Source organism: Leptosomus discolor, unplaced genomic scaffold, assembly GCF_034619465.1.
Source record: "Leptosomus discolor isolate bLepDis1 unplaced genomic scaffold, bLepDis1.hap2 HAP2_SCAFFOLD_29, whole genome shotgun sequence".
Taxonomy (NCBI): Eukaryota; Metazoa; Chordata; class Aves; order Leptosomiformes; family Leptosomidae; genus Leptosomus; species Leptosomus discolor.
In genome coordinates this window covers 707,960-849,012 of record NW_028237772.1, presented here as the reverse complement: position 1 = coordinate 849,012, position 141,053 = coordinate 707,960, and the positions used below count along the sequence as shown (strand labels likewise).

Sequence of the window (141,053 nt, the reverse complement as noted above, 5' to 3'; positions counted from 1 at the left end):
GGCCGTTAGTTGCGATGAAGCCAATCAGTATTTATTGGGTGTGGTCGAGGGTTATAAATGGCACTGGAAACACGGAAATAAAGGTTCACTTGTTAGATCACATTGATCGTGTCAGTGTCCTCACGCAGCTCCCACACGGGGGGGGTGTGTGTGGCAAGGTTTTGGTAGGGAGGGGACAGGGGAACCCCAGCGTCACCCCTGGGGTCACCCTAAACCCCCCCTTCCCCCTCCCCCCCCTAAAAAAAAGAAAAAACAAAACAAACCTCACATAGGAAAAAAAAATCTTGAAGTGCAATAAAGAATCCCTGCTTAATAACACTGAGTTGTTGTTGAGTTTTCTCAGATTCAGTTGACAACCCAGAGGCGACAATCTCTGTCCGACTGCAGGAGCCGCTGAGGACAGCAACTCCCTAGGCGCGCCCCAGGACCTTTCCTCGGAAGGACTCCCTGACTCATCTGGCTCGCTGCAGGGGTGGACAAGGACCATCTACGGAAAAAGGTATTCCTTCTGGTCTGCTTCTGTAATTTGCTCAGTGCTCGCACTGTGCGCTGGTCAGCATTGATGTCGACGTGTATTTTCACCACTCGCACTGATATTTAACTACCTGAATTGGAACTCGTCTGACATAGGTATGATATTGGATCTTAGTCTGCTCAATGCTATAGTTGCTATTGTAGTAATCAGAGTTGCAAGGGTCCTTTTGGGTCTTTTGTGTGAATGGTGTAAAGGAGCTCCTCATGTGATAGTGTAAAAATTGGTTATCAGTGTTGGAATGCGTGAGTGAGTGAGACGCAGTGTTATTGTTATCGTTATACGGATGATATTTTGTTAGCCGCACCTGGTTTGCCGCTTTTAGATGAAATAGAAAAGGACACGCGGGACAGTCACTTCAGGGAAAAGGCAAGAAGAGCGCGAGATGGCGCGCGAAGACACAAAATCCTTCTGACAGCCCATGGAATACCCCAGTGTTCGTAATCAAAAAGAAATCAGGAAAATGGCGATTGCTACATGACCTACAATAAATTAATGCTGTCATAGCTACAGTGGGAGCTCTACAACCGGGCCTACCCTCACCGGCCATGATCCCTGTGAATTGGGGAAATATTGTAGTGGATTTAAAACCTTTTTTTTTTTTTTTTACTATCCCATTGGCCTCCCAAGACAACGAAAAATTTGCATTTTCTGTGCCTTCTTGAAATCGTGTGGAACCTTCAAAAAGGTATCAATGGAAAGTTTTACCAAAGGCACGAAAAATTCACCATCAATTTGTCAATGGTTTGTAGCACAAACTTTGTCACCTGTGAGGGAATAATTCCCTACTAGTTATTGTTACCATTACATGGATGACATCCTGTTAGCATCAAACAGCAAGGAGCAGTTGAGAGACATGGAGAATTGGACCAGAAAATCATTACAACAATATGGGTTAGTTATTGCCCCCGAAAAAGACAAAAGGTAGAACCCTGGAAATATTTGGGAATGACAATTACAAGTAAACAGGTTGTGCCACAGCCTGTGAAACTCAACCTTAAGGTTAAAACACTTAACGATGTACAGAAACTGATGGGATCTTTGAATTGGATCAGGCCTTATCTTGGGCTGACAAATTCGCACTTGCAACCATTATTGGAATTATTAAAAATTCTACTGATCCAGTAGAACCCAGAATATTAAATGAGGAAGCACTAGGTGGAATTCATCTGGTGGAACAATCTAGACATGAGAAATTTGTCTCCTGAATAGTCTTGGCTCGATTGGTACAATTCTTTGTACTAATTGACACAACTGTACCATTTGGTGCTTTGGTGCAGTGGAATCCTAAGTGGGATGACCCGTTACATATTTTAGAATGGATGTTTTTATCATTCCGGCCACAAAAAACTGCTCCTGGATTGTTTGAACTCACTGCTGGTGTGATCATAAAAGCCAGAAAGCCATGTCTAGAACTAACAGGGCGTGATCCAGCTACTATTGTTTTTCCTGTTCTAAACTGGTATTTTGAATGGTGTCTGGCAAATACTTATGAGCTACAAGCGGCCATGGCGAGTTTTCAAGGGCAAATATCGTACCATCTACCATCGCACCCGCTACTGAAATTTGCTCGAGAAATACCATTTGGTCAGAAAAACTTCAGCCAGCCAGAACCTGTAAAAGGCCCCACTGTCTTTACAGATGGTTCAGGAAAATCAGGTAAAGCAGCAACAATATGGTATGAAAACAACAACTGGAACAACAAAGTAGTATATCAAAAAGGTTCTCCACAAGTAGTAGAGCTGCGTGCCATGGCTGTTGGTTTTCTATTTTTACTTCTCCTGTAAATATTGTCACTGATTCAGCATATGTAGCCAATGGGGTTAATCCATTGGATAAAGTGGTCTTGACTATGTCAGACAATCAAATCTTATTTGAGGTGCTTTGGAACTCTGGAAGAGCATTCAACAATGTAAAGAACCTTCTTTTGTTATGCATGTTCGTACTCATACCACTTGACCCGGATTTTGTACAGAAGGTAATTCAAGAGTGATGCTCTTGTTTCTGCTATGGCTCTAACTACTGTTCCTAACACGAAGCAACAAGCTCTATTATCACATCAATTTTTTCATCAAGGTTTTCGAGCTTTACGACAGCAGTTTGGTTTGTCCCGTACTGAGGCTCGTTCTGTTGTAGCTGCCTGCCCTGATTGCCAGGGAACTCACACCCCAGTGTGTTTTGGTAGTAATCCCAGAGCTATGCAGTCCTTGCAGATTTGGCAAGCTGATGTTACTCATATTCATGAGTTTGGCCGACAGAAGTACGTTCATGTTTCTATTGATACTTCTTCTCGCGCTTTGGTAGCAACAGCACATAACGGAGAAACCGGAAAAGATGTGATTCGACATTTACAGAGGGCTCTTTCTATGCTTGGGGTGCCACGCCAAATTAAAAGGGACAATGGCCCAGCATATGCTTCACGGAAAGCTCAAACATTGTTTAGTTTATGGAGTGTTACTCATGTTACAGGCATTCCCCATTCCCCAACAGGACAAGCCGTCGTTGAGCGTGCACATGGCACGTTGAAGCGGCAGCTTCAAAAAACAAAAAGGGGGAATGATTGGGGAACCGCCTCAGGCATGTTTAGATAAAGCAGTTTATGTTCTTAACATCCTTCATTATGGGGACACTTCTCTACCTCCTCTTTGTCTACATTTTTCTTCTCCTTTTTCAAAACAGGATTTGCAAAAGGGTGTCAAAGTGCAGATTAAAGATTTAGTTACTGGCCAGTGGAGTGGACCGTGTGAGCTGATCACCTGGGGCAGGGGTTATGCTTGCGTCTCTACAGATGCCGGCCCTCGCTGGGTTCCTGCTGGGTGTGTTCGGCCTGTGCTGGAACCTGCATCAGGGTGAAGAATGGGTAGTTCTACAACCCAAGCAGAACGTCCGGGTAACTTTAGCAAACGTGATGTATCAAGAAGCTTTGTGCCTTTCTACTGCGAACCCTGAAAATCCATTCTCCACGTGTTTGCTTGGGTTGCCATTAGGCATCTGACCATTCAGAACTTATTTTCAAGAGCATACAGCAGCTAGAAGAAGAGATGAAGCGTTTGACAGAGGATGATGGCTTAGGTTGACTGAAAAGGAGGTTGAAAGGGTGGGGGCTGTCTGGGTAGTTAATATCTCTGATTGAAACGGTGAGGGCAGTCATCTTGGTAATTGTGACCGTGCTTTGGATGTTGCCTTGTCTTGTCAGTCTTCTGCAAAGGGCCCTGCAGAAGACTGTTCATGCAACATTTCTTGCACAAAAACAAAAAAGGGGAATTGTCGGGGATAGCCTGACTGATGAAGATGCAATTGGCCTCGACAGCATCCCAGTACACCCGTGAGAAGATGAAAGAAGTGGATGAAGAATGTTGTAAACAGGGTTGAGGGGGTGATAAGAGACTGAGCAAGAAGAGACTAAACAAGTGAATACCACAGAGCAGAAATTTGGCAAGAGAATGAAGTGGGAAATAGAGTAGGAGCTCCAGCCAGTCAGTGTGTGAATAGAGGTGAATGGACAGAGGTACTGAGCGAATCATTTTAGCAGCCTTAGTGCATGAACGGGTGGACAGACAAGAAAGGTTATAAAAGGGTATGTTTTTTCTGCTGCGCCATCTCGTCCATCTTGGCTTTTGTAACTTAATAAAGGCTGTCTTTTTTTACCTATATTTTTGTCGGTGTCGGTCCCTACCGCGACAATACACAACCTCACGTGCGCACACACACACACACACACACTACACGGCTGTGCCGTGCTTTGGTTACACACACAGACCCCGCCGTGCATGTTGGTGACCAGCTCTGCTGAGGACTACTCACAGGGACCCTTCCTCATGCCGAGAGGCCGGCTGTCTCTTGTCTGCCGCTGGGGGCAGCTCGCAGCCGGATCCCCTTCGTGTCCTTCTCCAGCCGCTTTTCCTTTTGCCCATCTCTTCAGCTTCAGCCTGAGCTGGATGCAGCTGACGACATCCCCAGGGCAGGAAAGACAACCGAGCCCCTGGCACGGCCTCTGGCAGAGGGAAAGAACCCTGACTGTCACAGCCAGCCCCAGGCCGGAGCCCCGCCTGCTGCAGCAGCTCCTGCAGACCCCGCTCCTTGCCCACACTGCTGCTGAAGGCCTCTGGGTTAACAGAGCCCTGGGCCTGCCCGAGGCCCCACTCGCCACTGCCAGGACAGGCCGTGGGGCAGCCTGGGGCTGCGGGACAGGCCTCTGGGGAGGGGCTGGGGACGGGGCAGCTACAGGGGGTGAAAATGGCTGAGGCGGCTCAGGGGGGCTCTGGGAGTCAGGGTGCCCAGTGCCTCTGATGGGGGGTCTGTCTCCTTCTGCTTCGCCTGCCCAGCTCTCGGGTCACCCTGGGGCTGCCACAGCCAGCCCGGCTCCGGCTTGGAGCTCCCACCCATCACCCCCGGGCAGATACCCCGTCGCCCGCCCAAGGGCCTGGCTCACCTCAGGGGCAGCCCCATTCCTCACCTCAGCTGGGCCACGGCTGGAGCAGAGCCTGCATCTCCCGGCACCAACAGGGCTGCCCGGCAGCCCCTGCCCCAGGACTACAGCTCCCAGCATGCCCCGGGGATCCTTCCTGCTGCCTGCCCCTGCAGGGACACTTCCCCGGCCCCGCCCCGCCCCCGCGGGTCCCATGGCCCCTCCCCGGGGCACAGGCCAGAGCAGGGCGGGAAACAGCCCCCAGAGCCTGAGGGCCAGCGGGAGGGGGGAGTGTGGGGCAGGGCGGCAGAGAGGGACCCAGCAGCGATGGCCTCTGGGGTGGGGGAGCAGGGGGAGCACGAGGGGCCCGGGCAGGCAGAGAGGAGGCTAAAGAAGATGGGGACGAAGAGCCAGAGTGAGGAAGAGGAAGAGAAGCAGCACAAGAGGCTGCAGGGCAGAAAGGGAACAGCTGGAAACCAGGGAGCCAGACCCTGAGAGAAAGGGAGAAAGACCCAAAATACCGGCTGTGGGCACTGCTGCCATTGCTTGAGCACTGCCCAGGAACTGCACGGCCAGGAGCCTCAAAATAAGGGCGGCCTGTGAAAGCCCTGCCCCGGGCCCGGTCCTGCACCCTGATGGTGGTGGTGAATGTCGCACGGCAGGGTGGCCAGGGCCGGGGGGAGAAAACCCGTTGGGGGGTGGAATTGCCCAGCTGCTTTTTGTTTGCTGGTTGCTTTCGTGTTTTTTAAAAAATAGCATGTAAGCTCTGAATACAATCAGCAAGTAGAAAGGAACCAGGCGTACCAGGCTGGGCACATTTAAAGCCCAAACCCGTTCAACAGCCGCGCAAGCCACGACTGCCTCCCCCTGCAAACGCTCCACCGCCCGCCTGCAGGGAGAGGCAGTCGCCCTTTTTCTTGAGCCTTCTGCAGGTTCGGCACCACCCAGTACACTCATGCAAGGACGGACTCTGCCTACCAACCAATATGGTTTCAAGCAAAAGCCGTTTATTGAACGTTCGGCTGTGTCTTCTATTCTGTTTTATTTCCGGACACGTGATCGCGCATTCTGCCAAAAGGACATGTACGCCTTGTCTTGTAGTTGACACTTCCTCAGGACTGGCTTATCTTGCAGCTGCAGCTCTTCTTGTTCCTGTCTGCTCTCTCACGGGTAGACTAGAATCATCTCAAGGTCCAAGTCATCCTGTCCAAAGACCTCAGTCCAGCTGAGATCCCCCACAATGGACAAAGAGTCAGATACGGTGCCTAACAGGTTACAGGCATGGCCACGCAAACACAAGTCCTTTGTTAAAGTTGGCTTGTTCCTGAAAACGCGTGTTCAGGGAAAGTTGAGAATCAGACGCTCTAGTGTTCTGAAATCAGCCTCAACCGTATAAATACACGTCCAGGCGAGCCGGGAAAGTTAGATCCAGACAGGCTGAAGTCCCAGGAAATTGTCACATCTTTTCCCAGGACTCTTACCTTCACAGGTTGGTGCTTGATTGTTGTGGTGGGTTGACCCTGGCCAAAATGCCAAGTGCCCACCCAAGCCGCTCTATCACTCCCCCTCCTTAACTGGACAGGAGAGAGGAGAGAAAAAAAATAACAACTGGCTTGTGGGGTTGAGATAAGGACAGGGAGATCACTCAGCATTTACCGTCACGGGCAAAACAGACTCAACTGAAAGGAAATGTGATTTATTACCAATTAACTCAGAGAGGAGTAATGAGAAATAAAACCAAATCTTAAAACACCTTCCCTGCACCCCTCCCTTCTTTCCCGGGCTTAACTTTGATCCCGATTTTCCTCCCTCCTCCCCCCCAGCGGCACAGGGGGAAAACAGGGAATGGGGTTTGGGATCAGTTCATCACCCTGTTGTTTTCTGCTGCCTCTTCCTCCTCCGGGGGAGGACTCCTCACACGCTTTCCCTGCTCCAATGTGGGGTTCCCCTCAAGGGAGAAAGCCCTCCGTGGCTTCTCCAACGTGAGTCTTCCCACGGGTTTGATTCTCCGTGAACTGCTCCAGCGTGGGTTTCCTCCATGGGGTGCAGTCCTTCAGGAACAGACTGCTCCAGCGTGAGCCCCCCTCACGGGGTCACCAGCAACAAACCTGCTCCAGCGTGGCCTTCTCTCTCCCCACGGGCCACAGGTCCTGCCAGGAGCCTGCTCCGGTGCAGGCTTCCCACGGATTCACAGCTTCCTTCAGGGATCCACCTACTCCAGCGTGGGGGCCCTCCCCGGAGTGTAGGCAGTCATCTGCTCCACCGCCCATGGGCTGCAGGGGGACAGCCTGCCTCACCGTGGTCTTCACCACAGGCCGCAGGAGAATCGCTGCTCCGGCGCCTGCAGCATCTCCTGCCCCTCCTTCTTCACTGACCTTGGTGTCGGCAGGATGTTTCTCTCCCATATTCTCACTCCTCTCACTCGCTGCAATTACTGCTGCGCAACAACTTTTTCACTCTCTTAAACACGTTATCACAGAGGCGAAAAACGGTGTCGAGGATGGGCTCGGCCTTGGCCAGCGGCGGGTCCGTCTGAAAGCCGGCTGGCATTGGCTATATTTGACATAGGGGAGACTTCTAGCGGCTTCATACAGAAGCCACCCCTGTAACCCCCCCGCTACCAAAACCTTGCCATGCAGACCCGTTACACTTGTATTTCTCATTCAGGCCAGGGCGATGATCGGCAAAGAAAAACACTAAGAGCAATGAGAGAAAGAGATGCGCTTCAGAAGCTGAGACACTGAAGAGATGAGACGTAGACGGGGCTAGCACATTCAAGGCAATTCTTAGATCACTTAACGAGAATCATCCCCGACCAGGGGAAAGTCGATGAGGCAATAATGGGAGCAACACAAACCATTAGGCATTGGTGGAATTACAGGAACCATCAAAGCAGAATTTGGCTTAAGCTGTTTGAACACCCATCTATGTTGAGCCTGTACCCGCTTGCTCTACCCCCCAACAAACCCTCACTGGCCAGGGAGAAGAATTGGGAAAAAGGAGAGCAGACCCGTGGGTAGAAGCACAACAGATTGAAAGAAAACCCTACCAATAGCAACAGAGACATACTCAGCCAGATGAATATCCAGTGGTCACAGTCGACCAGAGAGCAGTCCTCAGGAGAAACCGGAGGAGCAGCAGGAGAAGGAACCGCAGGAGGTTCCTCAGCAGGAGCCCCCTCTCCTGTCCTCAGCCAACCTACCCCCTTGAACATGACCATGACATTATGGCATGGGCTACAGCCGTATCTAACTCAGGTCAGCTGCCCTGGCTGACTGGAGCCTATCTAGCGTGGCTGGCCTGTGATTTTATCCCAGACACACCAGGACAACAGAGCACTGCCAGGGCAAGCGATTACACAGGGCACAGCGCAGTCTGCAGTCAAATTCACAGTCTTGTCTCCTATCAGTTTCTTTTAGAACTATTTTATTTTAAACTCTTAAGCAGTTTATTTTATTCAGAAAGAGAGTTCTTGCAACTCTCCTTCTCGACAAGATTTGCTGACACGTAGGCAGTAAACAACGCCACAGATCGAGTCGATGATGGCCTTGGGTCAGCAGCAGAGGTCAGTCAGCAGAGGTACCCTCACCCCAGGAGGCTTCGGTGGGCTGAAGCACGTCCTGATGCACCAGCTGGCTGTCACCCTAAAGAGAATTCACTGTTAGCGGAATGAAACTACTGCAGCTGGAATTGTTATGCACCCCATTCCTAACACCAGCCCCTCCTCCTGCTGCGAGGCTTGCCCTCGCACCAGCCTTGCAGGTCCTAAGGCCTAAGGAACCCAGTGGGTCGTGGGCAAGCACTGGCCACTGCCACCTTACAGGGACACGGGGAGCGACCACTACATGCCTCCCCGGGACATGGGCATGCACCAGGCACTTCAAGGGAGCACGGGCACCCTGCCAGGCTGTGGGCCCCTCTTCCTGGGACCAGGGCACCCATGGGGCACCTCACAGCTACGGATGCCTCTTCTCTCCTGCCTCCCATCCCACCACGCATGGACAGCGGCGCTGGCTTGCACCGCTGCCTTTCCTGTGGCCACTCTGTCGGATGCCTGCTCTGGCTGCAGTTGCAAGGGAAGATCGAGAACGCTCTCCTCTCTTACATTTTTGGTTTACCTTCTTCTGAGACTGTCGGTGCTGGAGCTTTTTCAGGCGGCGGTAACGCCTCAGGGACCTGACCAGCAAATGGCTGTTTGCCCTCAGACAGCAGTCTATGTCGCCAGGGTCAAAGACGCCCTTCCCGCAGCAGGCTGTCTCCTCAGAAGGTGAAACTGGCTGTCCGCTTTCCTGGAAATGACAGGAGCAGGGGCACAATGAAGCTTTGGGGACCAAGAATTGCTCTGCTGGGCTTGGCTTCCTCTGAAAGAAACGCAGCCTTGCAGGACTGCTTCGTTGGGCTGAGGAAACCTGCAGCAAGCCCCGTGTCGTGCTGGGGGCTCCTGCAGGGTTTCAGCCCTGAGGCTTGGCATGTCCTTGGAGAAGAGGTGGAGGACCTCTCGGGGCCTGCTGAGGCTTTCTTACACGCACGGCGTTTTGTTTTCCATTGCAAGCCTTCTTGATCAAGGCTGCTGTGGTTCCCTGCTCCCCATAAGCCCAGTCCCTTCCTGTGGGACTGATCTCCACGGCTCACCGGGCTCTGGGGTCTTGTCACTTTTCTCCACAGGCCAAGCAAGGTCCAAATGATGAAGAGCAGCTCCACAGCTTGCCAGGTCTTCCAAAAGATCCTGCTGGTTTCTGCGTGGGCAAGGCAGTCCCAGAGCTGGCCCCAAAGGTAAGGCAGGGTGGAAGCTGACTGCACCAACGAGGGCGGCTGCTTCAGGCCTTCAGGACTCCCACCCATCCTGAACCTGACGCAGTGCTGGGGGCTCCGAAGGCCCATGCTGCTGGGCCATTCGGCCATCGAACTCTCTGCTTCACTGGGCACTTGCTTCAGGTCTTCCTTAAGCACACTCGTCTTGACCCCGACCCGGCCTGGCAGGAAGGGAAGGCCAACGCCACCCAGGAGCAGGAAAACCACGGCGAGAGCCCTGGTCGGGCAGGGAACCGGGCCGGCCATGATCCTGCTCTCTCCCTCAGAAAAGAGCAGCCACGTAGGAGCTGGCTGAGCAGACTGCGGGCAGCGACCTCCTGAATTGAGTGGCTGCCCCACACGTCTGAGTTTGCAAGCATTGCCGAGGTGTCAACCCCAGGCCGATGTCACGCCTAGCGCTGTGACATCACCGAGCCTTTGCCTGCCCACCCAGCAGGCTTTCCCCGCCCACCCAGAACACTGAGGCCCAGCTGGGGAGGGCCGAGGTAGGGTGGATTTTGAAGCCTGCTGCTCCCACCGGTGTGCCCACCAGTGGACACCGAGCACAGCAGGGGTGCAGGACTGAGCCCCCCGTCTTTTGGGCTGTGCCCGGAACGGGGCAGCCGGAAGGAACTACACACAGCGCTCCATCCGAGCTGCGTTCAGCGCTGTGCCCCAGCTGGGCAGCCGTGACATGGCTCTGCTCACAATTCCCTTGGGGGCACGTGGCAGTCCACGTTAAGAGGAAAGCCAAAACTCCACTCTTGGTTTGATAGCATCTCAACCATTCCGATTTAGGAGCGCAATTAGTCCAGAACGCTTCCGGCAGGGACATGACTGACGGGGTCCTGGGCATGCACCGCCCCCTGCCACCTCACTGCCACATGGGCACGCCAGACATCAACCCACCACCGCTGGAAATAAAAACGACCTATTCCCAATTTTTAACACCATGGACAAAGAGTCAGATATGGTGCCTAACAGGTTACAGTCATGGCCACTCAAACACAAGTTCTTTGTTAAAGTCGGCTTGTTCCTGAAAACGCGTGTTCAGGGAAAGATGAGAATCAAATGCTTTTGTGTTCTGAAATCAGTCTCAACCATATAAATACACACACAGGCGAGCCGGGAAAGTTAGATCCAGACAGGCTGAAGTCCCAGGAAATTGTCACATCTTTTCCCAGGACTCTTACCTTCACAGGTTGGTGCTTGATTGTTGTGGTGGGTTGACCCTGGCCAAAATGCCAAGTGCTCAACTGTCTTGGTTTGAAAGACAGGTGTCTGCAGAGGTAGGCAGGAGCCTCCCTTGAATTGGAAAGTGCAACCCCCTTCCCTCCAAATTATTATAATTTTGAAATTAACGAGCCTTCAGGCAAAGATATGGGGAATAGGAATAACAGTTCTTTACTAATGTATATATATATATATATATATATATATATATAACACAAGGCAGGGAAAGAAAAAAAACCAACCCACTGGTTTACACTGACAGTGTCAGAAATACAACCTGACACCCTGTTAGGGTGGCAGTAGCAGCCTGATAAGATGCTGGCTGCAGTCCTCCTGAAGCGATGGCTGTAGTTCTGTGGACGCAGCAATCAGGTAAAAGAGTCTTGTCTTCCTCCGAAGGTCCAGTGGTAGGTAGGTAGCTCTTGTCCTCTGGAACTCCAGTTGGGGGGGAAAGCTCCTCTGGGAATCCAGTGGAAGAAGGCTGCTAGGATATTCGAAATCTCAGTTTTTATTTGGCAAGGACTGCTTGGCTCCTTCCCCCCCCTCCCCTCCCCGGGCGGAGCATCTCACAATGGGATGGGGAGTCCTGAGGCAGTTCCTTGATGGGCCATGAACAGGAGATAGTCCAGGAGCCAGTTATCCATGGGTCAGGTGACAAGGCATTGTTGTGCCCATTAACAGAAGATAGTCCAGAGGGGGGAGGCAGAGAGCACCGCCCCACCTGGTCTCAACAGCTCCTGAAGATGGTAATAGAATCCTTTATTTTTCCTTTTGGCACATTTTACACTGTAACCTAGGACACCACCCAAGCCGCTCTATCACTTACCCTCCTTAACTGGGCAGGAGAGAGGAGAGAAAAAAAATAACAACAGGCTTGTGGGGTTGAGATCAGGACAGGGAGATCACTCAGCATTCACCGTCACGGGAAAACAGACTCAACTGAAAGGAAATGTGATTTATCACTAATTAACTCAGAGAGGAGTAATGAGAAATAAAACCAAATCTTAAAACACCTTCCCTGCACCCCTCCCTTCTTTCCCAGGAGTAGCTTTGATCCCGATTTTCCTCCCTCCTCCCCCCCAGCGGCACAGGGAGAAAACAGGGAATGGGTGTTGGGGTCAGTTCATCACCCTGTTGTTTTCTGCTGCCTCTTCCTCCTCCGGGGGAGGACTCCTCACACGCTTCCCCTGCTCCAATGTGGGGTCCCCCTCATGGGAGAAAGCCCTCCGTGACTTCTCCAGCATGAGTCCTCTCGCGGGTTCAGTTCTCCATGAACTGCTCCAGCGTGGGTTTCCTCCATTGGGTGCAGTCCTTCAGGAACCAACTGCTCCAGCGTGAACACCTCTCACGGGGTCACCAGCAGCAAACCTGCTCCAGCGTGGCCTTCTCTCTCCCCACGGGCCACAGGTCCTTCCAGGAGCCTGCTCCAGTGCAGGCTTCCCACCGGGTCACAGACTCCTTCAGGTATCCACCTACTCCGGTATGCTGGCCCTCCCCAGGGTTTAGGTAGTCATCTGCTCCACCGCCCACGGGCTGCAGGGGGACAGCCTGCCTCACCGTGGTCTTCACCACACGCCGCAGGGGGATCGCTGCTCCGGCGCCTGCAGCATCTCCTGCCCCTCCTTCTTCACTGACCTGGGTGTCTGCAGGGCTGTTTCTCTCCGATATTCTCACTCCTCTCACTCGCTGCAATTACTGCTGCGCAATCACTTTTTCACTCTCTTAAACACGTTATCACAGAGGCGAAAAACGCTGTCGCTGATGGGCTCGGCCTTGGCCAGCGGCGGGTCCGTCTTAAAGCCAGCTGGCATTGGCTACATCTGACATAGGGGAGACTTCTAGCAGCTTCATACAGAAGCCACCCCTGTAACCCCCCCGCTACCAAAACCTTGCCACGCAGACCCGTTACAGCTTGGTATCCACAGCTGCGTTTTCAGTCTCCAAAGCCTCAGTGTCAGGCTCCAAAGCCTCATTTCTAACTTTGGAGGTTAACGCTTTCGAGGTGCAAGGACTCATTTGCAGGGCCCTCAGCGTCATTTTGAAGCCCCAAAGTCTCCTTTGGAAGCTCCAAAGCCTCCTATCTAGAGCCCAAAGCACACAATGGTGACCACAGCCTCATTCTTACTTTCCAGTTTGGGTTTGTTAATCTGAAGCCACATTTCAGGCTCAAAAGCCTCATTTCTAGGGCCCAAGGGGAGTGTTTGGCTTTGCAATCTGTCACTTTCAGGCTCCAAAGCCTCCCTTTTAGATTCCAGACAGGCATTTGAGGGTCCAAGCTGCATCGTGAGCGTGCTAATCCTCCCTGGGAGGGTCCAAAGCCCTCTTTCAGGGCTCAAAGCCTGAGTTTGCGGTCCCAAACCCTCCGTTTTAAGGTCCATCATGTCAGGTTTAAAGGAGGGTTTGGGCCTTGAAAAGGAGAGTGTGGGCACTGAAATTGGGATTTGCACGCTAAAAAAAGAGGGTTTGGGATCTAAAATGAGGGTTTGGACCCTGAAGTGTGGATTTGGACCCTGAAGTGTGGATTTGGACCCTAAAAAGAAGGTTTGGTTTCTAAAAAATAGGTTTTGGGCACTGAAATGGGGATTTGGACCCTAAAAAAAGTAGGGTTTGGGCACTGAAAAGGGGATTTGGACCCTAAAAAGGAGCGTTTGGACCCTAGAAAGAAGGGTTTGGAGCAGGACTTGGGGGTTTGGACCTAAGAAAAGGACTACTTGGCCCCTAAAAAGGAGGGTTTGGGCCCTGAACTGAGGATTTGCACCCTAAAAAGGAGGCTTTGGGCCCTAAAAAGGATGGTTTGGGCCACAAAAGAGCAGATTTGGGCCCTGAATTAGGCATTTGGACAGTTACATGTCATTCCAATCAGGGCTGTACTGTTTTACTATAAACTTGAGATTTTGAGTAACGCCTGCTGGGTCACTGCGATACTTTTGGGCAGCATCTTTCCATTGCTTCAGATCGTTACAAGAGAATGGTATTTTGACTCTTCCTGTTTCTCCATCCGGTCCAACTGCGTCCCAGAGAGGAGCTTGGAAAACTTTCGATTGTCTGCCTTCCCCGGGTTCGGGAAGGTATCGGGCTATCTGGTGGGGAGGAGGGAGGATGTGGAGGGGTACGGACCCTTTCTAAGTCCTCATCTCGCCCTTGTGGCTGCTGAGGGGGCCTAAAGAGTTCACTGAGATCTTGTTCTGACCCAGGGTTAGTTTGACTTTTCTCTGTACACCTTTGGCCAATGCGACAAGCCAAACAGCATCTTTTTAGTTTCTTTTTGTTTTCTGTTTGAATGCGAGGACCATGGGGTCTCGTGGGGGTACTAATCCGCAGTCCCTTTGCCACTCAGGATTGTCCTGGAGAACAAAGAACATATCAGCATATGTTACTTCATCCCATTTCCCTTCTCTCCTCAGAAACAACAGTAACTGTAAGAGCGTGTTGTAGTCTAACGTGCCGCCTTCCTTAGGCCCTTTTGCCCCATCTTCCAGCTTATAAAGCGGCCACCATTGATTGCAATACTTCATTAACTTTCTCTTATTTTCTGTGCCCCCTTGTCCTGCTCTATCTTTCCGATGCGTCAGAACACATCCTAAAGGGGATTTTTCATAAGGTTTACTCTTTCCTCCCCCCATCTTTTGGTTTTCAAACCTGAACCCTTCCTTATCTTTTTCCTTCTCCGCACAACTCTACTTTCCACGTACCAACTTTACTACTTATCAATATCCACGTATTACACGGACGTATCAAGGATGGGCATGGCACTCCTTATTCAAGGCAATAATTACATGGCAATTCTTGTTGTTTGGTTTTGGGGTTTCTAAATTAATCTGGCGAACGCCACCCCAGAAGCTCAGAGCTGTGTCCCCCCTCCAGCATCGTGTCCAGCCTCAATCGTGTGGCTGTGGTGCTGCTTGTTTTTTTCAAAACACAGCCACTTGAAGTTTTTTGGTTTCTTTTTTTTTGCAACAACTATCTTTTTAGGTAGTGCTAAATTTATACAATCAATTTTATTTCAAAAACCAAACCAACCCAAAAGCTGGCTGACCACTGCTCCGAGGTGAGCTCAGAAATGAGTTCTCCTAAAGCCTGTGTGCAGCGAGGCAGGAACATCCCTGGCTCACCACGAACCCCTTCAATGCCAGCCTGGCTGGGATTACATTTTTGGGGTGCAGCAGCTCCGTAGGCTGATGGGAGCTCACCTGTCCCGCTGCCAGCACGGGTCTGCTCTGGGGTTCCCCTCAGAGATTCTCACCCTCCTGCTCACCCAAGAAGTCCCACCAGCTTTGTCCCATCCCTGCCCCCGGCCATGTGTCCTTGCATGCCTGCCTGGGGGAGCCAGGGCTGTCCCCACGTGCATGGCCACACATCCCCGCACTGCTCCCAGGGGGATGTTCTCCTTAAACTTCAAAAGATGGGAGGAGACGCTTATCAGTAGACCTAGCCACCGCCGGTATAATTGAGTTTGGCTGCATGATGGCTAGCTCCTTACCACACACAGCACCACGCACCCTTTCCCACGCTCACTTCTCAGCCACAGTCACTGCACTCCATTTCTGTCCTACCCCCATCTACCTAGAAAGCTAAAATCCTCCCAAGAGGGAGCTGATCTTGATTGTACTGATCTTACTTGACCGCTGCTGTTGCAGGAACACAACCAATCCTAAGAAAACGGCATTTCCCAGAACACAGGTTTCTTCCTTTTTTCTTTTGCTCCGTGCTCCCAGATCAGCAGCTTAATCATCGATGGCAAGAGCACAGGAAGAAGCTCAGCAATGCTCTTGGAGAACCTGTTCACCCTAGCCACACAAGCCTCAAAACCTTCTCAAAACAGACCCTGGAACATCATCACCTGGCTGCCAATACAAAGAAAGTCTCCAGCCGTAACAATGGCTGCAGCAAGAGGGGAAGACAAAGGCCAGCCCTCCCCTCCACAGCGGGGACAGCAGTCTTGGTGGCTGGTCCCACGTGAGGTACACTTCTGTGTTTCTTTTCTGTTCATTAGCTCAATGAGTTTTGTTGCTGAGCACTGTAAAAGCACCGCCTTGACCAGAGTTTCGTCAGTCTGACACTGTTGAGTGGGCGCAGCCAAGGACAACACTGATGCTCTGCATGGCCAGAAAGAGTCAAATAAAAACCTTCCCCTGTACCTTCTCCTATAACTCATTGATATCAACCTTTCCATGAGAAAAATTCCACTGATCCAACTACCATTAGGTTGGTTATACCGACACAGCTAAAGCAGCAGCAATTTCCACCGAACTTCTCTCTGGTTTTGCCCAAAGGTAAGCAGAGAAGCTTAGTCTTACACGGCAGCTCCCGACCAGGACGCACAGTTGCATTTTTGACCATCGGAGGGGGGTGACGTCCATCGTCCATGTCCTGCTCTGTACATTGAGCCTCTCCATGGATCACTGCTAGTCCCAGCCGTAGTCTCTCAGCGTAAGACTGAGCCCTGCAGGACAACCGCAGCATGTCAGGAAGATGTTGGGCTGATGCAACTTCACAGCCCAGTGCAGCAGGCCTCTCCCAGACCCAAGAGGGCAAGCAAAGGCTGCACCTCTGTGGCTGTTCCCCCGCAAGAAACTTCACCACAAGCGACTTTTCATTCCTCCTGAATATCCCAAAGCCCACTCTACCCCTCGGCTCCACCACAGGGCTCTCCTGGCATTCCTCCACATGTTAAAGGCTTTCTGAGACAGTCAGCCACTGCTGAAACTCAGGCAGCAAGGCTGATCCTGGCCCCAGGTGAACCACCTAGCCCTGCAGCAGCAGAGACCTCCGGAGTTTACTCCCACAGGGTTGGAACTGCACAGTTCAGCTGCCCATCTGCACCACTACAGACTCCCCCCCTGTTTCCAGACACGGAGGACTTACAGACCAGATGGCTGATCCATTTGCCACCCTCCCATATTTTTCCTGGTGCATTTCCCATCAGCTCAGATCTTTTCCAAGTTACTTTTAACCATCTAGGAAAGCATCCATTTACCTTTTAGCTGCACCAGGAGATTTGGCTACAATAACTGCATTTCTGGAATCGGGATGTGATAAAAAGTTCTGTAAGTAAAGACCTTCTTGCCAGCAAGTAGCTGATTTGATACATGCCTGAACCATCGCACCCACTCTCCTTCCCCAGACCCAAATCTTCATTCTGTGGCAACGCAGCGAGGGGAAGGAAGGGGAAGGTGTGGTGATGGGCTCTGGGGGGCAGAGGTATCAAACCCTGGCTCTCGCCAGCATGCACAGCCCCACTGCCAGCGCAGAGAAGGCCTTGGCCTTGCACTCAAAACGGGCAAAGGTGGGAACATTCACTGTATTTAACCTGCCCTACACGGACCAGTGGCAGCTACTGCTGTCTGCAGAGGAAGGTCTGAACCCAGGGCCCACCTCCCCATAGCGGGAAGCCTTGCTCGCACTGTGTGGCCGTAAATCATCAGTCTTTTGCACACGGCAAATAAAACCTCCGTGCCCTGCCCCCAGCCCTGCTGTGCTCAGCATTCCTACACTCAGCCCAAGACAAAGCCTATCAATAGTTCAGAGCAGTTAGACATCCACCCCGGAACAAAGGGTGAGAGGAGACAGTTTAACGGGACTTAAAAGGTGATTACATGCAGGAACACAAACAGCATCTCTCAAATGGCACTAACTCTACAGAGGGCGAGCTCATCTTCTGCTTATCATCAAGAGTTCACTTGCTTTCCAGGCACAATCGTACAATAGAACGTTTTCCCACAGAAACATGCAATAGGTACCTCCTAAGAAAGAATTAATTCTCAGAACGATTGACCTAGCCTGACAACACAACCTCCACATAAGCAGAGGCCCAATGCTGCTGTCACGTTAAGACAAGTTGATATATAGAGTACTAAAGGAACCTCACTTCTTCCTGTATATACTGAAGCAAGAAAGGGGATGCTTTCAGGTTGTTGACTGGGCAGCTAAAGAAGCCTTGAATTTCCTTTTGATGAAGGTCCATAGTGATCATGAGTGTTAAACCTAAAGAAAAAGAAAGAAAAAAAACCCCACAACTCCTTGACACAACTCCCACACGGCTGGAGTTCCTCAAATATCTCCATTTTCCAGACTGTTTTAGCTATTACTCCGACTATTGTGCCATGTGATAGAGGAAGCATAAAGAGATTAACAAAAAAAGTTCCAAAGACACAAGGAGAAACAGGCATGCGACAAGTCACAGCACTAGGCTGACACTGCACTTCAATATGACACTTCTAGGCTGCTTCCCCAGGGGCAAGTTGCAAACAATTAAAATTAAACCAAAGAAACTTAATTCCCCCAAGTGGCTCAAGGGCTCAGCAGCAGGTCCCCACATCAAACAGAAGAAGAGCAGAAGGAGAGACGCCCTCTGGGACGCCCAGCAGCGCCCAAGCCTGCCACGCTGCTGCTCCCTGTGACACTCACCTACCTTGGCGAGCATTGAGGCCAGCAGCTTGCAGACTATAGAGCCTCTCTTCCTCATTTTGCTCTGTTTGCTGTAGGGGAAGTAGGGGATGACCCCAATGATGTTCCTGGCACAGGAAGTCTTCAGTGCATATGCCATTATCAGCAGCTCCATGACAGCGGTATTCACATCTCTAGGAGATTTGAAAGCCATTCCAAATATCAGTAGGTGTTTTGCAGTGCAACTCCTTTTCCTTTTATACCCACGCCTCTCCTCACCAAACTTCCAGGCAAACAGTGCTACGTCTTACACTACTGTATGCAAGACCCAGACTGTCAGCGTACAGCTCCTTGCGTCGTGCCAGAGCACATTACAACCAACTTGCATGTAGAGGACACGACTCCAGCACCCAAGAGCTGTGGACCAGAATTTTGTATTCTAACATGAGGTGTATGATGATTTCCCTCCAGCATCACCACAAAAAAAGGCATTCTTTCATTTATGTTGGATACACTGCATTTTGAAGTAAAATCTTTTCAGGAAGCAGCACACATGCAGCCAACACAACTTCACCCACACTGGATTTATTAGGGTAGTTTTATTTTTCACAATGTAAGGCAGGTTATTTTTCCTGCCTTAAGAAAGACTGCATTTTGGAGCAGTACAAAGTCCAGTTGCATCACTTTGGCAGAGGTCAGCATCTCCACGCTTTCTAGCCTGCCTAGAGATGGAAGAAGCAACAGCACAGTAAATGCTAAAGGACTGTTTCTTGAAAGAAAAACCAAAAAAAGCAACCTAGGCAGAACACTTCTGTAGACCAGCACAGAACACATGTCAAACCCCATTTTCAGTGAGCTTCACCATGATGACTGGTGTGGCCCAGCACGAGTGTAATTAATTCTGCATTTTAATTCATTTTGGGAAAGGGGGAAAAAAAAGCCAAATCCTTTTAGTTCCTTAAAACCAACACCAAGAGACACTGCATCGCTACAAATTGACTCGAGACCGTTTGGGAACTGAAGAACAAGCACTTCAGAGAAGACACAGGGACAGGCAATCCTCCTACAATGCAGACACTCCTGCTTGGGCGTTTTGAGCACCGACAGCCCCAAATAACACACCACTTCCCCAGACGGGTCCCCAGGAGGACAACGCTGGCGGTTGCTCAGCCGTGGAGCCCATGGTGACAGAGCAGGGGCTGACCGGGCCATCTTTCCATGCAGCAGCAGAGGAATAAACAGCACAGAGCAGCTTAAAGCTCTGCAGAGCTTTTTTGGATGTTACCCAGGCACTGCTCGAGGACCCGTTTTCCTCCTGACCACCGGCAATGGCTTCCCCAAGAGCTCAGAGCTACCATTTTCCAAGCCACCATCTCTGTGACCCATGACAAACCTCTCACCATTTCCACTTCTCCATCGCTCTCCCTTCCTTCCGAAATTAACCTCCATTTGTGCCTCTTCATTTGTGAGTGCTCTGGGTCTCTGCTCTCCTGCTGGCCCCGCCAGCCCTCGCACACAATGCCGTTCACACACAAGAAAGCTTTGTCAGCTCTGAAGCACCCGGACAAGAATTACATAAAACATAGCCCCCTGCCACGTAGGACAACGAGCAAACAAAGAACTGTTTCTTCCTTTTGGCATTTTAGCTGTGCCAGTGGGGCCACGAGAGGAGAAAAGGATGCTACTATCAGTGTTGTATAAAAACAAAGTGGCCAAGTTTAAGCCTATTTAAAGTTCATCACAGAATCTTTAAAAAAATATATATATTCACACGGAAAGGAGATAGAGAACAAGACTGCTCCTAGGAGACAGGGTTACCACTGATTTCAAAAGGCGTCAGCAGTGCTGGTGCTGCGGTGGGACACTGCTAGCCATCTCGATGAGCAATTACTCAAGGAGGAGCACCTCTCTTGATATTCAAGCAGGACCCCATGCTGCACAAAGCTCCTGCAGACCAGCCGACACAGGCATAAGGCAGAGGTGGATGTGTTTGTCTCCAGCAAGGCCCCGGATGGGGGGGAGCTCGTTGAGGCAAGGAGCACCCTCCTGGATGCTTCATGCTGAGCCAGCCATCACGCTGATCTGCTCCTCTGCCACGGGCACTGACCCCAACCAAGGGCCTGGCTCGGGCTGGGGACCAACTGGGGGAAAGAACATTTGCAGTGGAACTCCAGCCACAGCATCTCCACGACGGGTACCCAGGAGAGCATCCCAGCCTCCTCACTGCCCTCCCCGCCTCCTGCCTTGAAGCTGCACTCACAGCTACTGCTGGAAAGCCTGAGCCAAGACCGCACACGGGGACTGTCAGCTCATTACCAGGACATTTAGAGCCAGCCCAGCTATCCCCCACACCCTACTTACCACCCACCCCTCTGCAGCAGCCTGGAGCCTCCCTCACCCCTTCCCAGCCCTGCCCGAGACATCCCTGGAGATCCTTGCTCTCAGGGCCTTGTTCTCAAATGGCTTACGTGAAGCTGCCAATCGACTTGGCAACCCTCAGCACCAACACCCAGCACTAAAAGACTCCTTTTGCTTTGAGCGTGTCCCTAAACCACCAACTCTTCCATTTTCCTACAGTTTACACACGAGCTATGTGGTTTTCCTTCATATGAATGCTAGTCCACACCCCAACAGCCTTGGATGATACCTGTCTTGAGAGAAGAACCAGTCATCGAGAGGATGAAATTAAATCTGTATTGTATAAATGAACTATGTATCAATTTACTGTCTAAATCTCTGTTGATTGCAATGTGCAGGCGGACATCTTGGGGAAGGATCCTATGTCCCCGGGGCGCATCGTTATTAAGGGACGTCTCTACTGATCTCACTGTGGGTAGAGGAGTTTTTCTTACCCACTGCAGATTTGCAACAAGACCCCCACAACCTAAGTCCCCTGCAAAGAGGCCCCATCTCAAGTGCTGCTGCTGCTGCTGCTGCTGCCCAGAGAGGAATAAAACTCTTGGCAGCGATGCCAAAGGCCTGGCACAAATTTCTGTTCCAGCCAGGCCTCGTCACATGAGGCACAGGCACTGCTGGTTGCTGGGATGGGCCTGACATGGCCTGGAGAACAGACAAGCTGTGATCTCCCTTTCAGCTTCCTCCTCGGCCGCGGGGCGGTTCCTTACACAGACATACTCTGAACTCTTACAGACGAGAAGACTCCAAGCCAGGACCACACACCGGCGTACATAGAATTCCTACCCTGAACACGCTCAGTGAAGCATTTTGTGCAAATTCTCGAGTTACAAACAGAGCAAGTCAAGGAGAAAAAAATAATCATTTGTTGTAGACACTGACTTTCTCTGGAACACAAACTACCTTTCACGCCACAGAATTCCTCCTTAAACAAAGCAACAAAAGACACGGACAGAAAACACTGGTTTTCTTATCAAGAAAGTTGACCCTCTCATGACCTCCTCTCTGCTAAAAATGATTGAGATAGAATTGAGCATCACCTGGAGGAGGAAGATCGTGTCATCTCAGGTTTGTGAGCAAAATCTCCCTGTTCTTGCCCTTTCCTTCCTCTGTTACTTGCACTAATTAGCAATTGTATTTAGCAACCCAAGTAAAAACCCTCGAATCTCCCTGCCTCAGAGCTCTGAGTGGCAGCGCTGGTTGGAGCAACTCAGAAGCAGACTGTTGGTCTGGCTGTTTGTTTTCCTGTCTGGACAGATGGAAGAAGAAGACGAATGGGCAGAAGATCCCAATGTCCTGGCTGTGCTTCACTTGGAGGAGCTTTTGTCCACGGTTCACAACTTCGTACAAGTGAGAGTGCTGATGACTTCTGTGCCCCCAGACACACCTTGCTGTGAAGGTGGTGGTTGTCATCCCCCTTCACGGCAGGAAGGTTTTGATGGGGGTTGGAGCCACAGTTTCAGTAAACCAGAAATCTGGTTTTAGAAGCCATTAACGGGTCAAAACCACTAGGGTTGTACAATGCAAAGTTCTGACAAGCTTTCGTTCCCAGTTACAACTTGTCACCGATTTTTGAGGAGATAACATTGGCAGATGAAGTGAGATTATTTTTGATTTCCTTCTGCCTGTCACGGGTTAGGGCAGGAAATAAAGGGCAGTGAGGCCACTGCCGTAACTTTGTGCTGCATCAAGTATTGCCCGCTTGCCCCTGAGAAGCATCGCAAACAGATTTTCTCATCTGCAGATCCAGCTACAGAATCAGAGCCATAGGTTGCTGCGCTTGCATGTGCACCTCAGAAGGGTTTAACTCCTTTTCTCTGTTGATCTTTGCAGGAGGCCCAGGGCTGTGCTGAAGGACAGGAGACCCTCCAGAGCTACGTAGCTCGTGCGATGGAGAAAATGCCCGAGAAAATGCAAGATGCTGTGACCCTTTCAACCAAGAGTGGAGTTGGATGTGAGAAGATCCATTGTTCCATCTGTTGTTTCCAATGATCTTTACAGGCCTTGCTCAATGTGCAGCTGAGGAAACAAATCCAAGTCAGGTTTTTTGAGACCTGGGGGGAGTTCGGAGCACATGCCACCGTGTTCACAAAAGCTGTAGCTGAAGCACCGTTCAAGTGAGTAAGGAGACGAGGTTTGGTCATGTCTTCTTTGGAGAGGCTGCACTTTCACAGGGACTGCGGGGGAACAGCAGGTACAGGGCTGCACTTCAGGGCAACACGGTGTGACGATTTTGAAAGACCAGGCAACACAGAGCAGCTGCTCATTCAGCACAGGGTTGGTTCTTGGAAACGGAGGTCCTGCCCGGGGAGGGGTGGGGACAGACGCTGGTTTCACATTGGAGTCTCACTTGACATCGAGCAAAGCTCTTGTTGTCAGTCTGATTTTAGGAGTGGGAAGGGATCGCAACTAGAGCTGAGCTTTTACAGCACCAGCTTTTCTTCCGTATGTAATCAAGAGAGGCATTACTGAGGAGGAGCTGCTTAGCTGCTGCCATGGATAAGGTAGAACAGCAGCAGGTTGCACAGCAGTGGCTAAGCAAGCCCCCTTGTGCTGTCCCACACGATCGTAGCATTCCTGTCACAGCAGCTGCTGTATGTCACATCTCGGCCGTGAGAAGAGGTGAGATGTCATTAACAGTGACACGTAGAAGTGTTTCATTACGGTGGACAGTCAGAAAGTGAATTCTTGTTTACCACTTTCTATGTGTGTTGCCTTGTGTCAGGATTGCTCCCAAGTACAGGATCGTTTATTTTCAGTAGGAAATTGGATGTAAAGAAAATCGGGCCCAGTTTTTAGCATTTACTTTGATGCCAGTGGTGTCTGTAACAGCACAGAGTGAGAGGTGGCTCTCCTTCTCTGGCCGTGTGACAACAGGTGCAGGGATAGGATTTTCTTCGCAGCCTCATTGCCTCATTTTCTTTCCCATCCTTTGTTCTCCCCAGGCAAGAGCGAGAGAAGACGGGGCTCCCTTTCAGCTTAGAGAAGGAGCGGTGCAGAGGGGTGAAGGCAGCTCCTTCTCAAAAGGGTCTCTTGGAAGCTTGGAAGAGACAGATACAACAATTTAACCGGGTCAGCCTCAAGACGGCTGAGGCTATCGTGTCTGTCTACCCTTCTCCTCATCTTCTGTACCAGGTGAGGATGCCTCAGGAATACTGAGGACTGTATGCAGGCAGCCAGCTAACGTAAGGAGGGGAAGAAATCCTTTCATTGGTATTAAATTGGACACAACAGTTCTGTGCGAGCTGTTTAGTAAGGCAGTGAGGGAACTGGTGCCACGGCACCCATTGCTTTGGCCTTACAGAGCAGGCTACTGAGGGAGCAGTATTGGTTCTGCGTCAGCCTGTGAGCTCCCAAATGAGAGCTGGGGAGAGACGGGGTGAAAAAGGAGCGTCCGTTGTGAAAGGGTGGAGCGGTGACAGGTGCAGAGCTTGGATTATTTTTTTGAGCAACGGATGCAACTGGATGACACCGCTGTTCCTTTGTGTTGCTTTTAGGCCTATAGCAGATGCTTTTCAGAGCAGGAGAAGGAAAACATGCTGGCGAATATCCCCGTGTGCCGCGGCGACGGTGTGACAGCCACCTCCCGGTGGATCGGCCCAGAGCTCTCCTGCCGAATCTATCTGCAGATGACTGCCCCCAGTCCTGGCCTCTCTTTGTGTTTCACTGGCTAGCCCCAGGCAACGAGGATTTTAGTGTTTGCCTGGTTCAAGTACTCAGTTTTCTGCCGGGCACAAGGACTTAGAGAACAAATGGTCATCGATCCTAGTTTAAAGACTGAAAACAGATTTAGAATTGATTGTAGCAGAAGGTTGGATGAAGTTGCTGAACGCGTGGAGTTTACACAAGAAAGACGGTCAACATCTTCCAGAAGAGCACGAGTTGGACATGGTTGAGAGTCGACAGTTCCTTTTATTTATTTTATCCAAAATAAAATATTTTGAATAATAACGATCTTTGCTTCTTAATATGCCATCTTGAATGTAGACAGGTACGTCATCTGTGGAAAGGAATACTTTCTTCTGCAAGTAGTTATCTTCCCTCTCCACTGTGAAAAATCCTAATGCTAAAGCAACGTGGTGCTGCCCCCCAGCACCTGCCCTAGTGAGGTGGAAGAGCTTTGCCTCACCAAATAGACTCAGTGTTCCACTGTGGCAGATGGGAAGGAGTAAGACTAATTTTCAGATATCAATTTAGACTGCCCTGGTTCAGTCTCCAGACGGCTTGATTGATAGAAGGTCTTGAAATTTGATTATATGCATGGAATGACAAGATCTGAACAGTTTGCAGAAAAAAAGCTTTCTTTTCATCAGATTGGGGAACATGCTGTTAAGAGAGGGTCAGACAGTGAGGGACAAAGAAAGAGGGTCGATTTGTGGATGGAAGGGCTGAAAAAAGGAATACCTAGAGAAGTAATGGACAGAAAACCCACTAGAATCTTAAAAATATTCCTATCCAGTTGGATTAAAGAGGAGTCCAACATCCCCTCTGCACCCTCTTTCCCAATTCGTGCCTGTAAGACCGAGGAGAGAAAAAATGAGCAGCAGGCAAACGATCTCCTCCTCCTCCTGTCAGTGAGCTGGGGGGAGGAGGGTGGCAATATTGAAGGAGGCTCACTGAAAATGAAAAGGGCGGTTTGGTGATTACTTGTGCAATTGGGCAAAACGCTCCCTCACCAGTCCCTGCAGAGAGGGTGGTAAAGCTGCCCGGCGAGACAGCAAGTTTGATCCCTGACTCCCTTTCTGTCTGCGAGATAATACCACCAGCAAAAATCCTACTGTAGGAGTGCACCAATGGGCGTGGCAGCATCGACATGGAACCCGCACAGTGTTTAAAACATTTTGGTCTAGTACTAATCAAAGTAAGTGGGGATGTAACTGTGTGTGGAGAAATGAATCGAGGGTGTGGAAATGTAAATATTGTGATCGATATGGAGATGAAACCATTTTAGGAGGAGTACTAGGACCGGGAAACACATTGTATTCTGAGCAACCCATAGACTCTGCAAGGTGGGAAGGTCCCTTCGCCAATGGGACCTGGGCTTTGCAAGGGCATTACTGGATATGCGGACGGCAGCCTATCGAAGATTGCCACCAAACTGGTCTGGTATATGCTAGGTGGGATCCTTTAGGCCCCTATTCTTCCTGTTAGCCTCTGATGAGGGAAACCAGTTAGGAATTAGGGTGTACGATGAGTTGAGGCGTGAGAACAGGAGTATTGATACCAGTCTGACCCGAAACAGTGGTCAAAAATGGAGAAAGGATGAGCGGCCCACTGAGAGAATCAGACGACATTATGGCCCAGCTAGTTGGAATCCCAACGAACTGATAGCGGGAGCCAGAGAACCGATCTATAATCTTAACCACATAACCCGCTTACAGGCAATATTAGAAATCCTAACCAATCGGAGAGCTGATGCTTTGGACTCGTTAGCTGACCAATGTACCCACATGAGAAATGCCATTTTTCACCTTCGCATGGTTTTGCATTCTCTGTTAGCCGAGGAAGGAGGAGTGTGGAAGGATATCTTCGAAATAAGGGACATGTGAACAATCCAGCCTTTCCCGAGAATCCGAGCTGGGACGTACCGGAACTGCTGAAAGTATAAACAACTTCCGGTGCAGGGGGCATGAACATCTTACAGGTGCAGGAGAAGAGACAGCCGCCATTCATGACGCCGTTGTAATTTCTTGAAGAAGATGGGTGTGAACATTTGTGACCGTGACTTGAACATGACTCGCAATGTGGCCAATCAGGTTGGACTATGGGCCGTTAGTTGCGATGAAGCCAATCAGTATTTATTGGGTGTGGTCGAGGGTTATAAATGGCACTGGAAACACGGAAATAAAGGTTCACTTGTTAGATCACATTGATCGTGTCAGTGTCCTCACGCAGCTCCCGCACGGGGGGGGTGTGTGTGGCAAGGTTTTGGTAGGGAGGGGACAGGGGAACCCCGGCGTCACCCCTGGGGTCACCCTAAACCCCCCCTTCCCCCTCCCCCCCCTAAAAAAAAGAAAAAACAAAACAAACCTCACATAGGAAAAAAAAATCTTGAAGTGCAATAAAGAATCCCTGCTTAATAACACTGAGTTGTTGTTGAGTTTTCTCAGATTCAGTTGACAACCCAGAGGCGACAATCTCTGTCCGACTGCAGGAGCCGCTGAGGACAGCGACTCCCTAGGCGCGCCCTGGGACCTTTCCTCGGAGGGACTCCCTGACTCATCTGGCTCGCTGCAGGGGTGGACAAGGACCATCTATGGAAAAAGGTATTCCTTCTGGTCTGCTTCTGTAATTTGCTCAGTGCTCGCACTGTGCGCTGGTCAGCATTGATGTCGACGTGTATTTTTACCACTCGCACTGATATTTAACTACCTGAATTGGAACTTGTCTGACATAGATATGATATTGGATCTTAGTCTGCTCAATGCTATAGTTGCTATTGTAGTAATCAGAGTTGCAAGGGTCCTTTTGGGTCTTTTGTGTGAATGGTGTAAAGGAGCTCCTCGTGTGATAGTGTAAAAACTGGTTATCAGTGTTTGAATGCGTGAGTGAGTGAGACGCAGTGTTATTGTTATCGTTATACGGATGATATTTTGTTAGCCGTACCTTGTTTGCTGCTTTCAGATGAAATAGAAAAGGACACGCAGGACAGTCGCTTCAGGGAAAAGGCAAGAAGAGTGCGAGACGGCGCGCGAAGACACAAAATCCTTCTGACAGCCCATGGAATACCCCAGTGTTCGTAATCAAAAAGAAATCAGGAAAATGGCGATTGCTACATGACCTACAACAAATTAATGCTGTCATAGCTACAATGGGAGCTCTACAACCGGGCCTACCCTCACCTGTCATGATCCCTGTGAATTGGGGAAATATTGTAGTGGATTTAAAACTTTTTTTTTATTTTACTATCCCATTGGCCTCCCAAGACAATGAAAAATTTGCATTTTCTGTGCCTTCTTGAAATCCTGTGGAACCTTCAAAAAGGTATCAATGGAAGGTTTTACCAAAGGCACGAAAAATTCACCAACAATTTGTCAATGGTTTGTAGCACAAACTTTGTCACCTGTGAGGGAAAAATTCCCTACTAGTTATTGTTACCATTACATGGATGACATCCTGTTAGCATCAAACAGCAAGGAGCAGTTGAGAGACATGGAGAATTGGACCAGAAACTCGTTACAACAATATGGGTTAGTTATTGCCCCCGAAAAAGACAAAAGGTAGAACCCTGGAAATATTTGGGAATGACAATTACAAGTAAACAGGTTGTGCCACAGCCTGTGAAACTCAACCTTAAGGTTAAAACACTTAATGATGTACAGAAACTGATGGGATCTTTGAATTGGATCAGGCCTTATCTTGGGCTGACAAATTCGCAATTGCAAACATTATTGGAATTATTAAAAATTCTACTGATCCCGCAGAACCCAGAATATTAAATGAGGAAGCACTAGGTGGAATTCATCTGGTGGAACAATCTAGACATGAGAAATTTGTCTCTCGAATAGACTTGGCTCGATTGGTACAATTCTTTGCACTAATTGACACAACTGTACCATTTGGTGCTTTGGTGCAGTGGAATCCTGAGTGGGATGACCCGTTACATATTTTAGAATGGATGTTTTTATCATTCCGGCCACAAAACACTGCTCCTGGATTGTTTGAACTCACTGCTGATGTGATCATAAAAGCCAGAAAGCCATGTCTAGAACTAACAGGGCGTGATCCAGCTACTATTGTTTTCCCTGTTCTAAACTGGTATTTTGAATGGTGTCTGGCAAATAATTACTACAAGCGGCCATGGCGAGTTTTCAAGTGCAAATATCATACCATCTACCACCGCACCTGCTACTGAAATTTGCTCGAGAAATACCATTTGGTCAGAAAATCTTCAGCCAGCCAGAACCTGTAAAAGGCCCCACTGTCTTTACAGATGGTTCAGGAAAATCAGGTAAAGCAGCAACAATATGGTATGAAAACAACAACTGGAACAACACAGTAGTATATCAAAAAGGTTCTCCACAAGTAGTAGAGCTGCGTGCCATGGCTGTTGGTTTTTCTATTTTTACTTCTCCTGTAAATATTGTCACTGACTCAGCATATGTAGCCAATGGGGTTAATCCATTGGATAAAGTGGTCTTGACTATGTCAGACAATCAAATCTTATTTGGGGTGCTTTGGAACTCTGGAAGAGAATTCAGCAATGAAAAGAACGACAGCAGTTTGGTTTGTCCCGTACTGAGGCTCGTTCTGTTGTAGCTGCCTGCCCTGATTGCCAGGGAACTCACACCCCAGTGTGTTTTGGTAGTAATCCCAGAGCTATGCAGTCCTTGCAGATTTGGCAAGCTGATGTTACTCATATTCATGAGTTTGGCCGACAGAAGTATGTTCATGTTTCTATTGATACTTCTTCTCACGCTTTGGTAGCAACAGCACATAACGGAGAAACCGGAAAAGATGTGATTCGACATTTACAGAGGGCTCTTTCTATGCTTGGGGTGCCACGCCAAATTAAAAGGGACAATGGCCCAGCATATGCTTCACGGAAAGCTCAAACATTGTTTAGTTTATGGAGTGTTACTCATGTTACAGGCATTCCCCATTCCCCAACAGGACAAGCCGTCGTTGAGCGTGCACATGGCACGTTGAAGCGGCAGCTTCAAAAAACAAAAAGGGGGAATGATTGGGGAACCGCCTCAGGCATGTTTAGATAAAGTAGTTTCTGTTCTTAACTTCCTTCATTATGGGGACAGTTCTCTACCTCCTCTTTTTCTACATTTTTCTTCTCCTTTTTCAAAACAGGATTTGCAAAAGGGTGTCAAAGTGCAGATTAAAGATTTAGTTACTGGCCAGTGGAGTGGACCGTGTGAGCTGATCACCTGGGGCAGGGGTTATGCTTGCGTCTCTACAGATGCCGGCCCTCGCTGGGTTCCTGCTGGGTGTGTTCGGCCTGTGCTGGAACCTGCATCAGGGTGAAGAATGGGTAGTTCCACAACCCAAGCAGAACGTCCGGGTAACTTTAGCAAACGTGATGTATCAAGAAGCTTTGTGCCTTTCTACTGCGAACCCTGAAAATCCATTCTCCACGTGTTTGCTTGGGTTGCCATTAGGCATCTGACCATTCAGAACTTATTTTCAAGAGCATACAGCAGCTAGAAGAAGAGATGAAGCGTTTGACAGAGGATGATGGCTTATGTTGACTGAAAAGGAGGTTGAAAGGGTGGGGGCTGTCTGGGTAGTTAATATCTCTGATTGAAACGGTGAGGGCAGTCATCTTGGTAATTGTGACCGTGCTTTGGATGTTGCCTTGTCTTGTCAGTCTTCTGCAAAGGGCCCTGCAGAAGACTGTTCATGCAACATTTCTTGCACAAAAACAAAAAAGGGGAATTGTCGGGGATAGCCTGACTGAGGAAGATGCAATTGGCCTCGACAGCATCCCAGTACACCCGTGAGAAGATGAAAGAAGTGGATGAAGAATGTTGTAAACAGGGTTGAGGGGGTGATAAGAGACTGAGCAAGAATAGACTAAACAAGTGAATACCACAGAGCAGAAATTTGGCAAGAGAATGAAGTGGGAAATAGAGTAGGAGCTCCAGCCAGTCAGTGTGTGAATAGAGGTGAATGGACAGAGGTACTGAGCGAATCATTTTAGCAGCCTCAGTGCATGAACGGGTGGACAGATAAGAAAGGTTATAAAAGGGTATGTTTTTTCTGCTGCGCCATCTCGACCATCTTGGCTTTTGTAACTTAATAAAGGCTGTCTTTTTTTACCTATATTTTTGTCAGTGTCGGTCCCTACCGCGACAATACACAACCTCACGTGCGCGCGCGCACCCACACACACACTACACGGCTGTGCCGTGCTTTGGTTACGCACACAGACCCCGCCGTGCATGTTGGTGACCAGCTCTGCTGAGGACTACTCACAGGGACCCTTCCTCACGCCGAGAGGCCGGCTGTCTCTTGTCTGCAGCTGGGGGCAGCTCGCAACCGGATCCCCTTCGTGTCCTTCTCCAGCCGCTTTTCCTTTTGCCCATCTCTTCAGCTTCAGCCTGAGCTGGATGCAGCTGACGACATCCCCAGGGCAGGAACAGACAACCGAGCCCCTGGCACGGCCTCTGGCAGAGGGAAAGAACCCGGACTGTCACAGCCGGCCCCAGGCCGGAGCCCCTCCTGCTGCAGCAGCTCCTGCAGACTTCGCTCCTTGCCCGCACTGCTGCTGAAGGCCTCTGGGTTAACAGAGCCCTGGGCCTGCCCGAGGCCCTGCTCGACACTGCCAGGACAGGCCGTGGGGCAGCCTGGGGCTGCGGGACAGGCCTGAGGGGAGGGGCTGGGGACGGGGCAGCTGCAGGGGGTGAAAATGGCTGAGGCGGTTCAGGGGGGCTCTGGGAGTCAGGGTGCCCAGTGCCTCTGATGGGGGGTCTGTCTCCTTTTGCTTCCACTGCCCAGCTCTCGGGTCACCCTGGGGCTGCCCCAGCCGGCCCGGCTCCGGCTTGGAGCTCCCACCCATCACCCCCGGGCAGCCAGCAGGCAGGAGATACCCCGTCGCCCGTCCAAGGGCCTGGCTCACCTCAGGGGCAGCCCCATTCCTCACCTCAGCTGGGCCACGGCTGGAGCAGAGCCTGCTATCCTGGCACCTACAGGGCTGCCCGGCAGCCCCTGCCCCAGGACTACAGCTCCCAGCATGCCCCGGGGCTCCTTCCTGCTGCCTGCCCCTGCAGGGACACTTCCCCCGGCCCCGCCCCGCCCCCGCGGGCCCCATGGCCCCTCCCCGGGGCACAGGCCAGAGCAGGGCGGGAAACAGCCCCCAGAGCCTGAGGGCCAGCGGGAGGGGGGAGTGTGGGGCAGGGCGGCAGAGAGGGACCCAGCAGCGATGGCCTCTGGGGTGGGGGAGCAGGGGGAGCACGAGGGGCCCGGGCAGGCAGAGAGGAGGCTAAAGAAGATGGGGACGAAGAGCCAGAGTGAGGAAGAGGAAGAGAAGCAGCACAAGAGGCTGCAGGGCAGAAAGGGAACAGCTGGAAACCAGGGAGGAGAGCCTGAGAGAAAGGGAGAAAGACCCAAAATACCGGCTGTGGGCACTGCTGCCATTGCTTGAGCACTGCCCAGGAACTGCACGGCCAGGAGCCTCAAAATAAGGGCGGCCTGTGAAAGCCCTGCCCCGGGCCCAGTCCTGCACCCCGATGCTGGTGGTGAATGTCGCACGGCAGGGTGGCCAGGGCCGGGGGGAGAAAACCCGTTGCGGGGTGGAATTGCCCAGCTGCTTTTTCTTTGCTGGTTGCTTTTGTGTTTTTTAAAAAATAGCATTTAAGCTCTGAATACAACCAGCAAGTAGAAAGGAACCAGGCGTACCAGGCTGGGCACATTTAAAGCCCAAACCCGTTCAACAGCCGCGCAAGCCACGACGGCCTCCCCCTGCAAACACTCCACCGCCCGCCTGCAGGGAGAGGCAGCCGCCCTTTTTCTTGAGCCTTCTGCAGGTTCGGCACCACCCAGTACACTCATGCAAGGACGGACTCTGCCTACCAACCAATATGGTTTCAAGCAAAAGCCGTTTATTGAACGTTCGGCTGTGTCTTCTATTCTGTTTTATTTCTGGACACGTGATCGCGCATTCTGCCAAAAGGACATGTACGCCTTGTCTTGTAGTTGACATTTCCTGAGGATTAGCTTATCTTGCAGCTGCAGCTCTTCTTGTTCCTGTCTGCTCTCTCACGGGTAGACTAGAATCATCTCAAGGTCCAAGTCGTCCTGTTCAGGGCCCTCAGTCCAGCTGAGATCCCCCACAATGGACAAAGAGTCAGATACGGTGCCTAACAGGTTGCAGGCATGACCACACAAACACAAGACCTTTGTTAAAGTTGGCTTGTTCCTGAAAACGCGAATCAGACGCTTTGGTGTTCTGAAATCAGTCTCAACCGTGTAAATACTGCCCAGGCGAGCTGGGAAAGTTAGATCCAGACAGGCTGAAGTCCCAGGAAATTGTCACATCTTTTCCCAATACTCTTACCTTCACAGGTTGGTGCTTTATTGTTGTGGTGGGTTGACCCTGGCCAAAATGCCAAGTGCCCACCCAAGCCGCTCTATCACTCCCCCTCCTTAAATGGACAGGAGAGAGGAGAGAAAAAAAATAACAACAGGCTTGTGGGGTTGAGATAAGGACAGGGAGATCACTCAGCATTTACCATCACGGGAAAACAGACTCAATTGAAAGGAAATGTGATTTATTACCAATTAACTCAGAGAGGAGTAATGAGAAATAAAACCAAATCTTAAAACACCTTCCCCCCACTCCTCCCTTCTTTCCCGGGCTTAACGTGGATCCCAATTTTCCTCCCTCCTCCGCCCCAGCGGCACAGGGGGAAAACAGGGAATGGGGTTCCTTCATGAACTGCTCCAGCGTGGGTCTCCTCCATGGGGTGCAGTCCTTCAGGAAACGACTGCTCCAGCATGAGCCCCCCTCACGGGGTCACCAGCAGCAAAACTGCTCCAGCGTGGCCTTCTCTCTCCCCATGGGCCACAGGTCCTGCCAGGAGCCTGCTTCAGTGCAGGCTTTCCACGGATTCACAGCTTCCTTCAGGGATCCACCTACTCCAGCGTGGGGGCCCTCCCCGGAGTGTAGGCAGTCAGCTGCTCCACCGCCCATGAGCTGCAGGGGGACAGCCTGCCTCACCGTGGTCTTCACCACAGGCCGCAGGAGAATCGCTGCTCCGGCGCCTGCAGCATCTCCTGCCCCTCCTTCTTCACTGACCTTGGTGTCTGCAGGATGTTTCTGTCCCGTATTCTCACTCCTCTCACTCGCTGCAATTACTGCTGCGCAACAACTTTTTCATTCTCTTAAACACGTTATCACAGAGGCGAAAAACGGTGTCGCTGATGGGCTTGGCCTTGGCCAGCGGCGGGTCCGTCTTAAAGCCACCTGGCATTGGCTATATTTGACATAGGGGAGACTCTAGCGGCTTCATACAGAAGCCACCCCTGTAACCCCCCCGCTACCAAAACCTTGCCACGCAGACCCATTACACTTGTATTTCTCATTCAGGCCAGGGCGATGATCGGCAAAGGAAAACACTAAGAGCAATGAGAGAAAGAGATGCGCTTCAGAAGCTGAGACATTGTAGAGATGAGACGTAGCCGGGGCTAGCAAATTCAAGGCAATTCTTAGATCACTTAACCAGAATCATCCCCGACCAGGGGAAAGTCGATGAGGCAATAATGGGAGCAACACAAACCATTAGGCATTGGTGGAATTTTAGGAACCATCAAAGCAGAATTTGGCTTAAGCTGTTTGAACACCCATCTATGTTGAGTCTGTACACACTTGCTCTACCCCCCAACAAACCCTCACTGGCCAGGGAGCAGAATTGGGAAAAAGGAGAGCAGACCCGTGGGTAGAAGCGCAACAGATTGAAAGAAAACCCTACCAATAGCAACAGAGACATACTCAGCCAAATGAATATCCAGTGGTCACAGTCGACCAGAGAGCAGTCCTCGGGAGAAACCGGAGGAGCAGCAGGAGAAGGAACCGCAGGAGGTTCCTCAGCAGGAGCCCCCTCTCCTGTCCTCAGCCAACCTACCCCCTTGAACATGACCATGACATTATGGCATGGGCTACAGCCGTATCTAACTCAGGTCAGCTGCCCTGGCTGACTGGAGCCTATCTAGCGTGGCTGGCCTGTGATTTTATCCCAGACACACCAGGACAACAGAGCACTGCCAGGGCAAGCGATTACACAGGGCACAGCGCAGTCTGCAGTCAAATTCACAGTCTTGTCTCCTATCAGTTTCTTTTAGAACTATTTTATTTTAAACTATTAAACAGTTTATTTTATTCAGAAAGAGAGATCTTGCAACTCTCCTTCTTGACAAGCTTTGCTGACAGCTAGGCAGTAAACAACGTCACAGATCGAGTCGATGATGGCCTCGGGTCAGCAGCAGAGGTCAGTCAGCAGAGGTGCCCTCACCCCAGGAGGCTTCGGTGGGCTGAAGCACGTCCTGATGCACCAGCTGGCTGTCACCCTAAAGAGAATTCGCTGTTAGCTGAATGAAACTACTGCAGCTGGAATTGTTATGCACCCCATTCCTAACACCAGCCCCTCCTTCTGCTGCGAGGCTTGCCCTAGCACCAGCCTTGCAGGTCCTAAGGCCTAAGGAACCCAGTGGGTCGTGGGCAAGCACTGGCCACTGCCACCTTACAGGGACACGGGGAGCGACCACCACATGCCTCCCCGGGACATGGGCATGCACCAGGCACTTCAAGGGAGCACGGGCACCCTGCCAGGCTGTGGGCCCCTCTTCCTGGGACCAGGGCACCCATGGGGCACCTCACAGCTACGGATGCCTCTTCTCTCCTGCCTCCCATCCCACCACGCATGGACAGCGGCGCTGGCTTGCACCGCTGCCTTTCCTGTGGCCACCATGTCGGACGCCTGCTCTGGCTGCAGTTGCAAGGGAAGATCGAGAACGCTCTCCTCTCTTACATTTCTGGTTTACCTTCTTCTGAGACTGTTGGTGCTGGAGCTTTTTCAGGCGGCGGTAACGCCTCAGGGACCTGACCAGCAAGGCGGTGTTTGCCCTCAGACAGCAGTCTATGTCGCCAGGGTCAAAGACGCCCTTCCCGCAGCAGGCTGTCTCCTCAGAAGGTGAAACCGGCTGTCCGCTTTCCTGGAAATGACAGGAGCAGGGGCACAATGAAGCTTTGGGGACCAAGAATTGCTCTGCTGGGCTTGGCTTCCTCTGAAAGAACCGCAGCCTTGCAGGACTGCTTCGTTGGGCTGAGGAAACCTGCAGCAAGCCCCGTGTCGTGCTGGGGGCTCCTGCAGGGTTTCAGCCCTGAGGCTTGGCATGTCCTTGGAGAAGAGGTGGAGGACCTCTCGGGGCCTGCTGAGGCTTTCTTACATGCACTGCGTTTTGTTTTTCCATTGCAAGCCTTCTTGATCAAGGCTGCTGGTGTTCCCTGCTCCTCACAAGCCCAGTCCCTTCCTGTGGGACTGATCTCCACGGCTCACCTGGCTCTGGGGTCCGGTCAATTTTCTCCACACGCCAAGCCAGGTCCAAATCATGTAGAGCAGCTCCACAGCTTGCCAGGTCTTCCAAAAGATCCTGCTGGTTTCTGCGTGGGCAAGGCAGTCCCAGAGCTGGCCCCAAAGGTAAGGCAGGGTGGAAGCTGACTGCACCAACGAGGGCGGCTGCTTCAGGCCTTCAGGACTCCCACCCATCCTGAACCTGACGCAGTGCTGGGGGCTCCGAAGGCCCATGCTGCTGGGCCATTCGGCCGTCCAGCTCTCCGCTTCACTGGGCACTTGCTTCAGGTCTTCCTTAAGCACACCCGTCCTGACCCCGACCCGGCCTGGCAGGAAGGGAAGGCCAACGCCACCCAGGAGTAGAAAAACCACGGCGAGAGCCCTGGTCGGGCAGGGAACCGGGCCGGCCATGATCCTGCTCTCTCCCGCAGAAAAGAGCAGCCACGTAGGAGCTGGCTGAGCAGACTGCGGGCAGCGACCCCCTGAACCAAGTGGCTGCCCCACACGTCTGTGTTTGCAAGTCTTGCCGAGGTGACAACCCCAGGCCGATGTCACGCCTAGCACTGTGACATCACCGAGCCTTTGCCTGCCCGCCCAGCAGGCTTTCCCCGCCCACCCAGAACACTGAGGCCCAGCTGGGGCGGGCCGAGGTAGGGTGGATTTTGAAGCCTGCTGCTCCCACCGGTGTGCCCACCAGTGGACACCGAGCACAGCAGGGGTGCAGGACTGAGCCCCCCGTCTTTTGGGCTGTGCCCGGAACGGGTCAGCCTGAAGGAACTACACACAGCGCTCCATCCGAGCTGCGTTCAGCGCTGTGCCCCAGCTGGGCAGCCGTGACAAGGATCTGCTCACAATTCCCTAGGGGCACGTGGCAGTCCACGTTAAGAGGAAAGCCAAAACTCCACTCTTGGTTTGATAGCATCTCAACCATTCCGATTTAGGAGCACGATTAGTCTAGAACGCTTCCGGCAGGGACATGACTGACGGGGTCCTGGGCATGCACCGCCCCCTGCCACCTCACTGCCACAGGGGCACGCCAGACATCAACCCACCACCGCTGGAAATAAAAACGACCTATTCCCAATTTTTAACACCATGGACAAAGAGTCAGATACGGTGCCTAACAGGTTACAGGCATGGCCACTCAAACACAAGTCCTTTGTTAAAGTCGGCTTGTTCCTGAAAACGCGTGTTCAGGGAAAGATGAGAATCAAACGCTTTGGTGTTCTGAAATCAGTCTCAACCGTATAAATACACGCCCAGGCAAGCAGGGAAAGTTAGACCCAGACAGGCTGAAGTCCCAGGAAATTGTCACATCTTTTCCCAGGACTCTTACCTTCACAGGTTGGTGCTTTATTGTTGTGGTGGGTTGACCCTGGCCAAAATGCCAAGTGCTCACCTGTCTTGGTTTGAAAGACAGGTGTCTGCGGAGGAAGGCAGGAGCCTCCCTTGAAATGGAAAGTGCAACCCCCTTCCCTCCAAATTATTATAATTTTGAAATTAACGAGCCTTCAGGCAAAGATATGGGGAATAGGAATAACAGTTCTTTACTTATATATATATATATATAACACAAGGCAGGGAAAGAAAAAAACACAACCCACTGGTTTACACTGACAGTGTCAGAAATACAACCCGACACCCTGTTAGGGTGGCAGTAGCAGCCTGATAAGATGCTGGCTGCAGTCCTCCTGAAGCGATGGCTGTAGTTCTGTGGATGCAGCAATCAGGTAAAAGAGTCTGGTCTTCCTCCGAAGGTCCAGTGATAGGTAGGTAGCTCTTGTTCTCTGGAACTCCAGTTGGGGGGGAAAGCTCCTCTGGGAATCCAGTGGAAGAAGGCTGCTAGGATATTCGAAATCTCAGTTTTACTTTGGCAAGGACTGCTTGGCTTCTTCCCTCCGGGCGGAGCATCTCACAATGGGATGGGGAGTCCTGAGGCAGTTCCTTGATGGGCCATGAACAGGAGATAGTCCAGGAGCAGTTATCCATGGGTCAGGTGACAAGGCATTGTTGTGCCCATTAACAGAAGATAGTCCAGAGGGGGGAGGCAGAGAGCACCGCCCCACCTGGTCTCAACAGCTCCTGAAGATGGTAATAGAATCCTTTTTTTTTCCTTTTGGCACATTTTACACTGTAACCTAGGACACCACCAAAGCCGCTCTATCACTCCCCCTCCTTAACTGGACAGGAGAGAGGAGAGAAAAAAAATAACAACAGGCTTATGGGGTTGAGATAAGGACAGGGAGATCACTCAGCATTTACCGTCACGGGCAAAACAAACTCGGCTGAAGGGAAATGTAATTTATTACCAATTAACTCAGAGAGGAGTAATGAGAAATAAAACCAAATCTTAAAACACCTTCCCCCCACCCCTCCCTTCTTTCCCAGGCTTAACTTTGATCCCGATTTTCCTCCCTCCTCCCCCCAGCCGCACAGGGGTGAAAACAGGGAATGGGGGTTGGGGTCAGTTCATCACCCTGTTGTTTTCTGCCGTCTCTTCCTCCTCCGGGGGAGGACTCCTCACACGCTTCCCCTGCTCCAATGTGGGGTCCCCCTCAAGGGAGAAAGTCCTCCGTGGCTTCTCCAACGTGAGTCTTCCCACGGGTTTGATTCTCCGTGAACTGCTCCAGCGTGGGTTTCCTCCATGGGGTGCAGTCCTTCAGGAACAGACTGCTCCAGCGTGAGCCCCCCTCACGGGGTCACCAGCAGCAAACCTGCTCCAGCGTGGCCTTCTCTCTCCCCACGGGCCACAGGTCCTGCCAGGAGCCTGCTCCGGTGCAGGCTTTCCACGGATTCACAGCTTCCTTCAGGGATCCACCTACTCCAGCGTGGGGGCCCTCCCCGGAGTGTAGGCAGTCATCTGCTCCACCGCCCATGGGCTGCAGGGGGACAGCCTGCCTCACCGTGGTCTTCACCACAGGCCGCAGGAGAATCGCTACTCCGGCGCCTGCAGCATCTCCTGCCCCTCCTTCTTCACTGACCTGGGTGTCTGCAGGATGTTTCTCTCCCACATTCTCACTCCTCTCACTCGCTGCAATTACTGCTGCGCAACAACTTTTTCACACTCTTAAACACGTTATCACAGAGGCGAAAAACGGTGTCGCGGATGGGCTCGGCCTTGGCCAGCGGCGGGTCCGTCTTAAAGCCGGCTGGCATTGGCTATATCTGACATAGGGGAGACTTCTAGCGGCTTCATACAGAAGCCACCCCTGTAACCCCCCCGCTACCAAAACCTTGCCACGCAGACCCGTTACAGCTTGGTATCCACAGCTGCGTTTTCAGTCTCCAAAGCCTCAGTGTCAGGCTCCAAAGCCTCATTTCTAACTTTGGAGGTTAACGCTTTCAAGGTGCAAGGACACATTTGCAGGGCCCTCAGCGTCATTTTGAAGCCCCAAAGTCTCCTTTGGAAGCTCCAAAGCCTCCTATCTAGAGCCCAAAGCACACAATGGTGACCACAGCCTCATTCTTACTTTCCAGTTTGAGTTTGTTAATCTGAAGCCACATTTCAGGCTCGAAAGCCTCATTTCTAGGGCCCAAGGGGAGTGTTTGGCTTTGCAATCTGTCACTTTCAGGCTCCAAAGCCTCCCTTTTAGATTCCAGACAGGCATTTGAGGGTCCAAGCTGCATCGTGAGCGTGCTAATCCTCCCTGGGAGGGTCCAAAGCCCTCTTTCAGGGCTCAAAGCCTGAGTTTGCGGTCCCAAACCCTCCGTTTTAAGGTCCATTATGTCAGGTTTAAAGGAGGGTTTGGGCCCTGAAAAGGAGAGTGTGGGCACTGAAATTGGGATTTGCACCCTAAAAAAGAGGGTTTGGGCCCTAAAATGAGGGTTTGGACCCTGAAGTGTGGATTTGGACCCTAAAAAGAAGGGTTTGGTTCCTAAAAAAATAGGTTTTGGGCACTGAAATGGGGATTTGGACCCTAAAAAGTAGGGTTCGGGCACTGAAAAGGGGATTTGGACCCTAAAAAGGAGCGTTTGGACCCTAGAAAGAAGGGTTTGGAGCAGGAATTGGGGGTTTGGACCTAAGAAAAGGACTACTTGACCCCTAAAAAGGAGGGTTTGGGCCCTGAACTGAGGATTTGCACCCTAAAAAGGAGGCTTTGGGCCCTAAAAAGGATGGTTTGGGCCACAAAAGAGCAGATTTGGGCCCTGAATTAGGCATTTGGACAGTTACATGTCATTCCAATCAGGGCTGTACTGTTTTACTATAAACTTGAGATTTTGAGTAACGCCTACCGGGTCACTGCGATATTTTCAGGCAGCATCTTTCCATTGCTTCAGATCGTTACAAGAGAATGGTATTTTGACTCTTCCTGTTTCTCCATCCGGTCCAACTGCGTCCCAGAGAGGAGCTTGGAAAACTTTCGGTTGTCTGCCTTCCCCGGGTTCGGGAAGGTATCTGGCTATCTGGTGGGGAGGAGGGAGGATGTGGAGGGGTACGGACCCTTTCTAAGTCCTCATCTCGCCCTTGTGGCTGCTGAGGGGGCCTAAAGAGTTCACTCAGATCTTGTTCTGACCTGGAGTTAGTTTGACTTTTCTCTGTACACCTTTGGCCAATGCGACAAGCCAAGCAGCATCTTTTTAGTTTCTTTTTGTTCTTCTTTTTGTTTTCTGTTTCAATGCGAGGACCATGGGGTCTCGTGGGGGTACTAATCCGCAGTCCCTTTGCCACTCGGGATTGTCCTGGAGAACAAAGAACATATCAGCATATGTTACTTCATCCCATTTCCCTTCTCTCCTCAGAAACAACAGTAACTGTAAGAGCGTGTTGTAGTCTAACGTGCCGCCTTCCTTAGGCCCTTTTGCCCCATCTTCCAGCTTATAAAGCGGCCACCATTGATTGCAATACTTCATTAACTTTCTCTTATTTTCTGTGCCCCCTTGTCCTGCTCTATCTTTCCAATGCGTCAGAACACATCCTAAAGGGGATTTTTCATAAGGTTTACTCTTTCCTCCCCCCATCTTTTGGTTTTCAAACCTGAACCCTTCCTTATCTTTTTCCTTCTCCGCACAACTCTACTTTCCACGTACCAACTTTACCACTTATCAATATCCACGTATTACACGGACGTATCAAGGATGGGCACGGCACTCCTTATTCAAGGCAATAATTACATGGCAATTCTTGTTGTTTGGTTTTGGGGTTTCTAAATTAATCTGGCGAACACCACCCCAGAAGCTCAGAGCTGTGTCCCCCCTCCAGCATCGTGTCCAGCCTCAATCATGTGGCTGTGGTGCTGCTTGTTTTTTTCAAAACACAGCCACTTGAAGTTTTTTGGTTTCTTTTTTTTTGCAACAACTATCTTTTTAGGTACTGCCAAATTTATACAATCAATTTTATTTAAAAAACCAAACCAACCCAAAAGCTGGCTGACCACTGCTCTGAGGTGAGCTCAGAAATGAGTTCTCCTAAAGCCTGTGTGCAGCGAGGCAGGAACATCCCTGGCTCACCACGAACCCCTTCAATGCCAGCCTGGCCAAGATTGCATTTTTGGGGTGCAGCAGCTCCGCAGGCTGATGGGAGCTCACCTGTCCCGCTGCCAGCACGGGTCTGCTCTGGGGTTCCCCTCAGGGATTCTCACCCTCCTGCTCACCCAAGAAGTCCCACCAGCTTTGTCCCATCCCTGCCCCCGGCCATGTGTCCTTGCATGCCTGCCTGGGGGAGCCAGGGCTGTCCCCACGTGCATGGCCACACATCCCCGCACTGCTTCCAGGGGGATGTTCTCCTTAAACTTCAAAAGATGGGAGGAGACGCTTATCAGTAGACCTAGCCACCGCCGGTATAATTGAGTTTGGCTGCATGATGGCTAGCTCCTTACCACACACAGCACCACGCACCCTTTCCCACGCTCACTTCTCAGCCACAGTCACTGCACTCCATTTCTGTCCTACCACCATCTACCTAGAAAGCTAAAATCCTCCCAAGAGGGAGCTGATCTTGATTGTACTGATCTTACTTGACCGCTGCTGTTGCAGGAACACAACCAATCCTAAAGAAACGGCATTTCCCAGAACACAGGTTTCTTCCTTTTTTCTTTGGCTCCGTGCTCCCAGATCAGCAGCTTAATCATCGATGGCAAGAGCACAGGAAGAAGCTCAGCAATGTTCTTGGAGAACCTGTTCACCCTAGTCACACAAGCCTCAAAACCTTCTCAAAACAGACCCTGGAACATCATCACCTGGCTGCCAATACGAAGAAAGTCTCCAGCCGTAACAACGGCTGCAGCAAGAGGGGAAGACAAAGGCCAGCCCTCCCCTCCACAGCGGGGGCAGCAGTCTCGGTGGCTGGTCCCACGTGAGGTACACTTCTGTGTTTCTTTTCTGTTCGTTAGCTCAATGAGTTTTGTTGCTGAGCACTGTAAAAGCACCGCCTTGACCAGAGGTTCGTCAGTCTGATACTGTCGAGTGGGTGCAGCCAAGGACAACACTGATGCTCTGCATGGCCAGAAAGAGTCAAATAAAAACCTTCCCCTGTACCTTCTCCTACAACTCACTGATATCAACCTTTCCATGAGAAAAATTCCACTGATCCAACTACCATTAGGTTGGTTATACCGACACAGCTAAAGCAACAGCAATTTCCACCAAACTTCTCTCTGGTTTTGCCCAAAGGTAAGCAGAGAAGCTTAGTCTTACACGGCAGCTCCAGACCAGGACGCACAGTTGCATTTTTGACCATCGGAGGGGAGTGACGTCCATCGTCCATGTCCTGCTCTGTACATTGAGCCTCTCCATGGATCACTGCTAGTCCCAGCCGTAGTCTCTCAGCGTAAGACTGAGCCCTGCAGGACAACCGCAGCATGTCAGGAAGATGTTGGGCCGATGCAACTTCACAGCCCAGTGCAGCAGGCCTCTCCCAGACCCAAGAGGGCAAGCAAAGGCTGCACCTCTGTGGCTGTTCCCCCGCAAGAAACTTCACCACAAGCGACTTTTCATTCCTCCTGAATATCCCAAAGCCCACTCTACCCCTCGGCTCCACCACAGGGCTCTCCTGGCATTCCTCCACATGTTAAAGGCTTTCTGAGACAGTCAGCCACTGCTGAAACTCAGGCAGCAAGGCTGATCCTGGCCCCAGGTGAACCACCTAGCCCTGCAGCAGCAGAGACCTCCGGAGTTTACTCCCACAGGGTTGGAACTGCACAGTTCAGCTGCCCATCTGCACCACTACAGACTCCCCCCCTGTTTCCAGACACGGAGGACTTACAGACTAGATGGCTGATCCATTTGCCACCCTCCCATATTTTTCCTGGTGCATTTCCCATCAGCTCAGATCTTTTCCAAGTTACTTTTAACCATCTAGGAAAGCATCCATTTACCTTTTAGCTGCACCAGGAGATTTGGCTACAATAACTGCATTTCTGGAATCGGGATGTGATAAAAAGTTCTGTAAGTAAAGACCTTCTTGCCAGCAAGTAGCTGATTTGATACGTGCCTGAACCATCGCACCCACTCTCCTTCCCCAGACCCAAAATCTTCGTTCTGTGGCAACACAGCGAGGGGAAGGAAGGGGAAGGTGTGGTGATGGGCTCTGGGGGGCAGAGGTATCAAACCCTGGCTCTCGCCAGCATGCACAGCCCCACTGCCAGCGCAGAGAAGGCCTTGGCCTTGCACTCAAAACGGGCAAAGGTGGGAACATTCACTGTATTTAACCTGCCCTACACGGACCAGCGGCAGCTACTGCTGTCTGCAGAGGAAGGTCTGAACCCAGGGCCCACCTCCCCATAGCGGGAAGCCTTGCTCGCACTGTGTGGCCATAAATCATCAGTCTTTTGCACACGGCAAATAAAACCTCTGTGCCCTGCCCCCAGCCCTGCTGTGCTCAGCATTCCTACACTCAGCCCAAGACAAAGTCTATCAATAATTCAGAGCAGTCAGACATCCACCCCGGAACAAAGGGTGAGAGGAGACAGTTTAACGGGACTTAAAAGGTGATTACATGCAGGAGCACAAACAGCATCTCTCAAATGGCACTAACTCTACAGAGGGCGAGCTCATCTTCTGCTTATCATCAAGAGTTCACTTGCTTTCCAGGCACAATCGTACAATAGAACATTTTCCCACAGAAACATGCAATAGGTACCTCCTAAGAAAGAATTAATTCTCAGAACGATTGACCTAGCCTGACAACACAACCTCCACATAAGCAGAGGCCCAATGCTGCTGTCACGTTAAGACAAGTTGATATATAGAGTACTAAAGGAACCTCACTTCTTCCTGTATATACTGAAGCAAGAAAGGGGATGCTTTCAGGTTGTCGACTGGGCAGCTAGAGAAGCCTTGAATTTCCTTTTGATGAAGGTCCATAGTGATCATGTGTGTTAAACCTAAAGAAAAAAAAACCCCACAACTCCTTGACACAACTCCCACATGGCTGGAGTTCCTCAAATATCTCCATTTTCCAGACTGTTTTAGCTATTACTCCGACTATTGTGCCATGTGATAGAGGAAGCATAAAGAGATTAACAAAAAAAGTTCCAAAGACACAAGGAGAAACAGGCATGCGACAAGTCACAGCACTAGGCTGACACTGCACTTCAATATGACACTTCTAGGCCGCTTCCCCAGGGGCAAGTTGCAAACAATTAAAATTAAACCAAAGAAACTTAATTCCCCCAAGTGGCTCAAGGGCTCAGCAGCAGGTCCCCACATCAAACAGAAGAAGAGCAGAAGGAGAGAAGCCCTCTGGGACGCCCAGCAGCGCCCAAGCCTGCCACGCTGCTGCTCCCTGTGACACTCACCTGCCTTGGCGAGCATTGAGGCCAGCAGCTTGCAGACTATAGAGCCTCTCTTCCTCATTTTGCTCTGTTTGCTGTAGGGGAAGTAGGGGATGACCCCAATGATGTTCCTGGCACAGGAAGTCTTCAGTGCATACGCCATTATCAGCAGCTCCATGACAGCGATATTCACATCTCTAGGAGATTTGAAAGCCATTCCAAATATCAGTAGGTGTTTTGCAGTGCAACTCCTTTTCCTTTTATACCCACGCCTCTCCTCACCAAACTTCCAGGCAAACAGTGCTATGTCTTACACTACTGTATGCAAGACCCAGACTGTCAGCGTACAGCTCCTTGCGTCGTACCACAGCACATTACAACCAACTTGCATGTAGAGGACACGACTCCAGCACCCAAGAGCTGTGGACCGGAATTTTGTATTCTAACATGAGGTGTATGATTTCCCTCCAGCATCACCACAAAAAAAGGCATTCTTTCATTTATGTTGGAACAAATACCACTTCATACAGTGTATTTTGAAGTAAAATCTTTTCAGGAAGCAGCACGCATGCAGCCAACACAACTTCACCCACACTGGATTTATTAGGGTAGTTTTATTTTTCACAATGTAAGGCAGGTTATTTTTCCTGCCTTAAGAAAGACTGCATTTTGGAGCAGTACAAAGTCCAGATGCATCACTTTGGCAGAGGTCAGCATCTCCACGCTTTCTAGCCTGCCTAGAGATGGAAGAAGCAACAGCACAGTAAATGCTAAAGGACTGTTTCTTGAAAGAAAAACCAAAAAAAGCAACCTAGGCAGAACACTTCTGTAGACCAGCACAGAACACATGCCAAACCCCATTTTCAGTGAGCTTCACCATGACGACTGGTGTGGCCCAGCACGAGTGTAATTAATTCTGCATTTTAATTCATTTTGGGAAAGGGGGAAAAAAAAGCCAAATCCTTTTAGTTCCTTAAAACCAACACCAAGAGACACTGCATCGCCACAAATTGACTCGAGACCGTTTGGGAACTGAAGAACAAGCACTTCAGAGAAGACACAGGGACAGGCAATCCTCCTACAATGCAGACACTCTTGCTTGGGCGTTTTGAGCACCGACAGCCCCAAATAACACACCACTTCCCCAGACGGGTCCCCAGGAGGACAACGCTGGCGGTTGCTCAGCCGTGGAGCCCATGGTGACAGAGCAGGGGCTGACCGGGCCATCTTTCCATGCAGCAGCAGAGGAATAAACAGCACAGAGCAGCTTAAAGCTCTGCAGAGCTTTCTTGGATGTTACCCAGGCACTGCTCGAGGACCCGTTTTCCTCCTGACCACCGGCAATGGCTTCCCCAAGAGCTCAGAGCTACCATTTTCCAAGCCACCATCTCTGTGACCCATGACAAACCTCTCACCATTTCCATGTCTCCATCGCTCCCCGTTCCTTCCGAAATTAACCTCCATTTGTGCCTCTTCATTTGTGAGTGCTCTGGGTCTCTGCTCTCCTGCTGGCCCCGCCAGCCCTCGCACACAATGCCGTTCACACACAAGAAAGCTTTGTCAGCTCTGAAGCACCCGGACAAGAATTACATAAAACATAGCCCCCTGCCACGTAGGACAACGAGCAAACAAAGAACTGTTTCTTCCTTTTGGCATTTTAGCTGTGCCAGTGGGGCCACGAGAGGAGAAAAGGATGCTACTATCAGTGTTGTATAAAAACAAAGTGGACAAGTTTAAGCCTATTTAAAGTTCATCACAGAATCTTTAAAAAAATATATATATTCACATGGAAAGAGATAGAGAACAAGACTGCTCCTAGGAGATCAGGTTACCACTGATTTCAAAAGGCGTCAGCAGTGCTGGTGCTGCGGTGGGACACTGCTAGCCATCTCGATGAGCAATTACTCAAGGAGGAGCACCTCTCTTGATATTCAAGCAGGACCCCATGCTGCACAAAGCTCCTGCAGACCAGCCGGCACAGGCATAAGGCAGAGGTGGATGTGTTTGTCTCCAGCAAGGCCCCGGATGGGGGGGAGCTCGTTGAGGCAAGGAGCACCCTCCTGGATGCTTCATGCTGAGCCAGCCATCACTCTGATCTGCTCCTCTGCCACGGGCGCTGACCCCAACCAAGGGCCTGGCTCGGGCTGGGGACCAACTGGGGGAAAGAACATTTGCAGTGGAACTCCAGCCACAGCATCTCCACGACGGGTACCCAGGAGAGCATCCCAGCCTCCTCACTGCCCTCCCCGCCTCCTGCCTTGAAGCTGCGCTCACAGCTACTGCTGGAAAGCCTGAGCCAAGACCGCACACGGGGACTGTCAGCTCATTACCAGGACATTTAGAGCCAGCCCAGCTATCCCCCACACCCTACTTACCACCCACCCCTCTGCAGCAGCCTGGAGCCTCCCTCACCCCTTCCCAGCCCTGCCCGAGACATCCCTGGAGATCCTTGCTCTCAGGGCCTTGTTCTCAAATGGCTTACGTGAAGCTGCCAATCGACTTGGCAACCCTCAGCACCAACACCCAGCACTAAAAGACTCCTTTTGCTTTGAGCGTGTCACTAAACCACCAACTCTTCCATTTTCCTACAGTTTACACACGAGCTATGTGGTTTTCCTTCATATGAATGCTAGTCCACACCCCAACAGCCTTGGATGGTACCTGTCTTGAGAGAAGAACCAATCATCGAGAGGATGAAATTAAATCTGTATTGTATAAATTAACTATGTATCAATTTACTGTCTAAATCTCTGTTGATTGCAATGTGCAGGCGGACATCTTGGGGAAGGATCCCATGTCCCCGGGGCGCATCGTTATTAAAGGACGTCTCTACTGATCTCACTGTGGGTAGAGGAGTTTTTCTTACCCACTGCAGATTTGCAACAAGACCCCCCACGGCCTAAGGCCCCTGCAAAGAGGCCCCATCTCAAGTGCTGCTGCTGCTGCTGCTGCCCAGGGAGGAATAAAACTCTCGGCAGCGATGCCGAAGGCCTGGCACAAATTCCTGTTCCAGCCAGGCCTCGTCACATGAGGCACAGGCACTGCTGGTTGCTGGGATGGGCCTGACATGGCCTGGAGAACAGACAAGCTGTGATCTCCCTTTCAGCTTCCTCCTCGGCCGCGGGGCGGTTCCTTACACAGTCATACTCTGAACTCTTACAGACGAGAAGACTCCAAGCCAGGACTACACACCGGCGTACATAGAATTCCTACCCTGAACACGCTCAGTGAAGCATTTTGTGCAAATTCTCGAGTTACAACCAGGGCAAGTCAAGGAAAAAAAAATAATCAGCTGTTGTAGACACTGACTTTCTCTGGGACACAGACTACCTTTCACGCCACAGAATTCCTCCTTAAACAAAGCAACAAAAGACACAGACAGAAAACACTGGTTTTCTTATCAAGAAAGCTGACCCTCTCATGACCTCCTCTCCGCTAAAAATGATTGAGATAGAATTAGTTCTTCTTCTAAATCTCTTCCGTACTGCTTTTCATGCAGTGAGCAGGCAAATCCAATTTTTCTGAATCTCTCCATTTAGCCTCTTGAGCAGCAGCTTCGTATGGAAGAGTGGTTCTCGTCATGTTCTCTCCTTAACTTGAGGGAAGCCACTGCATTAATTTAATCTTAATTAAATTACCATACATGCACAGTGAGCTAGAGGTAGTGTTGAGAGAAGGCTAATTGCTCTACAAAGAGCCATGAATTTCAGGAGCTTACCCATTAAGGAAAAGAAAGGCTCCGAGACTTGACAGACTACAGGGAAGGAGGCAAAGATGAACACGAGCTAGTCTCAATCACACAAATGCCACAGAGTTACAGCCCAACGAACTTTTCTCAGAAAAACTCCCGGGCTACATTTTGTGTTGCATGAAAGAAGCTTCCCCATAAAAAAATTGAACCCCAAAGCATCAGACATGCAGGGCACAGCGCTTACCTAGAGAAGGCCGAAACAGAGAGTTTGGAACTCGACTGAAGTCCTATCGGGCATCAGCGGCAAAACTTCACCGTTCTGATGCCACCCCAGGGACACCCTGGGAATATTTCTGCCCGCGACACTGCCCGAGGAACAAAGGGGATTTTTGAAGCCTCACGACTCCTGCCCCCCTCGCGGCTCGGTCTCTCCCCGGCGCACACAAACGCTGTTTCTCCAAGGACGATCAATTTCTCCACTGCGAGGGCAGCCCAGCAGCAGCCTGGAGAGGTCATGCAGGACCCATCCTCGCCCAGTTTGGCCTCCACAACAGAGGACGCCGCCAGCACCGCGGCCGCCGCTCCGAGCTGGCTCCCAGCAGGCTGCGCCGGGAACCACCCGAGGCCCTTCCCACCCGCAGGCCCTGACCCCACTGTCCCGGCAGGGCCCTCCCCCGGGGCACCCCCCTCCTCAAGCACAGCCTCCCCGCTGGGCCCTCTCGCCGCCGGGCCCTACCCCCGCCCCGCCGAGGCGGCCCAGCCGCAGAGCCCCCCGCACTCACACAGCGACGGGGAGCTGCCAGCCCTCGCCTCCCTGCTGCACCCCCCGCCAGCGCCACCGCCACGGCCCGGCGAGGCGGGCCGCGGCCTGTCCCTATGTGCCCGTCCGGAGAGGCTGTCAGTGCCCGTGGTGGTGCTGAGCAGTGACAGCGAGGAGGAGGAGGAGGAGGCGCTGGGGGAGGAGGAGGAAGAGCTGGTGGAGGAGGAAAATCTGGAGGAGGAGGCGGAGCAGGAGGTGCTAGATGTGGAGGAGGAGGATTATGATGGGGTGGTGGTAGGCGACATGGTGGTAGACGATGTGGTGGCGGTAGAGGAAGAGGAGGACGAAGACGAAGACGTGGTAGAGGTCATCCCTTTGTCTGAGAGGATCCAGAGAAGAGTGGAAGTAAGGAGGGAGGTGGCTTTCAAGGTCCCCCACCTGGGCAGTGGGGATGCAGCCTGGAGAACTGGCCCTTGTGCCCGTGGTGACCTGGTGGCACTGGGCAGCCGAGGGCCGTGGGAAGCCCTGGCATTTGGAGCAGGGTCTGGCAGCAGCTGCCATGGCACGGCTGATGCCGAGAGGCCCTCCTGGTCCCTGCTGCCGGCCTCTCGGCGGGACTCCACAGAGCAGCCCAGTAGGTCCCTGGTAAGCGGAGCGAGCCCAGAAACATCCCCCCCCCGCCCAAGAAGTCCAAATACAGTCAGAGGGACAGGGAGGCACCCTGCCAGGCGGCGTGGCAGAGGAGGAAGGAGTGAGAAGCACGGAGGAGGCAGCAGGAGCAGGAAAAAGAGAGGAAGAGGGCCCTTGCCACGATGCTGAAAGCTCAGCGACCAGGGGACTGCCAGAAATACCTAACGGCGGCGCTGGATCCTGGTACTTGTCCCCACAGCCCACCTCTGCCTTGGGCTGAGTGGGGTCTCCTCTCTGTGGAAGCCTGACCCAGGCACCGGTTCCAGCTCTCTTCCAGTCCGAATGCGGTGAAAAGATCCTCGGCGCCTTGCAGGCCGCGAATTATTCCTGCCTGGTTGAGAATCAGACTGTTCCCTGCAGCATCACCTGGAGGAGGAAGATCGTGTCATCTCAGGTTTGTGAGCAAAATCTCCCTGTTCTTGCCCTTTCCTTCCTCTGTTACTTGCACTCGTTAACAATTGTATTTAGCAACCCAAGTAAAAACCCTCGAATCTCCCTGCCTCAGAGCTCTGAGTGGCAGCGCTGGTTGGAGCGACTCAGAAGCAGACTGTTGGTCTGGCTGTTGGTTTTCCTGTCTGGACAGATGGAAGAAGAAGACGAATGGGCAGAAGATCCCAATGTCCTGGCTGTGCTTCACTTGGAGGAGCTTTTGTCCATGGTTCACAACTCTGTACAAGTGAGAGTGCTGATGACTTCTGTGCCCCCAGACACGCCTTGCTGTGAAGGTGGTGGTTGTCATCCCCCTTCACGGCAGGAAGGTTTTGATGGGGGTTGGAGCCACAGTTTCAGTAAACCAGAAATCTGGTTTTAGAAGCCATTAACGGGTCAAAACCACTAGGGTTGTACAATGCAAAGTTCTGACAAGCTTTCGTTCCCAGTTACAGCTTGTCACAGATTTTTGAGGAGGTAACATTGGCAGATGAAGTGAGATTATTTTTGATTTCCTTCTGCCTGTCACGGGTTAGGGCAGGAAATAAAGGGCAGTGAGGCCACTGCCGTAACTTTAGGCTGCATCAAGTATTGCCTGCTTGCCCCTGAGAAGCATCGCAAACAGATTTTCTCATCTGCAGATCCAGCTGCAGAATCAGAGCCATAGGTTGCTGCGCTTGCATGTGCACCTCAGAAGGGTTTAACTCCTTTTCTCTGTTGATCTTTGCAGGAGGCCCAGGGCTGTGCTGAAGGACAGGAGACCCTCCAGAGTTACGTAGCTCATGCGATGGAGAAAATGCCCGGGAAAACTCTGGCGCTGGCCGTAGTTGGAGCACAAAATTGTTTCAGGTTAAACTCTTTTCCCTCCAAATGTTTCTGTGTTGTCTCTGCCCTTGAAAAATGCCATCAGCGCTTACATTAACTCCTTCTAGCAAAGACTGGAGCGTAAGAGGTGTTCCCACCCAGAACTGCTCCACGCTTTGTTGTATAGAAACAGAAGCAAAGGTCCATCCAGCCTGTCACCACAATGACCTGGGGAAGAGCATGAGCTCCCAGCCTTGCTTTACTCTTCTTAGGTCTTTCCTATTTCCGTCAAAAACCAGACTGGGACAGGCAGCGGTGAACGGAGACCAAAAGGAGGGACAACGAAAAGGGAGAAAAAGGAAAGCTGAGGACTCTGGCCCAGTGGTAACCAGAATGGAAGAGGTGAGTCCTTTTCAAACTGATGACACGCAGCCACCAGCTCTTGTTGTCTGCCATTGCTTGAGCATTTGACCCAGTCCCACACTTTTTGGATGGGGGGGATTCAGCCCCCGTTAGTCCGTGTGTCTGTGGACAGAGCTCTTTGGGCTCAGCTCCCCCCTGCTCAGGGACGTCCCTGCTCTGCCACGGACCGACGTGTCTCGTTCACCTCCATCCTGACGTCCGTCTCGCTCAGCATCTCTCGCCCTTCGTGGCCCGCTGGCAAAGCATGTCAGCGCTGCCTTGGGCTGGCTGGCCTGCGTGGAACAAGCGCCTGCCACTGAGGAGCTGCAGCAGCTGAAATGGCACTCAACTGCTCTTAACTGGCAGGAGACAGGCTGCCCCATAATACTTCAGTGCCTTAAATAAGCTGTTCCCCCAACGGGGAGAGCTTCGATGTTCTTGTCCTCGAGCAAGATGCTGTGACCCTTTCAACCAAGAGTGGAGTTGGATGTGAGAAGATCCATTGTTCCATCTGTTGTTTCCAATGATCTTTACAGGCCTTGCTCGATCTGCAGCTGAGGAAACAAATCCAAGTCAGGTTTTTTGAGACCTGGGGGGAGATCGGAGCATACGCCACCGTGTTCACAAAAGCTGTAGCTGAAGCACCGTTCAAGTGAGTAAGCAGACGAGATTTGGTAATGTCTTCTTTGGAGAGGCTGCACTTTCACAGGGACTGCGGGGGAACAGCAGGTACAGGGCTGCACTTCAGGGCAGCACGGTGTGACGATTTTGAAAGACCAGGCGACACAGAGCAGCTGCTCATTCAGCACAGGGTTGGTTCTTGGAAACGGAGGTCCTGCCCGGGGAGGGGTGGGGACAGACTCTGGTTTCACATTGGAGTCTCACTTGACATCGAGCAAAGCTCTTGTTGTCAGTCTGATTTTAGGAGTGGGAAGGGATCGCAACTAGAGCTGGGCTTTTACAGCACCAGCTTTTCTTCCGTGTGTAACCAAGAGAGACATTACTGAGGAGGAGCTGCTTAGCTGCTGCCATGGATAAGGAAGAACAGCAGCAGGTTGCACAGCAGTGGCTAAGCAAGCCCCCTTGTGCTGTCCCACACGATCGTAGCATTCCTGTCACAGCAGCTGCTGTATGTCACATCTTGGCCGTGAGAAGAAGTGAGATGTCATTAACAGTGACACGTGAAGTGTTTCATTACGGTTGACAGTCAGAAAGTGAATTCTTGTTTACCACTTTGTATGTATGTTGGCTTGTGTCAGGATTGCTCCCAAGTACAGGATTGTTCCTTTTTCGGTAGGAAATTTGATTTAAAGAAAATCGGGCCCAGTTTTTAGCATTTACTTTGATGCCAGCGGTGTCTGTAATAGCATGGAGTGAGAGGTGGCTCTCCTTCTCTGTTGGCCGTGTGACAACAGGTGCAGGGATAGGATTTTCTTCGCAGCCTCATTGCCTCATTTTCTTTCCCATCCTTTGTTCTCCCCAGGCGAGAGCGAGAGAAGACGGGGCTCCCTTTCAGCTTAGAGAAGGAGCGGTGCAGAGGGGTGAAGGCGGCTCCTTCTCAAAAGGGTCTCTTGGAAGCTTGGAAGAGACAGATACAACAATTTAACCGGGTCAGCCTCGAGACGACTGAGGCTATCGTGTCTGTCTACCCTTCTCCTCAGCTTCTGTACCGGGTGAGGATGCCTCAGGAATACTGAGGACTGTGTGCAGGCAGCCAGCTAACGTAAGGAGGGGAAGAAATCATTTCATTGGTATTAAATTGGACACAACAGTTCTGTGCGAGCTGTTTAGTAAGGCAGTGAGGGAACTGGTGCCACGGCACCCATTGCTTTGGCCTTACAGAGCAGGCTACTGAGGGAGCAGTAGTGGTTCTGCATAGGCCTGTGAGCTCCCAAATGAGAGCTGGGGAGAGACGGGGTGAAAAAGGAGCGTCCGTTGTGAAAGGGTGGAGCGGTGACAGGCGCAGAGATCGGATTATTTTTTTTGAGCAACGGATGCAACTGGATGACACTGCTGTTCCTTTGTGTTGCTTTTAGGCCTATAGCAGATGCTCTTCGGAGCAGGAGAAGGAAAACATGCTGGCGAATATCCCCGTGTGCTGCGGCGACGGTGTGACAGCCACCTCCCGGTGGATCGGCCCAGAGCTCTCCTGCCGAATCTATCTGCAGATGACTGCCCCCAGTCCTGGCCTCTCTTTGTATTTCACTGGCTAGCCCCAGGCAATGAGGATTTTAGTGTTTGCCTGGTTCAAGTACTCAGTTTTCTGCCGGGCACAAGGACTTAGAGAACAAACAGTCATCAATCCTAGTTTAAAGACTTAAAACAGATTTAGAATTGATTGTAGCAGAAGGTTGGATGAAGTTGCTGAACGCGTGGAGTTTACACAAGAAAGATGGTCAACATCTTCCAGAAGAGCACGAGTTGGACATGGTTGAGAGTCGACAGTTCCTTTTATTTATTTTATCCAAAATAAAATATTTTGAATAATAACGATCTTTGCTTCTTAATATGCCATCTTGAATGCAGACAGCTATGCCATCTGTCAAAAGGAATACTTTCTACTGCAAGTAGTTATCTTCCCTCTCCACTGTGAAAAATCCTAATGCTAAAGCAACGCGGTGCTGCCCCCCAGTACCTGCCCTAGTGAGGTGGAAGAGCTTTGCCTCACCAAATAGACTCAGTGTTCCACTGTGGCAGATGGGAAGGAGGAAGACTAATTTTCAGATATCAATTTAGACTGCCCTGGTTCAGTCTCCAGACGACTTAATTGATAGAGGGTCTTGAAATCTGATTATATGCGTGGAATTATGAGATCTGAACAGTTTGCACAAAAAAAAGCTTTCTTTTCATTAGATTGAGGAATATGTTTTTAAGAGAGGGTCAGACAGTGAGGGACAAAGAAAGAGGGTCGATTTGTGGATGGAAGGGCTGAAAAAAGGAATACCTAGAGAAGTAATGGACAGACAAGCCACTAGAATCTTAAAAATATTCCTATCCAATTGGATTAAAGAAAAGCCCAACATCCCCTCTGCACCCTCTTTCCCAATTCGTGCCTGTAAGACCGAGGAGAGAAAAAATGAGCAGCAGGCAAACGATCTCCTCCTCCTCCTGTCAGTGAGCTGGGGGGAGGAGGGTGGCAATATTGAAGGAGGCTCACTGAAAATAAAAAGGGCGGTTTGGAGATTACTTGTGCAATTGGGCAAAACGCTCCCTCACCAGTCCCTGCAGAGAGGGTGCTAAAGCTGCCCGGCGAGACAGCAAGTTTGATCCCTGACTCCCTTTCTGTCTGCGAGAAAATACCACCAGCAAAAATCCTACTGTACGAGTGCACCAATGGGCGTGGCAGCATTGACATGGAACCCGCACACTGTTTAAAACATTTTGGTCTAGTACTAATCAAAGTAAGTGGGGATGTAACTGTGTGTGGAAAAAGGAATCGGGGGCGTGGAAATGTAAATATTGTGATCGATATGGAGATGCAACCATTTTAGGAGGAGCACTAGGACCGGGAAACACATTGTATTCTGAGCAACCCATAGACTCTGCAATGTGGGAAGGTCCCTTCGCCAATGGGACCTGGGCTTTGCAAGGGCATTACTGGATATGCGGACGGCAGCCTATCGAAGATTGCCACCAAACTGGTCTGGTATATGCTATGTGGGATCCTTTAGGCCCCTATTCTTCCTGTTAGCCTCTGACGAGGGAAACCAGCTAGGAATTAGGGTGTACGATGAGTTGAGGCGTGAGAACAGGAGGACTGATACCAGTCTGACCCGAAACAGTGGTCAAAAGTGGAGAAAGGATGAGCGGCCCACTGAGAGAATCAGACGACATTATGGCCCAGCTAGTTGGAACCCCAACGAACTGATAGCGGGAGCCAGAGAACCGATCTATAATCTTAACCGCATAACCCGCTTACAGGCAATATTAGAAATCCTAACCAATCGGAGAGCTGATGCTTTGGACTCGTTAGCTGACCAATGTACCCACATGAGAAATGCCATTTTTCACCTTCGCATGGTTTTGCATTCTCTGTTAGCCGAGGAAGGAGGAGTGTGGAAGGATATCTTCGAAATAAGGGACATGTGAACAATCCAGCCTTTCCAGAGAATTGGAGCTGGGACGTACTGGAACTGCTGAAAGTAGAAACAACTTCCGGTGCAGGGGGCATGAACGTCTTACAGGTGCAGGAGAAGAGACAGCCGCCATTCATGACGCCGTTGTAATTTCTTGAAGAAGATGGGTGTGAACATTTGTGACCGTGACTTGAACATGACTCGCAAAGTGGCCAATCAGGTTGGACTATGGGCCGTTAGTTGCGATGAAGCCAATCAGTATTTATTGGGTGTGGTCGAGGGTTATAAATGGCACTGGAAACACGGAAATAAAGGTTCACTTGTTAGATCACATTGATCGTGTCAGTGTTCTCACGCAGCTCCCGCACAGGGGTGTGTGTGTGTGGCAAGGTTTTGCTAGGGAGGGGACAGGGGAACCCCGGCGTCACCCCTGGGGTCACCCTAAACCCCCCCTTCCCCCTCCCCCCCCTAAAAAAAAAGAAAAAACAAAACAAACCTCACATAGGAAAAAAAAATCTTGAAGTGCAATAAAGAATCCCTGCTTAATAACACTGAGTTGTTGTTGAGTTTTCTCAGATTCAGTTGACAACCCAGAGGCGACAATCTCTGTCCGACTGCAGGAGCCGCTGAGGACAGGGACTCCCTAGGCGCGCCCCGGGACCTTTCCTCGGAGGGACTCCCTGACTCATCTGGCTCGCTGCAGGGGTGGACAAGGACCATCTACGGAAAAAGGTATTCCTTCTGGTCTGCTTCTGTAATTTGCTCGGTGCTCGCACTGTGCGCTGGTCAGCATTGATGTCGACGTGTATTTTCACCACTCGCACTGATATTTAACTACCTGAATTGGAACTCGTCTGACATAGGTATGATATTGGATCTTAGTCTGCTCAATGCTATAGTTGCTATTGTAGTAATCGGAGTTGCAAGGGTCCTTTTGGGTCTTTTGTGTGAATGGTGTAAAGGAGCTCCTCGTGTGATAGTGTAAAAACTGGTTATCATTGTTTGAATGCGTGAGTGAGTGAGACGCAGTGTTCTTGTTATCGTTATACGGATGATATTTTGTTAGCCGTACCTTGTTTGCCGCTTTTAGATGAAATAGAAAAGGACACGCGGGACAGTCGCTTCAGGGAAACGGCAAGAAGAGCGCGAGACGGCGCACAAAGACACAAAATCCTTCTGACAGACCATGGAATACCCCAGTGTTCGTAATCAAAAAGAAATCAGGAAAATGGCGATTGCTACATGACCTACAACAAATTAATGCTGTCATAGCTACAATGGGAGCTCTACAACCGGGCCTACCCTCACCGGCCATGATCCCTGTGAATTGGGGAAATATTGTAGTGGATTTAAAACTTTTTTTTTTATTTTACTATCCCATTGGCCTCCCAAGACAACGAAAAATTTGCATTTTCTGTGCCTTCTTGAAATCCTGTGGAACCTTCAAAAAGGTATCAATGGAAGGTTTTACCAAAGGCACGAAAAATTCACCAACAATTTGTCAATGGTTTGTAGCACAAGCTTTGTCACCTGTGAGGGAAAAATTCCCTACTAGTTATTGTTACCATTACATGGATGACATCCTGTTAGCATCAAACAGCAAGGAGCAGTTGAGAGACATGGAGAATTGGACCAGAAACTCATTACAACAATATGGATTAGTTGTTGCCCCTGAAAAAGACAAAAGGTAGAACCCTGGAAATATTTGGGAATGACAATTACAAGTAAACAGGTTGTGCCACAGCCTGTGAAACTCAACCTTAAGGTTAAAACACTTAATGATGTACAGAAACTGATGGGATCTTTGAATTGGATCAGGCCCTATCTTGGGCTGACAAATTCGCACTTGCAACCATTATTGGAATTATTAAAAATTCTACTGATCCAGCAGAACCCAAATATTAAATGAGGAAGCACTAGGTGGAATTCATAAGGTGCAACAATCTAGACATGAGAAATTTGTCTCTCGAATAGACTTGGCTCGATTGGTACAACTCTTTGCACTAATTGACACAACTGTACCATTTGGTGCTTTGGTACAGTGGAATCCTGAGTGGGATGACCCGTTACATATTTTAGAATGGATGTTTTTATCATTCCGGCCACAAAAAACTGCTCCTGGATTGTTTGAACTCACTGCTGATGTGATCATAAAAGCCAGAAAGCCATGTCTAGAACTAACAGGGCAAGATCCAGCTACTATTGTTTTCCCTGTTCCAAATTGGTATTTTGAATGGTGTCTGGCAAATACTTATGAGCTACAAGAGGCCATGGCGAGTTTTCAAGGGCAAATATCGTACCATCTACCATTGCACCCGCTACTGAAATTTGCTCGAGAAATACCATTTGGTCATAAAAACTTCAGCCAGCCAGAACCTTTAAAAGGCCCCACTGTCTTTACAGATGGTTCAGGAAAATCAGGTAAAGCAGCAGCAGTATGGTATGAAAACAACAACTGGAACAACAAAGTAGTATATCAAAAAGGTTCTCCACAAGTAGTAGAGCTGCGTGCCATGGCTGTTGGTTTTCTATTTTTACTTCTCCTGTAAATATTGTCACTGACTCAGCATATGTAGCCAATGGGGTTAATCCATTGGATAAAGTGGTCTTGACTATGTCAGACAATCAAATCTTATTTGAGGTGCTTTGGAACTCTGGAAGAGAATTCAACAATGAAAAGAACCTTCTTTTGTTTTGCATGTTCGTACTCATACCACTTGACCAGGATTTTGTACAGAAGGTAATTCAAGAGTGATGCTCTTCTTTCTGCTATGGCTCTAACTACTGTTCCTGACACGAAGCAACAAGCTCTATTATCACATCAATTTTTTCATCAAGGTTTTCGAGCTTTACGACGGCCGTTTGGTTTGTCCCGTACTGAGGCTCGTTCTGTTGTAGCTGCCTGCCCTGATTGCCAGGGCACTCACACCCCAGTGTGTTTTGGTAGTAATCCCAGAGCAATGCAGTCCTTGCAGATTTGGCAAGCTGATGTTACTCATATTCATGAGTTTGGCCGACAGAAGTATGTTCATGTTTCTATTGATACTTCTTCTCGCGCTTTGGTAGCAACAGCACATAACGGAGAAACCGGAAAAGATGTGATTCGACATTTACAGAGGGCTCTTTCTATGCTTGGGGTGCCACGCCAAATTAAAAGGGACAATGGCCCAGCATATGCGTCACGGAAAGCTCAAACATTGTTTAGTTTATGGAGTGTTACTCATGTTACAGGCATTCCCCATTCCCCAACAGGACAAGCCGTCGTTGAGCGTGCACATGGCACGTTGAAGCGGCAGCTTCAAAAAACAAAAAGGGGGAATGATTGGGGAACCGCCTCAGGCATGTTTAGATAAAGCAGTTTCTGTTCTTAACTTCCTTCATTATCGGGACAGTTCTCTACCTCCTCTTTGTCTACATTTTTCTTCTCCTTTTTCAAAACAGGATTTGCAAAAGGGTGTCAAAGTGCAGATTAAAGATTTAGTTACTGGCCAGTGGAGTGGACCGTGTGAGCTGATCACCTGGGGCAGGGGTTATGCTTGCGTCTCTACAGATGCCGGCCCTCGCTGGGTTCCTGCTGGGTGTGTTCGGCCTGTGCTGGAACCTGCATCAGGGTGAAGAATGGGTAGTTCCACAACCCAAGCAGAACGTCCGGGTAACTTTAGCAAACGTGATGTATCAAGAAGCTTTGTGCCTTTCTACTGCGAACCCTGAAAATCCATTCTCCACGTGTTTGCTTGGGTTGCCATTAGACATCTGACCATTCAGAACTTATTTTCAAGAGCATACAGCAGCTAGAAGAAGAGATGAAGCGTTTGACAGAGGATGATGGCTTAGATTGACTGAAAAGGAGGTTTAAAGGGTGGGGGCTGTCTGGGTAGTTAATATCTCTGATTGAAACGGTGAGGGCAGTCATCTTGGTAATTGGGACCGTGCTTTGGATGTTGCCTTGTCTTGTCAGTCTTCTGCAAAGGGCCCTGCACAAGACTGTTCATGCCACGTTTCTTGCACAAAAACAAAAAAGGGGAATTGTCGGGGATAGCCTGACTGAGGAAGATGCAATTGGCCTCGACAGCATCCCAGTATACCCGTGAGAAGATGAAAGAAGTGGATGAAGAATGTTGTAAACAGGGTTGAGGGGGTGATAAGAGACTGAGCAAGAAGAGACTAAACAAGTGAATACCACAGAGCAGAAATTTGGCAAGAGAATGAAGTGGGAAATAGAGTAGGAGCTCCAGCCAGTCAGTGTGTGAATAGAGGTGAATGGACAGAGGTACTGAGCGAATCATTTTAGCAGCCTTAGTGCATGAACGGGTGGACAGATAAGAAAGGTTATAAAAGGGTATGTTTTTCTGCTGCGCCATCTCGACCATCTTGGCTTTTGTAACTTAATAAAGGCTGCCTTTTTTTACCTATATTTTTGTCGGTGTCGGTCCCTACCGCGACAATACACAACCTCACGTGCGCGCGCGCGCACACACACTACACGGCTGTGCCATGCTTTGGTTACGCACACAGACCCCGCCGTGCATGTTGGTGACCAGCTCTGCTGAGAACTACTCACAGGGACCCTTCCTCATACGGAGAGGCCGGCTGTCTCTTGTCTGCAGCTGGGGGCAGCTCACAGCCGGATCCCCTTCGTGTCCTTCTCCAGCCGCTTTTCCTTTTGCCCATCTCTTCAGCTTCAGCCTGAGCTGGATGCAGCTGACGACATCCCCAGGGCAGGAACAGACAACCGAGCCCCTGGCACAGCCTCTGGCAGAGGGAAAGAACCCTGACTGTCACAGCCAGCCCAGGCCGGAGCCCCTCCTGCTGCAATCGCTCCTGCAGACCCCGCTCCTTGCCCGCACTGCTGCTGAAGGCCTCTGGGTTAACAGAGCCCTGGGCCTGCCCGAGTCCCCACTCGCCGCTGCAGGACAGGCCGTGGGGCAGCCTGGGGCTGCGGGACAGGCCTCAGGGGAGGGGCTGGGGACGGGGCAGCTGCAGGGGGTGAAAATGGCTGAGGTGGCTCAGGGGGGCTCTGGGAGTCAGGGTGCCCAGTGCCTCTGATGGGGGGTCTGTCTCCTTCTGCTTCCCCTGCCCAGCTCTCGGGTCACCCTGGGGCTGCCCCAGCCAGCCCGGCTCCGGCTTGGAGCTCCCACCCATCACCCCGGGCAGCCAGCAGGCAAGAGACACCCCGTCGCCCGCCCAAGGGCCTGGCTCACCTCAGGGGCAGCCCCAGCCCTCACCTCAGCTGGGCCACGGCTGGAGCAGAGCCTGCACCTCCCGGCACCAACAGGGCTGCCCGGCAGCCCCTGCCCCAGGACTACAGCTCCCAGCATGCCCCGGGGCTCCTTCCTGCTGCCTGCCCCTGCAGGGACACTTCCCCCGGCCCCGCCCCGCCCCCGCGGGCCCCATGGCCCCTCCCCGGGGCACAGGCTAGAGCAGGGCGGGAAACAGCCCCCAGAGCCTGAGGGCCAGCGGGAGGGGGGAGTGTGGGGCAGGGCGGCAGAGAGGGACCCAGCAGCGATGGCCTCTGGGGTGGGGGAGCAGGGGGAGCACGAGGGGCCCGGGCAGGCAGAGAGGAGGCTAAAGAAGATGGGGACGAGGAGCCAGAGTGAGGAAGAGCAAGAGAAGCAGCACAAGAGGCTGCAGGGCAGAAAGGGAACAGCTGGAAACCAGGGAGCCAGAGCCTGAGAGAAAGGGAGAAAGACCCAAAATACCGGCTGTGGGCACTGCTGCCATTGCTTGAGCACTGCCCAGGAACTGCACGGCCAGGAGCCTCAAAATAAGGGCGGCCTGTGAAAGCCCTGCCCCGGGCCCGGTCCTGCACCCCGATGCTGGTGGTGAATGTCGCACGGCAGGGTGGCCAGGGCCGGGGGGAGAAAACCCGTTGCGGGGTGGAATTGCCCAGCTGCTTTTTGTTTGCTGGTTGCTTTCGTGTTTTTTAAAAAATAGCATTTAAGCTCTGAATACAACCAGCAAGTAGAAAGGAACCAGGCGTACCAGGCTGGGCACATTTAAAGCCCAAATCCGTTCAACAGCCGCGCAAGCCACGACGGCCTCCCCCTGCAAACACTCCACCGCCCGCCTGCAGGGAGAGGCAGCCGCCCTTTTTCTTGAGCCTTCTGCAGGTTCGGCACCACCCAGTACACTCATGCAAGGACGGACTCTGCCTACCAACCAATATGGTTTCAAGCAAAAGCCGTTTATTGAACGTTTGGCTGTGTCTTCTATTCTGTTTTATTTCCGTACACGTGATCGCGCATTCTGCCAAAAGGACATGTACGCCTTGTCTTGTAGTTGACACTTCCTCAGGACTGGCTTATCTTGCAGCTGCAGCTCTTCTTGTTCCTGTCTGCTCTCTCACGGGTAGACTAGAATCATCTCAAGGTCCAAGTCATCCTGTTCAGGGGCCTCAGGCCAGCTGAGATCCCCCACAATGGACAAAGAGTCGAATACGGTGCCTAACAGGTTACAGGCATGGCCACGCAAACACAAGTCCTTTGTTAAAGTCGGCTTGTTCCTGAAAACGCGTGTTCAGGGAAAGATGAGAATCAAATGCTTTTGTGTTCTGAAATCAGTCTCAACCGTGTAAATACTGCCCAGGCGAGCTGGGAAAGTTAGATCCGGACAGGCTGAAGTCCCAGGAAATTGTCACATCTTTTCCCAGGACTCTTACCTTCACAGGTTGGTGCTTTATTGTTGTGGTGGGTTGACCCTGGCCAAAATGCCAAGTGCCCACCCAAGCCGCTCTATCACTCCCCCTCCTTAACTGGACAGGAGAGAGGAGAGAAAAAAAATAACAACAGGCTTGTGGAGTTGAGATAAGGACAGGGAGATCACTCAGCATTTACCGTCACGGGAAAACAGACTCAACTGAAAGGAAATGTGATTTATTACCAATTAACTCAGAGAGGAGTAACGAGAAATAAAACCAAATCTTAAAACACCTTCCCTGCACCCCTCCCTTCTTTCCCAGGCTTAACTTTGATCCCGATTTTCCTACCTCCTCCCCCCCAGCAGCACAGGGGGAAAACAGGGAATGGGGTTTGGGGTCAGTTCATCACCCTGTTGTTTTCTGCCGCCTTTTCCTCCTCAGGGGGAGGACTCGTCACATGTTTCCCCTGCTCCAATGTGGGGTCCCCCTCATGGGAGAAAGCCCTCCGTGACTTCTCCAACGTGAGTCTTCCCACGGGTTTGGTTCTCCGTGAACTGCTCCAGCGTGGGTTTCCTCCATGGGGTGCAGTCCTTCAGGAACAGACTGCTCCAGCGTGAGCCCCCCTCACGGGGTCACCAGCAGCAAACCTGCTCCAGCGTGGCCTTCTCTCTCCCCACGGGCCACAGGTCCTGCCAGGATCCTGCTCCAGTGCAGGCTTCCCACGGAGTCACAGCTTCTTTCAGGTATCCACCTACTCCGGTGTGGTGGCCCTCCACGGGGTGTAGGCAGTCATCTGCTCCACCGCCCACGGGCTGCAGGGGGACAGCCTGCCTCACCGTGGTCTTCACCACAGGCCGCAGGGGGATCGCTGCTCCAGCGCCTGCAGCATCTCCTGCCCCTCCTTCTTCACTGACCTTGGTGTCTGCAGGATGTTTCTCTCCCATATTCTCACTCCTCTCACTCGCTGCAATTACTGCTGCGCAACAACTTTTTCACTCTCTTAAACACGTTATCACAGAGGCGAAAAACGGTGTCGCTGATGGGCTCGGCCTTGGCCAGCGGCGGGTCCGTCTTAAAGCCGGCTGGCATTGGCTATATCTGACATAGGGAAGACTTCTAGCGGCTTCATACAGAAGCCACCCCTGTAACCCCCCCGCTACCAAAACCTTGCCACGCAGACCCGTTACACTTGTATTTCTCATTCAGGCCAGGGCGATGATCGGCAAAGGAAAACACTAAGAGCAATGAGAGAAAGAGATGCGCTTCAGAAGCTGACACACTGAAGAGATGAGACGTAGCTGGGGCTAGCAAATTCAAGGCAATTCTTAGATCACTTAACCAGAATCATCCCCGACCAGGGGAAAGTCGATGAGGCAATAATGGGAGCAACACAAACCATTGGGCATTGGTGGAATTACAGGAACCATCAAAGCAGAATTTGGCTTAAGCTGTTTGAACACCCATCTATGTTGAGCCTGTACCCGCTTGCTCTACCCCCCCAACAAACCCTCACTGGCCAGGGAGCAGAATTGGGAAAAAGGAGAGCAGACCCGTGGGTAGAAGCGCAACAGATTGAAAGAAAACCCTACCAATAGCAACAGAGACATACTCAGCCAGATGAATATCCAGTGGTCACAATCGACCATAGAGCAGTCGTCGGGAGAAACCGGAGGAGCAGCAGGAGAAGGAACCGCAGAAGGAACCTCAGCAGGAGCCCCCTCTCCTGTCCTCAGCCAACCTACCCCCTTGAACATGACCATGACATTATGGCATGGGCTACAGCCGTATCTAACTCAGGTCAGCTGCCCTGGCTGACTGGAGCCTGCCTAGCGTGGCTGGCCTGTGATTTTATCCCAGACACACCAGGACAACAGAGCACTGCCAGGGCAAGCGATTACACAGGGCACAGCGCAGTCTGCAGTCAAATTCGCAGTCTTGTCTCCTATCAGTTTCTTTTAGAACTATTTTATTTTAAACTATTAAAGAGTTTATTTTATTCAGAAAGAGAGATCTTGCAACTCTCCTTCTTGACAAGCTTTGCTGACAGCTAGGCAGTAAACAACGCCACAGATCGAGTCGATGATGGCCTCGGGTCAGCAGCAGAGGTCAGTCAGCAGAGGTGCCCTCACCCCAGGAGGCTTCGGTGGGCTGAAGCACGTCCTGATGCACCAGCTGGCTGTCACCCTAAAGAGAATTCGCTGTTAGCTGAATGAAACTACTGCAGCTGGAATTGTTATGCACCCCATTCCTAACACCAGCCCCTCCTCCTGCTGCGAGGCTTGCCCTCGCACCAGCCTTGCAGGTCCTAAGGCCTAAGGAACCCAGTGGGTCGTGGGCAAGCACTGGCCACTGCCACCTTACAGGGACACGGGGAGCGACCACCACATGTCTCCCCGGGACATGGGCATGCACCAGGCACTTCAAGGGAGCACGGGCACCCTGCCAGGCTGTGGGCCCCTCTTCCTGGGACCAGGGCACCCATGGGGCACCTCACAGCTACGGATGCCTCTTCTCTCCTGCCTCCCATCCCACCACGCACGGACAGCGGCGCTGGCTTGCACCGCTGCCTTTCCTGTGGCCACTCTGTCGGACGCCTGCTCTGGCTGCAGTTGCAAGGGAAGATCGAGAATGCTCTCCTCTCTTACATTTCTGGTTTACCTTCTTCTGAGACTGTTGGTGCTGGAGCTTTTTCAGGTGGCGGTAACACCTCAGGCACCTGACCAGCAAGGGGGTGTTTGCCCTCAGACAGCAGTCTATGTCGCCAGGGTCAAAGACGCCCTTCCCGCAGCAGGCTGTCTCCTCAGAAGGTGAAACTGGCTGTCCGTTTTCCTGGAAATGACAGGAGCAGGGGCACAATGAAGCTTTGGGGACCAAGAATTGCTCTGCTGGGCTTGGCTTCCTCTGAAAGAACCGCAGCCTTGCAGAACTGCTTCGTTGGGCTGAGGAAACCTGCAGCACGTCCTATATCATGCTGGGGGCTCCTGCAGGGTTTCAGCCCTGAGGCTTGGCATGTCCTTGGAGAAGAGGTGGAGGACCTCTCGGGGCCTGCTGAGGCTTTCTTACACGCACTGCGTTTTGTTTTTCCATTGCAAGCCTTCTTGATCAAGGCTGCTGGTGTTCCCTGCTCCTCACAAGCCCAGTCCCTTCCTGTGGGACTGGTCTCCACGGCTCACCTGGCTCTGGGGTCTGGTCACTTTTCTCCACATGACAAGCAAGGTCAAAATCATGCAGAGCAGCTGCACGGCTTGACAGGTGTTGAAAAAGATCTTTCTGGTTTCTGCATGGGCAAGGCAGTCCCAGAGCTGGCCCCAAAGGTAGGGCAGGGTGGAAGCTGACTGCACCAACGAGGGCGGCTGCTTCAGGCCTTCAGGACTCCCACCCATCCTGAACCTGACCCAGTGCTGGGGGCTCCGAAGGCCAATGCTGCTGGGCCATTCGGCCGTCCAGCTCTCTGCTTCACTGGGCACTTGCTGCAGGTCTTCCTTAAGCACACCTGTCCTGACCCCGACCCGGCGTGGCAGGAAGGGAAGGCCAACGCCACCCAGGAGCAGGAAAACCACGGCGAGAGCCCTGGTCGGGCAGGGAACCAGGCCGGCCATGATCCTGCTCTCTCCCTCAGAAAAGAGCAGCCACGTGGGAGCTGGCTGAGCAGAGTGCGGGCAGCGACCCCCTGAACCGAGTGGCTGCACCACACGTCTGTGTTTGCAAGTCTTGCCGAGGTGACAACCCCAGGCCGATGTCACGCCTAGCGCTGTGACATCACCGAGCCTTTGCCTGCCCGCCCAGCAGGCTTTCCCCGCCCACCCAGAACACTGAGGCCCAGCTGGGGCGGGCTGAGGTAGGGTGGATTTTGAAGCCTGCTGCTCCCACCGGTGTGCCCACCAGTGGACACCGAGCACAGCAGGGGTGCGGGACTGAGCCCCCCGTCTTTTGGGCTGTGCCCGGAACGGGTCAGCCGGAAGGAACTACACACAGCGCTCCATCCGAGCTGCGTTCAGCGCTGTGCCCCAGCTGGGCAGCCGTGACATGGCTCTGCTCACAATTCCCTAGGGGCACGTGGCAGTCCACGTTAAGAGGAAAGCCAAAACTCCACTCTTGGTTTGATAGCATCTCAACCATTCCGATTTAGGAGCCCGATTAGTCTAGAACGCTTCCGGCAGGGACATGACTGACGGGGTCCTGGGCATGCACCGCCCCCTGCCACCTCACTGCCACATGGGCACGCCAGACATCAACCCACCACCGCTGGAAATAAAAACGACCTATTCCCACAAACACAAGTCCTTTGTTAAAGTCGGCTTGTTCCTGAAAACGCGTGTTCAGGGAAAGATGAAAATCAGACGCTTTGGTGTTCTGAAATCATATTCAGTGTAAAGCTGAGGGATCACGAGGGTCTCGCTCTGTCGTCGTCTCTTCCTCTCTTCTTCAGTGGCCGACATCTGAGGAGGACTCTGTCTGTTCTTCTGCCATCAATCCCGATCCGTGCATCCCTGAATCCAGGGCCTGAGTCCAGCTCCTGCATCCCGTCCCTGTCTGCTGCCCAGTCCAGCCTGGGACTGCCCCAGTGCCAGCCCTGCGGTGTGGTGGGGACGTATTGTCATCAGGGTGGGGGGGAGTTGGGTTCGGTGTTGGTTTTGTATCTATTTGTACATATTGTATATATTTAATTATTTCCTTATTATTAGCTTTTCTTTTATTGTTATTATTTCATTAAAGCTGTTTTAGTTTTCTTTTCCAAGCCGTAAAGTCTCTCTCTCCCTTTTTCTCTCTCCTTTTCCTATTAGGAGGGGAGAGGGGTTCATAGAGAGCGTCTGTCATTTGTTAGTGGCCGGCCCAGCCTCAAACCATGACATTAGGTGATGGGGATCTTCTAGCACTGGTCTTCTGTTTCTGGAGTGTGTCCTGACAGCTTTTGTCATCCAGAGCTTTCCTCTCTGTTCCCGAGACGAGCAATGGCCACGACATGGAACAACGCCTGTGAGTAATGGCTTCACCAGTAGGCTTGGGTTTAGATAATCCCCATGGATGAACGTACGTAGCAGGTGCTCCATCCAAGAATTTTGAGGTACTGCCACTCTAGAGTGAATCTGGAGTTTGGTCAGGTCCAGTCTAGGGACGGGTTCAGTCTCACTGCCGTGCCCATGGGGAGTTGCTGGGAACGGGGTGGAAGCATGTCCCTGTGCCCTGGCGGGAGCTTGGAAGAGGGGAAAATGTTACTGGGCAGCAGCAATTGCAGCGAGAGGGAGGAGTGAGAAGATGTGAGAGAAACTTTTCTGCAGCCACCAAGGTCAGTGAAGCAGGAGGGGGAGGAGGTGCTGAGGTGCTCCAGGTGCTGGAGCAGAGATTGCCCCGCAGCCCGTGGTGAAGACCACGGTGAGGCAGGCTGTCCCCCCGCAGCAGAAGGCAATGACCGCAACAGCACAGGGCCTCTATCAAGAGAGGGTGGTTGATGTTGTCAGTACCTCATTCCTGTGGGGGTGCCACTCCCCCGCCCGCTGCCCAAATGACCGCAGGCGGAGAGGGGCGCTGCCAAGCAAACATCCAACTCTTTAATGGGTTGGGACAGAACGAGGGATCTGGGAGAGGGCTGGGGCTGGGGCAGGTGGGGTCAGGTCTCCCGCTCCAGATCGTCTCTGCACACGGGTGGGGGGCGGATTGGTGCAGGAGCCGTGTGGCACGAGTAGCCGTACTCGTCGGCTCTCTGCATGTCGAGCCGTCTCTGCAGAAAGAGCTGCGCCCGGCCCTGTGCCATCTGCAGGGCCGCCCGCTCCCGCTCCTCCTGGGCCAGCTTCTTCCTGCGCTCCCCCTCGGGCCGCTGCTCGGGTGTGATGGGCACCGACGCCTCCTGCTCCTCCAGCGGGGTGGGCTTAGCCACGAGGGTCCCCCCAGGGCCCCAGGGACAGTATGGAGCTGCAGGAGGGCGCAGAGCTGTGGCGGCTTCCATGGGTTTTGCCCTTCCACGGGCGACAGGCGCGGCCGGCTGGGCTGCTTTTGTTCGGCAGCCTCCCAGGTGCGCGCCTTGCCGCTCGGTGCCACCGTCGGTGCCGTCTCCTTCTTGCCATCAGCTGGGGGCTTGGAGGCAGATGGCCGCATGCTGGGGCATCTCGGGGCCACCGGCAGGTGCTGGTGGACCCGTTAGGGCACCTGGGGTCCGGCCTGGTGCTCCAGACGGCGCAGTTGACGCTCTGGCCCCACCGTATTCACTCGCCCCCGCAGCGGGTGGAAAGTCCGGATGGCTTCCAGCAAGCGCGCCTTCAAGTCGGCGCGGGGCGTCCTCAGCCCCGCCAGCGCTTTGTCCTTCTTGGTCAGCGGCGGGTGAGATGGGCACGGGTCGCTCGGCTCCTGGGTGTCCCCAGGGCTTTTGGGTTGCTTGGGCCCCAAGGTGGGCGCAGTGGTGTCCTCAGATGCCCTGCGCTTGATGCCGCCCGCTTGTCGCCTGCTGCTGCCTGCCTGCTGCTTGCTGCCGCCCAGCGCCGCGCCGCCCCTGCCCGGCTGCCCCTCGCACAGGGCTTTGGAGTCGTTGTCCACCTGGCACGCCGCCGTCTTCTTCTTCTTCTTCTTCTTCTCGGGTGGGTCATCATCCTGCGGGGAGCTCTCTTGCGTCTCGGACGAGTTGGCCGGCGCAGGGCGCTTGGCCTGCTTGCCGCCCGCCTCTCCCGCTCTGGGGCAGTGCCTGGCCAGAGACGACAGCCGGCATCAGCGGCAAGTGGCTCACAACCTCCTGGGGCTGCCGCTGCGGCACCTTCTCCAGCTGCTGGGCCATGCAGGGCGGATCACGCTGGGGGGCTGCTGGGGGGCTGGTCAGGGGACTGAGCGGCGGGAAGCGCAGGGGGCTCAGCCAGGGGCTCTCCAGGGGACACTTCAGGAGGTTCTTCTGGGGACTCCCCACAGGACAGTCCTCTGCAGTCTTGGGAGAGTTCTCCAGAGCGTTCTCCTTGAAAGACTCCAGGGGACTCAGCGGCAGGCAGGTGGGGAGGTCTGCCACCACCCCGCCCCGCTTCCCCTTGGGGTCCTGCAAGGGGCTGGCCGGCACCCCCCAGAAGGCGTCCGTGTCCCCCAGCATCACCTCCGCCAGGCTGTCCTTGCGGCAGCTGCTCTCCACCGTGTACTCAGAGAGGTCGGGGAGCTCCTGGATGAAGGCAGTCCAGCCGGGGATGTCGGAGACGTCGGAGGCGGTGTCGAGCCAGGCCAGCGTGTGGTTGACGGTGGCGTCCTCTGCCTGCTCGGGAAAGGCCGTGGCGAAGACGGATGGCCTCTGCTGGGGCAGAGGTGCGGCCCTGCAGCCAACAACCTCCAGGAGCCTCCTCCAGCCACCAGGCTTCCTCCCTCCAAGCAATTCCAGGGGCTCCTCCTGGGCTTCCTCTGAGATGCCTTGGGGCTGCCCCGAGCCAGCTCTGTCCCGAGGGTGAAGCCGGGCAGTCTGGCAGCAGGACACGGCGGGGACGTCCCTTTTCTCCTGCCCCGCAGTGTTGTGACTGCTGCCTTGCCGGGTGTGGGCCCTGTGACCTGGGGGAGGACATGGGGGGCCCCCCCCCCTGCGCAGCCCCGCCTGCCGCAGCCCTGCCCACCGCCCCTCTGCCCAGCACCCTTCGGAGGAAGGCCTTTGGGGGGGCTGGCCCCGAGGCAGCCCCTGTGTGCCCAGGAGGCCCAGGGGGCTCTCCCTGCCCTTGGTGGCCATGCGCTGGGCACAGCTGCTGGGTTGCCTCGATTCCTCCGCTGCCTCTCGGCTCCCACGGACAAAGCCAGTGCTGCTGCTCTTCACTCCGGCCGGGGCAGAAACCCACCATGTGGCCCAGAGACACCCCCCGCTACCCGCCGCCCCCTCTGTGCACCAGAGCCAGCGGCCACGAGGCCGTGCAGTGGGGAGGACGGGGGACTTGATCTGGGGGAGACAACCCCTTGCCCAGGGGCGCAGCGGGGCTGGTTTCGGCAGCCGCAGCCCCAGCGGAACCGGTGCCAGAGGCTGGGCTGGACGGTGCCAACGGAGCGCCATGGAAACAGCAGAGGCTTTGGAAAAGGAGGGAGCGGGGGTTACCCTGGGCTGGTGGAGACCTTGCTCCTTTTCAGGCCCAGAACGCCGGGGTCCGTGCCCAAAGCACAGCGAGGCAAATGGCGACGCTTCCCAACTGTCAAGGCAGCCCCTGGCTGCTGGGGCTGTCACATCCCCGTTTCCCCGTGAAACCAAGCTGCGCAGTGGGCCGTCTTTACGGGGCACAAAATGTCTTCAGCCACGGGGTGAAACTTGCAGAGCTCATTTGGGACTTGGACCTTTCTGAGATTTTTTTTTTTTTTCTTTTTTCAATTCCTAAAAGAAACTGTGAAAAACAATCTTCTGGCACACGGCTGGTAATCAGTTTGGAAAACTTGTGGAATGAGTGTAGCAAGCTGATAGTTGGCGGTCTCAAAGCCTCAGTTTTAGGGTCCATAGCTCAGATTCTAGGGGTGAAACCTTCATTTTTATGCCCCAGACCCTCCTTTGAAGGGGCAAGTCCCCACTTAGGGCTCAAAGGCTCAGTTTCTACATGTCTAATTTCTCACTCTCAGCACCCAAAGACATGTTTTTAGGCTGGAAAGCCACATCTGCAGGGCCAAAGTCCTCATTTTTGAGGTTTAAAGCTGTCTTTCACACTCATAGCCTTTTTTTAGGACCCACAGTTCCAGTTTTAGTCTCCAGACCCTCAGTGTTAGGCTCCAAAGCCTCATTTCTGACTTCCAAGATTAACGCTTTTAAAGGTGCAAAGACTCATTTGATGGACCCCGAGTGTCACTTTGAAGCCCCACAGTCTCATTTGGAAGCTCCAAAGCCTCATTTCGAGAGTCCAAAGCCAAAATGATGGTGACCACAGCCTCATTCTCACTCCCCAAATCTCAGGTTTTGAATCTGAAGCCTCCTTTCAGGCTCCAAAGCCTCATTTTTAGGACAGAAAGTGTCAGGTTTACTTTGCAAAGTCTCACTTTCAGGCTCCAAAGCCTCATTTTGAGAATCCTACCAGGCATTTTCGGGTCCGAGAAACATCCTGTGTGTCCAAACCCTCATTTGGAGGGTCCAAAGCCCTCTTTTAGAGCTCAAATCCTTAGTTTGTGGTCCCAAAGCCTCACTTTTAGGGTCCAGAGCTCCAATTCTAGGGCTGAAAGCCTCATTTTTATGCCCCAGACCCTCCTTTGAAGGGGCAAGTCCCCACTTAGGGCTCAAAGCCTCGATTTCTACATGTCTAAGTTCTCATTCTCAGCACCCAAAGACCCATTTTCAGGCTGGAAAGCGTGAATTTAGGGCCAAAATCCTCATCTTTAGCATCCAAGGCTGTCTTTCACACTCAAAACCTCTTCTTGGTTCCCACATCTCCATTTTTAGTCTCCAGACCCTCAGTGTTAGGCTCCAAAGCCTCATTTCTACCTTCCAGAATTTACACTTCTAAAGGAGCAAAGATTCATTTGAAGGGCCTTGAGCGTCATTTTGATGCCAAAAAGTCTCATTTTGACATCCCAAAACCTCATTTCCAGACTCCAAAGCCTAAATGATGGTGACCACAGCCTCAGTTTTACTTTCCAGTGTCTTCATTTTTGCTACTAAAGCTTTACTTTAGTCTCCAAAGCCTCATTTTTAGGGTCTAAAGATTCAGGTTTCCTTCTCAAAGTCTCACTTTCAAGGTGCAAAGCCTCGTTTTGGGGATCCTGCCAGGCATCTTTAGGGGCCAAGCTGCATTGTGAGTGCCCAAACCCTCATTGGGAGGGTCCAGGGTCCTCTTTTAGGGCTCAAAGTCTCAGTTTGAGCTCCCAAGGCCTCATGTTTGGCTCCAAAGGGTCGGATTTCCTTTGCAAAGTCTCACTTCCAGGCTCCAAAGCCTCATTTTCAGAGTCTTCCCCGGCACCGAGGTCAGGCTGACGGGCCTGTAGTTCCCCACATCCTCCTTGCGGGGCCTGCCTTGGAAAAACTGATTCCATTGGCGGTGCCCGGAGGACAATCAGGGTCTGTCTTTGTAGGTGCTGACAGAGAGCCTGGGAATATGGACAATACAGCGGCACTTCTTTTTCTTCTCTCTTTCTTGCTTGGCTCTCAGTGGTTTTGAGCAATTTTTGCTCCTTTAAAACTGGTTTTGAAAAGCCAGTAGAGCGGCGAGAGGGGTTTTTCAACGTGGGCTGCGGGGAGGTGTCAGGGATCTTGTTCTTGGGGGACCCGTCTGGGGTTGTGCCATGACTTTGGCCGAGCCCTAAGGTCTCCGTCTCTTTTCTAGCCAAGCCTGAGCCGACGTTCCAACCCCTCAGAGCGATGGGGAAAGGCCGGCCTTGGCCGAGGCATTTCCCAGCTCCCCAGCAGTTCAGGAGCTGCAGCCTCCTTTGAGAGCCAGGGAAGCAACGCTCCCTCTCTGCAGTCAGCCGCTCCTTCCAGCTCTGGGGCGGCTGCACGCTTGCTGAGGCTTCGCTCTGCGCCGTAGCCCAGAGCATCAATGAAGATGTTAAACTGAACTGGACGGGCATTGACCCCTGGGCCGCACCACGCATATGCTGGCCTCCAAAGCTGGACTTTGGGCCACTCCTCACCAACCTCTGGGCTTCTGCAGGTCCTGGGCCTCACGGGGGACTTGAGCTACCTGATACCTGCTGGAGAGGCAACCGAGCAAGGCACAAGGCATCCAGGAGGTGTTTGGAGAACGTTGGTGGCCATTTCCCGGCACAAGTGACTGAGGAACCAGTGAGGTGAGGCTCCCTCTGGGACTTTAGGCTTGCAAAGAAGGTGAGAGCTGCTCCGGGGCGTCAAAGTCGGGGGCAGCCTTGGCTGCAGCAAATGCGAGGAGACGGAGTTCAGGATCCTGAGAGCAGACTTGGGCCTGTGGCGGGATCTGCCGGGAAGAATCCCAAGGCGTATGGCCCTGGAGAGAAGAGGTGGATGTTCAAGGATCTCGTCTTCAAGGCCAAGAGCAGTCCACCCTGCACCCCTCTGGGTGTGTGTATTTGTCTGTTTCTGGGGTAAGTGGGGAGATGAGGGGATCAAAGCCAACTCCTGGGCAGACTGCGGGACTAAGAGCTGCTCTGGGAGGGGTCTGTACCCCGGCTGTGTCACAGGGACAGAGATTTTCCGCTCCCAGAGCCAACGGGGCAGACAGCAATGGCAGGGTTGGGGAGCAGTGTGGAGCAAGGTTGTCCACACAGGGATGGACCCGCAGAAGAGTGCTCTCCCAAGCTGTCCAGACCTCCTTAAGACACAAACTGGATGGACGTCAGCTGGAGAATGGCTGCTATCACCGCTTCTGGAAACGGAAAAGGAATGGAAAATACCCTCAGGAAAAGCAAAACTGCTTTTCTATCAAGTGCTCCTTGAAATCTCCCTCTTTACCCACACTCCTGAAACCTGTCCAAGGAACCGCGCAGGTCTCCGAGAGCGGCTGTGCGTGGCGCAGCTCGCTGGGGCTCTCCACAGCGTCATTGGCCCAGGGTGCGTTTGGCACCGAGTCCGCGAAACCTCAGGTCCTGAGAGGAGCTTGAACGAGCTCCTCACCAGTTCAAGTCAGGAGGGGGCTTTTGTGTGCTGGGGTGGGGTGCGGTTACCAGGACAGGGACGCCTGGTGCCGCTGTCGATGCCCTGGGACCCTCTGCCTGGGCTCCAGCTGCAGCTCCCAGGGGCTCTTGTATCCCCCAGGCCCAGTCTTACAACTGCCAGTCCCAGACAAGTACCTTAGATGGACTGGGGCCACTAGAGGTGGCACTGGCCAGCCACGCAGCTCTGCCTGAAAACCTGAGAAATACTCGCAGGATCTAAAAATAAAAAGGCCAAAAAAATTTAAAAAAAAAAAAAAAAAAAAAGCAGCAGGTTTTCATCACTCTCCGTGGAATTTCTCTCCTCCCAGATGTGAATTTTCAGATTGTTTGTTATTTTTGGAGAAGAAATCTTGACCTCCCCCCCGTGTGTGCATTGCCAGCGCTCTGTCTATCGCGGTCTGTATTTAATCTCCCTGATCTTCCCAGCGCTTCAGCCTGCCCTGACTAAACTCACTGCGTCTCAAGTCACCTCCTCAGAAGCCTGTCTGGACATAGGCCCTTCCCATTGTTCTCCTCTTTTTCTTCGACCACCCAAACCCCTCTCACATATTTCCTTTTCTGGCTGGGCTTCAGGCAGGTGAAGCTGGACTGTCTTTCAGCATCTCCCTCCTGTTGCCTCCAGCCAACTCTTCACTGGTGAAGACGAACGTCGGTGGAACCTTCTCGAACCAGCCGTACAGCTGAGAAGTGTGTTTCATTGTTCGTTGAGTTGTGTCATGTGTTACTGGGGTTTTCCAACAACCAAACCTCCGTGCCTGCTTGTTTGCCCCCAGTTCTCTACGGAAAGGCGGCGGGAGTTAGTGCAGAGGAGCTGCGACATCCATCTGCAGAGCTCAGTGGACAGGTGTGGTGTGAGGAACAGTGACACACGTCCCATGTAGTGTGACGACAGAAATAGTGGGGTTGGAGAGGTGAGGAGCAAGGTTGGCCACAGAGTGTCTGGCCTCCAGGGACTGCTTTTCCTGCCTGTCCACACCTCCTTGCGAGACGCGGCATCGATGTCAGCTGGAGAAGTCTCCCGTCACTTCCCCAACGTGCTCGTTGACCACTTCCTCCAATTAGCTCCACAGGTCCTTAAGACTTGAAGAAAACCATGGAAGAGACATGGCTCCCTGGGGCTTTCTGCAGCGTAAGGAGCCCGTGCCGTACGTCGTGCTGAATCCACGAACCTCAGGTGCTGAGACCAAAAGCCCTCGAGAAATCACAGTCAGAAGCAAAACCCCGAAGTTCATCAAAGCATTAATGGGCCCTGCTGAGGGCCATTGCTGACAGGGGCTCCCCAGGGCCTCGTTAGAGCGGCCCGCGGGAGGTGTGATGGCAGGGAGGCCCAGCCACGGTGCAGGCGGCTCTGGTGCTTTGCTTCCCGGAGCAGAAAGGCCAAGCCCTGACCTCCAGCCGATGGGAAGGGGATCCCTTCCCACACACGCGGCCCAGGGCTCTCCAGAAGGACCACGGAACGTGGCTGTGCAATCCCCAACGTGGGACAACGGCATCACACTCCCAGCTTCCCCGTGGCGTTACAAGGAGGCAACAGGGCTCCAGTGCCTTGAGGACGACGTCTCTTCTCATAGGCCTCAGTGGCCGAGACAACTGCCGTAACCAAGGGGACAAGGACCCGGTTCTGTGCCCTCCTGCCAGCACCCTTGGCACTTTCCACTGCAGGCTGTCCCACACCTGCCCCTGTTTCCCTGCAGGCTGTAGGCACCCATCCCTTTTCCCCACCTTGCTCTCACCCCAACATTTCTGCACCTTCTCTGCTGTGTCTCCCTCCCTCACCGGCTGTTTCTTGGAACACAAAGCCATGGGCTGATCCCCAGCTCTCCCCTTGTGACCTCTGGCCACACAGAACTGCCCTTCAAGTGACTTTTCTTCCTCCTTGTGTCCACTCTCTGCTTTCCAAGCTGCGCTTTGGGACATTCTCCTCTCTCTCCTGCCGTTTCCCACAACCAAGAAAAGCTCCGCCGTCTCAGAAGACACCTTCCAAGAAGGCGACCCAACCCACCAGCCTCCTTGGAGCCTTTCACCTGACCAGACAGAAGGGATCTCAGCATGATCTTCTGAACCATGTGACTGCTGCTGGCCTTTCAGCTTCTCGGGTAGACACAACCAAGCCATGTCCCATCAGGTACTCCAGAGGAAGGGACACGACAGCCCGTAGCTAAGCCCCAGCACACACAGCAATAGTAAAGACGTTCAAGAGTGTCGGCCCAAGTGCTGGTCGCTGAGGGATTCCAACAGGGACTGGCTTCTAGGAGGGCTTGGGACCACTGGTGACATTCGGGCCTGATCAGCCAGCCAGCTTCCCACCCACCATAGCGTCCACTTCTTCAGCGCAGAGAGCACCGGTCTGGCTTGAAGGAGACTGTGGCAGAACATGTCGAAGGCCTTGCAAAAGGCCAAGCCCACAAAAAAAATGCCATTCTTTCTCCTCACCTTCTGTTTCAGCTCACCCTTTCTTGTCCTTCAAGTGCCTGGAAATGGCTGCAGCAGGACTTCCCCCATCGCCTCCCTGGAAGCTGAGGTAGGCTGAGACACCTGTAATTCTCCCAAGCCTCACCCCTGCATTTCTTGAAGAGGAGTTCGATGCCTGCCTTCTCCGTGGATCCCAGAACCTCTCTGATTGTTCTGGCCTGTTGAAGGCACAGTCCAGAAAGGCAGGGTGTTGCATAAAATCATTAGATCTAAAATGTTAGACCTGTATGCGTGTTTTGAAACCTGTAAGCATAGAAAACTCACCAGCTGGTTGCGGTTTAGAAACTAGAGAAACTTGAAACCTCTTATGCACCAGTAATGCTGTTGGAAAACCCCTTACCCCTCTTATTCTGGTTTGAATATCAAGAACTCTAATTAGTAGATATTAATAAGGATGACTAGTGATAATTTTAGGTAGATCAGTCTCCAAGAGAATAAATGATTAAATACAAAATAAAATCTGTATTGCTTATGCTGCTAGCACGCCTCTGTAAAATTCCAGACCCAAGGTATTCAGTAACCAATAATCTCTTAGTGGTAAGAAACAAGGACAGTGTGTTGTAGTCCAAGATGTCAGCAAGACAGGATTTAGGATGGTACTCGTTGTGTATAATCTTTGAATCGTGACCAAAGCAGGGACGAGCCAAGAGCCTGCGAGCCAAGGACATGTTCCCTGGCCAAGGACATGTTCCTTGACCAAACACGGTCCATTCGAGGAGTGGTCGAGACCTCCGACCCACGGTCCGCCTACCCAAATTACACCCCCTACTCAAAAGAGAACAATAGAAGACTACGACAGAGGCTGCGCGCTAATTTGCATCAGAAGTGAGAAAAGAAGAACCAATCATCGAGAGGATGAAATTAAATCTGTATTGTATAAATGAACTATGTATCAATTTACTGTCTAAATCTCTGTTGATTGCAATGTGCAGGCGGACATCTTGGGGAAGGATCCCATGTCCCCGGGGCGCATCGTTATTAAAGGACGTCTCTACTGATCTCACTGTGGGTAGAGGAGTTTTTCTTACCCACTGCAGATTTGCAACAAGACCCCCACAACCTAAGGCCCCTGCAAAGAGGCCCCATCTCAAGTGCTGATGCTGCTGCTGCTGCTGCCCAGGGAGGAATAAAACTCTCGGCAGCGATGCCGAAGGCCTGGCACAAATTCCTGTTCCAGCCAGGCCTCGTCACATGAGGCACAGGCACTGCTGGTTGCTGGGATGGGCCTGACTTGGCCTGGAGAACAGACAAGCTGTGATCTCCCTTTCAGCTTCCTCCTCGGCCGCGGGGCGGTTCCTTACACAGTCATACTCTGAACTCTTACAGACGAGAAGACTCCAAGCCAGGACTACACACCGGCGTACATAGAATTCCTACCCTGAACACGCTCAGTGAAGCATTTTGTGCAAATTCTCGAGTTACAACCAGGGCAAGAAGGAAAAAAAAATAATCAGTTGTTGTAGACACTGACTTTCTCTGGAACACAAACTACCTTTCACGCCACAGAATTCCTCCTTAAACAAAGCAACAAAAGACACGGACAGAAAACACTGGTTTTCCTATCAAGAAAGCTGACCCTCTCATGACCTCCTCTCCGCTAAAAATGATTGAGATAGAATTAGTTCTTCTTGTAAATCTCTTCCGTACTGCTTTTCATGCAGTGAGCAGGCAAATCCAATTTTTCTGAATCTCTCTATTTAGCCTCTTGAGCAGCAGCTTCGTATGGAAGAGTGGTTCTCGTCATGTTCTCTCCTTAACTTGAGGGAAGCCACTGCATTAATTTAATCTTAATTAAATTACCATACATGCACAGTGAGCTAGAGGTAGTGTTGAGAGAAGGCTAATTGCTCTACAAAGAGCTATGAATTTCAGGAGCTTACCCATTAAGGAAAAGAAAGGCTCTGAGACTTGACAGACTACAGGGAAGGAGGCAAAGATGAACACGAGCTAGTCTCAATCACACAAATGCCACAGAGTTACAGCCCAACGAACTTTTCTCAGAAAAACTCCCGGGCTACATTTTGTGTTGCATGAAAGAAGCTTCCCCATAAAAAAATTGAACCCCAAAGCATCAGACATGCAGGGCACAGCGCTTACCTAGAGAAGGCCGAAACAGAGAGTTTGGAACTTGACTGAAGTCCTATCGGGCATCAGCGGCAAAACTTCACCGTTCTGATGCCGCCCCAGGGACACCCTGGGAATATTTCTGCCCGCGACACTGCCCGAGGAACAAAGGGGATTTTTGAAGCCTCCCGACTCCTGCCCCCCTCGCGGCTCGGTCTCTCCCCGGCGCACACAAACGCTGTTTCTCCAAGGACGATCAACTTCTCCACTGCGAGGGCAGCCCAGCAGCAGCCTGGAGAGGTCATGCAGGACCCATCCTCGCCCAGTTTGGCCTCCACAACAGAGGACGCCGCCAGCACCGCGGCCGCCGCTCCGAGCTGGCTCCCAGCAGGCTGCGCCGGGAACCACCCGAGGCCCTTCCCACCCGCAGGCCCTGACCCCACTGTCCCGGCAGGGCCCTCCCCCGGGGCACCCCCCTCCTCAAGCACAGCCTCCCCGCCGGGCCCTCTCGCCGCCGGGCCCTACCCCCGCCCCGCCGAGGCGGCCCAGCCGCAGAGCCCCCCGCACTCACACAGTGACGGGGAGCTGCCAGCCCTCGCCTCCCTGCTGCACCCCCCGCCAGCGCCACCGCCATGGCCCGGCGAGGCGGGCCGCGGCCTGTCCCTATGTGCCCGTCCGGAGAGGCTGTCAGTGCCCGTGGTGGTGCTGAGCAGTGACAGCGAGGAGGAGGAGGAGGAGGCGCTGGGGGAGGAGGAGGAAGAGCTGGTGGAGGAGGAAAATCTGGAGGAGGAGGCGGAGCAGGAGGTGCTAGATGTGGAGGAGGAGGATTATGATGGGGTGGTGGTAGGCGACATGGTGGTAGACGATGTGGTGGCGGTAGAGGAAGAGGAGGACGAAGACGAAGACGTGGTAGAGGTCATCCCTTTGTCTGAGAGGATCCAGAGAAGAGTGGAAGTAAGGAGGGAGGTGGCTTTCAAGGTCCCCCACCTGGGCAGTGGGGATGCATCCTGGAGAACTGGCCCTTGTGCCCGTGGTGACCTGGTGGCACTGGGCAGCCGACGGCCGTGGGAAGCCCTGGCGTTTGGAGCAGGGTCTGGCAGCAGCTGCCATGGCACGGCTGATGCCGAGAGGCCCTCCTGGTCCCTGCTGCCGGCCTCTCGGCGGGACTCCACAGAGCAGCCCAGTAGGTCCCTGGTAAGCGGAGCGAGCCCAGAAACATCCCCCCCCGCCCAAGAAGTCCAAATACAGTCAGAGGGACAGGGAGGCACCCTGCCAGGCGGCGTGGCAGAGGAGGAAGGAGTGAGAAGCACGGAGGAGGCAGCAGGAGCAGGAAAAAGAGAGGAAGAGGGCCCTTGCCACGATGCTGAAAGCTCAGCGACCAGGGGACTGCCAGAAATACCTAACGGCGGCGCTGGATCCTGGTACTTGTCCCCACAGCCCACCTCTGCCTTGGGCTGAGTGGGGTCTCCTCTCTGTGGAAGCCTGACCCAGGCACCGGTTCCAGCTCTCTTCCAGTCCGAATGCGGTGAAAAGATCCTCGGCGCCTTGCAGGCCGCGAATTATTCCTGCCTGGTTGAGAATCAGACTGTTCCCTGCAGCATCACCTGGAGGAGGAAGATCGTGTCATCTCAGGTTTGTGAGCAAAATCTCCCTGTTCTTGCCCTTTCCTTCCTCTGTTACTTGCACTCGTTAACAATTGTATTTAGCAACCCAAGTAAAAACCCTCGAATCTCCCTGCCTCAGAGCTCTGAGTGGCAGCGCTGGTTGGAGCGACTCAGAAGCAGACTGTTGGTCTGGCTGTTTTCCTGTCTGGACAGATGGAAGAAGAAGACGAATGGGCAGAAGATCCCAATGTCCTGGCTGTGCTTCACTTGGAGGAGCTTTTGTCCATGGTTCACAACTGCGTACAAGTGAGAGTGCTGATGACTTCTGTGCCCCCAGACACGCCTTGCTGTGAAGGTGGTGGTTGTCATCCCCCTTCACGGCAGGAAGGTTTTGATGGGGGTTGGAGCCACAGTTTCAGTAAACCAGAAATCTGGTTTTAGAAGCCATTAACGGGTCAAAACCACTAGGGTTGTACAATGCAAAGTTCTGACAAGCTTTCGTTCCCAGTTACAACTTGTCACAGATTTTTGAGGAGGTAACATTGGCAGATGAAGTGAGATTATTTTTGATTTCCTTCTGCCTGTCACGGGTTAGGGCAGGAAATAAAGGGCAGTGAGGCCACTGCCGTAACTTTGTGCTGCATCAAGTATTGCCTGCTTGCCCCTGAGAAGCATCGCAAACAGATTTTCTCATCTGCAGATCCAGCTACAGAATCAGAGCCATAGGTTGCTGCGCTTGCATGTGCACCTCAGAAGGGTTTAACTCCTTTTCTCTGTTGATCTTTGCAGGAGGCCCAGGGCTGTGCAGAAGGACAGGAGACCCTCCAGAGTTACGTAGCTCATGCGATGGAGAAAATGCCCGGGAAAACTCTGGCGCTGGCCGTAGTTGGAGCACAAAATTGTTTCAGGTTAAACTCTTTTCCCTCCAAATGTTTCTGTGTTGTCTCTGCCCTTGAAAAACGCCATCAGCGCTTACATTAACTCCTTCTAGCAAAGACTGGAGCGTAAGAGGTGTTCCCACCCAGAACTGCTCCACACTTTGTTGTATAGAAACAGAAGCAAAGGTCCATCCAGCCTGTCACCACAATGACCTGGGGAAGAGCGTGAGCTCCCAGCCTTGCTTTACTCTTCTTAGGTCTTTCCTATTTCCGTCAAAAACCAGACTGGGACAGGCAGCGGTGAATGGAGACCAAAAGGAGGGACAGCGAAAAGGGAGAAAAAGGAAAGCTGAGGACTCTGGCCCAGTGGTAACCAGAATGGAAGAGGTGAGTCCTTTTCAAACTGATGGCACGCAGCCACCAGCTCTTGTTGTCTGCCATTGCTTGAGCATTTGACCCAGTCCCACACTTTTTGGATGGGGGGGATTCAGCCCCCGTTAGTCCGTGTGTCTGTGGACAGAGCTCTTTGGGCTCAGCTCCCCCCTGCTCAGGGACGTCCCTGCTCTGCCACGGACCGACGTGTCTCGTTCACCTCCATCCTGACGTCCGTCTCGCTCAGCATCTCTCGCCCTTCGTGGCCCGCTGGCAAAGCATGTCAGCGCTGCCTTGGGCTGGCTGGCCTGCGTGGAACAAGCGCCTGCCACTGAGGAGCTGCAGCAGCTGAAATGGCACTCAACTGCTCTTAACTGGCAGGAGACAGGCTGCCCCATAATACTTCAGTGCCTTAAATAAGCTGTTCCCCAAACGGGGAGAGCTTCGATGTTCTTGTCCTCGAGCAAGATGCTGTGACCCTTTCAACCAAGAGTGGAGTTGGATGTGAGAAGATCCATTGTTCCATCTGTTGTTTCCAATGATCTTTACAGGCCTTGCTCGATGTGCAGCTGAGGAAACAAATCCAAGTCAGGTTTTTTGAGACCTGGGGGGAGATCGGAGCATACGCCACCGTGTTCACAAAAGCTGTAGCTGAAGCACCGTTCAAGTGAGTAAGCAGACGAGGTTTGGTCATGTCTTCTTTGGAGAGGCTGCACTTTCACAGGGACTGGGGGGGAACAGCAGGTACGGGGCTGCACTTCAGGGCAACACGGTGTGACGATTTTGAAAGACCAGGCGACACAGAGCAGCTGCTCATTCAGCACAGGGTTGGTTCTTGGAAACGGAGGTCCTGCCCGGGGAGGGGTGGGGACAGACTCTGGTTTCACATTGGAGTCTCACTTGACATCGAGCAAAGCTCTTGTTGTCAGTCTGATTTTAGGAGTGGGAAGGGATCGCAACTAGAGCTGGGCTTTTACAGCACCAGCTTTTCTTCCGTGTGTAACCAAGAGAGACATTACTGAGGAGGAGCTGCTTAGCTGCTGCCATGGATAAGGAAGAACAGCAGCAGGTTGCACAGCAGTGGCTAAGCAAGCCCCCTTGTGCTGTCCCACACGATCGTAGCATTCCTGTCACAGCAGCTGCTGTATGTCACATCTTGGCCGTGAGAAGAAGTGAGATGTCATTAACAGTGACACGTAGAAGTCTTTCATTACGGTTGACAGTCAGAAAGTGAATTCTTGTTTACCACTTTGTATGTATGTTGGCTTGTGTCAGGATTGCTCCCAAGTACAGGATTGTTCCTTTTTCGGTAGGAAATTTGATTTAAAGAAAATCGGGCCCAGTTTTTAGCATTTACTTTGATGCCAGCGGTGTCTGTAATAGCATGGAGTGAGAGGTGGCTCTCCTTCTCTGTTGGCCGTGTGACAACAGGTGCAGGGATAGGATTTTCTTCGCAGCCTCATTGCCTCATTTTCTTTCCCATCCTTTGTTCTCCCCAGGCGAGAGCGAGAGAAGACGGGGCTCCCTTTCAGCTTAGAGAAGGAGCGGTGCAGAGGGGTGAAGGCGGCTCCTTCTCAAAAGGGTCTCTTGGAAGCTTGGAAGAGACAGATACAACAATTTAACCGGGTCAGCCTCGAGACGACTGAGGCTATCGTGTCTGTCTACCCTTCTCCTCAGCTTCTGTACCAGGTGAGGATGCCTCAGGAATACTGAGGACTGTGTGCAGGCAGCCAGCTAACGTAAGGAGGGGAAGAAATCATTTCATTGGTATTAAATTGGACACAACAGTTCTGTGCGAGCTGTTTAGTAAGGCAGTGAGGGAACTGGTGCCACGGCACCCATTGCTTTGGCCTTACAGAGCAGGCTACTGAGGGAGCAGTAGTGGTTCTGCATAGGCCTGTGAGCTCCCAAATGAGAGCTGGGGAGAGACGGGGTGAAAAAGGAGCGTCCGTTGTGAAAGGGTGGAGCGGTGACAGGCGCAGAGATCGGATTATTTTTTTTGAGCAACGGATGCAACTGGATGACACTGCTGTTCCTTTGTGTTGCTTTTAGGCCTATAGCAGATGCTCTTCGGAGCAGGAGAAGGAAAACATGCTGGCGAATATCCCCGTGTGCCGCGGCGACGGTGTGACAGCCACCTCCCGGTGGATCGGCCCAGAGCTCTCCTGCCGAATCTATCTGCAGATGACTGCCCCCAGTCCTGGCCTCTCTTTGTATTTCACTGGGTACCCCAGGCAATGAGGATTTTAGTGTTTGCCTGGTTCAAGTACTCAGTTTTCTGCCGGGCACAAGGACTTAGAGAACAAACAGTCATCGATCCTAGTTTAAAGACTTAAAACAGATTTAGAATTGATTGTAGCAGAAGGTTGGATGAAGTTGCTGAACGCGTGGAGTTTACACAAGAAAGATGGTCAACATCTTCCAGAAGAGCACGAGTTGGACATGGTTGAGAGTCGACAGTTCCTTTTATTTATTTTATCCAAAATAAAATATTTTGAATAATAACGATCTTTGCTTCTTAATATGCCATCTTGAATGCAGACAGCTATGCCATCTGTCAAAAGGAATACTTTCTACTGCAAGTAGTTATCTTCCCTCTCCACTGTGAAAAATCCCAATGCTAAAGCAACGCGGTGCTGCCCCCCAGTACCTGCCCTAGTGAGGTGGAAGAGCTTTGCCTCACCAAATAGACTCAGTGTTCCACTGTGGCAGATGGGAAGGAGGAAGACTAATTTTCAGATATCAATTTAGACTGCCCTGGTTCAGTCTCCAGACGACTTAATTGATAGAGGGTCTTGAAATCTGATTATATGCGTGGAATTATGAGATCTGAACAGTTTGCACAAAAAAAAGCTTTCTTTTCATTAGATTGAGGAATATGTTTTTAAGAGAGGGTCAGACAGTGAGGGACAAAGAAAGAGGGTCGATTTGTGGATGGAAGGGCTGAAAAAAGGAATACCTAGAGAAGTAATGGACAGACAAGCCACTAGAATCTTAAAAATATTCCTATCCAATTGGATTAAAGAAAAGCCCAACATCCCCTCTGCACCCTCTTTCCCAATTCGTGCCTGTAAGACCGAGGAGAGAAAAAATGAGCAGCAGGCAAACGATCTCCTCCTCCTCCTGTCAGTGAGCTGGGGGGAGGAGGGTGGCAATATTGAAGGAGGCTCACTGAAAATGAAAAGGGCGGTTTGGAGATTACTTGTGCAATTGGGCAAAACGCTCCCTCACCAGTCCCTGCAGAGAGGGTGCTAAAGCTGCCCGGCGAGACAGCAAGTTTGATCCCTGACTCCCTTTCTGTCTGCGAGAAAATACCACCAGCAAAAATCCTACTGTACGAGTGCACCAATGGGCGTGGCAACATCGACATGGAACCCGCACACTGTTTAAAACATTTTGGTCTAGTACTAATCAAAGTAAGTGGGGATGTAACTGTGTGTGGAAAAAGGAATCGGGGGCGTGGAAATGTAAATATTGTGATCGATATGGAGATGCAACCATTTTAGGAGGAGCACTAGGACCAGGAAACACATTGTATTCTGAGCAACCCATAGACTCTGCAATGTGGGAAGGTCCCTTCGCCAATGGGACCTGGGCTTTGCAAGGGAATAACTGGATATGCGGACGGCAGCCTATCGAAGATTGCCACCACACTGGTCTGGTATATGCTATGTGGGATCCTTTAGGCCCCTATTCTTCCTGTTAGCCTCTGACGAGGGAAACCAGCTAGGAATTAGGGTGTACGATGAGTTGAGGCGTGAGAACAGGAGGACTGATACCAGTCTGACCCGAAACAGTGGTCAAAAGTGGAGAAAGGATGAGCGGCCCACTGAGAGAATCAGACGACATTATGGCCCAGCTAGTTGGAACCCCAACAAGCTGATAGCGGGAGCCAGAGAACCGATCTATAATCTTAACCGCATAACCCGCTTACAGGCAATATTAGAAATCCTAACCAATCGGAGAGCTGATGCTTTGGACTCGTTAGCTGACCAATGTACCCACATGAGAAATGCCATTTTTCACCTTCGCATGGTTTTGCATTCTCTGTTAGCCGAGGAAGGAGGAGTGTGGAAGGATATCTTCGAAATAAGGGACATGTGAACAATCCAGCCTTTCCAGAGAATTGGAGCTGGGACGTACTGGAACTGCTGAAAGTAGAAACAACTTCCGGTGCAGGGGGCATGAACGTCTTACAGGTGCAGGAGAAGAGACAGCCGCCATTCATGACGCCGTTGTAATTTCTTGAAGAAGATGGGTGTGAACATTTGTGACCGTGACTTGAACATGACTCGCAAAGTGGCCAATCAGGTTGGACTATGGGCCGTTAGTTGCGATGAAGCCAATCAGTATTTATTGGGTGTGGTCGAGGGTTATAAATGGCACTGGAAACACGGAAATAAAGGTTCACTTGTTAGATCACATTGATCGTGTCAGTGTCCTCACGCAGCTCCCGCACAGGGGTGTGTGTGTGTGGCAAGGTTTTGGTAGGGAGGGGACAGGGGAACCCCGGCGTCACCCCTGGGGTCACCCTAAACCCCCCCTTCCCCCTCCCCCCCCTAAAAAAAAAGAAAAAACAAAACAAACCTCACATAGGAAAAAAAAATCTTGAAGTGCAATAAAGAATCCCTGCTTAATAACACTGAGTTGTTGTTGAGTTTTCTCAGATTCAGTTGACAACCCAGAGGCGACAATCTCTGTCCGACTGCAGGAGCCGCTGAGGACAGGGACTCCCTAGGCGCGCCCCGGGACCTTTCCTCGGAGGGACTCCCTGACTCATCTGGCTCACTGCAGCGGTGGACAAGGACCATCTATGGAAAAAGGTATTCCTTCTGGTCTGCTTCTGTAATTTGCTCAGTGCTCGCACTGTGCGCTGGTCAGCATTGATGTCGACGTGTATTTTCACCACTTGCACTGATATTTAACTACGTGAATTGGAACTTGTCTGACATAGGTATGATATTGGATCTTAGTCTGCTCAATGCTATAGTTGCTATTGTAGTAATCAGAGTTGCAAATGTCCTCTTGGGTCTTTTGTGTGAATGGTGTAAAGGAGCTCCTCGTGTGATAGTGTAAAAATTGGTTATCAGTGTTTGAATGCGTGAGTGAGTGAGACGCAGTGTTCTTGTTATAGTTATACGGATGATATTTTGTTAGCCGTACCTTGTTTGCCGCTTTTAGATGAAATAGAAAAGGACACGCGGGACAGTCGCTTCGTGGAAATGGAAAGAAGAGAGCGAGACGGAGCGCGAAGACACAAAATCCTTCTGACAGCCCATGGAATACCCCAGTGTTTGTAATCAAAAACAAATCAGGAAAATGGCGATTGCTACATGACCTACAACAAATTAATGCTGTCATAGCTACAATGGGAGCTCTACAACAGGGCCTACCCTCACCGGCCATGATCCCCGTGAATTGGGGAAATATTGTAGTGGATTTAAAACTTTTTTTTTTTATTTTACTATCCCATTGGCCTCCCAAGACAACGAAAAATTTGCATTTTCTGTGCCTTCTTGAAATCCTGTGGAACCTTCAAAAAGGTATCAATGGAAGGTTTTACCAAAGGCACGAAAAATTCACCAACAATTTGTCAATGGTTTGTAGCACAAACTTTGTCACCTGTGAGGGAAAAATTCCCTACTAGTTATTGTTACCATTACATGGATGACATCCTGTTAGCATCAAATAGCAAGGAGCAGTTGAGAGACATGGAGAATTGGACCAGAAACTCATTACAACAATATGGAATAGTTATTGCCCCCGAAAAAGACAAAAGGTAGAACCCTGGAAATATTTGGGAATGACAATTACAAGTAAACAGGTTGTGCCACAGCCTGTGAAACTCAACCTTAAGGTTAAAACACTTAATGATGTACAGAAACTGATGGGATCTTTGAATTGGATCAGGCCCTATCTTGGGCTGACAAATTCGCAGTTGCAACCATTATTGGAATTATTAAAAATTCTACTGATCCAGCAGAACCCAGAATATTAAATGAGGAAGCACTAGGTGGAATTCATAAGGTGGAACAATCTAGACATGAGAAATTTGTCTCTCGAATAGACTTGGCTCGATTGGTACAATTCTTTGCACTAATTGACACAACTGTACCATTTGGTGCTTTGGTGCAGTGGAATCCTGAGTGGGATGACCCGTTACATCTTTTAGAATGGATGTTTTTATCATTCCAGCCACGAAAAACTGCTCCTGGATTGTTTGAACTCACTGCTGATGTGATCATAAAAGCCAGAAAGCCATGTCTAGAACTAACAGGGCGTGATCCAGCTACTATTGTTTTTCCTGTTCTAAACTGGTATTTTGAATGGTGTCTGGCAAATACTTATGAGCTACAAGCGGCCGTGGCGAGTTTTCAAGGGCAAATATCGTACCATCTACCATCGCACCCGCTACTGAAATTTGCTCGAGAAATACCATTTGGTCAGAAAAACTTCAGCCAGCCAGAAACTGTAAAAGGCCCCACTGTCTTTACAGATGGTTCAGGAAAATCAGGTAAAGCAGCAGCAGTATGGTATGAAAACAACAACTGGAGCAACAAAGTAGTATATCAAAAAGGTTCTCCACAATAGTAGAGCTGCGTGCGATGGCTGTTGGTTTTTCTATTTTTACTTCTCCTGTAAATATTGTCACTGATTCAGCATATGTAGCCAATGGGGTTAATCCATTGGATAAAGTGGTCTTGACTATGTCAGACAATCAAATCTTATTTGAGGTGCTTTGGAACTCTGGAAGAGCATTCAACAGTGAAAAGAACCTTCTTTTGTTATGCATGTTCATACTCATACCACTTGACCCGGATTTTGTACAGAAGGTAATTCAAGAGTGATGCTCTTGTTTCTGCTATGGCTCTAACTACTGTTCCTAACACGAAGCAACAAGCTCTATTATCACATCAATTTTTTCATCAAGGTTTTCGAGCTTTACGACGGCCGTTTGGTTTGTCCCGTACTGAGGCTCGTTCTGTTGTAGCTGCCTGCCCTGATTGCCAGGGAACTCACACCCCAGTGTGTTTTGGTAGTAATCCCAGAGCTATGCAGTCCTTGCAGATTTGGCAAGCTGATGTTACTCATATTCATGAGTTTGGCCGACAGAAGTATGTTCATGTTTCTATTGATACTTCTTCTCATGCTTTGGTAGCAACAGCACATAACGGAGAAACCGGAAAAGATGTGATTCGATATTTACAGAGGGCTCTTTCTGTGCTTGGGGTGCCACGCCAAATTAAAAGGGACAATGGCCCAGCATATGCTTCACGGAAAGCTCAAACATTGTTTAGTTTATGGAGTGTTACTCATGTTACAGGCGTTCCCCATTCCCCAACAGGACAAGCCGTCTTTGAGCGTGCACATGGTACGTTGAAGCGGCAGCTTCAAAAAACAAAAAGGGGGAATGATTGGGGAACCGCCTCAGGCATGTATAGATAAAGCAGTTTATGTTCTTAACATCCTTCATTATGGGGACACTTCTCTACCTCCTCTTTTTCTACATTTTTCTTCTCCTTTTTCAAAACAGGATTTGCAAAAGGGTGTCAAAGTGCAGATTAAAGATTTAGTTACTGGCCAGTGGAGTGGACCGTGTGAGCTGATCACCTGGGGCAGGGGTTATGCTTGCGTCTCTACAGATGCCGGCCCTCGCTGGGTTCCTGCTGGGTGTGTTCGGCCTGTGCTGGAACCTGCATCAGGGTGAAGAATGGGTAGTTCCACAACCCAAGCAGAACGTCCGGGTAACTTTAGCAAACGTGATGTATCAAGAAGCTTTGTGCCTTTCTACTGCGAACCCTGAAAATCCATTCTCCACGTGTTTGCTTGGGTTGCCATTAGACATCTGACCATTCAGAACTTATTTTCAAGAGCCTACAGCAGCTAGAAGAAGAGATGAATCGTTTGACAGAGGATGATGGCTTAGATTGACTGAAAAGGAGGTTTAAAGGGTGGGGGCTGTCTGGGTAGTTAATATCTCTGATTGAAACGGTGAGGGCAGTCATCTTGGTAATTGGGACCGTGCTTTGGATGTTGCCTTGTCTTGTCAGTCTTCTGCAAAGGGCCCTGCACAAGACTGTTCATGCCACATTTCTTGCACAAAAACAAAAAAGGGGAATTGTCGGGGATAGCCTGACTGAGGAAGATGCAATTGGCCTCGACAGCATCCCAGTATACCCGTGAGAAGATGAAAGAAGTGGATGAAGAATGTTGTAAACAGGGTTGAGGGGGTGATAAGAGACTGAGCAAGAAGAGACTAAACAAGTGAATACCACAGAGCAGAAATTTGGCAAGAGAATGAAGTGGGAAATAGAGTAGGAGCTCCAGCCAGTCAGTGTGTGAATAGAGGTGAATGGACAGAGGTACTGAGCGAATCATTTTAGCAGCCTTAGTGCATGAACGGGTGGACAGATAAGAAAGGTTATAAAAGGGTATGTTTTTCTGCTGCGCCATCTCGACCATCTTGGCTTTTGTAACTTAATAAAGGCTGCCTTTTTTTACCTATATTTTTGTCGGTGTCGGTCCCTACCGCGACAATACACAACCTCACGTGCGCGCGCGCGCACACACACTACACGGCTGTGCCATGCTTTGGTTACGCACACAGACCCCACGGTGCATGTTGGTGACCAGCTCTGCTGAGAACTACTCACAGGGACCCTTCCTCATACGGAGAGGCCGGCTGTCTCTTGTCTGCAGCTGGGGGCAGCTCACAGCCGGATCCCCTTCATGTCCTTCTCCAGCCGCTTTTCCTTTTGCCCATCTCTTCAGCTTCAGCCTGAGCTGGATGCAGCTGTGGGGCAGGGTGGCAGAGAGGGACCCAGCAGCGATGGCCTCTGGGGTGGGGGAGCAGGGGGAGCACGAGGGGCCCGGGCAGGCAGAGAGGAGGCTAAAGAAGATGGGGACGAGGAGCCAGAGTGAGGAAGAGGAAGAGAAGCAGCACAAGAGGCTGCAGGGCAGAAAGGGAACAGCTGGAAACCAGGGAGCCAGAGCCTGAGAGAAAGGGAGAAAGACCCAAAATACCGGCTGTGGGCACTGCTGACATTGCTTGAGCACTGCCCAGGAACTGCACGGCCAGGAGCCTCAAAATAAGGGTGGCCTGTGAAAGCCCTGCCCCGGGCCCGGTCCTGCACCCCGATGGTGGTGGTGAATGTCGCACGGCAGGGTGGCCAGGGCCGGGGGGAGAAAACCCGTTGCGGGGTAGAATTGCCCAGCTGCTTTTTCTTTGCTGGTTGCTTTCGTGTTTTTTAAAAAATAGCATTTAAGCTCTGAATACAACCAGCAAGTAGAAAGGAACCAGGCGTACCAGGCTGGGCACATTTAAAGCCCAAACCCGTTCAACAGCCGCGCAAGCCACGACTGCCTCCCCCTGCAAACGCTCCTCCGCCCGCCTGCAGGGAGAGGCAGCCGCCCTTTTTCTTGAGCCTTCTGCAGGTTCGGCACCACCCAGTACACTCATGCAAGGACGGACTCTGCCTACCAACCAATATGGTTTCAAGCAAAAGCCGTTTATTGAACGTTCGGCTGTGTCTTCTATTCTGTTTTATTTCCGGACACGTGATCGCGCATTCTGCCAAAAGGACATGTACGCCTTGTCTTGTAGTTGACACTTCCTCAGGACTGGCTTATCTTGCAGCTGCAGCTCTTCTTGTTCCTGTCTGCTCTCTCACGGGTAGACTAGAATCATCTCAAGGTCCAAGTCGTCCTGTTCAGGGGCCTCAGTCCAGCTGAGATCCCCCACAATGGACAAAGAGTCAGATACGGTGCCTAACAGGTTACAGGCATGGCCACTCAAACACAAGTCCTTTGTTAAAGTCGGCTTGTTCCTGAAAACGCGTGTTCAGGGAAAGATGAGAATCAAACGCTTTGGTGTTCTGAAATCAGTCTCAACTGCCCAGGCGAGCCGGGAAAGTTAGATCCAGACAGGCTGAAGTCCCAGGAAATTGTCACATCTTTTCCCAGGACTCTTAACTTCACAGGTTGGTGCTTTATTGTTGTGGTGGGTTGACCCTGGCCAAAATGCCAAGTGCTCACCCAAGCCGCTCTATCACTCCCCCTCCTTAACTGGACAGGAGAGAGGAGAGAAAAAAAATAACAACTGGCTTATGGGGTTGAGATAAGGACAGGGAGATCACTCAGCATTTACCGTCACGGGAAAACAGACTCAACTGAAAGGAAATGTGATTTATTACCAATTAACTCAGAGAGGAGTAATGAGAAATAAAACCAAATCTTAAAACACCTTCCCCCCACCCCTCCCTTCTTTCCCGGGCTTAACTTTGATCCCGATTTTCCTCCCTCCTCCGCCCCAGCGGCACAGGGGGAAAACAGGTAATGGGGTTCCTTCATGAACTGCTCCAGCGTGTGTCTCCTCCATGGGGTGCAGTCCTTCAGGAACCAACTGCTCCAGCGTGAGCCCCCTCACGGGGTCACCAGCAGCAAACCTGCTCCAGCGTGGCCTTCTCTCTCCACACGGGCCACAGGTCCTGCCAGGAGCCTGCTTCAGTTCAGGCTTTCCACGGATTCACAGCTTCCTTCAGGGATCCACCTACTCCAGCGTGGGGGCCTTCCCCGGAGTGTAGGCAGTCATCTGCTCCACCGCCCATGGGCTGCAGGGGGACAGCCTGCCTCACCGTGGTCTTCACCACAGGCCGCAGGAGAATCGCTGCTCCGGTGCCTGCAGCATCTCCTGCCCCTCCTTCTTCACTGACCTGGGTGTCTGCAGGATGTTTCTCTCCCATATTCTCACTCCTCTCCCTCGCTGCAATTACTGCTGCGCAACAACTTTTTCACTCTCTTAAACACGTTATCACAGAGGCGAAAAACGCTGTCGCTGATGGGCTCGGCCTTGGCCAGCGGCGGGTCCGTCTTAAAGCCGGCTGGCATTGGCTATATCTGACATAGGGGAGACTTCTAGCGGCTTCATGCAGAAACCACCCCTGTAACCGCCCCGCTACCAAAACCTTGCCACGCAGACCCGTTACACTTGTATTTCTCATTCAGGCCAGGGCGATGATCGGCAAAGGAAAACACTAAGAGCAATGAGAGAAAGAGATGCGCTTCAGAAGCTGAGACACTGTAGAGATGAGACGTAGCCGGGGCTAGCAAATTCAAGGCAATTCTTAGATCACTTAACCAGAATCATCCCCAACCAGGGGAAAGTCGATGAGGCAATAATGGGAGCAACACAAACCATTGAGCATTGGTGGAATTACAGGAACGATCAAAGCAGATTTTGGCTTAAGCTGTTTGAACACCCATCTATGTTGAGCCTGTACCCGCTTGCTCTACCCCCCAACAAACCCTCACTGGCCAGGGAGCACAATTGGGAAAAAGGAGAGCAGACCCGTGGGTAGAAGCGCAACAGATTGAAAGAAAACCCTACCAATAGCAACAGAGACGTACTCAGCCAGATGAATATCCAGTGGTCACAATCGACCAGAGAGCAGTCCTTGGGAGAAACCGGAGGAGCAGCAGGAGAAGAAACCGCAGGAGGAACCTCAGCAGGAGCCCCCTCTCCTGTCCTCAGCCAACCTACCCCCTTGAACATGACCATGACATTATGGCATGGGCTACAGCCGTATCTAACTCAGGTCAGCTGCCCTGGCTGACTGGAGCCTGCCTAGCGTGGCTGGCCTGTGATTTTATCCCAGACACACCAGGACAACAGAGCACTGCCAGGGCAAGCGATTACACGGCACAGCGCAGTCTGCAGTCAAATTCGCAGTCTTGTCTCCTATCAGTTTCTTTTAGAACTATTTTATTTTAAACTATTAAACAGTTTATTTTATTCAGAAAGAGAGTTCTTGCAACTCTCCTCCTCGACAAGCTTTGCTGACAGCTAGGCAGTAAACAACGCCACAGATCGAGTCGATGATGGCCTCGGGTCAGCAGCAGAGGTCAGTCAGCAGAGGTGCCCTCACCCCAGGAGGCTTCGGTGGGCTGAAGCACGTCCTGATGCACCAGCTGGCTGTCACCCTAAAGAGAATTCGCTGTTAGCTGAATGAAACTACTGCAGCTGGAATTGTTATGCACCCCATTCCTAACACCAGCCCCTCCTTCTGCTGCGAGGCTTGCCCTAGCACCAGCCTTGCAGGTCCTAAGGCCTAAGGAACCCAGTGGGTCGTGGGCAAGCACTGGCCACTGCCACCTTACAGGGACACGGGGAGCGACCACCACATGCCTCCCCGGGACATGGGCATGCACCAGGCACTTCAAGGGAGCACGGGCACCCTGCCAGGCTGTGGGCCCCTCTTCCTGGGACCAGGGCACCCATGGGGCACCTCACAGCTACGGATGCCTCTTCTCTCCTGCCTCCCATCCCACCACGCATGGACAGCGGCGCTGGCTTGCACCGCTGCCTTTCCTGTGGCCACCATGTCGGACGCCTGCTCTGGCTGCAGTTGCAAGGGAAGATCGAGAACGCTCTCCTCTCTTACATTTTTGGTTTACCTTCTTCTGAGACTGTTGGTGCTGGAGCTTTTTCAGGCGGCGGTAACGCCTCAGGGACCTGACCAGCAAGGGGGTGTTTGCCCTCAGACAGCAGTCTATGTCGCCAGGGTCAAAGACGTCATTCCCGCAGCAGGCTGTCTCCTCAGAAGGTGAAACTGGCTGTCCGCTTTCCTGGAAATGACAGGAGCAGGGGCACAATGAAGCTTTGGGGACCAAGAATTGCTCTGCTGGGCTTGGCTTCCTCTGAAAGAACCGCAGCCTTGCAGAACTGCTTCGTTGGGCTGAGGAAACCTGCAGCAAGCCCCGTGTCGTGCTGGGGGCTCCTGCAGGGTTTCAGCCCTGAGGCTTGGCATGTCCTTGGAGAAGAGGTGGAGGACCTCTCGGGGCCTGCTGAGGCTTTCTTACATGCACTACGTTTTGTTTTTCCATTGCAAGCCTTCTTGATCAAGGCTGCTGGTGTTCCCTGCTCCTCACAAGCCCAGTCCCTTCCTGTGGGACTGATCTCCACGGCTCACCTGGCTCTGGGGTCCGGTCAATTTTCTCCACAGGTCAAGCCAGGTCCAAATCATGTAGAGCAGCTGCACGGCTTGCCAGGTCTTCCAAAAGATCCTGCTGGTTTCTGTGTGGGCAAGGCAGTCCCAGAGCTGGCCCCAAAGGTAAGGCAGGGTGGAAGCTGACTGCACCAACAAGGGCGGCTGCTTCAGGCCTTCAGGACTCCCACCCATCCTGAACCTGACGCAGTGCTGGGGGCTCTGAAGGCCCATGCTGCTGGGCCATTCGGCCGTCCAGCTCTCCGCTTCACTGGGCACTTGCTTCAGGTCTTCCTTAAGCACACCCGTCCTGACCCCGACCCGGCCTGGCAGGAAGGGAAGGCCAACGCCACCCAGGAGCAGGAAAATCACGGCGAGAGCCCTGGTCGGGCAGGGAACCGGGCCGGCCATGATCCTGCTCTCTCCCGCAGAAAAGAGCAGCCACGTAGGAGCTGGCTGAGCAGAGTGCGGGCAGCGACCCCCTGAACCGAGTGGCTGCCCCACACGTCTGAGTTTGCAAGTGTTGCCGAGGTGTCAACCCCAGGCCGATGTCACGCCTAGCGCTGTGACATCACCGAGCCTTTGCCTGCCCGCCCAGCAGGCTTTCCCCGCCCACCCAGAACACTGAGGCCCAGCTGGGGCGGGCTGAGGTAGGGTGGATTTTGAAGCGTGCTGCTCCCACCGGTGTGCCCACCAGTGGACACCGAGCACAGCAGGGGTGCAGGACTGAGCCCCCCGTCTTTTGGGCTGTGCCCGGAACGGGTCAGCCTGAAGGAACTACACACAGCGCTCCATCCGAGCTGCGTTCAGCGCTGTGCCCCAGCTGGGCAGCCGTGACATGGCTCTGCTCACAGTTCCCTTGGGGGCACGTGGCAGTCCACGTTAAGAGGAAAGCCAAAACTCCACTCTTGGTTTCATAGCATCTCAACTATTCCGATTTAGGAGCGCGATTAGTCTAGAACGATTCCGGCAGGGACATGACTGATGGGGTCCTGGGCATGCACCGCCCCCTGCCACCTCACTGCCACAGGGGCACGCCAGACGTCAACCCACCACCGCTGGAAATAAAAACGACCTATTCCCAATTTTTAACACCATGGACAAAGAGTCAGATACGGTGCCTAACAGGTTACAGGCATGGCCACGCAAACACAAGTTCTTTGTTAAAGTCGGCTTGTTCCTGAAAACGTGTGTTCAGGGAAAGATGAGAATCAGACGCTTTGGTGTTCTGAAATCAGTCTCAATCGTACAAATGTTTCCCAGGCAAGCAGGGAAAGTTAGACCCAGACAGGCTGAAGTCCCAGGAAATTGTCACATCTTTTCCCAGGACTCTTACCTTCACAGGTTGGTGCTTTCTTGTATTTCTCATTCAGGCCAGGGCGATGGTCGGAAAAGGAAAATACTAAGAGCAATGAGAGAAAGAGATGCGCTTCAGAAGCTGAGACACTGAAGAGATGAGACGTAGCTGGGGCTAGCAAATTCAAGGCAATTCTTAGATCACTTAACCAGAATCATCCCCGACCAGGGGAAAGTCGATGAGGCAATAATGTGAGCAACACAAACCATTGGGCATTGGTGGAATTACAGGAACGATCAAAGCAGATTTTGGCTTAAGCTGTTTGAACACACATTTATGTTAAGCCTGTACCCGCTTACTCTACCCCCCAACAATCCCTCACTGGCCAGGGAGCAGAATCAGCATACAGTCATGAGTTCCAGGAAAGTTCTGAATGGTACAGTTAGCTCTGAGATCTGTAATGAAGAGGCGTGAGTTAAACTGTACTTAAACTACTCTGTGAGACTCCTCCTCTGGTGGGATGACCCTGGCCCAAATGCCAGGTGTCCACCAAAGCCACTCTTATCACTCCCCCCCCTGTCAATGGACAGGAGAGAGGAGAGAGAGGAGAGAAAAAAAAAATAACAACAGGCTTGTGGGGTTGAGATAAGGACAGGGAGATCACTCAGCATTTACCGTCACGGGCAAAACAGACTCGGCTGAAGGGAAATGTAATTTATTACCAATTAACTCAGAGAGGAGTAATGAGAAATAAAACCAAATCTTAAAACACCTTCCCCCCACCCCTCCCTTCTTTCCCGGGCTTAACTTTGATCCCGATTTTCCTCCCTCCTCCCCACCAGCCGCACAGGGGGGAAAACAGGGAATGGGGGTTGGGGTCAGTTCATCACCCTGTTGTTTATGCCGCCTCTTCCTCCTCCGGGGGAGGACTCCTCACACGCTTCCCCTGCTCCAATGTGGGGTCCCCCTCATGGGAGAAAGCCCTCCGTGACTTCTCCAACGTGAGTCTTCCCACGGGTTTGGTTCTCCGTGAACTGCTCCAGCGTGGGTTTCCTCCATGGGGTGCAGTCCTTCAGGAACAGACTGCTCCAGCGTGAGCCCCCCTCACGGGGTCACCAGCAGCAAACCTGCTCCAGCGTGGCCTTGTCTCTCCCCACGGGCCACAGGTCCTGCCAGGAGCCTGCTCCGGTGCAGGCTTCCCACGGAGTCACAGCTTCCTTCAGGGATCCACCTACTCCAGCGTGAGGGCCCTCCCCAGGGTGTAGGCAGTCATCTGCTCCACCGCCCATGGGCTGCAGGGGGACAGCCTGCCTCACCGTGGTCTTCACCACAGGCCGCAGGAGAATCGCTGCTCCGGCGCCTGCAGCATCTCCTGCCCCTCCTTCTTCACTGACCTGGGTGTCTCCAGGATGTTTCTCTCCCATATTCTCACTTCTCTCACTCGCTGCAATTACTGCTGCGCAACAACTTTTTCACTCTCTTAAATACGTTATCACAGAGGCAAAAAACGGTGTCGCGGATGGGCTCGGCCTTGGCCAGCGGCGGGTCCGTCTGAAAGCTGGCTCGCATTGGCTATATCTGACATAGGGAAGACTTCTAGCGGCTTCATACAGAAGCCACCCCTGTAACCCCCCCGCTACCAAAACCTTGCCACGCAGACCCGTTACAGCTTGGTATCCACAGCTGCGTTTTCAGTCTCCAAAACCTCAGTGTCAGGCTCCAAAGCCTCATCTCTAACTTTGGAGGTTAACGCTTTCGAGGTGCAAGGACACATTTGCAGGGCCCTCAGCGTCATTTTGAAGCCCCAAAGTCTCCTTTGGAAGCTCCAAAGCCTCCTATCTAGAGCCCAAAGCACACAATGGTGACCACAGCCTCATTCTTACTTTCCAGTTTGGGTTTGTTAATCTGAAGCCACATTTCAGGCTCAAAAGCCTCATTTCTAGGGCCCAAGGGGAGTGTTTGGCTTTGCAATCTGTCACTTTCAGGCTCCAAAGCCTCCCTTTTAGATTCCAGACAGGCATTTGAGGGTCCAAGCTGCATCGTGAGCGTGCTAATCCTCCCTGGGAGGGTCCAAAGCCCTCTTTCAGGGCTCAAAGCCTGAGGTTGTGGTCCCAAACCCTCCGTTTTAGAGTCCATCCTGTCAGGTTTATCTTTGGAAAGGCCCACGTTCACAGGGCCCAAAGCCTGATCTTTAGGCTGCAAAGGTCAGCTTTACTTGGCCAAGTCTCACTTTCAGGCTCCAAAGCTTCGGTTTAGGGTCCATAGCTCAGCTTCTAGGCATGCAAGCTTCATTTTCATGCTCCAGACCCTCTTTTGAAGGGGCAACTCCCCACTTAGGGCTCTAAGCCTTGTTTCCTCCATCTCCAAATGCTTCTTTTTCAGCACCAAAGTCTTGGTTTTAAGCTGGAAAGCTCCATCTGTAGGGCCAAAAGCCTCATTTTTAGGCTCCAGGCCTGTCTTTCACACTCTCAGCCTTTGTTTGGTATCCACAGCTGCGTTTTTAGTCTCCAACCCTTAGGGTTAGGTTCAAAACCTCGTTTCTAGCTTCAAAATTTGATGCTTTTAAAGCTGCAAAGACTTATTCAAAGGACCCTGAGCATCATTTTGACGCCCCAAATTCTCATTTGGAAGTTCCAAAGCCTCATTTCTAGAGCCCAAAGCACACCGTGGTGACTTTGGCCTCATTCTTTCTTTCCAGCTTCTTCGTTTTTCAAACTGAAGCCTCATTCCAGGCTCGAAAGCCTCGTTTCTAGGGTACAAAGGGTGAGTTTTGCTTTGCAATCTGTCACTTTCAGGCTCCAAAAGCCTCATTTTTAGGCTCCAGGCAGGCATTTGAGGGTCCAAGCTGCATCGTGAGTGTCCAAACCCTAATCGGGAAGGACCATAGCCGTCTTGTAGGGTGCAAAGCCTCACTTTGTGGTCAGAAACCCTTCATTTTAGGGTCCATAGCTCAGATTCTAGGGGGGACAGCCTCATTTTTAGGCTCCAGACCCTCCTTTCAATTTGCAAACTCCCCACTTAGGACTCAAAGCCTCAGTTCCTCCTTGTCCAAATTCTCCTTTTCAGCACCAAAGATCCCGTTTTAGGCTGCAAAGCCCCATTTGTAGGGCCCAAATCCTCGTTTTTAGGCTCCCAGCCTTTCTTTCACACTCACAGCCTTTGCTTGGTAGCCACAGCTGCGTTTTCAGTCTCCAAAGCCTCAGTGTCAGGCTCCAAAGCCTCAGTGTCAGGCTCCAAAGCCTCATCTCTAACTTTGGAGGTTAACGCTTTCGAGGTGCAAGGACTCATTTGCAGGGCCCTCAGCGTCATTTTGAAGCCCCAAAGTCTCCTTTGGAAGCTCCAAAGCCTCCTATCTAGAGCCCAAAGCACACAATGGTGACCACAGCCTCATTCTTACTTTCCAGTTTGGGTTTGTTAATCTGAAGCCACATTTCAGGCTCAAAAGCCTCATTTCTAGGGCCCAAGGGGAGTGTTTGGCTTTGCAATCTGTCACTTTCAGGCTCCAAAGCCTCCCTTTTAGATTCCAGACAGGCATTTGAGGGTCCAAGCTGCATCGTGAGCGTGCTAATCCTCCCTGGGAGGGTCCAAAGCCCTCTTTCAGGGCTCAAAGCCTGAGTTTGCGGTCCCAAACCCTCCGTTTTAAGGTCCATCATGTCAGGTTTAAAGGAGGGTTTGGGCCCTGAAAAGGAGAGTGTGGGCACTGAAATTGGGATTTGCACCCTAAAAAAGAGGGTTTGGGCCCTAAAATGAGGGTTTAGACCCTGAAGTGTGGATTTGAACCCTAAAAAGAAGGGTTTGGTTTCTAAAAAAATAGGGTTTGGGCACTGAAATGGGGAGTTGGACCCTAAAGATGAGGGTTTGGGCCCTAAAAAGAAGCATTTGTCCCCTGAAATGGGGATTTGGACCCTAAAAACGGTAGGGTTTGGGCACTGAAAAGGGGATTTGGACCCTAAAAAGGAGCGTTTGGACCCTAGAAAGAAGGGTTTGGAGCAGGAATTGGGGATTTGGACCTAAGAAAAGGACTACTTGGCCCCTAAAAAGGAGGGTTTGGGCCCTGAACTGAGGATTTGCACCCTAAAAAGGAGGCTTTGGGCCCTAAAAAGGATGGTTTGGGCCACAAAAGAGCAGATTTGGGCCCTGAATTAGGCATTTGGACAGTTACATGTCATTCCAATCAGGGCTGTACTGTTTTACTATAAACTTGAGATTTTGAGTAACGCCTACTGGGTCACTGCGATATTTTCGGGCAGCATCTTTCCATTGCTTCAGATCGTTCCAAGAGAATGATATTTTGACTCTTCCTGTTTCTCCATCCGGTCCAACTGCGTCCCAGAGAGGAGCTGGGAAAACTTTCGGTTGTTTGCCTTCCCCGGGTTCGGGAAGGTATCGGGCTATCTGGTGGGGAGGAGGGAGGATGTGGAGGGGTACGGACCCTTTCTAAGTCCTCATCTCGCCCTTGTGGCTGCTGAGGGGGCCTAAAGAGTTCACTGAGATCTTCTTCTGACCCAGGGTTAGTTTGACTTTTCTCTGTACACCTTTGGCCAATGCGACAAGCCAAACAGCATCTTCTTAGTTTCTTTTTGTTTTCTGTTTGAATGCGAGGACCATGGGGTCTCGTGGGGGTACTAATCCGCAGTCCCTTTGCCACTCAGGATTGTCCTGGAGAACAAAGAACATATCAGCATATGTTACTTCATCCCATTTCCCTTCTCTCCTCAGAAACAACAGTAACTGTAAGAGCGTGTTGTAGTCTAACGTGCCGCCTTCCTTAGGCCCTTTTCCCCATCTCCCAGCTTATAAAGCGGCCACCATTGATTGCAATACTTCATTAACTTTCTCTTATTTTCTGTGCCCCCTTGTCCTGCTCTATCTTTCCAATGCGTCAGAACACATCCTAAAGGGGATTTTTCATAAGGTTTACTCTTTCCTCCCCCCATCTTTTGGTTTTCAAACCTGAACCCTTCCTTATCTTTTTCCTTCTCCGCACAACTCTACTTTCCACGTACCAACTTTACTACTTATCAATATCCACGTATTACACGGACGTATCAAGGATGGGCACGGCACTCCTTATTCAAGGCAATAATTACATGGCAATTCTTGTTGTTTGGTTTTGGGGTTTCTAAATTAATCTGGCGAACGCCACCCCAGAAGCTCAGAGCTGTGTCCCCCCTCCAGCATCGTGTCCAGCCTCAATCGTGTGGCTGTGGTGCTGCTTGTTTTTTTCAAAACACAGCCACTTGAAGTTTTTTGGTTTCTTTTTTTTTGCAACAACTATCTTTTTAGGTACTGCCAAATTTATACAATCAATTTTATTTAAAAAACCAAACCAACCCAAAAGCTGGCTGACCACTGCTCCGAGGTGAGCTCAGAAATGAGTTCTCCTAAAGCCTGTGTGCAGCGATGCAGGAACATCCCTGGCTCACCACGAACCCCTTCAATGCCAGCCTGGCTGGGATTGCATTTTTGGGGTGCAGCAGCTCCGCAGGCTGATGGGAGCTCACCTGTCCCGCTGCCAGCACGGGTCTGCTCTGGGGTTCCCCTCAGGGATTCTCACCCTCCTGCTCACCCAAGAAGTCCCACCAGCTTTGTCCCATCCCTGCCCCCGGCCATGTGTCCTTGCATGCCTGCCTGGGGGAGCCAGGGCTGTCCCCACGTGCATGGCCACACATCCCTGCACTGCTTCCAGGGGGTTTCTTGCCTGGTACCTCCTCACTTGTGACACAACTTGTGCTAGGTCTCAGCACGCAGTGGGGCTTTCTCTCACAGAATGGGTGGCAGAAAGGGGCTGGGGAAAAGCAGCCCCAAGCCGTGGGGGTGGCATAAAGGGAAGGAAGGGATGTGTCCCCTCACGGTTGGGGGCAGAGAAGGGGTTATGGTACTTTGCTCTGGAGGTGGGAAGCATCAGCTGCCCCTGAACTGGGCGGCAGTGGGGTCAGTCGGTGCCTCCATTTTCCCACCAATGGCAGCATTGGAAGAGGGACAAGGAGGTGAGAAAGAGGATTTCTCCACCTGGAGTTAAGGAAACGAGCTCAGTGATGCTCATCCCTTGGGATAGGCGACAGCAAACTTGCGGGCTTGGAGTGGGATTTGCTTCTGGCATTAAGCCGTGTCCTGCCGCCACCCTTCCCACTGAGGTCCCCATGTCACACCTCCTTCAGCAGCAGCATCAACCTCCTGCTCCCCCAGACTCTCTTTGGGGCCACCAGCTCCCCTGGCAGGGGCCGTCGGGGCTCGTAGAAGCCAGGGGGTGTCAGGGGGAGCACGGCAACACGGGGCCAGCACAGACCCTGGGAGGGGGTTGGACAGGGGGTGGTTTCAGCTCCTCCGCTGACACATGGCCGCAGGACCAGGGATGCTGCTGACCCTTCCTTGATGATGGGAAGATCCCAACCCAGGGCCACCCCATTCAGGCCACGCAGGCGCTTGGCTGCCCATCGCCCTTTATTGCCGCTCGCTGGAGCCACTCGCTCGCCTGCTCGGTGGTGGGGGTGGTGGGTGTTCGGCCAGGGACTCCCAGTCCCACCGGGCTGCTGGGGCGCTGGATCCATCCAGCTTGGGCCGGAGGAGCTTCGACGCCTGGGAGAGGTGACTATGGGACGAGGCTGGCCTGTGCTCCAGCGAGGCGGTGGTGCCCGGGGGCGAGGGGCAGGGGTTAGCCCCCCTGCAGCCCACGGGGCAGGCACCGGCTGCGGGCAGCTCTGCCAGCCCAGGATGGGGCAGGCACCTGCCCGGCCAGAGACACCGAGAAATGGGGTCCTGGCCCCCACCCTGAAGCAGACACCGGCCAGGAACAAGCCCCCCATGGCCCCCCCACCTCACTCCACCTCCAACGTAGGGACTGCTTGCCCCATCCTCCAGTCCTCCCCCTCCATCCTGCCCCTCCCCATCCTACCCCAGACCCTCATCCCACCCTTCCCAGCCGCAGGTGCAGTCCCCTGATCACCCCCACCCACCAGGAGACAGCAGGGTGCCCTGTCCCCGCCCCCGGTGCCCTGAGAGGGCCATAGCCATCTGGCTGAGTGAGGACCCAGCGCTCTGGGGCTGTGAGAGCAGGAGGCCAGTGTCCTGGATGTCCCACTGCCTTGAGGACAGTGTGGGTTTGTCCCTCAGGAAGCCTGGCAGGAGAGACCAGAGGGAGCTGGGGTACGGGTAGCCAGGGGCAACAGGGGTGGGGGAAAACCTGGCACCCCATAGGTGCCTTGCCCGCCTGGCTGTTCCCTTCACACCCAGCGGATCCCTGGCCGTACCATCCTTACCCACGAGCACAGGCAGCTGCCCGTCCCTCCGGCCCCTGGAGATGCGGCCATCCTGACCCAACAGCTCCATCTCAGTGTACTGGGAAGAGAGAGCAGACTGGCTGAAACACAGGACCGAATTCAGCATCCTCACGCAACCCTCCCACACCTAGCTCTCCCCGGGGGAACCTGAGGCACGGATTCCCTCCAGACGCTCAGCATCACCCTCCCAGCCTCGGTCGCTCCCACCCTATCCCTACCTTTGTCGTCCCTACCTTGAGGGACAGCACGATTGGGCACTGGAGCGGCCGTGGGGTGCTGGGCTGGTTGCGAGGGCCCCTCCGCAGCTGTTCACGGACGGTGTGCCGGCCCCCACAGGACCGCGGCACGCTGGGGTACCTGCACTCGGCTGCCCGCTCCCTGTGGGATGGGGCACGGGGATGCTCAGCACCCAGCACAGTGGCACCCTCTGCTTCACCCTGCTACACCGAGGAGGGGGCCAGGGGGCTGCTCCCCAGTGAGGTCCCTCCCGGCTCCCCCCACAACCGGGCTGGAGCTGCTCTTTCCCCACAGCCCCAGTGAGCAGGTCATGGCCAGGGCAGGTCCCTGCACCCCACGCCCAGGACACCAGGAGGCAGGAGTTGGGCTGTCCCAGCTGCAGCTCCTAATTTCAGTGACCTGTTTCACAGGAGGCACCTGACTCCCCCTTGAGCCTGAGGTCAGGCTGAGACCAGACACAACTCGTGACATGCGGCTTCAGCACCATTGAGACAGAGACCTGGGCTAGAGGGGGCAGCGCAGAGCGGGCTGTAAACCCCCACAGACCTGGGGCAAGCACAGCTCCGCAGCACATCTCTGCTCCCCTGGCCAGGCCTCCATGAACCCCTCCGTCCCCACCCAAGGAAGAGCTCTCCCTCCCCGGGGCAGGGGGCCCCTGCACCCCAGGGGCCAGGAATGGGTCCCTGCGTCCCCTACCTGTACCTGTGCTGCTGTGTTTGCTCCCGCTCAAGGACGGTGTGGGGGCGCCCGGCATGGCAGGGGGGCAATGGCCGCATGTACGGGAGGGCCACGACACGCCTGGGGAGGGCAGGAGCCGCAGGTGGGTGACAGGGGACAAATGACCCACCCCAGCTCGGAGCAATGCCCCAAAACCCACGGGCTTGTACCCCCCAGCATTCCCCCTGCCTGCTGCCCCCCGAGGAGGTGTCCCCGTCCCCCTGCTGATGGGCAGTGCTGCAGAAGGGCTGGGCAGGGTCAGACCCCCCCAGGCAGCCACCCCCCCATGCCTGGCACAGCAGGGCACCGCCACCACCCATCTCCTCCCCATCCCACCCATGCAGCCCCCCGCAGTGCACCCGTGCTTGGTGCTACTCACTGGCCAGGCACCAGCATGCCGAGGGACTCGTCGCAGGACAAGCAGCAGAAATGAGCCCTGGGGGAGGAGAAAAGGGCAGGGTGAGCTCCTGGGGGGGACACAGACTGGCCCACACGCAGGCAGGTGGCTTGCAGGCAGCAGCAAGGTGCTGGTCACTTCACTGTAGCGAGTTACAGCGTTTGCTGGGGGGAACCGTGGGGTTTTGAGCCTCGTTTATCCCCCACCATCCCAGTAAGGTCCCAGCCTGCTAGCTGGTTACAAAATAAAGAGGGTACGATGGGGGAGAGCGTGGGAGCTGAGTGAGGACACTGACACGATCAACGTGATCTAACAAGTGAACCTTTATTTCCGTGTTTCCAGTGCCATTTATAACCCTCGACCACACCCAATAAATACTGATTGGCTTCATCGCAACTAACGGCCCATAGTCCAACCTGATTGGCCACTTTGCGAGTCATGTTCAAGTCACGGTCACAAATGTTCACACCCATCTTCTTCAAGAAATTACAACGGCGTCATGAATGGCGGCTGTCTCTTCTCCTGCACCTCTAAGATGTTCATGCCCCCTGCACCGGAAGCTGTTTGTACTTTCAGCAGTTCCGGTACGTCCCAGCTCGGATTCTCTGGAAAGGCTGGATTGTTCACATGTCCCTTACTTGGTAAATATCCTTCCACAGGAGAGTGGTTGTTCATGGGCTCCCACCTAGGAGAAACCTCCGCCTCGTATTAGGCACCGGAGAATCTGCAGAGGGGAGCGCCCAAAAACCATCACTGTCATGGGAAGTACTCCCAAGGACACCCGCAGCATCCCAGTTCCATGGGAACTGGGGGTGCTGGGAAAGACAAAATGGGGGGTATCCCGTACCTCTTGCTGGGGTGGGGTGCTCCCAGCCTGGGAGCAACTGCCAGGCCTGAGGGATGCAGGAATCCCACGGTTTTTTAGGACGAGCTTCGTCACAACTGCCCCAAGGACTGGGACACGCTCGCCTTGGCCCCTCTGGCACCTCCAAGACCTGGCAAGGGCCTGTGGCTGCTCAGGGCGGGCAAGGAAGCGAGATGAAGGGTGCAGGCGCCCAGGCCTGCCATCCGAACCAGCCCTCACCTCGCTTTCATTGCTTCGTCAGCGCTAATTACCCCCCTGCGCCTTGCCAGGAGGGCAGGTCACAACCCCGCTCCGCAGCGCTGCGCATCGCACCGCTGCCCGGGGAGGACAAGCCGCTGTTCCCTGCCCTTACTCCAGGAAGCCTTTGCACCCACACCCCGGTTTCGATTCAGGAGGGCTCCGTCTTGCAGGTGCCCCCTCCTAGGCAGGAACCTGCTACTGGTGGGAGGAGAAGGCACAGCTGCTTCGCCAGCATCCCCACGGTTCGCTGGCTACACTGGGCCGATACTGGGCTACCACGCAGGCACTGGCTGCGATAACCAGAGGGAACGGGGCGAGTGCTGTCCTCAAAGCCGTCCCCGTCCCCATCGCACTCCCTTCTTAATCCCAGCCGCACCGTCGGCCTCCGGCAGTTTCAGCTTCTCCTTGAGCTGCTCCAGGATCCCCTTCCAGTGCTCCTCCAGCTGCTGCCGGAAAGGCCCCAGTTCCAGGCGGTCCAGCTGTGGACGGACGCACCCCCTCAGCTGGCTGCCCCGGGCTGGGACATCATGGTCCCCAGGGAAAAGCCAGGAGGGGGGGATCCTCAGAGGGATGCTGCCTTGGGCTGCCAAGCCCCCAAAGTGCCAACTTCACACAGCTGGGACGAGCCACCCCTCACCTTCGAGTCCATCTCCTCACTCAGCTGCCTCTGGGCCTGCTGCCAACCCTGCTCCTGGCACGTCATCCGGCTCAGCATCTCCTGGCTCATCTCATTCAGCCGCTCCACGCTTGCATCAAACTGGGTGCGACTGACTTTGCTGGCCAGGGCGGATTTGTCTGCTTTCTAGCAACAGGGCAAGGCGGGAGAGGGGTAAGGAAAGGCTGGAGGTACGAAGGGCAGGGCCAGCTCGTGTTGGGGCTGAGACGGAGAAGCGGCTACGTGGCCCGCTCACCCCATCACCGCTGTGAGGCTGCTCCCACCAGCTGAAGAGACCTGGAGGGAGACGGAGGGACCTGACAAGGGACCTGCATCTGGTCTGGAAATCCTCCCTCCCCCTGGCCAGTTCTGCCACCGAGCCCCCAGGGGACAAGGGGTGTTTGTCACCCTGCCTGGGACCCCCTTGGCTGGTGCCGGAGCCCCTCGGGGCCATACCATATCAATTCCCAGCAGCAGGTCCTCCTTGCCCACTTTCTCCTTCTTCAGCCTCTCCAGGGACTGGAATAGAGCCTTCCAACACAGAAAGCATCCCATGGCACCACAGCAGGGTCGGAGCCTCCCAGGCAGCTGAGCACTCCCTGCTCTGCCACCCACCGCCCAAAAAACCTCCAGGAAAGGTACTTTGAACCTCCACAGGGCTGCGAGCAGGTTGGCAGGGGGACAACTCCCTTGTGGTCCCCAGCCTGGGGTCTGCCCGGAGGAAGCTCTGACCCTATGGGGGTTTCAGCCACCTGCCTCGACATCTGTCTGCTTCTGGTGATGGTCATCCAGGAGGTTCCCTGTGACAGACCTGAGCTTCTCGTAGTCCCCTTTCACCTTCACGAGGGCGGCCTCGATGTGCTGCAGCAGCGACTCATCCTGCTTCAGGGAGGAAAACGACAAGGCAGTGCCATGCAAGGAGGGGCTGGCTGCCCAGTGGGACAGACCCAGGCTACTCGGCCAGTGGCCCCAGGCTCTCAGTGCCAGCAGGACATTTGAATCAAGGTTTTAATTTCCTTCCATGCTGCTGACTCATACAAGCCAACGTGGGGGGCAGCGAGGGGCTTCCCCCCATTACAGGGAAGGACGACAAGCCAGGGGAGGTCCTGGCAACCCCCTCCCGAGCCCCCCATGCTGGCATCTCCCTACCTGGCTCCTCCCCGGCACCTGCCTCACCACCTTGCCCACCGGCTGCCGCGACATGAAGGAGTCCACCACCTCCTGGAGCTTCTCGTAGCTCTGGAGGAGCTGCCCCACCTGCGTGCTGATGTCCGTGCTGCAGGTGGGGCACGCTGCCTGCTCCTGCCCCGCACTCTCCACCATCACCCTCAGCTTGTCCAGCTGCAGAAAGGGAAGAAGGAATCGGCTCTGAGATGGGACGGATGCAGCCAACCAGCCTTGGTGACGCTGAGGCTCAATGGCCCCATCCAGCCAGGGGATGTGACCAGGACCTTTGCCAGGACCACCCCACTGAGCCGGCGGGCGGTGGGAGCGCTCCCCCTGGACCTCACCTGCTCCTGCAGCTGGTCAGCTGTCTTGGTCACCAGCTGTTCCAGCGTGGCCTTGGACATCTCCTGCTGCTCTCCCATATCCTTCAGCTCCTGCTTTATCTCCTGCAGCATCGACCTGGCCAATGAGGCAGGGACACAGGCAGGCTTAGCCTCCACGAGGCTGCTTGGGGGGCTCCCATCCCCCCCAAACTGGGATGGGGGGTTCTCCCTTGCAGCCCCATGGGGTAGGAAACCCTCTCCCATTCTTTTACCCCAGTTGCTGGATGATCTGGCCAATGCCATCCGCTTGCTGGTCGGCTCCAACTACCCCCAGCTTCCCAAGGGCATCCTCCAGCTGCCTGATCTGGGAACCACAGAAGTGGCAGAGTTAGGGCACGGCTCCCTCCTGTCGTCCCAGCATGGGAGCCCTTCACCTGCCCCGTCCCTGACCAAAGCCCCCCTGTCATCCCTGCATCCCCCTCAGGGTCTGCCACTGGCTCACCTTCCCCTTCTGGCCCTGCAGATCGCTGGCCAGGCCCTGCAAGGAGGACACCGAGCCCCAGAGGTTGGCCAGGACACTGGTGATGCTCTCCTTGTCTAGAAAGACATGGTCCAAGGGTCAGCGAGGGGGTCTCACCCTCGGGGCCAGGCTCTGGGTGTGAGGAGCCCCTGACCTTGGGTGTCCCCATGAAAAACATCCCCCTACCAGCCCTGTCAGGGCTCTCACCTCCCTCCAGGAAAAGCAGACGCAGCTTCTCAAGCTCGGCATGGTCTGGCTTGCTGTCTTCCAGCTGGGCCACCTGCTCCTTCAGGGCAGTGCAGAGGTGGCCGAGGTGCCCGATCTGGCGGAGAGCCTCCACCATCTCTGCGAAGCGCTCGGAGGCGCTGCTGGAGCCCGAGGACCCCCAGGGCACCACGAGCTCTTGCGAAGGGGATGTGACCCTGGGATCGGCATCCAGGGGGATCTCCTGGGCTGTCAGTGAGAAGGTGCCCGCTGCTGGGTGGCCTGCCAGGGCAAGCTGTGCGCTGGGCAAAGCCTTGCCTCCCTCCTTGGGGCTTGTGGCATCCATCTGTATCTCCAGAGCACCGTGGGTGGCTTCAGCAGGGACAGTCTCAGTACCAGGACGGCTGGGCTCCAGGCGGCGGGGGGGGCTTGATCGAACCCCTGTTCCTCCTCCTTGGGTCCCTGGAGGTACTGGCTGTGTCCCTGGGATGGTGGTCTGGATGCTGGGGGTCCCTGGCTGCATCCCTGGGATGGTCGTCTGCATGCTGGGGGTCCCTGGCTCCATCCCTGGGACGGTGGTCTGGGTGCCAGGGGATCCTGGCTGCATCCCTGGGGTGGTGGTCTGGGTGCCAGGGGACCAATCCAAAATTGACTAAGCCAATCCAAAGAGCAAAGAGTCGCTGCCACCCTCTCTACCACAGCCTGGCCGAGGAGGGCAGCAGCAACCGCTGCTAACGAAGCGGGGAGCCATCAAGCAGGGGCCTGCCTGAGCAGGATGAGCGCTCTCTGCTCAGCCATCCAGGGAAACCCTCCCTGCTGCCTTCTCCCTGTCCCAGCCCCAGCAGGATCCGGCCCTGCAGCACTGAGAGTGGCTCTTTCCTTGAACCTGAGCTTATTTCTTCCCATCGGGGATGCCCAAGCGAAGCATGGCCACGAGCAGCTCAGTGCTGTGCAGGATGAGGCCCCTCTCCTGTCCCCACCGGTGCTGGGTTTAGCCCTTGGGTGAGCCAAGGGGATTTGCGGTGAGAGATGAGACCCGTGAGGTGCTGATGGAGCCTCTCAGCTGCCTGGGGAGCTGACGCCGTACTCAGCCGTAGGGCAGGAGTAGGGAAGGGAGGGATGGAGAGGGGGGTGGGGACAGACCTCCAGGGGTGCTGAGCCTCTCTGGACAGCAGAGCTAAGGGCTCCGGTGGCTGTATTGGACCCACCACAACTTGCTGATGGCAACGTGAGGGGCAGCATTTCAGCCTCGGCTCTTCCACCCCAAAACTCCATCCCTTCCCCATAGTGAAGCCCCACGTGCTGCCATGAGCTTGGGCTTAAACCAGACCTTGGTCTAAGGGAAGCACAACAGCCGTGCAAACCCCAGAGGAGGGGGCGTCTCGTCAGGGAGCACCCAGGGGACTGGCAAGAGCCTCTACCTTGGAGATGCCGCTCGCGTTCACTTGGATCTTCTTCTTCATCTGCTCCATGTCGGCAGCCATGGAGGCGACGTCAGGGCTGCTTGCCGTCCCCTGCAGCGGGTCCTTCCCAGGGAAAGGACCTCCGCCCTGTCCCCCTTCTTTGGGGCGTGCCTTGGCGGTCTGGTCCCCCTCCAGGAGGTGCCCCTGCTCCTGTGCGGGCAGGTCCTGCAGGCCCAGGTGCCAGAGCACGGCCTGCAGCAGGCTGTGCAGCACCGTCAAGTTGACGGCCCCGACCTCGGGCGTCCCGATGGCAATGTCCAGCAGCTGGGACAGGCTGAGCAGGGCCATCATTGCTGCCCTGCCCGAAAACTCACAGCCCGACCTGGGGAGGCCGGGAGCCTTTTTGCCTGGAGACCTGGGAGGACAGGGGGGAGCCCAGGAGCTTTTTTGCCTGGAGTCCTGGGAGGACAGGAGGGATGGGCAGCCGCCAGCCTCCTCCTCCCCACAGAAAGCAACCAAACCCCATCCAACCGCTGTCAGGGTGCCCCCCACCGAGGGCAGCGCTTTCTGGGGGATGAAGAGTCCCCCTCCCCGTCACCCCGGCCACCTCCAACCCCCCCTACCAGCTCTCCCCGCCCCGGCCCCCAGCCCCGCCATCTCAACCCTCCAGCCCCCCTCTCCCAGCCCGAACCCCCCATCTCGCACCCCCATCCCGGCTCCCCGTGGCCCCGCACCCAGCGGCCCCCCTCTGCACCCTGAGCCCGCCCCTGCCCTTTCCTCATTGGAAAGGGCACATGCTTTATTACAACGGGCTGTTTTTCACCTGCTGGACTCACTAGTTCATCTGAAGGATCGGAGACTCGCACTGTGGCTCGCTACCTTTCTCTCCTATCACCAAACACACAAGGCTCTTTCAGAGGGCGTAAGGACCTTAATAATACCTGCTCAGGCAAAGAAAGCCTAAGGAAGTTTGCAGAAACAAATTTGTTTCTTTTTTTTTTTAAACTGGATTAATGGAAAGAGCAGGACAAAACCAATTCCAACACAGTTCTGCAAGCTCAGAGCAACCAGCAATTGGAAGGAAAAAGGTACACTGATGAGCTGTGCTACCTGACACATGGTGAAGAGATGCACTGGGAAATAAGGCTCCACTCCTTCCTGACGCTACTTTGGCACTCACATGGTTCATGCAAAAACTACAGGTGTAACTGGCTTTAACCTTTATCCAGAAAAACTTCCAGCAGCAGTAGAAAAAAATAACAGAGATATGAACTAGGATGCACTGAGAGCGTCCAGACGTAACAGAGTCTTCAGACTCACACCAAACAGCAATCAGCCTCTGATACTGGCCAGGGACTTGCTGTCCATAAGCCAAACCTCTCACTTGCCAGAGGGTGCTGGTTGACGTAGTGAACTCAGCACAAACCTTCCCAGCACAGAAAGGACATGGTGGTGGGCATGCACGTGTCACCAGGTGATAACCTGGGCTGATCTAACCACTGAAGCAAAGAGGAACATCCAGCATTTTGTAACACTTCCCTGGCCCACCTGCACCCCCCGGATTGATACTCTCTACAGGGAGCGCAGCCAAGCGTCCTACCGAGGCACTTGGTACCCCTCCTCTTCGTCAGCTCAGGTCTTGCCAGGATTCTGGCCACAGAGGCTTCTCAAGAGCCCAGGCGTTTTGGACACCCTAGATAGCAAGATTTTTCTCCTTGAACATAACCTCCTTCAATCTAATACTTGAGCAGCATGAGAACACAAGCCACTGCCCATCAAAAAGCCCATCTGAATATTGATTCCAGCCCTCCTGGGTCAAAAAAGTCCTACACGAAACTCCTCATCCGGCACAGCAGGCTGATCCAGTACTATTCCCACAACTCCTCAGTGCCTGGCAATGCCCAGAGTGCAAGCCCAGCTGGGTGAGCAAGTCAGACTGAGGGATGTGACGGAAGAAGGTCCTTTAGAAGGACCACAGCTCCAGAGATCCATCTGCAGAGCTGTCCTTCACACGCACGCCCTACTCCACGGGCTGGTTTGCTGCAAACCTCCCAGAACTGTATAAAAGGTGTCCAATGGCTCTGTTTTGGCCAAAGTGACATTACTCCTTGCCAGGTTTTGCGGTTAAAGTCACAGCTACCTTGGACTTAAGAGTTAATTGCTGTTTGCACACAGATTCCCCAGCCTCCCCTGCACTGCTATTTCTGAGGCCTCTTCCAAATGCAAAGTCACGTCTAAATCCTGAAGGGAAAATATTCTTATGAGAAGGCAGAATATTTGTAATAAAGTAAGATTAAGCATCACAAGAGAGAAGCAGACCATCAATTTCAATTACAGGCACTACCTACCTGCTTAGATTAGTTATTAATTTATTATCTAGTCTGGACAGTAACAAAACTCCTGGCAGGAGCTGTGAAATACCAAAAGGATTCCCTCTGGCTGCCATCCCACCCTTCGTGTGCATCCACAGATGAGCACCATTTCTGCTTACAACAGCCAGGCTAGGGAAAAGGCTTTTTTAAACAAATGGTGCACTGGCCTACAGAGCTCAAATTCAGCACTATTTTGCTCACGAATACATGAAGTTTCAGCAAATCAGTATCCTTCTGTTCCACAAAGAAAGCAGACACATTCCTTGCTATGCTTAAAGGCTAACACAGCAGCTAGCAACAACAGCAGTGCTTCACATCACTCTGGTTTTAAATGCTGTTTTCAAATGGCTGGTGTTAAATGCAATTTTGCTTTACTTTTAGAGTATGGTAGGCAACAGGTAGACCTACCCGGATCCTAAAGAGAAGTTCTCCCTTTTTCTTCTTCAATTTTCTCTGCAAAGAAAAGAAAAATATTGCAAGCCAAAGATCTACCTACAACCACATCAAATCTCAAGAGAACTGCTCCGATGCAGCGAGAACTTATGCACAGGTTACCACGGTCCATTTCTTTTCCTTCCAAATCTTTGGACATATCAAGACGTGCAAGTCAGAACTGTCATGAGAAGGTGGCTTGAAAAATGATTCAAATAATAAAGAACATTTTTCTCCCCGACACAACACCTCCATTTGTACGTAGACAAAAGAGGGCAACAGAAGCAAGCCACAGCTGCACTTCTGCCTGGCATAACCCCTTGGATTACAAGTCGGGTTAAAAGAGTTGCTGGGTTTTTTTTCTGGAGAGTCAGAAAAGATGCTTGTGGTATCTTAGCTTCTGGGCCGAAAAAGACAAAGAAAAAAAAAAAAAAAGAGAGAAGAGAAAAAACCCAAACCAACCACCATTTCTATAAAACAAGAATACCAAAGAACACTGAGGGGTGGTGGGGAAATAACCTGCACACTCTAACTTGCGCTTTCATTCTGATGGGAGTAATAAAGCACCACACGTTCAAGGCAAGATTATCACCGGCATGAAGAAACAGCATTCCCAGGTGCATAAACCTGTTGCTTTCGTGAAGTGCTGACAAACGGGTTAAGAAATGCTAAAACAAACTCTGGAGCTAACAGTGTGCATTCAAGTGATAATCACCAAGAAAAATAGTGCTGCATTTACAACAGAGTCTATGAGCAAAATGGAAGAACAAAGTGTTTTGTGAAGAGATAGAGCTGGAAGGACAGATAACATCCCTGTGCCCAGTCTAAACCTAGGAAAGAGACGGGGGTGGGGAGTAGGCACAGCCCTACGCTCACTCCAGTTTTTCACCCGCACTCTCCTCCTTCATGGCAGTTTGCTGGGCTCTGGGTTTGAAGCAGACCATCAGCTCTCTGTACAAAGTACTGAATTTCAAAGCCACTGAAATGATTTAACAGATGGTGCTCCACTCCTTTTCTTGAGGATGAGGAAACATCCAAAGAGTCCACACGCATTGGTGAAAGCACAGCCCCAAGCCAGCTGCAAGCTCTGAGACACAAAGAGCACACAATCAGAGAGCATAACCTCGCAGTGACATCCTGTCTCAAAGGCTCCGAATTCTGCGTTTTGAGTGACTTGACCTGTTGCTGCCGCTTTAGCGCAGCCCTTTCAGAAGTGCAATTTTAAGCACCTTTGGCATTTTTCCCTTATGGCTCCATAGGATACCAAATCTGGGTATCACACCAGGCTACACTCCCAGGACAATAAATCAGCCTTTACACTGCGTAACACTCGTTAATTAACAAGGCACGTGATTTCTACTAGAACAGGGAGAAAAGGCGCGAGCCAGGACGCAGGAGCCCAGCCAACTCACTACGAAGCCCACAAAGAACGGCACAAAGTACAAGTCACCACTGTAGGGCTCTGGGGCTGCTCCCAGCCACGGCTTTCGCCTCCCTTCTGGCTGTAACTCCACTGCCAGGGATCCTGAAGTGCAGAGCCTGGAGAGGGAGGACAGGATGCTCCACACCGATCTCACTGTAGCCCAGAGCAGGCTGCTCCACGGTGAGTCTCAGCCACAGGAGTACCCCCACCTCCTAACTGCCCAGACCCAGCTTTGGGGGAGCTGAGCCAGGCAGACCTGCAGACTGGTTGTGTTTCAACAACCGGAGGTTTTTCTGGCCAGTTTTGGCGGAGGGAAGCATACAGCTCTGAGCGAGTAGCACACGTCCTACCTTTCACAAGCAACAACACAGGGACAAAGCTGAACCCTGCTTCACTCTGCCATCAGGCTTCACACCACCAGAATCGCTGGTGATGGTAAACAGAGCAGGAAGAGCTGATCAAGGGCTTTGTTTGACGGGCCACTTGAGGTGGGAAGACACTTTTCAAATCACTCAACTGGACCAGAAAGAACATGTAGCAGAGAGGGCAAGTACAGACACTCACAGCATGCCCTAACCCTAGCTGCATTTTCACCTCTGCCTGGCACAGCACAGCTCCACAGCAGATGCTGCGACACAACCAGGATGCACTAAGAGCTTACAGGCTGCTTTTCGGCAGATATTACCTCTGTATTTTACACCTCCAGTAACAGACTATATCTATCTCACTCAAAACCAGGTATCCATCAGATTAGAAAACTGGAGAGAAGAGCAACTTTCTGCTGAGAGTTCTGGACAAGTTCACCCCATAATCTACCCCACATCTTGCCAAAAGACAGCTACCAAGCCACAGCTTGATTGTTTTACATTTGTGCCTAAGGCATGCAGGAGGGTAAGGTCACTAATCAAGTGGTTTTTGCAGGAGATAAAGTAAGAAAGTGGTGATACACAGCAAATTACTTTGCGTTTGGATAGGTGAGGACTGAAACCAGTTTTCCACTGGAATAGTAACTAAACTGGACAAGGGCCCATTTCTGTATGAGCTACCACTTACAGGGCTCTCCAGCAGCACAAGCTCCCACAGCTGAGCTTCCTTGAAGTGACATGGTTGGAAATCAATATACAGTTGCATCAATGTCCCGGGAGCAGACAAGTATCAGCTTGTGATACTGTGGAGGACAGCATCCTCTTCAGAGTAGGAGGGGAAGGAAAAGGCCAAGAGTAACCACACCAATTCCTGTTTTGTTACCTGGAGATTTATTCATGCCCTTCCAACAAGGGGGACAAGCAAGATGAAGTCCCAAACTTCATTGCCAAACCCCACCTGTCCCTCAAGGCCCAAGAGGAGTTTCACCAGCAACAGAAGCATCGTTCAACTGATTATATTATAGCCTGCCTGTCAGACGGAGCGAAAGTTCCACAGAGCTGGGGCTGGGGAATTCCCGTCTGTGTAAGCCTGGGCACCGCCCGGTAAGACGGAGCGAAAGCTCCACAGGGTTCGCATTGGTAAAGGGCTGTGAGTCCCCGTGTGGTAATCCGGTAAAGGTACCTTAATATAAACATATTATTATAAAGCTGCTGTTTTAATTGTTATTTTGATAGTATTATTGTTGTTGATGATTTATTGTGTGGGAGTAATAATGGGCCCTTGTTAATTGTGGTTTGAATGAGACGTAGCTCAACTACAAAGCGAGTGTGGAGCTTTGATCCACGTTTCTGTTATCCTGCGAGGGGTGCAGCCGGAGAGAAGTGAAGCAAAAGAACGGTGTGAGAGTTGAAAGTATCATATTATATTGTGGTAATTTAAAATATAATATTCCTTCCAATATCGTAGAAGGAAGGAAATGAGAGTCCCATACCAAGGACTTCTCCTTTAGGTTGTCTTTTGGCTCACTGGAAAGAGATGCATGAAGAGCTACGTAAGAAGCAACCTACTGAATATTATCATCATGTATGGCCAATGTATAAGCTAAAAAATGGAGAAGTATGGCCCTTGAATGGGACCCTAAACTATAACACTATTTTACAATTGATGTTATTTTGTAAAAGGGAAGGAAAATAGGACAAAGCTCCGTATGTGGATCTATTCATTATCTAAGAGAAAAACCTGAGTGGCAGGAAGAATGTGGGTTGACTGATCAAGTAATGTCTCTTATGATAAAGGATAAAAAGGATCAGGAGCGCTGCTCTGCATGGACTAAGTTGAAAACTTGTCTTAGGCATTTAGTACTTAAAAAGGGGGGACAGGGAGATACAGGTCCTGAACTAGATGTTGCTCCTACCGCCCCGGCAGCTCCTGCTGACCTCATACACCCCCCTGTCCCAGTACCTCCTCCTGAACACAAACCTCAGCCTAGATCTGGGCAACTGACCCGGGACACTGGTGCAGAAGGGGTCCAGCCTCTCCAGGCAGTAGTGGAATAGAGGACAAAGAATCTGAAATAGAAATCTCTTCACCAGTGTCCAGGAAAACTCGATATCGTACTCATTTAATAACCCCCTTAAGACTGAGGGCTGGGAGGAAAAAAAGAAAAAAAAAAAAGAGAGGTTACATTTTTAGTAGGTGCTGGAGCAACGTTCTCAGTTTTGAATACACAAAAAGGAATGATAAGAGCAAAAACCAGCAAATATTATTGAAGCCACAGGGAAAGAGGATAACTGGCCATTCCTACAACCCCTGGATCTGAAATTTGTAAACAACCATGTAACACATGAATCTTTGTATATTCCAGAACGTCCAATACCCTTAGTGGGAAGAAATCTGTTATCTAAATTAAATGCATAAATCATTTTTGAAAATGGAGCACTGTTGTTAAAAGTACCTGAATCGAAGATAGGAGAAACTTCAATGATATAGAAAAACCAAAGGCATAGGAAATTCCCCCCGAAATGAATTGTGCAGTAATCCCCATGGTATGAGAAACTGATAGCCCAGGAAAAGCTAAATTGGCACAACCTGTAAAAATTGAATTAGAGGAAGGTGCGAGACTGGTAAGGATTAAACAATATCCAATCAAACCTGGAACAAAGGAGGGAATTAAAATTTAATTGATAAATTTCTGGAGTCCAAAATTTTAGAGAAGTGGGAGTCAGAGTATAATACTCCTGTTTTACGAGTACGGAAGACTTGGGGCAACTGTAGGTTAGTGCAAGATTTGCGAGCTGTAAACCAAACTGTCAAAGGCCTCCACCCAGTGGTGGCAAACCCATACACATTGCTGACTGCCCTTAAAGAGACATACCAGTGGTTTACAGTGCTTCATTTGAAAGATGCTTTCTTTTGCATACCTCTGGAACAGGAGAGTCGTAAATTGTTTGCCTTTGAGTGGAAAAACCCACAGACAGGACACAAAGTACAGCTAACGTGGACACGACTACCCCGAGGTTTTAAAAACAGCCCAATGATCTTCGGTAGCCAGCTGGCAAAGGAACTGGAATCTGGACAATGGAGAAAATGGTAACTTCGCGACCAGAACACCTGCTCCTACAGTATGTGGACACATTCTTATAGCTACTGAAGAAAAGTCGGCTTGTATCCAGGTAACCGTTGAACTTTTGAATTTCCTGGGACTTAATGGGTATAAGGCGTCTAAGAAGAAAGCCCCAATTGAAAGCCAGGCAGTCATCTACTTGGGGTTTGAGATTCCAAAGGGACAGAGAAAGCTGGGAACTGCTCGTAAGGAAGCAATTTGTGCCATTCCTGAACCTCGGACTCTGCACGAGTTAAGAGCGTTTTGGGGTATAGGCAGCCGGTGTCGTCTCTGGATGATGAATTGTGGACTGACAGCCAAACCACTCTACGAGGCCCAGAAGTCTGCCTCTCTTGTGTGGGGTCCCTCGCTACAATAGGCCTTCCGAAACCTTAAGCGAGCACTAATGTCAGCACCAGCTTTGGGACTGCCTGATAGAACTAAAGACTTTGAATTGTTTGTCCATGAAAGACAACACCTTGCTCTGGGAGTCCTGACCCGAAGGATGGGAAGCTGGAAGAGACTGGTGGGATGTTTTGCCAAGCAACTGGACACAGTGAGTAAGGGATGGCCTGCATGCTTGCGAGCAGTAGCAGAAACGCGAAAACTCACTGTGGGAAGAGTCATTACGCTTTATGTCCCACATACGGTTATTGCTGTGCTGGAACAAAAGGGGGGCATTAGCTTTCCCCTAGTAGAATGATGAAATGCCAAGTAATCCTTACAGAACAAGATGATGTGATTTTGAAAACAACTAATCTTGTGAACCTGGCCGTTTTCTTAAGTGCTTCACAGGAGGAAGAGACCTGAGCACGACTGCATAGCGATGATTGGACACACATATTCCAGTCGAGAAGACCTAAAAGATGTCCCTTTAGAAAACCCTGAGTGGGAACTGTTCAGATGGCAACAGCTTTGTACAGAACGGAACTGGATAGGCTGGATATGCGGTAACAACTGAAAATTCTGTCATAGAAGCAAAGGCATTACCTAACACGACATCAGCTCAGAAGGCAGAATTGATTGCCTTAACACGGACATTGGAACTAAGTAAAGTAAAGAAAGTAAACACCTGAACAGACTCAAAATATGCTTTTGGAGTGGTCCATGTCCATAGGCATTAGGGAAAGAAAGAGGACTATTGTCCTCCCGGGGGCAAATATAAAGCATCAGAAGGAGATATTACAATTGTTACTGGCAGTTCAAAAACCGGCCCAAGTGGCAATCACGCACTGTAAAGCACATCAAACAGGAAATACAAAGAGAGCCAAAGGGAACAGACTGGCAGATCAAGTTGCCAGGAAGGTAGCCCAACAACAAGCATTACAGATGGCACTAATTCCCACCAGAACTGTAATGCTCCCTAAAGGATCTCCTAGATACTCAAAAGAAGATGAGGAATTAGCTCAATTATTAAATGCAAAGAAAAACTCAGAAGGATGGTGAACTGCCTCTGAAGGTCAGGTTATTGTGCCCCCATTGATTAGGAAAGAAACATTGCAGATAAAACATCGGGAATGCCACTGGGGTGTGGAAGCCCTAGTGACATTTCTGAAGAAGCATGTAATATCAGTAAAGATGATAGAGATGGCTAAATTAGTTGCAGTCAAATGTCAACTCTGTCTAAAAAAAAAAAATAATAATCCGGTCATACAGAAAAAGGTTTAAATGGGTCAATTAAAAACCGGAATGCAACCTGGTGATTACTGGCAGATGAGGGTATCGATATATTCTGGTCAGGGTTGATACCTTTTCTGGATGGCCAGAGGCCTTTCCCTGTCGTACAAATCAAGCTAAAGAAACAGTCAAATTGCTTTTACAGGAAATAATCCCAAGGTTTGCAGTACCCTTTGGAATGTCATCAGATAGGGGCCCACATTTTGTAGCACCTTTGGTGCAAGATATCAGTAAAGCTCCAGGAATAACCTGGGATTTGCATGCCTCTTGGAGGCCACAATCTAGTGGAAAAGTAGAAAGAATGAACCAGACCATAAAAAGGCAAATCAGTAAAATATGTCAGGAGGCTAATTTGAAATGGCCTCAAGCACTCTCACTGGCATTATTGAGAATTAGAGTACAGCCAAAAAGCGGGATGTCTGTTAGCCCCAAGGAATTAATGTATGAAAAACCACACGAGTCACCTGAACCCAATCCAAGCATACATAGAACAGGAAAACAAGATGTGTATAATTATTTGCTTTCTCTTGGAAAAAACTTCAGTTAAACTGCGGAGTGCAATAGTGTGGAATTGACCCTTGACTTTGGAGAATCCAGTCCATAACTTCCAGCCTGGAGACTACGTCTACAGAAAGACCTGGACAACAGAGCCTCTACAGGAGAACTGGAAGGGACCATATCAAGTACTGCTAACCACGTTTACTGCAATCAAGATTGCTGAATCAGATGCTTGGATCCATTATACTAGAGTAAAGAAAGTACCATCTTCAAACTGGAGAGTAACTGGAAATCCAGAGACTCTGAAATTGACACTGAAACATGATTAATTACCTGAACTTTATTTTCCTGTTACAGCCTATGATGGTGGGAACCTGGACAGAGAAAAGGTCGCTGCCAGGTTTGATCTGGGTAACTAATGACACTCAGATGCAAACCTGTGATTCGAGTAATGGGCGGAGGAATATAAACAAACAGGTACAGGTGAAAAATGAGAGATCAATGAGGAAAAAACGTGATGAAGAAGGGGAACCAGACACAGAACAGGTAATATCAGTACCGGGTAAAACACAAGAAGAAAATGTAATGATAGGTTTGATTAAAGAATTTGCACACTTGCAAAATGTATCACAAATCACTCTTGTTTGCGCCTACCGTGAGCAGCCGGGGAATCAGTCCCATGGGAAATACTGACAATGAATCTGACTATTGTAGAAAAAAGAATGAAACTACCCATTGTAAACAGAAAACAGAATTTGAATGGCAGAAAAAGGTAAAAAATATCAGAAAGCAATGGAAGAGCCCCGGGAATAAGGCGGATTGAGAGAAATTATTGAATTATGTCTTTACCAAAATAGAGAGATTTAAGACTGTAGGTTGGTGCTCCTATGATGAGCAAAGAAAGAAAAATGTGAGTCAAATGACTGTGAAACGGGAATGTGAAAAAACTAACCAAAGTGTGAAACAAGAGGAGCAGTGGAATTCTAATTGGTCTACAGGTGTACGTCTATAATTTCAATATATGGCAAAGGGCCCATGGTGTTTTAAACGGGATGGATTAAAGCACACAGTAAGTCCAATGGTAATAGATAAAACCACATCGATAAGGGAAACGGAAAAGATCGTTCCTTGGTGGCGCTGTGAACAGGTATATGATTGCAGTACAGAGAACCAAGCAATACAACTTGTTACCCCTTTAGCAGCAGCTCTGAACTATGGGTGTTTATGTCAGGGATTGCAAAATAATAGGAATATGACAACTCTCCGGAAAAGTAGTTACTCAAGATATACAGTTCCAAGCCCCGGACATTTGGTATGGGTAATGAGCGATGGCACCTGGACCACTCATCCACCCATAGATGGGAAAGTTAGACAAATTACTTTAGGATTACTGACATTACGCCCGATATGGAAGAAAACTCCCTTTAAAGGAAGCCAGGAAAATTTACCTATATCCAGACTAACTAAAAGATCAGAAGCAGAAGATAACGAGATTTGGAATGACCCGGGGACAGGAGTGAAAATAGGATGGGCGCTGGAATCTCCCCTAAACCCTATAGCATCCTATAGGAATAGGGAGTGGTGGTATAGACTGACTGGACAAGTTGAACGATTAGCAAATGTATCACGTAGAGGATTGAAAAAGATAAACATGCAACTGCAGGCTACATCAAAAATGGCCCTACAGAATAGGATGGCATTGGACTTGTTGTTATTAAAGGAACATGGTGTGTGTGGATTTTTAAAGGACAAGATAGATCACTGCTGTATACATATTCCAAACCTAACGGAGGATGTGGAACATGATTTGGAGTTGTTAGGGAAAATAGAACAAGAAACACATAAAATCAGGAGGATATGTCAGAAAGTTGGATAGACAAAATTTTTACGAATTAGGATGGAATCTGAGTTCATGGATAAAATCCTTAATACAGACCTTAATCACTTTAGCCCGGTACTTATAGTACTTGCTCTGACCTATAAATGCTTGAAACAACAATTGACACAGAAAACAGAGTGTAACCGAATGATTACGCAAGTGGTGACAAGACACCAGGGTGAACAACCAAAGGATCCACCATCATATGACAACGTAGGATTCAGTGACAATGCACTATAAATGAGTGAAAGTATTGAGTATGATTATCAATACTTTCAAAGGGGGGAAATGTTCTCTAAAATCATTAGATTTAAAAAGTTAGAACTGTGTGTGTGTTTTGAAACCTGTAACCATAGAAACTTCACCAGGTGACTGCAGTTTAGGAACTAGAGAAATTTGAAACCTGTTAGGTACCAGTGATCCTGTTTGAAAACCCCTTATTCTGATTTGAATATCAAGAATTCTAATTAGTAATTAGTAAGCATGACTAATGATAATTTTATTTAGATCAGTCTCAAATAGAATAAATGATTAAATATAAAATAAAATCTGTATTGCTTATGCTGCTAGCACGCCTCTATAAAATTCCAGACCCAAGGTATTCAGTAACCAATAATCTCTTAGTGGTAAGAAACAAGGACAGTGTGTTGTAGTCCAAGATGTCTGCAAGACAGGATTTAGGATGGTGCTCGTTGTGTATAATCTTTGAATCGTGACCAAAGCAGGGACGAGCCAAGAGCCTGTGAGCCAAGGACATGTTCCCTGGCCAAGAACATGTTCCTTGACCAAACACGGTCCATTCGAGGAGTGGTCGAGACCTCCGACCCACGGTCCACCTACCCAAATTACACCCCCTACTCAAAAGAGAACAACAGAAGACTACGACAGAGGCTGCGCGCTAATTTGCATCAGAAATGAGAAAAGAAGAACCAATCATCGAGAGGATGAAATTAAATCTGTATTGTATAAATGAACTATGTATCAATTTACTGTCTAAATCTCTGTTGATTGCAATGTGCAGGCGGACATCTTGGGGAAGGATCCCATGTCCCCGGGGCGCATCGTTATTAAAGGACGTCTCTACTGATCTCACTGTGGGTAGAGGAGTTTTTCTTACCCACTGCAGATTTGCAACAAGACCCCCACGGCCTAAGGCCCCTGCAAAGAGGCCCCATCTCAAGTGCTGCTGCTGCTGCTGCTGCCCAGGGAGGAATAAAACTCTCGGCAGCGATGCCGAAGGCCTGGCACAAATTCCTGTTCCAGCTAGGCCTCGTCACATGAGGCACAGGCACTGCTGGTTGCTGGGATGGGCCTGACATGGCCTGGAGAACAGACAAGCTGTGATCTCCCTTTCAGCTTCCTCCTCGGCCGCGGGGCGGTTCCTTACACAGTCATACTCTGAACTCTTACAGACGAGAAGACTCCAAGCCAGGACTACACACCGGCGTACATAGAATTGCTACCCTGAACACGCTCAGTGAAGCATTTTGTGCAAATTCTCGAGTTACAACCAGGGCAAGTCAAGGAAAAAAAAAACCAATCAGTTGTTGTAGACACTGACTTTCTCTGGAACACAAACTACCTTTCACGCCACAGAATTCCTCCTTAAACAAAGCAACAAAAGACACGGACAGAAAACACTGGTTTTCTTATCAAGAAAGATGACCCTCTCATGACCTCCTCTCTGCTAAAAATGATTGAGATAGAATTGAGCATCACCTGGAGGAGGAAGATCGTGTCATCTCAGGTTTGTGAGCAAAATCTCCCTGTTCTTGCCCTTTCCTTCCTCTGTTACTTGCACTCGTTAGCAATTGTATTTAGCAACCCAAGTAAAAACCCTCGAATCTCCCTGCCTCAGAGCTCTGAGTGGCAGCGCTGGTTGGAGCGACTCAGAAGCAGACTGTTGGTCTGGCTGTTTGTTTTCCTGTCTGGACAGATGGAAGAAGAAGACGAATGGGCAGAAGATCCCAATGTCCTGGCTGTGCTTCACTTGGAGGAGCTTTTGTCCATGGTTCACAACTGCGTACAAGTGAGAGTGCTGATGACTTCTGTGCCCCCAGACACGCCTTGCTGTGAAGGTGGTGGTTGTCATCCCCCTTCACGGCAGGAAGGTTTTGATGGGGGTTGGAGCCACAGTTTCAGTAAACCAGAAATCTGGTTTTAGAAGCCATTAATGGGTCAAAACCACTAGGGTTGTACAATGCAAAGTTCTGACAAGCTTTCATTCCCAGTTACAACTTGTCACAGATTTTTGAGGAGGTAACATTGGCAGATGAAGTGAGATTATTTTTGATTTCCTTCTGCCTGTCACGGGTTAGGGCAGGAAATAAAGGGCAGTGAGGCCACTGCCGTAACTTTGTGCTGCATCAAGTATTGCCTGCTTGCCCCTGAGGAGCATCGCAAACAGATTTTCTCATCTGCAGATCCAGCTGCAGAATCAGAGCCATAGGTTGCTGCGCTTGCATGTGCACCTCAGAAGGGTTTAACTCCTTTTCTCTGTTGATCTTTGCAGGAGGCCCAGGGCTGTGCAGAAGGACAGGAGACCCTCCAGAGCTACGTAGCTCGTGCGATGGAGAAAATGCCCGGGAAAACTCTGGCGCTGGCCGTAGTTGGAGCACAAAATTGTTTCAGGTTAAACTCTTTTCCCTCCAAATGTTTCTGTGTTGTCTCTGCCCTTGAAAAACACCATCAGCGCTTACATTAACTCCTTCTAGCAAAGACTGGAGCGTAAGAGGTGTTCCCACCCAGAACTGCTCCACGCTTTGTGGTATAGAAACAGAAGCAAAGGTCCATCCAGCCTGTCACCACAATGACCTGGGGAAGAGCGTGAGCTCCCAGCCTTGCTTTACTCTTCTTAGGTCTTTCCTATTTCCATCAAAAACCAGACTGGGACAGGCAGCAGTGAATGGAAACCAAGAGGAGGGACAGCGAAAAGGGAGAAAAAGGAAAGCTGAGGACTCTGGCCCAGCGGTAACCAGAATGGACGTGGAAGAGGTGAGTCCTTTTCAAACTGATGGCACGCAGCCACCAGCTCTTGTTGTCTGCTATTGCTTGAGCATTTGACCCAATCCCACACTTTTTGGACGGGGAGGATTCAGCCCCCGTTAGTCCGTGTGTCTGTGGACAGAGCTCTTTGGGCTCAGCTCCCCCCTGCTCAGGGACGTCCCTGCTCTGCCACGGACCGACGTGTCTCGTTCACCTCCATCCTGACGTCCGTCTCCCTCAGCATCTCTCGCCCTTCGTGGCCCGCTGGCAAAGCATGTCAGCGCTGCCTTGGGCTGGCTGGCCTGCGTGGAACAAGCGCCTGCCACTGAGGAGCTGCAGCAGCTGAAATGGCACTCAACTGCTCTTAACTGGCAGGAGACAGGCTGCCCCATAATATTTCAGTACCTTAAATAAGCTGTTCCCCAAACGGGGAGAGCTTCGATGTTCTTGTCCTCGAGTAAGATGCTGTGACCCTTTCAACCAAGAGTGGAGTTGGATGTGAGAAGATCCACTGTTGCATCTGTTGTTTCCAATGATCTTTACAGGCCTTGCTCGATGTGCAGCTGAGGAAACAAATCCAAGTCAGGTTTTTTGAGACCTGGGGGGGTTCAGAGCATACGCCACCGTGTTCACAAAAGCTGTAGCTTAGCTGCTGCCATGGATAAGGAAGAACAGCAGCAGGTTGCACAGCAGTGGCTAAGCAAGCCCGCTTGTGCTGTCCCACACGATCGTAGCATTCCTTTCACAGCAGCTGCTGTATGTCACATCTCGGCTGTGAGAAGAGGTGAGATGTCATTAACAGTGACACGTAGAAGTTTTTCATTACGGTGGACAGTCAGAAAGTGAATTCTTGTTTACCACTTTGTATGTGTGTTGGCTTGTGTCAGGATTGCTCCCAAGTACAGGATTGTTTCTTTTTCGGTAGGAAATTGGATGTAAAGAAAATCGGGCCCAGTTTTTAGCATTTACTTTGATGCCAGCGGTGTCTGTAACAGCACGGAGTGAGAGGTGGCTCTCCTTCTCTGGCCGTGTGACAACAGGTGCAGGGATAGGATTTTCTTCGCAGCCTCATTGCCTCATTTCCTTTCCCATCCTTTGTTCTCCCCAGGCAAGAGCGAGAGAAGACGGGGCTCCCTTTCAACTTAGAGAAGGAGCGGTGCAGAGGGGTGAAGGCGGCTCCTTCTCAAAAGGGTCTCTTGGAAGCTTGGAAGAGACAGATACAACAATTTAACCGGGTCAGCCTCGAGACGACTGAGTCTACCGAGTCTGTCTACCCTTCTCCTCAGCTTCTGTACCGGGTGAGGATGCCTCAGTAATACTGGGGACTGTGTGCAGGCAGCCAGCTAACGTAAGGAGGGGAAGATATCATTTCATTTGTATTAATTGGGACACAACAGTTCTGTGCGAGCTGTTTAGTAAGGCAGTGAGGGAACTGGTGCCACGACACCCATTGCTTTGGCCTTACAGAGCAGGCTACTGAGGGAGCAGTAGTGGTTCTGCATCAGCCTGTGAGCTCCCAAATGAGAGCTGGGGAGAGACGGGGTGAAAAAGGAGCGTCCGTTGTGAAAGGGTGGAGCGGTGACAGGCACAGAGCTTGGATTATTTTTTTGAGCAACGGATGCAACTGGATGACACCGCTGTTCCTTTGTGTTGCTTTTAGGCCTATAGCAGATGCTCTTCGGAGCAGGAGAAGGAAAACATGCTGGCGAATATCCCCGTGTGCCGCGGCGACGGTGTGACAGCCACCTCCCGGTGGATCGGCCCAGAGCTCTCCTGCCGAATCTATCTGCAGATGACTGCCCCCAGTCCTGGCCTCTCTTTGTATTTCACTGGCTAGCCCCAGGCAATGAGGATTTTAGTGTTTGCCTGGTTCAAGTACTCAGTTTTCTGCCTGGCACAAGGACTTAGAGAACAAACAGTCATCGATCCTAGTTTAAAGACTTAGAAAAGATTTAGAATTGATTGTAGCAGAAGGTTGGATGAAGTTGCTGAACGGGTGGAGTTTACACAAGAAAGACGGTCAACATCTTCCAGAAGAGCACGAGTTGGACATGGTTGAGAGTCGACAGTTCCTTTTATTTATTTTATCCAAAATAAAATATTTTGAATAATAACGATCTTTGCTTCTTAATATGCCATCTTGAATGTAGACAGCTATGTCATCTGTGGAAAGGAATACTTTCTACTGCAAGTAGTTATCTTCCCTCTCCACTGTGAAAACTCCTAATGCTAAAGCAACGTGGTGCTGCCCCCCAGCACCTGCCCTAGTGAGGTGGAAGAGCTTTGCCTCACCAAATACACTCAGTGTTCCACTGTGGCAGATGGGAAGGAGTAAGACTAATTTTCAGATATCAATTTAGACTGCCCTGGTTCAGTCTCCAGATGGCTTAATTGATAGAGGGTCTTGAAATCTGATTATACGCATGGAATGATGAGATCTGAACAGTTTGCAGGAAAAAAGCTTTCTTTTCATCAGATTGGGGAACATGCTGTTAAGAGAGGGTCAGACAGTGAGGGACAAAGAAAGAGGGTCGATTTGTGGATGGAAGGGCTGAAAAAAGGAATACCTAGAGAAGTAATGGACAGACAAGCCACTAGAATCTTAAAAATATTCCTATCCAGTTGGATTAAAGAGAAGCCCAACATCCCCTCTGCACCCTCTTTCCCGATTCGCGCCAGTAAGACCGAGGAGAGAAAAAATGAGCAGCAGGCAAACAATCTCCTCCTCCCCCTGTCAGTGAGCTGGGGGGAGGAGGGTGGCAATATTGAAGGAGGCTCACTGAAAATGAAAAGGGCGGTTTGGTGATTACTTGTGCAATTGGACAAAATGCTCCCTCACCAGTCCCTGCAGAGAGGGTGCTAAAGCTGCCCGGCGAGACAGCAAGTTTGATCCCCGACTCCCTTTCTGCCTGCGAGATAATACCACCAGCAAAAATCCTACTGTACGAGTGCACCAATGGGCGTGGCAGCATCGACATGGAATCCGCACAGTGTTTAAAACATTTTGGTCTAGTACTAATCAAAGTAAGTGGGGATGTAACTGTGTGTGGAGAAATGAATCGGGGGTGTGGAAATGTAAATATTGTGATCGATATGGAGACGAAACCATTTTAGGAGGAGCACTGGGACCGGGAAACACATTGTATTCTGAGCAACCCATAGACTCTGCAATGTGGGAAGGTCCCTTCGCCAATAGGACCTGGGCTTTGCAAGGGCATTACTGGATATGCGGACGGCAGCAGATCAAAGATTGCCACCAAACTGGTCTGGTATATGCTATGTGGGATCCTTTAGGCCCCTATTCTTCCTGTTAGCCTCTGATGAGGGAAACCAGCTAGGAATTAGGGTGTACGATGAGTTGAGGCGTGAGAACAGGAGTATTGATACCAGTCTGACCCGAAACAGTGGTCAAAAATGGAGAAAGGATGAGCGGCCCACTGAGAGAATCAGACGACATTATGGCCCAGCTAGTTGGAACCCCAACGAACTGATAGCGGGAGCCAGAGAACCGATCTATAATCTTAACCGCATAACCCGCTTACAGGCAATATTAGAAATCCTAACCAATCGGAGAGCTGATGCTTTGGACTCGTTAGCTGACCAATGTACCCACATGAGAAATGCCATTTTTCACCTTCGCATGGTTTTGCATTCTCTGTTAGCCGAGGAAGGAGGAGTGTGGAAGGATATCTTCGAAATAAGGGACATGTGAACAATCCAGCCTTTCCAGAGAATCGGAGCTGGGACGTAGCGGAACTGCTGAAATTACAAACAACTTCCGGTGCAGGGGGCATGAACGTCTTACAGGTGCAGGAGAAGAGACAGCCGCCATTCATGACGCCGTTGTAATTTCTCGAAGAAGATGGGTGTGAACATTTGTGACCGTGACTTGAACATGACTCGCAATGTGGCCAGTCAGGTTGGACTATGGGCCGTTAGTTGCGATGAAGCCAATCGTATTTATTGGGTGTGGTCGAGGGTTATAAATGGCACTGGAAACACGGAAATAAAGGTTCACTTGTTAGATCACATTGATCGTGTCAGTGTCCTCACGCAGCTCCCGCACAGGGGGGGGGTGTGTGTGTGGCAAGGTTTTGGTAGGGAGGGGACAGGGGAACCCCGGCGTCACCCCTGGGGTCACCCTAAACCCCCCCTTCCCCCTCCCCCCCCTAAAAAAAAGAAAAAACAAAACGAACCTCACATAGGAAAAAAAAATCTTGAAGTACAATAAAGAATCCCTGCTTAATAAAACTGAGTTGTTGTTGAGTTTTCTCAGATTCAGTTGACAACCCAGAGGCGACAATCTCTGTCCGACTGCAGGAGCCGCTGAGGACAGGGACTCCCTAGGCGCGCCCCGGGACCTTTCCTCGGAGGGACTCCCTGACTCATCTGGCTCGCTGCAGGGGTGGACAAGGACCATCTATGGAAAAAGGTATTCCTTCTGGTCTGCTTCTGTAATTTGCTCAGTGCTCGCACTGTGCGCTGGTCAGCATTGATGTCGACGTGTATTTTCACCACTCGCACTGATATTTAACTACCTGAATTGGAACTTGTATGACATAGATATGATATTGGATCTTAGTCTGCTCAATGCTATAGTTGCTATTGTAGTAATCAGAGTTGCAAGTGTCCTCTTCTGTCTTTTGTGTGAATGGTGTAAAGGAGCTCCTCGTGTGATAGTGTAAAAATTGGTTATCGGTGTTTGAATGCGTGAGTGAGTGAGACGCAGTGTTCTTGTTATCGTTATACGGATGATATTTTGTTAGCCGTACCTTGTTTGCCGCTTTTAGATGAAATAGAAAAGGACACACGGGACAGTAGCGTCAGGGAAACGGCAAGAAGAGCGCGAGACTGCGCGCGAAGACACAAAATCCTTCTGACAGCCCATGGAATACCCCAGTGTTCGTAATCAAAAAGAAATCAGGAAAATGGCGATTGCTACATGACCTACAACAAATTAATGCTGTCATAGCTACAATGGGAGCTCTACAACCGGGCCTACCCTCACTGGCCATGATCCCTGTGAATTGGGGAAATATTATAGTGGATTTAAAACTTTTTTTTTTTTTTTTTACTATCCCATTGGCCTCCCAAGACAATGAAAAATTTGCATTTTCTGTGCCTTCTTGAAATCCTGTGGAACCTTCAAAAAGGTATCAATGGAAGGTTTTACCAAAGGCACGAAAAATTCACCAACAATTTGTCAATGGTTTGTAGCACAAACTTTGTCACCTGTGAGGGAAAAATTCCCAACTAGTTATTGTTACCATTACATGGATGACGTCCTGTTAGCATCAAACAGCAAGGAGCAGTTGAGAGACATGGAGAATTGGACCAGAAACTCATTACAACAAAATGGGTTAGTTATTGCCCCCGAAAAAGACAAAAGGTAGAACCCTGGAAATAGTTGGGAATGACAATTACAAGTAAACAGGTTGTGCCACAGCCTGTGAAACTCAACCTTAAGGTTAAAACACTGTACATCTGTTAACGATGTACAGAAACTGATGGGATCTTTGAATTGGATCAGGCCCTATCTTGGGCTGACAAATTCGCAGTTGCAAACATTATTGGAATTATTAAAAATTCTACTGATCCAGCAGAACCCAGAATATTAAATGAGGAAGCACTAGGTGGAATTCATAAGGTGGAACAATCTAGACATGAGAAATTTGTCTCTCGAATAGACTTGGCTCGATTGGTACAATTCTTTGTACTAATTGACACAACTGTACCATTTGGTGCTTTGGTGCAGTGGAATCCTGAGTGGGATGACCCGTTACATATTTTAGAATGGATGTTTTTATCATTCCGGCCGCAAAAAACTGCTCCTGGATGGTTTGAACTCACTGCTGATGTGATCATAAAAGCCAGAAAACGATGTCTAGAACTAACAGGTCATGATCCAGCTACTATTGTTTTTCCTGTTCTAAACTGGTATTTTGAATGGTGTCTGGCAAATACTTATGAGCTACAAGCGGCCATGGCGAGTTTTCAAGGGCAAATATCGTACCATCTACCATCACACCCGCTACTGAAATTTGCTCGAGAAATACAATTTGGTCAGAAAAACTTCAGCCAGCCAGAACCTGTTAAAGGCCCCACTGTCTATACAGATGGTTCAGGAAAATCAGGTAAAGCAGCAGCAGTATGGTATGAAAACAACAACTGGAACAACACAGTAGTATATCAAAAAGGTTCTCCACAAGTAGTAGAGCTGCGTGCCATGGCTGTTGGTTTTTCTATTTTTACTTCTCCTGTAAATATTGTCACTGACTCAGCATATGTAGCCAATGGGGTTAATACATTGGATAAAGTGGTCTTGACTATGTCAGACAATCAAATCTTATTTGAGGTGCTTTGGAACTCTGGAAGAGCATTCAACAATGAAAAGAACCTTCTTTTGTTATGCATGTTCGTACTCATACCACTTGACCCGGATTTTGTGCAGAAGGTAATTCAAGAGTGATGCTCTTGTTTCTGCTATGGCTCTAACTACTGTTCCTAACACGAAGCAACAAGCTCTATTATCACATCAATTTTTTCATCGAGGTTTTCGAGCTTTACGACGGCCGTTTGGTCTGTCCCGTACTGAGGCTCGTTCTGTTGTAGCTGCCTGCCCTGATTGCCACGGCACTCACACCCCAGTGTGTTTTGGTAGTAATCCCAGAGCTATGCAGTCCTTGCAGATTTGGCAAGCTGATGTTACTCGTATTAACGAGTTTGGCCGACAGAAGTATGTTCATGTTTCTATTGATACTTCTTCTCACGCTTTGGTAGCAACAGCACATAACGGAGAAACCGGAAAAGATGTGATTCGACATTTACAAAGGGCTCTTTCTATGCTTGGGGTGCCACGCCAAATTAAAAGGGACAATGGCCCAGCATATGCTTCACGGAAAGATCAAACATTGTTTAGTTTATGGAGTGTTACTCATGTTACAGGCATTCCCCATTCCCCAACAGGACAAGCCGTCGTTGAGCGTACACATGGCACATTGAAGCGTCAGCTTCAAAAAACAAAAAGGGGGAATGATTGGGGAACCGCCTCAGGCATGTATAGATAAAGCAGTTTATGTTCTTGACATCCTTCATTATGGGGACAGTTCTCTACCTCCTCTTTTTCTACATTTTTCTTCTCCTTTTTCAAAACAGGATTTGCAAAAGGGTGTCAAAGTGCAGATTAAAGATTTAGTTACTGGCCAGTGGAGTGGACCGTGTGAGCTGATCACCTGGGGCAGGGGTTATGCTTGCATCTCTACAGATGCCGGCCCTCGCTGGGTTCTTGCTGGGTGTGTTCGGCCTGTGCTGGAACCTGCATCAGGGTGAAGAATGGGTAGTTCCACAACCCAAGCAGTACGTCCGGGTAACTTTAGCAAACGTGATGTATCAAGAAGCTTTGTGCCTTTCTACTGCGAACCCTGAAAATCCATTCTCCACGTGTTTGCTTGGGTTGCCATTAGACATCTGACCATTCAGAACTTATTTTCAAGAGCCTACAGCAGCTAGAAGAAGAGATGAAGCGTTTGACAGAGGATGATGGCTTAGATTGACTGAAAAGGAGGTTTAAAGGGTGGGGGCTGTCTGGGTAGTTAATATCTCTGATTGAAACGGTGAGGGCAGTCATCTTGGTAATTGGGACCGTGCTTTGGATGTTGCCTTGTCTTGTCAGTCTTCTGCAAAGGGCCCTGCACAAGACTGTTCATGCCACATTTCTTGCACAAAAACAAAAAAGGGGAATTGTCGGGGATAGCCTGACTGAGGAAGATGCAATTGGCCTCGACAGCATCCCAGTATACCCGTGAGAAGATGAAAGAAGTGGATGAAGAATGTTGTAAACAGGGTTGAGGGGGTGATAAGAGACTGAGCAAGAAGAGACTAAACAAGTGAATACCACAGAGCAGAAATTTGGCAAGAGAATGAAGTGGGAAATAGAGTAGGAGCTCCAGCCAGTCAGTGTGTGAATAGAGGTGAATGGACAGAGGTACTGAGCGAATCATTTTAGCAGCCTTAGTGCATGAACGGGTGGACAGATAAGAAAGGTTATAAAAGGGTATGTTTTTTCTGCTGCGCCATCTCGGCCATCTTGGCTTTTGTAACTTAATAAAGGCTGCCTTTTTTTACCTATATTTTTGTCGGTGTCGGTCCCTACCGCGACAATACACAACCTCACGTGCGCGTGCGCGCACACACACTACACGGCTGTGCCATGCTTTGGTTACGCACACAGACCCCGCGGTGCATGTTGGTGACCAGCTCTGCTGAGAACTACTCACAGGGACCCTTCCTCATACGGAGAGGCCGGCTGTCTCTTGTCTGCAGCTGGGGGCAGCTCACAGCCGGATCCCCTTCGTGTCCTTCTCCAGCCGCTTTTCCTTTTGCCCATCTCTTCAGCTTCAGCCTGAGCTGGATGCAGCTGTGGGGCAGGGCGGCAGAGAGGGACCCAGCAGCGATGGCCTCTGGGATGGGGGAGCAGGGGGAGCACGAGGGGCCCGGGCAGGCAGAGAGGAGGCTAAAGAGGATGGGGACGAGGAGCCAGAGTGAGGAAGAGGAAGAGAAGCAGCACAAGAGGCTGCAGGGCAGAAAGGGAACAGCTGGAAACCAGGGAGCCAGAGCCTGAGAGAAAGGGAGAAAGACGCAAAATACCGGCTGTGGGCACTGCTGCCATTGCTTGAGCACTGCCCAGGAACTGCACGGCCAGGAGCCTCAAAATAAGGGCGGCCTGTGAAAGCCCTGCCCCGGGCCCGGTCCTGCACCCCGATGGTGGTGGTGAATGTCGCACGGCAGGGTGGCCAGGGCCGGGGGGAGAAAACCCGTTGGGGGGTGGAATTGCCCAGCTGCTTTTTCTTTGCTGGTTGCTTTCGTGTTTTTTAAAAAATAGCATTTAAGCTCTGAATACAACCAGCAAGTAGAAAGGAACCAGGCGTACCAGGCTGGGCACATTTAAAGCCCAAACCCGTTCAACAGCCGCGCAAGCCACGACGGCCTCCCCCTGCAAACACTCCACCGCCCGCCTGCAGGGAGAGGCAGCCGCCCTTTTTCTTGAGCCTTCTGCAGGTTCGGCACCACCCAGTACACTCATGCAAGGACGGACTCTGCCTACCAACCAATATGGTTTCAAGCAAAAGCCGTTTATTGAACGTTCGGCTGTGTCTTCTATTCTGTTTTATTTCCGTACACGTGATCGCGCATTCTGCCAAAAGGACATGTACGCCTTGTCTTGTAGTTGACACTTCCTCAGGACTGGCTTATCTTGCAGCTGCAGCTCTTCTTGTTCCTGTCTGCTCTCTCACGGGGAGACTAGAATCATCTCAAGGTCCAAGTCGTCCTGTTCAGGGGCCTCAGGCAGCTGAGATCCCCCACAATGGACAAAGAGTCGAATACGGTGCCTAACAGGTTACAGGCATGGCCACGCAAACACAAGTCCTTTGTTAAAGTCGGCTTGTTCCTGAAAACGCGTGTCCAGGGAAAGATGAGAATCAAATGCTTTTGTGTTCTGAAATCAGTCTCAACCGTGTAAATACTGCCCAGGCAAGCTGGGAAAGTTAGATCCGGACAGGCTGAAGTCCCAGGAAATTGTCACATCTTTTCCCAGGACTCTTACCTTCACAGGTTGGTGCTTTATTGTTGTGGTGGGTTGACCCTGGCCAAAATGCCAAGTGCCCACCCAAGCCGCTCTATCACTCCCCCTCCTTAACTGGACAGGAGAGAGGAGAGAAAAAAAATAACAACAGACTTGTGGAGTTGAGATAAGGACAGGGAGATCACTCAGCATTTACCATCACGGGAAAACACACTCAATTGAAATGAAATGTGATTTATTACCAATTAACTCAGAGAGGAGTAATGAGAAATAAAACCAAAACTTAAAACACCTTCCCCCCACTCCTCCCTTCTTTCCCGGGCTTAACGTGGATCCCAATTTTCCTCCCTCCTCCGCCCCATCGGCACAGGGGGAAAACAGGGAATGGGGTTCCTTCATGAACTGCTCCAGCGTGGGTCTCCTCCATGGGGTGCAGTCCTTCAGGAAACGACTGCTCCAGCGTGAGCCCCCCTCACGGGGTCACCAGCAGCAAACCTGCTCCAGCGTGGCCTTGTCTCTCCCCACGGGCCACAGGTCCTGCCAGGAGCCTGCTCCGGTGCAGGCTTTCCACGGATTCACAGCTTCCTTCATGGATCCACCTACTCCAGCGTGGGGGACCTCCCCGGAGTGTAGACAGTCATCTGCTCCACCGCCCATGGGCTGCAGGGAGACAGCCTGCCTCACCGTGGTCTTCACCACAGGCCGCAGGGGGATCGCTGCTCCGGCGCCTGCAGCATCTCCTGCCCCTCCTTCTTCACTGACCTGGGTGTCTGCAGGATGTTTCTGTCCCATATTCTCACTCCACTCACTCGCTGCAATTACTGCTGCGCAACAACTTTTTCACTCTCTTAAACACGATATCACAGAGGCAAAAAACGGTGTCGAGGATGGGCTCGGCCTTGGCCAGCGGCGGGTCCGTCTTAAAGCTGGCTGGCATTGGCTATATTTGACATAGGGGAGACTTCTAGCGGCTTCATACAGAAGCCACCCCTGTAACCCCCCCGCTACCAAAACCTTGCCACGCAGACCCGTTACAGCTTGGTATCCACAGCTGCGTTTTCAGTCTCCAAAGCCTCAGTGTCAGGCTCCAAAGCCTCATTTCTAACTTTGGAGGTTAACGCTTTCAAGGTGCAAGGACACATTTGCAGGGCCCTCAGCGTCATTTTGAAGCCCCAAAGTCTCCTTTGGAAGCTCCAAAGCCTCCTATCTAGAGCCCAAAGCACACAATGGTGACCACAGCCTCATTCTTACTTTCCAGTTTGAGTTTGTTAATTTGAACCCTGGGAGGGTCCAAAGCCCTCTTTCAGGGCTCAAAGCCTGAGTTTCCGGTCCCAAACCCTCCGTTTTAAGGTCCATAATGTCAGGTTTAAAGGAGGGTTTGGGCCCTGAAAAGGAGAGTGTGGGCACTGAAATTGGGATTTGCACCCTAAAAAAGAGGGTTTGGGCCCTAAAATGAGGGTTTGGACCCTGAAGTGTGGATTTGGACCCTAAAAAGAAGGGTTTGGTTCCTAAAAAAATAGGTTTTCGGCACTGAAATGGGGATTTGGACCCTAAAGATGAGGGTTTGGGCCCTAAAAAGAAGCATTTGTCCCCTGAAATGGGGATTTGGACCCTAAAAAGTAGGGTTCGGGCACTGAAAAGGGGATTTGGACCCTAAAAAGGAGCGTTTGGACCCTAGAAAGAAGGGTTTGGAGCAGGAATTGGGGGTTTGGACCTAAGAAAAGGACTACTTGGCCCCTAAAAAGGAGGGTTTGGGCCCTGAACTGAGGATTTGCACCCTAAAAAGGAGGCTTTGGGCCCTAAAAAGGATGCTTTGGGCCACAAAAGAGTAGATTTGGGCCCTGAATTAGGCATTTGGACAGTTACATGTCATTCCAATCAGGGCTGTACTGTTTTACTATAAACTTGAGATTTTGAGTAACGCCTACCGGGTCACTGCGATATTTTCAGGCAGCATCTTTCCATTGCTTCAGATCGTTACAAGAGAATGGTATTTTGACTCTTCCTGTTTCTCCATCCGGTCCAACTGCGTCCCAGAGAGGAGCTTGGAAAACTTTCGGTTGTCTGCCTTCCCCGGGTTCGGGAAGGTATCTGGCTATCTGGTGGGGAGGAGGGAGGATGTGGAGGGGTACGGACCCTTTCTAAGTCCTCATCTCGCCCTTGTGGCTGCTGAGGGGGCCTAAAGAGTTCACTCAGATCTTGTTCTGACCCGGAGTTAGTTTGACTTTTCTCTGTACACCTTTGGCCAATGCGACAAGCCAAGCAGCATCTTTTTAGTTTCTTTTTGTTCTTCTTTTTGTTTTCTGTTTGAATGTGAGGACCATGGGGTCTCGTGGGGGTACTAATCCGCAGTCCCTTTGCCACTCAGGATTGTCCTGGAGAACAAAGAACATATCAGCATATGTTACTTCATCCCATTTCCCTTCTCTCCTCAGAAACAACAGTAACTGTAAGAGCGTGTTGTAGTCTAACGTGCCGCCTTCCTTAGGCCCTTTTGCCCCATCTTCCAGCTTATAAAGCGGCCACCATTGTTTGCAATACTTCATTAACTTTCTCTTATTTTCTGTGCCCCCTTGTCCTGCTCTATCTTTCCAATGCGTCAGAACACATCCTAAAGGGGATTTTTCATAAGGTTTACTCTTTCCTCCCCCCATCTTTTGGTTTTCAAACCTGAACCCTTCCTTATCTTTTTCCTTCTCGGCACAACTCTACTTTCCACGTACCAACTTTACTACTTATCAATATCCACGTATTACACGGACGTATCAAGGATGGGCACGGCACTGCTTATTCAAGGCAATAATTACATGGCAATTCTTGTTGTTTGGTTTTGGGGTTTCTAAATTAATCTGGCGAACACCACCCCAGAAGCTCAGAGCTGTGTCCCCCCTCCAGCATCGTGTCCAGCCTCAATCATGTGGCTGTGGTGCTGCTTGTTTTTTTCAAAACACAGCCACTTGAAGTTTTTTGGTTTCTTTTTTTTTGCAACAACTATCTTTTTAGGTACTGCCAAATTTATACAATCAATTTTATTTAAAAAACCAAACCAACCCAAAAGCTGGCTGACCACTGCTCTGAGTTGAGCTCAGAAATGAGTTCTCCTAAAGCCTGTGTGCAGCGAGGCAGGAACATCCCTGGCTCACCACGAACCCCTTCAATGCCAGCCTGGCCAAGATTGCATTTTTGGGGTGCAGCAGCTCCGCAGGCTGATGGGAGCTCACCTGTCCCGCTGCCAGCACGGGTCTGCTCTGGGGTTCCCCTCAGGGATTCTCACCCTCCTGCTCACCCAAGAAGTCCCACCAGCTTTGTCCCATCCCTGCCCCCGGCCATGTGTCCTTGCATGCCTGCCTGGGGGAGCCAGGGCTGTCCCCACGTGCATGGCCACACATCCCCGCACTGCTTCCAGGGGGATGTTCTCCTTAAACTTCAAAAGATGGGAGGAGACGCTTATCAGTAGACCTAGCCACCGCCGGTATAATTGAGTTTGGCTGCATGATGGCTAGCTCCTTACCACACACAGCACCACGCACCCTTTCCCACGCTCACTTCTCAGCCACAGTCACTGCACTCCATTTCTGTCCTACCACCATCTACCTAGAAAGCTAAAATCCTCCCAAGAGGGAGCTGATCTTGATTGTACTGATCTTACTTGACCGCTGCTGTTGCAGGAACACAACCAATCCTAAAGAAACGGCATTTCCCAGAACACAGGTTTCTTCCTTTTTTCTTTGGCTCCGTGCTCCCAGATCAGCAGCTTAATCATCGATGGCAAGAGCACAGGAAGAAGCTCAGCAATGTTCTTGGAGAACCTGTTCACCCTAGTCACACAAGCCTCAAAACCTTCTCAAAACAGACCCTGGAACATCATCACCTGGCTGCCAATACGAAGAAAGTCTCCAGCCGTAACAACGGCTGCAGCAAGAGGGGAAGACAAAGGCCAGCCCTCCCCTCCACAGCGGGGGCAGCAGTCTCGGTGGCTGGTCCCACGTGAGGTACACTTCTGTGTTTCTTTTCTGTTCGTTAGCTCAATGAGTTTTGTTGCTGAGCACTGTAAAAGCACCGCCTTGACCAGAGGTTCGTCAGTCTGATACTGTTGAGTGGGTGCAGCCAAGGACAACACTGATGCTCTGCATGGCCAGAAAGAGTCAAATAAAAACCTTCCCCTGTACCTTCTCCTACAACTCACTGATATCAACCTTTCCATGAGAAAAATTCCACTGATCCAACTACCATTAGGTTGGTTATACCGACACAGCTAAAGCAACAGCAATTTCCACCAAACTTCTCTCTGGTTTTGCCCAAAGGTAAGCAGAGAAGCTTAGTCTTACACGGCAGCTCCAGACCAGGACGCACAGTTGCATTTTTGACCATCGGAGGGGAGTGACGTCCATCGTCCATGTCCTGCTCTGTACATTGAGCCTCTCCATGGATCACTGCTAGTCCCAGCCGTAGTCTCTCAGCGTAAGACTGAGCCCTGCAGGACAACCGCAGCATGTCAGGAAGATGTTGGGCCGATGCAACTTCACAGCCCAGTGCAGCAGGCCTCTCCCAGACCCAAGAGGACAAGCAAAGGCTGCACCTCTGTGGCTGTTCCCCCGCAAGAAACTTCACCACAAGCGACTTTTCATTCCTCCTGAGTATCCCAAAGCCCACTCTACCCCTCGGCTCCACCACAGGGCTCTCCTGGCATTCCTCCACATGTTAAATGCTTTCTGAGACAGTCAGCCACTGCTGAAACTCAGGCAGCAAGGCTGATCCTGGCCCCAGGTGAACCACCTAGCCCTGCAGCAGCAGAGACCTCCGGAGTTTACTCCCACAGGGTTGGAACTGCACAGTTCAGCTGCCCATCTGCACCACTACAGACTCCCCCCCTGTTTCCAGACACAGAGGACTTACAGACTAGATGGCTGATCCATTTGCCACCCTCCCATATTTTTCCTGGTGCATTTCCCATCAGCTCAGATCTTTTCCAAGTTACTTTTAACCATCTAGGAAAGCATCCATTTACCTTTTAGCTGCACCAGGAGATTTGGCTACAATAACTGCATTTCTGGAATCGGGATGTGATAAAAAGTTCTGTAAGTAAAGACCTTCTTGCCAGCAAGTAGCTGATTTGATACGTGCCTGAACCATCGCACCCACTCTCCTTCCCCAGACCCAAATCTTCGTTCTGTGGCAACACAGCGAGGGGAAGGAAGGGGAAGGTGTGGTGATGGGCTCTGGGGGGCAGAGGTATCAAACCCTGGCTCTCGCCAGCATGCACAGCCCCACTGCCAGCGCAGAGAAGGCCTTGGCCTTGCACTCAAAACGGGCAAAGGTGGGAACATTCACTGTATTTAACCTGCCCTACACGGACCAGCGGCAGCTACTGCTGTCTGCAGAGGAAGGTCTGAACCCAGGGCCCACCTCCCCATAGCGGGAAGCCTTGCTCGCACTGTGTGGCCGTAAATCATCAGTCTTTTGCACACGGCAAATAAAACCTCCGTGCCCTGCCCCCAGCCCTGCTGTGCTCAGCATTCCTACACTCAGCCCAAGACAAAGCCTATCAATAATTCAGAGCAGTCAGACATCCACCCCGGAACAAAGGGTGAGAGGAGACAGTTTAACGGGACTTAAAAGGTGATTACATGCAGGAGCACAAACAGCATCTCTCAAATGGCACTAACTCTACAGAGGGCGAGCTCATCTTCTGCTTATCATCAAGAGTTCACTTGCTTTCCAGGCACAATCGTACAATAGAACATTTTCCCACAGAAACATGCAATAGGTACCTCCTAAGAAAGAATTAATTCTCAGAACGATTGACCTAGCCTGACAACACAACCTCCACATAAGCAGAGGCCCAATGCTGCTGTCACGTTAAGACAAGTTGATATATAGAGTACTAAAGGAACCTCACTTCTTCCTGTATATACTGAAGCAAGAAAGGGGATGCTTTCAGGTTGTCGACTGGGCAGCTAGAGAAGCCTTGAATTTCCTTTTGATGAAGGTCCATAGTGATCATGTGTGTTAAACCTAAAGAAAAAGAAAGAAAAAACCCCCACAACTCCTTGACACAACTCCCACATGGCTGGAGTTCCTCAAATATCTCCATTTTCCAGACTGTTTTAGCTATTACTCCGACTATTGTGCCATGTGATAGAGGAAGCATAAAGAGATTAACAAAAAAAAGTTCCAAAGACACAAGGAGAAACAGGCATGCGACAAGTCACAGCACTAGGCTGACACTGCACTTCAATATGACACTTCTAGGCCGCTTCCCCAGGGGCAAGTTGCAAACAATTAAAATTAAACCAAAGAAACTTAATTCCCCCAAGTGGCTCAAGGGCTCAGCAGCAGGTCCCCACATCAAACAGAAGAAGAGCAGAAGGAGAGAAGCCCTCTGGGACGCCCAGCAGCGCCCAAGCCTGCCACGCTGCTGCTCCCTGTGACACTCACCTGCCTTGGCGAGCATTGAGGCCAGCAGCTTGCAGACTATAGAGCCTCTCTTCCTCATTTTGCTCTGTTTGCTGTAGGGGAAGTAGGGGATGACCCCAATGATGTTCCTGGCACAGGAAGTCTTCAGTGCATACGCCATTATCAGCAGCTCCATGACAGCGATATTCACATCTCTAGGAGATTTGAAAGCCATTCCAAATATCAGTAGGTGTTTTGCAGTGCAACTCCTTTTCCTTTTATACCCACGCCTCTCCTCACCAAACTTCCAGGCAAACAGTGCTATGTCTTACACTACTGTATGCAAGACCCAGACTGTCAGCGTACAGCTCCTTGCGTCGTACCACAGCACATTACAACCAACTTGCATGTAGAGGACACGACTCCAGCACCCAAGAGCTGTGGACCGGAATTTTGTATTCTAACATGAGGTGTATGATTTCCCTCCAGCATCACCACAAAAAAAGGCATTCTTTCATTTATGTTGGAACAAATACCACTTCATACAGTGTATTTTGAAGTAAAATCTTTTCAGGAAGCATCACGCATGCAGCCAACACAACTTCACCCACACTGGATTTATTAGGGTAGTTTTATTTTTCACAATGTAAGGCAGGTTATTTTTCCTGCCTTAAGAAAGACTGCATTTTGGAGCAGTACAAAGTCCAGATGCATCACTTTGGCAGAGGTCAGCATCTCCACGCTTTCTAGCCTGCCTAGAGATGGAAGAAGCAACAGCACAGTAAATGCTAAAGGACTGTTTCTTGAAAGAAAAACCAAAAAAAGCAACCTAGGCAGAACACTTCTGTAGACCAGCACAGAACACATGCCAAACCCCATTTTCAGTGAGCTTCACCATGACGACTGGTGTGGCCCAGCACGAGTGTAATTAATTCTGCATTTTAATTCATTTTGGGAAAGGGGGAAAAAAAAGCCAAATCCTTTTAGTTCCTTAAAACCAACACCAAGAGACACTGCATCGCCACAAATTGACTCGAGACCGTTTGGGAACTGAAGAACAAGCACTTCAGAGAAGACACAGGGACAGGCAATCCTCCTACAATGCAGACACTCTTGCTTGGGCGTTTTGAGCACCGACAGC

The 141,053-nt window shown here is 51.4% G+C and overlaps 5 protein-coding genes and 1 pseudogene across 5 annotated transcripts; 4 read left to right on the top strand and 2 right to left on the bottom strand.

Moving 5' to 3' along the window:
* Positions 1-21,758: 21,758 nt before the first annotated feature.
* On the top strand, positions 21,759-24,439 carry LOC147412854 (structure-specific endonuclease subunit EME1-like; annotated as a pseudogene).
* Positions 24,440-49,250: 24,811 nt separating this feature from the next.
* On the top strand, positions 49,251-53,485 carry LOC147412853 (structure-specific endonuclease subunit EME1-like). The gene is given in 9 exon segments (XM_086480959.1): positions 49,251-49,628; positions 49,631-49,820; positions 49,904-50,031; positions 50,221-50,313; positions 50,797-50,915; positions 51,143-51,272; positions 51,809-51,924; positions 52,756-52,945; positions 53,309-53,485. Coding segments are annotated over 9 exon segments (1,521 nt in total).
* Positions 53,486-78,908: 25,423 nt separating this feature from the next.
* Positions 78,909-83,151, top strand: LOC147412852 (structure-specific endonuclease subunit EME1-like). The gene is given in 9 exon segments (XM_086480958.1): positions 78,909-79,286; positions 79,288-79,477; positions 79,561-79,688; positions 79,874-79,966; positions 80,450-80,568; positions 80,796-80,925; positions 81,462-81,577; positions 82,410-82,599; positions 82,963-83,151. Coding segments are annotated over 9 exon segments (1,533 nt in total).
* A 7,426-nt stretch (positions 83,152-90,577) lies between these two features.
* LOC147412851 (uncharacterized) lies at positions 90,578-109,546 on the bottom strand. The gene is made up of 20 exons (XM_086480957.1): positions 109,205-109,546; positions 107,799-108,447; positions 107,574-107,668; positions 107,344-107,435; positions 107,093-107,207; positions 106,731-106,922; positions 106,338-106,463; positions 106,038-106,112; positions 105,564-105,728; positions 105,278-105,405; positions 103,804-103,860; positions 103,404-103,505; positions 102,704-102,848; positions 102,450-102,528; positions 102,147-102,308; positions 95,230-95,295; positions 93,879-94,219; positions 93,364-93,534; positions 93,238-93,308; positions 90,578-90,737 (listed from the first exon to the last, which is right to left on the bottom strand). Exons 1-20 carry the CDS (start codon positions 109,544-109,546, stop codon positions 90,578-90,580), a joined length of 3,333 nt encoding a protein of 1,110 aa, XP_086337083.1.
* Positions 109,547-122,620: 13,074 nt separating this feature from the next.
* LOC147412850 (structure-specific endonuclease subunit EME1-like) lies at positions 122,621-125,770 on the top strand. Its single transcript, XM_086480956.1, is given in 9 exon segments — positions 122,621-122,695; positions 122,885-122,977; positions 123,461-123,579; positions 123,807-123,942; positions 124,479-124,533; positions 124,536-124,576; positions 124,769-124,785; positions 125,042-125,231; positions 125,594-125,770. Coding segments are annotated over 9 exon segments (903 nt in total).
* A 550-nt stretch (positions 125,771-126,320) lies between these two features.
* On the bottom strand, positions 126,321-140,120 carry LOC147412849 (phosphoribosyl pyrophosphate synthase-associated protein 1-like). The gene is made up of 7 exons (XM_086480955.1): positions 139,955-140,120; positions 139,414-139,531; positions 138,525-138,578; positions 137,845-137,990; positions 137,388-137,428; positions 136,803-136,940; positions 126,321-126,422 (listed from the first exon to the last, which is right to left on the bottom strand). Exons 1-7 carry the CDS (start codon positions 140,106-140,108, stop codon positions 126,321-126,323), a joined length of 753 nt encoding a protein of 250 aa, XP_086337081.1. The 5' UTR covers positions 140,109-140,120.
* Positions 140,121-141,053: the final 933 nt, after the last annotated feature.

Coding starts and splice junctions, on each gene's coding strand:
- LOC147412849 (XM_086480955.1), bottom strand. CDS start 140,108: ATGGAGCTGCTGATAATGGCGTATGCACTGAAGACTTCCTGTGCCAGG. Junction 137,429..137,844: donor TCCTGGTCTGGAGCTGCCGT/GTAAGACTAAGC, acceptor CTCTTGCTGCAG/CCGTTGTTACGGCTGGAGAC. Junction 136,941..137,387: donor TTCTTCGTATTGGCAGCCAG/GTGATGATGTTC, acceptor CATCTTTTGAAG/TTTAAGGAGAACATCCCCCT.
- LOC147412851 (XM_086480957.1), bottom strand. CDS start 109,546: ATGGCCCTGCTCAGCCTGTCCCAGCTGCTGGACATTGCCATCGGGACG. Junction 105,729..106,037: donor TGCTGCTGGGAATTGATATG/GTATGGCCCCGA, acceptor CCCTGTTGCTAG/AAAGCAGACAAATCCGCCCT. Junction 93,535..93,878: donor TGACCGGACCCCAGAGCCAG/GTGAGCCGTGGA, acceptor TGTCATTTCCAG/GAAAGCGGACAGCCAGTTTC.